This window comes from Melanostigma gelatinosum (assembly GCF_949748355.1).
Source record: "Melanostigma gelatinosum genome assembly, chromosome: 5".
In the NCBI taxonomy this organism is placed as follows: domain Eukaryota; kingdom Metazoa; phylum Chordata; class Actinopteri; order Perciformes; family Zoarcidae; genus Melanostigma; species Melanostigma gelatinosum.
In genome coordinates this window covers 9,546,964-9,673,683 of record NC_136638.1, presented here as the reverse complement: position 1 = coordinate 9,673,683, position 126,720 = coordinate 9,546,964, and the positions used below count along the sequence as shown (strand labels likewise).

The following is a 126,720-nucleotide window of genomic DNA, read 5'->3' as shown; positions in this document are numbered from 1 at the left end:
AACATGGGACCCCTCCAAAGAATCCACTTCCTTCCAACTTTAATCCCCCGATGTTTCATTCCTGCGCTCCTAAGTGCTCCGTGACGATAGCCCTGTGAAATGCAACTATGCAGCGGAAATGTGTCATTTCTCACGTTGTCAGTGTTGATCAGAGAATCCGCAGATACACAGACAATCTGGCAGGGAGACGCTTGCCTTTATGCCTCTGCGAGGCTAAACTAAACACCAAAAAGAAAAAAACCCTCTCAGAGCCCGTCGCCTCATGCTTATAAAACAGCGTTTTCTCACGCCTGAAGCAGCTGATGTCATGACTGAGCCACAGCCAAGTTTAAAGTGAACTGTGCACTATAAATGGATGGAAGAGAAATGGCTTTCTCCGTCGGTTATTGCTTCTCGACTTGGAATCTTTAAACAGTGCAGGCCTGCGAGAGAGCCGGAGACATTTCTCTGCATGCTGTGGAACAAATTCCTGGTCTGAGGGTTGTGGCCTGTATATGCAGTGTGTTAAAGCTGATAAAGAATCCGCTTTCCCCCGACTGTGACGTCAAAGCAGGAGATATTCTGTGATACCAACGAGAACATTAACACTCCCGTTTTTTATATATTAAAAAAACTGCCCTAGTGAGCTCCCTTGTGCGGAGACATGCATGTGGAGGCAGCGCTCTTAAATTAGAACGTATTATTTGCTCTCGTTCTGAGGAGATGAGTTTGTTTTCCTCAACATCTGTTTAACTTCCCAGAGTATCGTGTTTCTCCTCCGCGCAACTAATCTCACAGGAGATGGTTGAGCTAGTGGCAAAATAGAGCAATTATGTGATTGGTCTTTGATTACAGAGGGTTTCCCACTCATTTGTCAGATGGCTTTGCTATTTGGAGGGTCAGACCTCCTGGGATTATTCTGACAGCCTCTTCTTGGCTACATGACACTCTTTGGAGAGATACATGCGGAACACCGCGCACATGAAAGACACCTTTGTTGAAGTTTTTTTCTTTTTTTACGAATCTCTTTCGGCGAAACACAATTATTTCATCTGACTGCTCTGTCATTTGAGGGAGAGCAAACATCTCCACGTTGCGTGCCAACGCTTTTATTTTCGCACCTCGTTCGCATGTTGTAGCGTTCTCTATCTCCCCGGCTGTCGCCTTCCTTTCCATCTCCCCAGCTGTGCTGAGCTGTGTGTGACAGACTCCAGCTCCGTCGCCCTTCCCACCTCCTGCCCTCGCCCTCTCCTAAACCCCTGGACACCCCCCTCCTCCCTCCTCCTCTCTCCGCCTAGCTTCCCAGTCTAATTGAAGCCAGAACCTGGGAAAATCCTGCAGGTACCGTAGGACAGGAATCCAGGGTGGAAAATAAACCAGATCCCGAGCGCCACAAATTCCATCACGCAGCCTCACTTCCTCCGAGCCACCGGAGCCTGGGCAGCGTGCGCTCGACACCTCGCGCTTCTGCAGAATGCGCTTCTTTAATATGTAACTCGCACACTTGAGCTGGGACAGCTTTTACTGGGCACGCACTGGCAGCAGTTCATCTTGCACACACGTAGTTAGGAATACGACTACAGCAGATACATTTCCAGTTCATGCGCAGCAGGTGACACACGAGCACACGAGCGGGCGTGAAATAAAGCGGCGCTTCAAACGGGCTTTGCAATGCGTGAATGAAGACAGTGCTGAGAGCATAATAATTACAGTCGAGACGGAATGGAAGCCGCCTCATGACGAGGCCAGCATGCGGTGGCCTTTTGTCCTACAGGCTGTGCTTACTATCAGACTAATAGACACCGTGGGTGTCAGACTGGGCCTGCTGTTCTGTAAACTTACACTTGCTAACCTGGCCATTATGCTCGCTCCAGTCAAAGAGTCCGACTTCTGTTTGATGTTATTTACTGAGGGGTTTTTTGAAGCGTTATTTAATACACCCCCCCCCCCCCCCCCCCTCAGGGCCCTCGTCCTCTCGCCTTCCTCGTTGTTGATGTGTGTGAAGTACGACTGGCCTGGAAGCGGAGGAGGAAGGAGAGCTGTATTTGTTTGCGGGGATAAGCCATGAGGGGTTCTTTTTAAATGAAGTGTGACACCTGCTGTAAACCTCTGAGGAGCTGCGGGGCGTTTGTCGGAAACCCTGTTAGAGCACCACGCACGCATGTTATCCTTTTGCTTTCCGGAGACTTCTAACTTCACGGTGTATTTAGGATTTGAGGAGTTATGAGGAGTTATGGTTCCTTGACTTTAAGAATCCAACGACCCCCCCCCCCCCTCTACCACCACACGCACACACTTGCACACCCCTTTCCCACCCTGGCTTTCTCCCCTGCTGGCTGGGAGGTCAGACGGAGCATGTGAGGGCTCTTTTCCTCCCAATTAGTCTGCCTGCTAATGAGGCCCGACCATGCCTTCTACCACTGCCACCCATTCCTCCTTACCTCCACCTCTCCCTCCCTTCGTCCCCGCCCTGAGGCCCGAGCCGGGGTCGCCTCTCTCTTCCCACCCCGCCCCTCTGCTCCCGCACCACTGCCCCCCCACTGGGTGTAATTATCACGCAGCCGGGCTTATAAAAACCCTGCTGCACAAGCCAGGCACCGGGCTCGCTAACCAGGCTTTCCGTTCTCTCGAGCCAATATCTCTCTGCTGATCCTCAGCTTTTTTTGTTGAATTGTCAGAACAGCTGAGTCTTCCTGCCGCCGGTCTCTGATCTGACCCACACATCCTGGCCTTGTTGTCACTGGGCACAGTCACGCGTTGAAATCCCCCCCCCCTCCTCCCAACCAGAAAGAGGTCAGGGGTCACACTTCCTGTTTCCTGTCTCTGCTAGGTCACCAGAGGGTCTCCCTGCGAGGGTCGGAGGCCTCCTCTGTTCCTCCTCTGCCTTTTGTTTGGGGCGGCGGTGCTCCGGGGGGAGCTGAGGCTCCTCTCTGGACCTGTCAAAGTGTTAGCACTCCCTGACTTCATCATCCCCTCACATGCTCCTCGCCTTTTCATCTCGCTAGAGAGCCATACCGTGTCAGTATGTGGTAGTTCCTCTGGCTGCCCTTTGCTATTTCCCAGCACTCTCACTCTCAAGCCATTATCTCTGGGTTTCTGTAAGCTACACGCTAAGCTAGCAGCACTGCTGCCTGCAGCCCCACAGCCCACTGTAGGCATTATACGCTTACTTAACCGAGCGTCCGCCGGCCGCCGCTAGGTGTGATCATGGGACGCGCAGTGACAGTCTGCTGATGTCGAAACGGAGGGTTTCTTAGCAACACATGACTCTGGGAACCACTGCGATAACGTGTAAGGCAGACGAGCAGCGGACAAAAAGAGATTGTCTGAGGGGCGTAATCTGCAACCAGCGGCCTGTGCAGGAATGGGACTTTTTTTTCTTCAACTATTAAACCCCATGCAGACAATCAAGCACATTCACAGACATAAGTCAAGATCTTCATTTGGTTAGCCTCAAAACAGATTGAACATTGTTGTCATACCAGATATATTTAACCCTGTGTGTTCATGCCCTGCCTTGATCTGAACACAGAACGTCTGAATAAACAGAGAAGACACAGTGGCTTGTTCGTGCAGAAGATGAATGATCTGCTATCTTAAATATATGTCGAGGGTTAAGAGTTGTATCTACCAGAGGAACAAAGTCCCTGGCAACGCAGTCGAAACATTCATTCAGGTTTCGGTCTGAACTGGATAAATCTGGAAATAGCCTTATGGGCTTAGTCAGAAAAGGTGGAGTGGACACACGCCCAGTTCAACACTCGACTGGAGAGCTCCTTTTTGTCCTCTGTGTGTTCTGTTCCAACTGGAATTAACCTCAGGAAATGAATCTTGTCTGCATTAACTGTCTGAGGCAGGGCTCCCGCTGCGTGACATACTCGACCGCGGACGGAAAGAGGAAGACGGGAAGGAAAGCAACAGAAGAAGAATGAGAGAGCATATATGTCCCCCTCCTCTTTTTTACGCTTTCAGATTGAATAAAAGTTGAGTAATGAGAGCGGGCGGCGACTGCGGGGCAGGCCGTGTCATCCCAAACGGCGAGCTGCCCGGCTGAGGAACTTTCCATGACTCACTCTGTGGAAAGGGCCTCCTCTCATTCCTGTGTCTGTCTGTCTTTCTCCCAAGGCGTCCCTTCATTCGTTCATTCTCCGTCCCTCCTGGCTCCTCTGCTCCAAACGGCACGTCCGCAGGCATCGTGTTCATGGAGGATTAGGTGTAAGGAAAGCTCATTTCCTTCATTTATTGTGAAAAATAGTCTGTTCTGAAAAAGTCATGTGTTTTATTTGTCCCCCGGGGCTTCGGCTCCTGCGCTGATTAAAAACGTATACAATCTGCTGTACAGTGTTTGTGGCTTTACAAGATCCCCGAGATGAATAGGACACAATTAAAGCCATAGTTTAATATTTCTTAACCAAAGCTCTGAACGCCTGATGTTCGCCAGTGACACCATAACAGAAAAAGACTGAAACTTTACAGTTTCTTTGGCACCTTAAAAATGAATTGATAACTTCAGTTTATAACAGTTCGTGTTTCATTATCTTAGTTTTGGCCACATTTTCTATCACAAGGGGACGATACGATTTGACTCACCTCGTAAATCACTGAGATTTGGGAACGGCAACACTGCTGAGAGGAAATGTAACAGGGCAGGAAACACAAGCCAAACCTATTTGGAAGAGAAACAAAAGTGAACAGTCAAAGTCATCACCCAGACTGTAAGTTGTAAACATTTACAGACAGTCCTCCTGGTGAACTTTGACCTGCTGTACGTTCTGTAGTTAGCTGGACTATAACTGATTGTCTCAACACTCATTCCTCGCCTCCTTTGTTGAAACAGTAGTTCCCTGTTTTCTAACTACTGAGCTGCTTCTGTCCTGTTGAACTCAGCCTGCGTCTACGTCTGGTGTCCATCAGCTCTTGAGGGAAATATCTGTCTCTTTAGCTGCTGAATCCTCCTTGTTCACGAGGGAGTTGCCAACTTTGTAACGTTTTGCTAAAAACAGCTGCGCGATTGAGGGCGATAAAACAAAAAAAATGAGCTGAAAGGCACTAAAAAAGCTCTGCAAGCTGAGGGGAACTGCAGACTTGTGATCATATTCTCTAAAATATTACCCATTTCACATTACACCCGGTCACCTGACAATTGTTAATGTCATTTGAAGCAGCTTTGAGCCACTATACTCAGATCAGGTCATCACTAAAAATGTTACTTTTGTGGTGAACGCACGGCGAGAATACTCCGTTCGGGGAGCCGAGCCTTAAGTTCTGTAGATTAGATTGTTAGACGAGATGTGCTGAGGCATTGATAGAAACGTTCAGAGCAGCAGATTCCGTCTGGGCCGAGTCATGAGCAGCTTGTCCAGACTTGTCCTGCGAGCGGAGAGGACACAACACGGGGCCTGATCCCAATCACACACACACACACACACACACACACACACACACACACACACACACACACACACACACACACACACACACACACACAGTGACAAGGAGAGCATTTCTTTCTGGAGGCTTTCTGTCTTCATTACTCATCCCCTCCCCGTTTCACTCCTAACATCACTCATTCACTTCAACAGTGATGAGGTTTATGCTAAGATATTTGTTTCCCTATCTTCAGCTCGGGTCCGTTCCGCTGTGATTCATGGTCAAATGTGGACCAGGATCTTACTGCCGGCTCACGTTTAAGAAACAAAACAAAGACCACAGCTGATGATCAGTGAGTGCAGGTTGATTTCTATCAGCGCAGGTCAACCAGTGGCTCGGACTCGTGGCTCGGTTGCAGCTGTCGTGTCGAACAGTGACCCTGTGTGGAGTTCGTGTCATGTGTGGGAGGCAGTGACAGACTTGCGGTTTCTGTGTCTCTGTCTGGGCTGGCCCGCATTGAGCAATCCGCCACATGTTTTGGCTTTGTTTCCTCGGTGTGACTTGGCGCTTTTGTGTTGAAGGGGAGGAGGACCCTGTGGCCCTGCGGGATGCCTACAGCCGTCCTGATTGCATGTTCTGCGCATCCAGCTGGCTGTCCGAGCCAGCTCCCGACTCTCTCGAAACACAAGGAGGAGAGAGTGAGAGAGAGAGAGAGAGAAGGGGGGGGGGGGGGTGAGAGTGCCAGATTTCCTCTCCTCCTAATGGGAAACATACTGGAGCATTTCTCCGAAAAAAATGTCTCTTTTATTTGTTTCCTCCCTGCTTCCTCTTGCTTGGGTTTTTTCTTTTCTTTTCTTTCTTTAATTGCAGAAGATTCCAGCCCACAGCGACTTGAGGTTTCTCCCTCTTGTGGTAAATGTGGAGGCTGTTGCCGGATCGCGCTGTGGCTCAGCCGTGCCAAAAGCGCAGCATCACTTTCGACACAAACATGCATCCCACCCCTCCTCGCTGCCGCAGCCGTGGTAGTGGCAGTCAGCCAGTGGGGCAGAAGCCCCCCCCCCCCATCCTCCCGTATTGTGGAGAAGGGCACGGCTCGCTGCTCTACCCCATTTAGGCCACGCCTAGGATTATGCAGCCAAATTCTTATTCTAATTCCCCGAAACTCATTTTTTTCCTTATTATTCTTCAATCTGCTGTTCATCTGCTCTCATTTATAGCTTGTATGCTGTTGATCCCCACTTTTCCTCACATGCATCTGTCTTAACTCGGTCAGTTGATCGGTCACCGCATTTGGCTTCATACTGAAATATCTCAACAGCCATCGCATGGATTTTCATGACATGTGGTACAAACATTCACATTTCTCTCAGAATACATTGTTATCAAAAAAATCTAGCTCCATCATCTGGTCAGCATATGAATTTGTCCAATACTTTGGATTGGGACCAAACATCTACCATCGGCCTCGGCTAATTTGCGAATATTAGCTAGCGTGTTAAACTGAGCTAAAATGAACGATGTCAACATTCCACAATCTCAACATCAGCATGTTCTCAGTTCACTTTAGCATGTTGTTTCTCCTAACATCCACACACAGTGCATCAGAGGACTGTGTGTGTGTGTGTGTGTGTGTGTGTGTGTGTGTGTGTGTGTGTGTGTGTGTGTGTGTGTGTGTGTGTGTGTGTGTGTGTGTGTGTGTGTGTGTGTGTGTGTGTGTGTGTGTGTGTGTGTGTGTGTCGAGGGGAGTCGGCGTGTTTGCTGGCAGGTGGTGAGCTACACATGGCAGCGTTCACACAGACTGAGCTCTAAACAGGGACGCGACAGTTGCTCCCAAATGTTTTTCCCCTCACTCCTCGCACCTTTTTTTCGGTTTTGTTCGAAAATACCCTGAACCACATCTTTCTTTCCCCGCTTTCCAAGTGTTTGTTTGCCTTTTAATTGGCCTGCGAGGCGCCCCTCCCCTCCCGAAGTCCAACCGAGTTGCCAGGATGCAGACCATGAGAAGGAATTTCAGCACCTCAGTAAATCTACGGAGGCCTCCAGGCAAACGCAGGCAAACACGGTGCCGTCTGCAACAAAGCGCTCCAGTACATTAAACCGCCGTACATCATGCTGGGAGTTTGTTTCAATGGGACACCCGAGGGCTGGTGCTCTGTCAACAGGTGGCGCCTTTTACCGGACGGCCTCAAACAGAAGTCAAAAGCTCCCCGAGGATCAACCGTCCTGTCTGTGACTTACTGTTCGTCCATCCCCTCGCCCGAAGTGACCAGGCTTTTACAAATGTTGCGGTCATCCAGTGTGTGTATGGCCTCAATGTTGAGAAATGAAAGGAGGCTTGTTGGGCGGCCATGCTGGGAACAAGGTGTTGTGTGTCCCCCCGCCCCCCCCCCCCCTCCAAACTTTAGAGTTTATGTCACTTGTAAAACCCAGATTGACTGGTTTGTATATGCGGGCGAAGGGAACAGGGTTGTTTATCTTCTCACTGATGTAATTCTGTGATTAGCTCTGTTTTTACACACACACACACACACACACACACAGAGTCAGATCTCAGGCAGACGTCACAGCTGACTTGAGACGAGGCCCATCTGAACTCAATTTGCTCCCATAGCCAGCCAAAACAACCCGAAACAACAACACAAAAATGCATGCTGACGTATGCAGATAGGAAGGACATCAATAAAACGCAAACAAGGAGGAAGGGGCGGTGAGATGAAAGGAGGCTCGGAGGGCAGGCGGCAGGAATTTAGCACATCTGTTACATTGGCAGGGCTCTCAATCATGTGCGATGTTGTGGAGGCTGAAGGATGGCCAGAGAGCGGCCATTTGTCTCCACCAAGGCTCACATGCTTTTCACCCGTGGACACAAGACAGGAAAAGCTTTTTTCTTTTTGTCTATTTGTGTGTTGTTCCAAAGCTGCACAACAAAAGTATGTGAAAGTTGTCCTCTTGAGTTGACACGTTTGCTCCGCTTTCCTAATTGAACGTGTGCATTGTGCTCTGTGCTCTCCTCTCACACTTGGTCAGGAGGAATTCATGAGATCTTTCTTTAAGTATTTGTGTCACATCTCTTGGACTTTTGTGTATTATTTATGAGTTGATTAGTTTACCGCAGTTCTCAATAAACACTTCTGGTATGTTTTGCACAAACACGTTATGAGCTTCTGGGAAAATATCCCCGTTGAACAACAACTTCTTTTACAGCCGAACTGGAATAAGATTCTGTGGCAAATTATATCCGATTCCTTTGTTTTAGAGCTTGTGTTATATGTGTTATAGCCGACTTCACATTATTATGTTTTTTGTTGTGTTTTTCAGCATTGTTTAATCTGTTGCTTGATTTCTTATCTTGTCTGCAACTTTGTCTGCTGCCATCTTGGCCAGCTGCCCCTTGAAGAAGAGGTTTCCAATCCAGTGAAATAAGTCTTACAAACATTGTTCTTCATCTTTCATCCTTCCCTCTCATTTTTAGATCTCGAGGTCTTGATGTCCACTTGGACAGAGCGTGTTATGCGGTGTTATTGTGTCCCTGTTGCCCTGAGACAACCACTCAAGACGAGGACGTTTGCCAGTAACAACACGGTCGCACCAGTCCGCTTGCCCCACTGTTTCTTTTTCTACCAGTAAATTACATGGAGACACAGCCACAGCCCCTTTGAATGAATCACGTTTGGACAGAAATAACAGAACTGGCACCGATAACAAAACTCCTTTCCTGCCTGGTGAATGTAATTATGGTTTGGTAAATACCAGCGCTTTTAGATCTCACAGAGTTCTTGTCAGGAATTCCCCCTCGAACTGTTCTAATCATACAGCACACGCTCCCATCAAGAGGCACCCCGTATTTATTTCAACAGCTTTGTTAAACCATTAATGCACAGGCACATTCCGGCCACAGAGTGATTCGTGAAAAGGGTGTGTTTTTTTTAACACAATTACCTTTAACCTCTTCCTGTTTGTCCCACAGTTGCTGCGACTGGTGACCGTGACTGAGAAACGCTGGAGAGCCCGGTCGCATCGAGGCGGAGGCGGAGCGGACACGTGGAACGACGGGGGGGAGGAGGGATTCGAGAGCGGTGACTGCGACGACGAAGATGAGTGCACCGGAGTGTCAGGGCTGGGCCCGCCGCCGAAGCACAAGCGGCTACGCATCTTTGCAGGTGAGACACAAACTGGATCTGAAAACGTACTCTCGCTACAAATGAGCTGCCGCATCCACATCGATCACTTCAAATGAAGGAATGTTGGGGACAAGCTTTCAAGTTATTCAGGCTGCTTAACCGGATGAGAGCTTTTTACTTCAAAACTGGTCCGTGCATGAATAGGTTTGGCTCGGTGCGCGTTGAGTCAGCGCGATCGCGGTCCCACACACGGGCAGAGAGGCGTTTACATGACTACTGTACATGTTGACACCACCGTGACACTATGCAGCGGGAGACGTGAGACTTCCTCAGGTAGCCGCCTCACCCCGACCTCTCGACCTCCCCCGCCGCCGATCCCTCGGACGCGTCAGACGTGCTCTCCTGAAAGCCAAACAAAGAACAAGTGGAGCTACAAACCGTCGGGAGAAAAGAAACCAAACAGAGAGCGAGGGAGAAAACAGCCAGGCAGCGGGAACAAGGGGGTTTCGATACGCCGACACAAAGCCGGCGCAGCTGAGCAAACACGGTGGAGGGAGTTGTCCATCTTGTCGGGGATGTTGTGGCAGAGATTTGGGTTCGCCGGGCAGGGAGCGAGAGCAGGACCCCGGGGTTAACGCAGGAATCCTGCAAGGGCCATCGCTTCCAGCAGGCCGGGCCGTGAGAGTCTGATGCCCTCTCTTCCACGCTCCTGTTAGCCTGACTATACAGTTCTGCTTCCATACACACAGTCATTAAACTGTCTCCTCTGGCAGCTGAAGGTTGACACAGTGGGAAATGAAAGCACCCTTTAGAGTCCGACCCCCATCTTTTAGTGTGCGTGAGTGAGTGAGTGAGTCTGCAGGCACATGCACGCCTGTTTGTACACGAGCCAGTAATGTTTGCAGACCTCGGAGCGTCTCCGCTCGCTGGCAGACACACAGATAGCCGCCGATAGCACCGCGAAGACCCGGGCAAAACGCTGACCTAGCTCGGCCGCTCCGCCCATTTTGGTCAAACAGGGGGCCGGGGGTGGGGTGGTGGTGGGGGGGGGGTTCAAAGGTCAACCTGCAGAGCATGAGGCCTAATGGGCCGCCTGTCTGTGCTCCGCCGCTCTGAGATGGACGAGGCAGATCTGGTTTCACAAAGCCGGGAGCGGAGCGACGGCATGGCGCGTACACACACACACACACAGACACACAAGACCCAGGGGGGGGGGACAGAAGTCACAACAACAAGGTGCGGACAGGACGGAGGCCGGGCCGAGAGCCCCACGCAGCGCGGCTGTCAACCTGCTGACCACACAGAGGATGTTTTCCCAACGCGCGTAGTGATTGATCTGTCCTCCCTCATTCTCCACACAGATTCCATAACCTTCTGATCACTAATGCTGCTCACCCACAACACACACACACTTCCCCTCCCGACCAATCAAACCACACGCCGCACATTCCCCAGAGCATTCCAGGCCAGGGCAGCTATTCCAGGACAGGGTGGCCCCCACATCACCCTCACCCCTCCAAAGCCAGTCTTACAGCCAGACCCTGGTATGGTTACAGCTCACACACCAGACAGACCACTCGCTGACCTCTCTGGTCTCAGCTGATTCAATTGATCAAGCAGTTCAATTATTCAAATGAATTAAATGTAACAAAAAGGGATATGAACAGCTTTAATTTCCAAATCATTTAAGGCTGAAACCTTTAATAAAGGTGGTGGGAGATGTGTAGTGTTCTGGAGTTACGTCTTACAGAACACCATCACACCAGCTATAATCAATTACAACTTCACACATATATATAATAACACATGGCAACACCATGTTCTATGGAAAAACGTGAAAGAAGGGAAGAGACATAACGTCAGCTATCTGACGAGTATTCATTATCGAGCTGAAGTTAGCTAACATTAGCCACCAAAAGCTACCAGCAAAACCTATCAGGGAATTGAATTGAACAAGGGTTTGTTTCAAGTTGAATTCTTTCTTTAACCGCATGCGGGTTTGTCTGTGTGTAGTTTTTTGTTTTTTAAATCCTGTAATCTGTGAAACCGTATGTCAGACGCTCATTATGAGGGCTCACCTGTGTCTGCTTTCATGCACACCTGCTCTCTGACTCTGTGGGGAAACAAAGAACCTCCATTAAATCCGCTCTGCGCCCCCTCACACTTCACTGCCCTCGTCACTTCAAATTTGTACTGCGACGTTTTCAGAATACCGAGTCATTTACTGTATGAAGTCTTATGTTTATTCACTCAAGTTAGTTCTTGGAACAACATGATTCTCATTGAGAAAACGTGGGAATAATCCACAGAAATGTTTGTTTTTTTTGACCACTCAATTCTAAACCACTTTTAAAGAGTCTAACGCTGACTGCTAGACTAAATAACTTGTTAAAATGGGGTTTTCATTCCGTTTGGAAACATTCAGGAGTCTGAAAGCCAACAGTCGGTGGGCTCTGCGTTGAATGGGCCTCTTGTTATGTCCCTGCTCTCAGACGTTCGGTCACTCGGAGTTAAGGCCCTACTTTTTTGGACGCTCTGCGGCGTTTTTTTGTCAGCGCCCGGGGTTAGCAACATACAATGTGGAAATATTCCTGTAATGTGAAACACGCGGCTGACGATGAGAAGCCGGGCTCACCTTTCAGGTCTAGCAACAAAGGAGCGAGTAAAAGAAAGAAGGAGGCGATGAAAGAATGCGAGGAAAGTAGAGGAAGAGACAAAAACACCTTTGATAACTCTTAACGGTTGATACACTGGGAAACCTAAACATTCACGACTCCGTATGTGGGTCCAATTGACGGCCGTACGTGCTGGCAATACCAGAACCCGGTATGTTAATTAACTGCAGCTGTGACCTCCGCACCCTCCGCACCTGATAGGTGAGTCACACGGCGCCGGTCCTCCGCACTAGTGTTTGCCACATGTCTTCATCAAAAAACAGACAAAAAACAGCCGTAATCTGAACACTGTTGACTTTAGCTCTGGATGCATCCGCCATGTAAACTGTCCCCTCCTCCTTTTAAGCTCCATATAGTTTCATACAGCTGATTAACTGAGCAACTGCTTCCAGTTACACAGCTGTCCACATGTGGTTGCCAGGTAAGAGGGCATGCGTGAGACAGAAGGAAACGGGCCCAGACGATGCAGATGTGCTCGGAGGAGTGCAGGTGTTCGGGCGGAGGAGGAATCTGGGCGCCCACATGGCCCCGAGTCCTCGATGGAAAAACATGCAGACTTCACAAAAAAAGTATCAGTTTGAGGCCCACCTCCATCAGGAGTGATTGATCTTCCAAAAGATATGGCATAAAAGGCTGTGGAGTCAGTTTTTTCATCTTAAATGGGGACATGTTTCTACACTGTGCCTCAGCACAGCCTCACAGAGTGTCCATTGACTCAGTTTTGTTATTTCATGCCAACTGAAATTATCAACCAGAAGCATAAATTACCAAACTCTTTTAAAGGCTTTGGTTGCGATAACATGCACTGATTTTACCAAATGTGTTTCTGCGACCAGTGAGCTCGAGCGTTTCTACGAAACGGCGTAATTATGATTTATTTTTCCCAGAGAAATGAAAGAGAAATAGATAAAAGAACAGATGTTGTTGCTCAGTTTGACGAGAGAGAAATTTTTGGGGGGAAAAATGCGGACTGCTCTCATCCTTGGCCGACAAAATAATCATTCTGCAGCCAACTAAAATCCGTTTATCTTTCAGAAGATTAACGGTGAACGGGAGGGCAGAGGAGGTGTTGAAAGGTTGACGGGTGGTGTTGGTGGAGAGCCCGATCATGTGCAACACACTGGACGTGTTCTAACCGAGCGTTCGCTACCTCCGTCCCTCCAAGAGCTTATAAACAACCTCTGTAAATTCAGCCAATCCTCCTCCTTCCCCACCTCCTCCACGCCCCTCACAAAAATAATGAAGCGTGCCGCCATCTGTGTCAACAGGCTTGGCCAATAAGAGCTGCAGTCTCTCGCCGGAGCCGGCCAAAAGGCCCTGTGTGTCCCCGGTTATTGGGGCTGAGTGGGGTGGCAGTGGAGAGCAAGATGGGAGAGGAGAGGAGACGGGGGGGGGGGGGGGGGGAACACGGGGATGAAGTTACCCTCTTATTGGGGCCTTGTTGGTCTTCCGCCACGGAGCTTTCTCAAATCAATCCGGGGATAAAACCCCTAAGATTAGCCAGCAGGCAGGAAGAAGAGCCCTGGTTTTAATTTCTGTGGATACAAGCGCACCGAGCCGACCGGGTTCTCATCGTCTGTACGAGTGATTCGTTTTGTAGGCCCGCGCATTTCCCCCCTTGTTTGTGTGTGCCTCTCGGAAAAGCGTTTGTTTGCTCAAGCGCTTTATTTACATTCACAGGCACTTTTTGGACACACTAAATTGATTCCAGGCCCCGGTCCTGGGTCGTGTCCATCAGCCCGGCCACAGTCCACAAACACTCTGCACACAGCGGGGCCATTCTCGAGGCCCGCGGGCCCCACCGCTCGTCCGCCGCACCGACACACAGCAGCCATTTTGTGGGAACGTCTTAAAAGCCTGGTTGAGGGTTTGGGTTGGTTTCGCATTTCTCGCGTTAACCCTCCGCTTACTCCTGCTTCTCTAAAGGTCTTCCTCTAAAGCGTCTTTCCATTCTCCCGCTCTCACTCTGTTTTTCCAGCCCATTCTTGACAGTAACTCAACAATGCAGTGAACATCGCAGGAGTCCCGCTGTGAGCTGCTGGGGGAAACCGCAGGCTGACCACTAAACGGGACTCGTCGACAGTGAAACTGCTCCACGGGCGCTCGCTGAGTGTACAGCCGGGGCCGGCCAAATTGTCACTCTGGGCTGTGTTTCTGGTCTGCCGCTCCGCGACAGGAATGCGGGGAGACTTCTGCCTGTTTGTTGGCGGGGACATTTGCACAACAAACCACGCGTCTCAAATCTGCCAGCCACATTTCCGTCACCGGACCGACTGCTGGAACCACGGTTGAGACTGTAAACGCATCTTGTGTGGGATGTCAGCTTCCCTCATTTTTACAAGATAAAGTCAGTATCCGAAGAATGCGTCCGTCAGAGGCTCCCTGACCGGGATGTCCCCCCGGGGCCAAACTCCAACGCTGACCTCTCTCTCTTGTCTATCTCTCTGATAAGAACCACCATTGTTCCGTCTCTCCAGAAACACCCGTAAGCGGCGCTCCCTGACAACCTCTGACCCTCCGTCAGCACCGACCCCATGAGCTGCCGGAGGTTACAGGCCTTCCCACCCTGAGCGAGCCCCCTTTACCCTCGGCACAGAATCAACTCTTTGTATGTTTGATTTGTTACGTTGGTTTTTTTTCTACCGCATCTCACTCGCTCGCACACTTTTCCACCCGTCACAGAGCCCGCCGCTGCGAAGGAGCCCTCGCTCAGAATTTATGTCTCTTATGTTTCAAGCTTTTATTTCTCCTCGCGCGCCTTCCCTTTCTCCTCTCAACGATCATATTAGCCGTTACTGCAAGTCAGGACGCAGCTTTGAGTTTCTTCGCTTTGGACTCACCGCGTCATTTCAATGTCCTCGTTCTGTTTCCTGTTTTGCTAAACTTCCTCTAGTCTCCGAACCCCATTTAATCACTTCTGATCTCACCTTTTTTGAAAAACGTTTTAGAACTCCATTGTGTTCGTTTGTGTCCTCAGTCCTCCTTGGCATCAAGTCTCCCCGTCTTACTCTCTTGCCCTCTGTGTGGGAGGGTTCCTCGGCCTAGAATAACAGTGAGTGTTGTGGAGGTTGGGAGGCCAGAGCAGCTCAGAGAGCCGCTGCACAGGCCCGGGGCAGGGCCTCCTCTGGGCCTCCCCGTTTGTCTTGGCCCGGCATTCCCAGCCTCTCCGAGCGCCCCTGTGGTCGACCTGTGGGTGTGGAGGCAGACGCTCACATTCCCGCCAGCCCAAGGACAGAAGCATCCTGCGCCGCTCCCTCTCTTCCCTTCTCCGGCTCTCAATCGGCAAGATGTCCTCGCACAAACGCTCACGGAGGTTACAGAATCACAAGCCAATAATCACATGTCAGCTCATTATCTGTCACCCTCTACAAGACCCAATCAATCAGTCCTGCTGCCCCTATCATGTTTTCACAGGACCATTATCTTCTTTGCAGAGGCGGCTCCTGATAAAAGATTACACACACACACACACACGCATGCCAGCCCCTCCTCCGCTAAATTAGCTGAGTGTAATATTTAAGGGAATAGTTTGCTCTGCAGAGATGAGGCGAGTGATGAAATATTTGCTTTACCTCGGAAACCATAATATCTTTTAAGCTGTCGAATCTCTAAAACCGAGATCAAATTTGACCAGCTTTAGGTGTGTTATGTGCACACATCGTCTGCCAATGTAGCGGCAATCAAAACCATCTCTCCCGTTTCATAAGAAGCACCTGTGTTTGGAGACTTAACATTCCACATACTTATCTGACCAAAAAAAAGGCCTTTGTGCAAAGCACACATGTACTGAATAAACTGTACTGGACCATGAAGGAGCACACTCACTAGAGGGGTGATAATAATGTGTCAACTGGCCACTTTTAAAGCAATTAAGCTGCACTTAAGAAACGTGTACTGAGAATGCGAGACAGTGCAAATTAAGCGTTTCCTGTGCTTTTCTTTTATCGTGTAATCATCACCTGTAGTTGCGGCGTGTCTTTCCACTCGCTGTTGCAATTTTTCGACATAGCTTGCTTGTTGTGACAACTGCAAACTAAACGACGAGCCTCGGGCACCGAGCGCTGTTGAAAACAAAACTCCAGACTCTCTCAACCCCCCTCCCTCTTTCCCCTGTTCTCCTCTGCACAAAGCCACACACACACACACATTGATACATACACAAGAATGCACACACACTCCAGCCACTGGTTGACCTGTTAGAGGGATCCAAGCAAACATCCACTCCCACTCAAAACCGCAGTCTGGATTTATTTGTCTGTTCTCCTGTTGTCTGTTGTGACGGGCCCTAGTGCACGCTGTTATCACAGTCGGCATATATAATGAGTAACTTCGGTTATTTTATTTGGAAAGTAGAGCAGTCAAAGACAAAGCTATGTGGACTAGCTGTCATATATCGTCTCGTCACATGATTAAATAGAGACTTGCAGATATTTAATCATCATTGCATATCTGTATATGACAAAAAAAACACACAAGACTAAGAAATGATTCATTTAATTTAATTGTTAGCGTTTATTTTTTATACATAGTTTATGTAGAATAAGCATATCGTTTAGTTATAGATTTCTGCTGACTTTACCAAAAACAGTATTTAGCAAATGGCACCACTTAAATGTAACGTGAATTCTTTCTGGAACACTGACATGCTCCCGAGGTGCCAGTGACTATCACTCGCACTCGCCTTCACTGCCAATTCATTACTGTAGGGCCCGCTCCCTCTGTGCCTGCCCCCCCACCCCACCCCACGGGCCCCAGTGCAACCGTACTGCCTGCACCGTCTATATTTACACCGCTGGTGACTGACCTACCTGCTCATTCTTAGACCGGAGCCTTAGTGCAGCCGATCAATGGGTGGACTGTTGACCTCTCCCCTGGGTCGTAACTCGAGCTCATGAGGGCCACAATAAAGCCAGCAGGGGGAACGCGAGCAAGGTGGCTTCCTTTGAGGAGCGACAGTCTCAAAATGGGCGAGCAGGAGGACGGCCGGGCTCCGCTGAAAGCCACAAGGGCCCCGCGTTGGTCCCATTAATCACAGTCGGGATTGTGGCTCTATTTTTAGCCGGGAGTTATCCATCTGTGCGCCTAATCGTCCCCCGCCTGTCCACTGTCCCGGGCTCCTCCTTAAAAGGCCCCGAAAAGGGAAAGAGAAAAAGAAGCTACTTCTGTCTGCCTGTTTGACTGTCTTTCGCTCTCACTGTCTGTCCTCTGCTACACAGGCACAGGTGTTGGTCACTAATGACAGCAGGGTATTGTTAGGCCCAGGCCTGTGCAGGAGTGTAGGGGATCTAAGTTTGCATAGTGTTCAGTCCCTGTTGGGTTGTTTTTAAAGCCTGCAGAACAAGGCCCCTCTGTGGTGCTGCTCATGTCGAAGTGTTTAAACAAGCAAGACAGACCCCCCCCCCTACCGGTTTGAGGGATTTTTTTTCACCGCCTGAGACTTCTTTTTTTTTTTCACTCACATTATTGCCGCTGTAAAGCACACCAACACAATGCTCTTCCACTTTTTCACAAACACACACAGAGAGACGGGCGCGCACACCCCACTCAATCACCCAAACACACAAATGCAGACGTCCATGCAACCCCCCCCCCCCCCCCCCCCCCCTCTGCCCTCCATCTTATCCGCAGTGTATATAAAAGCTGTATCGAATTGCACATTGAGCTTAATTGGCTCGGCAGTACAGTGCGCCGCTGTCGACAGTGACAAATCGTTCTTTCAGAGCCCCGAAGAATGTCTGCCGACTGTCATGTCAGAGGACACAGGACGAGGAAAAAAGGAAAGTTAATTGTCCCCTGGCCGCTGTTCAAATGATGTCGTAGCCGCGAAGAAATTCATAGGGGGTGCCGTTTGGAGCTTTGTTTATTTGCCTCCTTCCTCTGTTTTAAGATGGCTCCCTGGCAGCTTAGGGGCCCGTGGGCACCGGGGGACTCGGGAGGAAGGGCCCCGTTCTCTGTGTTTCTACTCAAGGAGAGAGCAGGCCTGAAATCTTCAGTCAGAATCCTGGCCGCTCCCTCTGATCACGCAGTGCTTCGGATCGGCCACTTCCTCCCACCGGATCGCTCCCACTCGGGAGCACACAGATCAGACGGCTAATTCAATTTGGAGCTATCCGTTATTTCAGGAGCTTGTGTGTGTGTGTGTGTGTGTGTGCGTGTGAGAGAGAGAGAGAAAGTGGGCAAATGTGCCGCCCAGCCACCAAGACGTGTGTGCGAGGGAGAGGTATGTCAGAAATGCACCAACGTGTGTGTGTGTGTGTGTGTGCTCAGCGTCTGGCTTGACAGGAGCTCATAGCTGGCGTTCCTACCCATAGAGCTGCTTTATTACTGATGTCCTCCTGCCCTCCCTCATATAGCTCTGCCTTCTTATTTCAGTCTCCCTCACAACTTTCTGCCAGGCGAAGCAGCACAGAATATGTCACACACGCACGCACGCACGCACACACACACACACACACACACACACACACACAGAGGGAGGAAGAGCTCTGCTCAGCGTCGGTAGGAGAAACAGCTGTGGATGCAGAGCAGCGAGACATCAGCAAGTGGGAGCGGAGCAGCAGGTGACCGCAAAGTCACTGCAGTGTGCAGAACAGATGGAGAAGAAGGGAGGGAAAACAGTGAAGTACGGGAGTGACTGAGGAGTAATTCACTTTTTTCAGACTTTCATTTCTCCAACCAAGGATCTCTGTGGCGCTCTGCCTCACATCCACACAGTGAAAGACATCTGGGCGTCTCCCAGTCTACCGCCAACTGAAAGGCGTCATTGCGGCAAAATGAGTTAAGTGCCTTGCTTGAGGGCGCCTCTACAGTCGTCGTGGAGGGCGATGGGCTGGTTACAGCGGATGACATCACCTGTGTATGATCAACAACGCGGTGGAAGCAAAAGCTATTCCTTTAAAATGCAGAACAGCGTTGACCCTCGCAGGGCAAAAAGACATAACCGAGCTGGTCACATTTGCAAATCACAGTGCCTGTGGCTGATGTTGTCGGTCACGTGACCCTGGTTTGTCTCTGGAGTCACGAATATAACTCCCTCCCTGCTGCCTACAACACACCGTCACCAGTAAAAGTGAGGCCCACTTTCAAATTCGAAATGCAACAACAAAATATTGTAGGTTGAAGTTGTATCAAAGACGAGACACGGCAGTCGAAATGATTGCGTGTTTCAGATTCTGAGACACGACCTCATTCAGCCGCTGTGGTTTTTAATTTTCATTTCTTGTTTTCAGCATCTCACCACTTAAATCCACATTTCACCACTCACTCTGGGTGAAATATGCGTCTGTGTGATTCTGCATGTGTCGGCAACAATAACATGCGACATCTGGTTCTATGCGGCGCTCTGAGTTTTCTCGTTCTCCGAGTGTAACATTGTTTTTACAGCTGTGTGAGACATCATGCGAAAGGCGGACAGGCGCACCGCACATGTTTTTCAGCTTCTGTGACGTGTTTGTTCTAATTGTCTCCGCGCCAGTTTTTTTTTTTTCCCTGCCTCGCTCATGTCTTTCATTCTTTGTCTCCTCTCCGCTGTCTCCCGTCCGTCTCCCGTCGGCCTCCCTCTCAGACCTGGCCGATAACCTGGCGATGGACGACTTCATCTTCCAGGAGCAGCTGCTGACCCCTCGCCTGGCCACGGCCGGGGCCGGCGGCACCTCCTCACCCGCTGCTCCGCTGTGGAGGAGCCGCCTGGTCCCGACGCTCCCCGTGGCGCTCGCTCTGCTCCTGCTTCGTCCCCACTGACTCTCTCTCTCCCCCTAGGATTCAATACCAACTCTGTGGAACTGGTTGGGGTATCTTTTGATTACGGTTCCCGGTATAAAGTTCAGTGGCTCATCAAAGGGAGCGTCAAACAATAAGTGCTACATTTCTCATCAAGACCCTGTTTTGTTTCATTCAAAATCACTGTCTGTCCTCAACAAAACCCGTTAAAGCACACCAGATCAACCCACGGCGTCGTGTAAATAACAAACTCCCACTTTGACTTTTGTGCCCTCTTGCCTCGCCTCCTCCCTGCTCTACTGACTTCCGTGTGAAGACTGAGTTGACGGGTGGCCTCGTCATGATACGGCTGTGTCATGGACCTGTGAGGAGCTCCTTGGAGAACAGACACGCAACAGACCTTTTTTAAAAATGCTCCCGGTCTGCAACGCGTTACTGCCCTGCAGAACCAAGTTGGAAGAAGAAGAAAAAACTTTTGCTACTCTCTTCCGTGGCAGTGACTGATCTGCTGCCAGGACTGAGCTCCAGCTGGGGAGTTGCTGTGAACTCCTTCTCCCCAGAGGCTGAGGTGAAACCCTTATTTGAACTCGCACTGTACCTTAAGATGCCCTGGTACTACTTAAAGCTGCGGTAGCCACTTTATTCATGGAGTAATTTGGCAAAAGAAATCCATTATAACCTTTCAGCATTTTGTTATTTGAGTGGTACGCCAGGGTCGGCAGGTTTCTGGAAAAGGCAAAAAAAATGGCAGAATAAAAAACTACAGCGCTAAGCCCCTCCCACCAGAGGAGCACGTGCATACGTACGAGTACCGGTCATGCATTTAAACGTTATCTCGATCGTGATTGGGATCCCAAGGCCGTTGTCTTTGGAAACGTGTGGGCCTGTGAAGACCTTTAAGATGAGTTTCAGAGTTGGAGAGAAAAGGATGCTAATAGTTTAGCCTCCTGCTAACCGTAGCTGTGAGGTAGGAGCAGAAGGATAAACATCGACTCAACTCCGTCTTCCTTTGGTTCGCTGTGCAGCGTAGGCAGTCGTTGGCAGTGCTGGAATAGCAACTTTCTTTTGCAGGATATTCCGCCGTTCAATCAGGCTTTCACCATCTGAAGGGACGTGCACGTGCATCTGCATATGTAGAAGAGCCAATAGGAACGCCCTCTCTCTGGAATGACTTGTGATTGGCCAAAGTTTGTTGTCACGTGCTCGATTTTCTGACGGCAGAAAACAAGAGCCGAGGTCTAGTTTTCTTCTCAGACCACTTGAATTATAATGTGCTGAAAGGTTGTTATGTCATTTTTGCCAATGACACCAAAAACAAACTGCCTCCACCAGCTTTACCCCCCCCCCCCCTTATCTCTCATTGTTTGTGTCCTAGTGATAGCTAAATGATCTCAGACTGATTCCGTCAGCTCAAGTGTTCACACTCCCACCGTCAGTGTTTGCTTTCCAACGCTGATGATTTTTTTAAAAGTAACAGCCCGATAACCACAACAAAAGATCATAAAAGCCTAAATCTCTAAAGCAGCCTGATGACTGTACAGATGTTTCTCTGTGTTGCTATGTTTACAAAAAAAAATGTTTATTTGAAATATTGGCCTGTTTCACAAGACTCTGTGGTTTGTGGGCTGGACTGTGACGCATCGCTGCGAATGTTTGAGCTTATTCTTTGGCACTGTGGGGAAAAGCGATGAGTAATGTGAAATATAAATGTGTGTAATTTACTGAGTTGGTTTGCATTGAGCTCACATATTCTCAAAGTCTCACGTTTGTATTCAATTGTTTCTCCTTCTATGTTCTGTTTGAAGTCAGATTTAGTTTGTTTAGGTTGTGGGGTGAAAACTGGATTCCGGCTCCTTTGTTTAGACTGGGGGGGGGGGGATGTTTGGAAAGACACTCATTTAAAGCTGAAAGTGTATCTGCTGCCGAGCACAGTCCGAGTAGCCACCCATCCACCTCTTAGGCATCCTGAACAGGCACAGAGCACAGGTGTAACTGAGAGCAACGACGGTGGCTCTGTTCCATTCAGGTGTGGTGCGGTCAGGGATCCAGCATGCAGCAGAGTACCCAGAGTGCACCTCAACAGAACGCAGCCTTCATTCATGTTTTACGTTACACCTGTTCTAGTCATGAGACATGTTGAGGGTTGATCAGAACCAATGCCCAGTCGTAAAATATGTTGTTGTTTTTTGTTTCAGTTAAATGCTGATGAGGAAATGTATAATAAACTAAACATGTTTTCGTGTTTTGTGATTTCTTGTGTTGAGGAAAGACATATGGTTTTATTATTTCACAATGTTTCAGCAGTCGTGATGGGAGACGGGTGTTTTGACTCATAAGCCAAGAATGTCTTTGCCAGGAATGTTTTTCGGACCCTGTAATCGTACAGTGATGGTGGACACGTGTACTATTGTGCAGATTGGCTTTTGTCATAAATACAGTCGTAACAAATATGATAATGCATAATAATGTATTTCTCGTGTCTAAATGTATATCGAAGGCAGTTTAAAGGAAATATCTAGCCGAGCACATCAAATTTAAAGAGCAGCTCCAAGTTAAAACTCCTGTAAACTGGTTTTAAATGTAACATGAGATGAACCTCAATGTTAAATATATATTAATTAACAGAACAAAGCTCATCTGTCGATCAGGAAGTGAGCCATTGTACAAACTGCAGTTGCTGGTTTGTACACCAACAGCAGCCACAGTACACTAGACTGAAACAGCACGTTTAGTGAAAAACTATTAACTGTTTTATTATCATCTCGACTGCTCTCTGCGCCTACATTTGATCCACAGTTACAGAAATTGGAAAAGGCCAGATACTGCTTCACTTCCTTCTCACTTCCTGCTTCACAGGTTTTCAGTTTTTGTGGTTTTCTCTTTTCTCTCTGGTATTTTCTATTAAATCTATGATAACAGGACATTAACATTTGAATACCCTATTTTAATTAAGATAAAACAACTATTGCAACTGTAGTTCCCATGAGTCTTTGTAGAGTCCATTGTAGTGATTATAAAGTCTATTCAAATGATTTTTGAAGCAACATTCTTCAGCTTGTGGACTAATGAGACAAACCCCTGCTACTGACCCGGTCTTTGTGTTGACTTCACGTCACCACCACTCAGCTTTAGCTCAATTATATGCAACGAGTTCTCCGCTGTTGTCGAAATGTCCATCTAGGTTAGCAACAGAGGAAACGGTGGGGGAGGCTAGATTGTTAAGAAAAGTGTGTAACCAAAGAAACGTAGAACGATCAGCTCGAACACCTTGAACGTTATATCTTTAGGGCATCGTTTACGATAAGGGAGAGAAAATGGATGGGGTGCCACAGGGGTGATGAACAGGACACACAATGTTGCAGGTATATATGTGTGTTACTTTATGTGCCTTTCACCCTCTGATCCACTTCAAAACCCTTCGTGAATCACATCATTTATGTTTCTCTGGAGTGTGCTGCTAGTCCTCCGGAGCCTCAAAGCAGCATGTGATGATGAACCACCCTGGGCATGACATCTGCTCTCTGCGGGGTTTCTCTACATTGAACCCCATTAGTTTTACCCCTGGAGTCACCTCAACCAGGTAACAGACGCTCACTCGCGGCTCAACAATGAAACGATGGGGGGGGGGGGGGTGTACTCTGAATGCTAATGCCAGCCTGGAGAAAGGGCAAACGGGCCTATTGAGATGCAGAGTTCATGTGTTTTCTTCGGGTAATGTTGGGGCAATGTTGGAACGGCAGGCGTTATGAGAGAGAAAGGTCGATTTGACGTTAGGAACAGTGAGAATAGCGGAGCATCAGCAATTGTTGCATTTTCTGCCTGAGTGACTGAGTCCCTAATGAATATGTATTCCAGCATCATTTCATGGTCGCACAAAGATGTTTGGGCTTGGGTACCTTCACGAGCCCGAGGGGTCACCGAGCAGTGCACGTGAATTAAAATAACAATGTGTTTCAGGTGCTTGAGTGTGCCCGGGCACCAGTCCCATTGTTTTTTCTTCTTTTTTTAACCAAGCTGGAGGTTGAAATTCCTCTGCTGGAGAGCAAAAGCCTGAGACACGCCACGTCGTTCAAAGCTCATTCATGTCTAATTACCATGGCACTGGACCATTTTCTTACCTTTTGTTGGCCCGTGGAGGGGAGCGCCTGGGCCCACGCTCTCCCATGCACGCGGCTCCAGCATCCTCCTCCCGCTCCTCGGCAACCCCTGCAGCAGCCGCAGTCACACGGAATGAATGGAGCCGCCCGAGGAATGTGGACACAAAAGGAGGAATGTCATTTTGCTGAGTGCTAACCCCCCCCCCCCCCCCAAACCATTGGATGTGTGTGCGCACACACACATGCACGCACACACACGCACACCACAAGTCCGGGCATGTTTAAACACAGGGGGTAAGAAGTCTTATTACGACTTATTTGTGGACAAGACTGGGTTCAAAATGTGTGCGCTTGATTGAATTCTATATCCAATATTTCAAACTTTGTTAGCATTTCATCGTGAAGAGGGGAAAACTGTCAGGGTGAATTTAGAGGCTGACAGTTCACCTTTTTACATTCCTTGGATTTAACGGATTGTCTTATCAGGGTGAAATTTAACTGAAATGGCTTTTTTCCCCCCGGTATCACAAGAAGAAGTGAGTCGCAAGGAGGGCAAAGGTCACGACGGCAGATCCAACTAACTGCTCCTGAGAGTCGGCAAAAGAAAACAAGTGGTGCAACAATGTGAAAGAAGTAACACGTGAGGGAAGGACACGAGAGATGCTCTTTGGCGAGTCGAGGCCGGGCCAGGATACGGGGGGATTCTGGGTATCTGTTGAACAGATGGCACTTTGAAACGTTGCAGAAGTAACATTTCAGTGCGGATGCAGGCTCCAACATTTCAGACACGTGTATAGGTTGAAACTATTCGGCCTGAAAATTACCTTGTTTTGTGTTGAAGGGATTTGCTCAAGTTTTCCCTCGACCTCGGCGTTTATCTCCAGGGCGTTCTGCGGATGCTTCAACACAAACAAGAATCAGTTCAACTGAAGCTTGGAGTGATTTGGGGATTATTTCATAGGAATGTACCGCAACAGCGGGATTGTTCAGACGGTTTGTGCCAAAAAATAAAGCAAATTGTGTTGTAATTCATCATTAATTCCATCACTTTTATAAGAACTTTCGTCATCTCCGTCCACTCGTGCGGCTCCGCCGTGCTCCCGGCAGACTGTTTACTCTAGTTTATAACACTGGCCGCGCTATATGACAGGCAGCTGCATATAAGAGGCACGGTGGCCCCACTGCAAGCAGCCCGACCTGTGTTTGTATAAGGAACCGGCCTGTAATTTGGACTGCATGGCTACGGTACCACGAGCCGGGTTTTAATCCAATGGTTTTTAAACAAACCAAGAAGCATCGGATAATAAAGGCCGGACAGAAATAACACATTTGGAGAAAATGTGTCTTCACTGCCATGTGCTCTCTGTCAGGCAGCGAAGACAGCAGATCGTCAAAAAAACAATGAATTCTGCACCATAATGTCTTAACATGCATCATCACGGACAAGCTTCAATCACAAAGTGTTCTGAAAATGTTTGGGACCCCTAATGGTCTTACGGGTATTTCCAATGGGTCCACGAGAGAGAAAGCCCCTCATCTTCACTCATTATTTCACTTGTTTAACGTCAGGACAGACCTTTAGTTCAAAGGACTTTTATCTGTGGTTATCTCCAGTCTGACAGTTAAAGCGGATAAGAAAGCCCCCTCAAACCCAGGTCAAGCGGGCCTCCGCAATTAAAGAGATTTGTGGTTTTTGAGGACTTTTGGTAATCTAGTGTTTGCTTTCCTTATGTGATGTGGACCAATAAGTGCTCATGCTCCGCCATCAGCTCCAGTCCTGATTTTCAAGACCATAGACTGTCAATAGGAACGTCTATATGTCGTCTATTTGACTCTAAATGGGACCATCATTTAAAAATGGACATCATGCTGTATTGAAGATGACTTCTAACTCATGTTCACAATGTTTACTGAGGTAATACATCTTGGTAGAAGTAGCTGATTTTCCCATACACTTCCATGCTTTTTCCAACCAGAGGAGTCGCCCCCTGGTGGCTGTTTAAAAACAAATCTAAACTCAAGGCACTTCTGCATTGGCTTCACTTTTCAGAACCGTGGGTTTCCGCCTGTTTCCACTAGTGTAGACTTTATAGAAGGAGAGAGAGGCAGCTTTTCAAGTCCCTGCTCCATGCTCCACCCCTGGTGTTCCTGTTTTCCAGGTCTTTGTCCCCGGAACTTGCACTCACTCCTGGGTGTCCACTAGGGTTTTCTGCTCGCATCTGGATCCCAGTTCGACCAGCAGCGTCCTGTCCTGCAGAAACCCGCGGCCTCGAGTCTGGAAAAGAGAGCGAGAAAAAGAAGGGAAAGGAAGCAGAAAAAGGAGCCACTTCCCACCGTCTCACTCTCCTCCTGTGATTTAAACTGCCGTCGAAGTCGTGAAGCAGAAAAGTGCTTCTGAGTTTCTTACCTGCAGTTAAAAAAAAAAAGAAAACTTTTTCCATGTTTTAAAACTCTCGTTTAGTTTATTTTTTTCACGTATTTTTCTCGATTGAGGCTGGAACTCGACATTCACGGAACACACCCGTGATTTTAAACGGACGAGGTTTGCGTGATTGTCGGTGTGTTTCTTCTCCTCCCTCCACAGTTGTGTGAGCCTCCGAGCTGTGAATGAAGTATCTGTTGAGCTGAAGCGGCTCCATGAGGACCCTTCGGCGTGGGAGTCGCTGAAACTTTGTGCTAGGCTACACACACCTGAGCGACTTTATATATATATATATATACTTTTTTTTTTAAATACTTTTTTTGTGCGGGTAACTTTGTAGCGTCTTGCTCCTGCTGCCGCACCATGAAGCCCGTGTCGGTGCTGTGTGTGGTGAGCACGCTGGTCGTGTTGTGTGCGTCGATGACTGCGGAGCAAAAGTTGAAAAACTGCAACGACGTCCGAGCCGCGTACAGCTCCAAAGGCTTCAACGTCAACGATGTCCCCAACAAAGGAGTCAACGGTGAGCTATTTCAGTGTTTATATGTTCTGGCTTTTTATAACCTTAAACTACTGTAGTCCAGGGCAGTTTGTTCCCAAAGTGGGGGCCGGGGACCCCCCGCGGGTCCCGGAGAAGTCCCCCGGTGGTCCTTAGGCTAATGAGAACTTTTCTTTTCAAGCTAGCACCGTTAGCATAATGCGGGCCTGGGTAAAGGTCTTAATGCAGCACCATTGTTATCGGCTCAAACACAGTGGAGACAGTTGGCTCCTCAAAGTCACAACTCTTTTAAAAATGTTTCTCCAGATGGTTTTCTTGTTGACAAAATCTTCTAAAAGTAAAATAAATGTCATGAAGTTCAGAAGTCGGCGACATGAAACAGTAGAGAAGAGTTAAACTGTCACTTCTGTACATCTTGTGCTTCTGTCAACGTCTGTGTGGAAACATGGTTAATCATGCAGACGTGGGGCCTTTTCTCTTTTTTCATGTGTTGAAACTTACAGTACATTGTGAAGTTGTGAGGGGGGGGGGGCAGTGAAACATTTGTGGGACGCATTCTTCAGGCTGAAAAGCACTCCGCCGCTCCACTGTTTAAATATAGTCCTCATTTAGGAAATACTTGTCAGTAATTCATAACAATAAAGAGGTATAATCAAGACACGGGCTGAAGGAAGCCAGGCCTGTGTTTACTCCCAGGCTTCCTCAGCGGAGACTCCTATGGTGGTGAAGTGCAGGCAGCCTGCAGTGATTCAGTAAACAAGCCCTGTGCCTTTTGAACAAGGCGTTTGACACCCCCCCCCCCCCCTCCTCTCCCCTCCCCTCCCCTCTCCCCTCCCCTCTCTCTCGCTCTCTCTGGGTTAGTAGATTTTGTGTTTTTCACATTTTCTGTGCAGGCACACGTTGTACTCCTACATTTGCCTCTAGTTTAGTTTGCACGACAGGATGTTATGCACCAATGGTTGCCTCTGTGTAATAAATAGAGGAGCTGCTGTGTTGCTATAGACAGACAAAGAGGTGAGAAGGCAAATCAATTTAGCTAATCACGAGTTAAACCCAAGTGTTGGAAACTTGTGTGTGTGGGGGGGGGGGGGGGGGGGGGTGGCTTTTCACAGTGAAGGCTTTAAGGGGAGACGGGGGTTGGGGGTTTGAAATTCCACTGTGCCCTGCATACTTTAAATCCCTCCCTTCTCTCGTTTCCCTTTCATTCATACGGTGGCTAAAGTGAATATGCGCGCATGTATTCGAAACCCTTAAGTTCCGTTCGGTTACCAGTTCTGCAGCGGCTTCATCTCGGCGTCCTTGTTTGAAATGACAGAAGTAGGTCGTCATGTTTTCCTCCCTTTCTTCAAAAGTAATGTCCCAGTGCAGGTTTATCTCACTGGACTTAATAATTAACTTTTCTCCTCAGACTTTCCCACGTTCATATATTTTTTTTTTTTTCGGCTTTTGGGCAAAGTGTTCACAGCGTTATTTCCTCTTGATAAGGGTGACCAATAACTACGGCTCCTCTTTATTGCACCGATGTCCTTTATGAGTTTGCTTTACATCGTAAGAGGATGTTCACACTGTCTTTTCTTTCTGTTGACAATAGCTCATTGAGATTTGAGTCGGACGTAACTGTCAAAGGAGCCGAGGACTTATTCCCCCCCCCCCCCCCCCCCCCCCCAGCATTTCACACGAGTCTATAGGACCTTTTGTCTTCTGCCTGTATGTCTTTGTGATGCTAAATGTCATTGAGAGTACCCCAACATGTCTGCGTTGGTCGGACTTAATTGTCTTGCATCTCTGGGTTTTTAAAAGACTGATGTGAATGAAGGCAGTTTTTACCGTGCAGGTTCGTGTGCTCCACACACGTGCCTTTTCCTTTTTACAATAGATTCCCGGTGTATGTCTGGGCCTCAGGCCGGGCCGACCTCAGTGAGCAGCTCTTTGGCGTCGGAGGAGACTGAGATAATTGATCCATTGAAAGCAACATGGTCTCCTGTCATTAAAGAGAGCCGAGGGTCTCCAGAAAGCAGAATGTAGCCCCGCGCTCTCGGAATGCTGCATGTTGCCAGGGAGAAATGGCTCCAGATGTGCGGTCTGATTGAACTCCGGTCGTGTTTGTCAGAGCATCACTTCTCCACTTTGTGACGGGTCGAACTCTCGTGTTTACACTGAACCGGATATGAAGTCGCAGAACACTAATTACCTGCAGAGTTTCAGCTTCAACAGTTAATAACCAAAGATTGGAGAAGTTAGTGCCACTTCGAACATCTGCAGAAGTTGAGAGACTGAATACAGGGTGCAGAAGTTGCACAAGTTGCAGTGAAATAATGTTGCTCCACGCGAGACTCGTGGTTGCGATGTGAACATCTCCACCGAAATAATGAGCCCTTCTGACGTGAACCATAACCGTGCAGACTTCTGCTGCCGAGAAGACGTACTTTGAAAATGACACGGTACCGTTGCCAGTTGTCACGGGGGGAACTTATTTCGACGTCTTTACCTCCTTTTGATACGCGCAGCGTAGGGCTGGGCGATATGGCCTAAAAAAAAAATCTCCGATTTTTTTACAAAAAATCCGATTCACGATTTAAATCGATTTTTTTCCCCCAAAATTTTTTGCAGATGACAGAAGCTGTTGAAAACAATTTTTTCTTTTATTTTGTGATGATTTTCCCAAGTAGGTTGATAAAAATAAAGTGCAAACAAAACCTGAACATTGTAGAAAGGTGCCTGTAGTATACAAAAAGTATTTGGTCACTCTTTTGTTTGCCTGAATCATTTAAATATAAAATTAAATTAAACATAACATTAAATGGCATTAAATAGTAGCCTTCCATTGTAAACAACTGTGCAAATGTAACTTTTTACAGTAAGCTTTTCTAACTGAATACACTGATACAAACACAGCATGAAATAAAATGTATATGACCCTTTAACATTCACATTTTCAAAAGTGCAACATCTGATCTAACATCAACATAACATATTTTGCACAGTAAATAAGTGCATGTAAACAAAATCAAGTGCATTCACAACATAACCAACAGTATTAAACAGTAGTGCATGTTTTTTCTAAATATTTTTTGCCAGGAAGACAAGCCTGTCTACTACCTCTGGCTTCAGGCATGCACGGTGGCATGTAACAATGCCCCCCCCCACACACTGAAAAGCCTCTCAGAGGGGGCACTTGTAGCTGGCACAGAGAGGTATTTCTTTGCTAAAGTACTTAGCCTTGGAAAGTTAAGTTGGTGACGCTTCCACCAGTCAAGTGGATCGGTGTCTGGGTCAACCTGCTGGACCACAGGTCAGTTGTTGCGGAGTAGAATGACATCCCCTCCAGCTCCGCAGAGATCCTTTGGCGTGTATCAGCCGAGGCAAGGCAACGTCAGAAAAATGTTTACGGCTTGGTAGCACGTACCTGGGGTCCAAAGCTTTGAGACGGTGAATAAACCCCGGCTTTTCCACGGTGTATATGGGCACCATATCTTTTGCGATATACATCGCGACTGCATCCGTGATGGCTTTCCACCGGGCACTCTTCTTCTCATGCGGAGTACAGTTGGTGAATGTCTCCAAAATGCTGGGTTGTTTTTGTGAGGTGGCGGCGGCAGCAGTGAAGCTGCTGGCCGCCATTGTTTTAGTTTGTAAACAATGCGCGCGCACTCTACTACGGGAAAAAGGGGTGGGGGCGATTTTCTCGATTTTCAATAAAACACATCGCCTTAAAGCACACATTCGAATTAATCGATTAAATCGATTTATCGCCCAGCCCTAGCGCAGCGTAACTCTGGTGGAATATGAGTCTTATTGGAGGCACGGATTCAACCGTCGCCTCCCACAACCACAGACATCTCGTGTTATTTTTGGCAGCGCGCAGATAAGAACGCTTGCTGCCATTCGTATTAACCGAAGGGCTCGGCCGAAGCCAGATTTGAGATTCAATAAAGGGTTTTAATGCAGTAAGAAGTCAAATGGAAACCCTGATTGCTTTGGCACGGGCCGAATTGAGTGATGCGGAGGAACGGCGGCGGGCTCAGTCGGCGAATTCCTCGTGGATCTCGTGGTACCAATCTTATACTGCTCACGTGGAAGCGGTTCAAGAACTTATTCCCAGAGTTTCTTGTCTGCTACAGGATGATGCGTTTAGGGCCTGTGGTTGAATACCACACCTAAATGGGTATTAAATGGAGATCGCAACACTAATGATGACACATGAACAATGTCTGTAATTATACGGAATGTAAACGGCTTGTTTTACTCTGAACTTATCTGCTAATAGTAGCGGGTGATGATTTTTCCTATTTGACACGGTGATAAATGCTGAAAGGTGCCCCCCCCCCCCCCCCCACGAACACTGAGCAGTTAACACTGAGCAGATCGGTGTCTGCCATGTCAGAGGCTGCAGGACGCTGCGCTTCCAGCCTCTTCTTTTTGGTTGCAGCTCTTCAAGCTAAAAATCTGTTTTGGTTTACTCCGGCAGTCGGGCCTGATGTCATGCTTCAGGTATGGAACAATGGCACGGATCAAAGAGAAGAGGCTCGTTTTACCCCCTCCTCGGCCCGTAATCAGTTCAGCGCACTATGGCTGAAACTCAAAGCGTGCATGACCTCAGTGCGTCGGCCTCTCAGAGAGCTCGAGACGCTCCTTCCCGCCTCGTCCTGCACGTAACGTTTTTTGGGAAATAGCAGGTTGTGTTATTGCAGCGACATTCGGGCAGATAAGATAAGAGCGGGGTAACAGCCCGGCCTGCTGGAGCGTTTACAGCTGAAAGACCAATATTTGAGTGGCTCTGTGGGCCGGTGTTTTAACGGCTGTAATAATTAACTAATAAACCAGCAGCCAAGTGTCTCAGCCGGCTCTCAAGGCCAACCCCATAAAAGTCCAACGGCCCTCTTTGTTTTATGTGAAACACTTTGCAGGTCTTATCATTAAGGATCGCTGCAGCGCTGCGCTTAGTGATTAGCCTTCATTTCCTCTCATTTAACAAAAAAATAGCTTCGAGAAGATTACAGAATAACTGTCTGCAATAGTTGTTGCATTATTATTATTCCCAAACGGGAAGATGAAAAAAAAAAACACGCAAAGCAGCTTAGAGGAACCCAATCGTACGCTTTTCATAATTAGTGCATTGTGTTTGTAATTATTTACACTCTCTGTTGTCAGCACACGGCTCCCTGCTGCTCCTGCAGTCTGCGAGGTCAAGAGTCCAAAAGCAGTCTGTCAGTGAGCTGAGCATCAGGGCAGGAAGGCGTTCACGTGGCAGCTGTTATTGAACGGACGCTTTAACGGTCGAGTGAAGTGATGTTTACCTCGAGAAGCACAGTGACACCGAGGACCCATGTCGAGATCTGGCTTTGCAAACGGGCGATATATATATATATATATATATATATATATATATATATATATATATATATATATATATATATATATATATATATATATATGAGGAGATCATCTGGTGGGCCAGAGAGCAGCTCTGTGAGTGTGTGACACAGGCTGAGGGAATGTGGGGAGGTAGCTGGAAGCATGCATGCACTGTGACTCATCGCGGCCCAGTCACACTGGCATGTACATGCAGCCCATGAGCACAATACCAGGTTTTAATCCAAGGGCCCCACAGCACTTTTTGTTTTGAGGGCTCGAGTGGCCGCAGTTAAACTCGACTGTGTCGTTTGGAGGATCTGTGCGGGTCCTCGTCTGATGCTGGCTGTGAGAGATGTTGATCTGGCCTTGTGGTTTTCCATACTTTGGGGGGGGGGGGCGACTCCCTGAAACTTCTTGTTAACACGTCCTGTTTGCCCCCCCCCCCCGTCCAGACTGACATATCGGTTCATTTTCTTCTCCCCGCGCTCGCTCTCTTCGGCAGCTCCTCTGGGAGGTTGAGTTTCATGCCCGATCTCTCCTCTCCGTCATCCCTGGCTGATCTCTCTCTCTCTCTTTCACCATCGCCGGTGGTTTGCTGGTATTCTGCTCCCTTTGAGCCCATCTACCTCTCCTGTCTGGTGTCTGCTTTTTACGTTTGTCTGTGCAAAATGGCTTTCAGATGATGCACATGCCAAAACTAGACCAGGTCTCTTGTGAACACGCCGCTTTGTTATCAGTTCTAAATGTTAGTGAGGCAGCAATAACACGTCTTTACCTCAAATACCAAGTACAGAAGAGCATTTGACTTCACCATAACTTCGTATGGGATGAAATGACGCATGCAACATGAAAATATTTCAAATCTGGGTCTCATACACAGTGTTTGATGAGATGACGTTAGCGTACCAGTGAGATCACACATGATGATTCCCATCTCCCACCTCACCCTCTCTCCGTTGGTCAGCTCCTCTGGCTGCTAAAGTCCCTTTTGTGCAGTCGATGCTTGGTGTTGTACTTATTGTTTTTGTTCCGCTGATATTGCCGCCGTGCGTCTCCTTTTGTGCCGATCACCTCGGTGCTCGGCCAGCTGTGAGGAGTGTGGCCAAAGGGCTGCGGGCTCTGATCCCAAACTGCAGGGGTGGAGCGTGAAGCCCCCTCGCCCGACACCACGACGGCTCCGCTCTCTAGCCTAGCTGGCGGGCGGAGGGGGGGGGGGGGGGAGTGCGACCGCGATGAAGGTGTAACTCAACCAAGGTTTATTGATTTCCCCGCGAAGCCACAGCAGAGTGGATGTCCGCGTTGATGGTCGTGATCATCGTTAGGGTGTGTGCGCCGTGTGGTTAGGGAGCGGTGAGGGAGTGAAGCCAGGGACTTGCCTGGGTGTTTGGGCTGGAGCCCCAGAGCTGGGCGCTGGCCAGCCGAGCTGTAATCCCGGCTAATTGCTCCCAAGGCCTCCATCAAGAATCCCACTGACGAGGAAGTCACTCACACTTCGCTCATTCCTCCAAACTGCAGCTAGCTTAATAGTTTTCCTAATATTTGCCTAATCCCCTTGTGTGCTGCTCGCTCTCATTTATTTTCATATAAATTGTATTGTTTGAGATCACCCCCCCCCCCCCCCTTCTTTTTTTTCTTCAATACTTTTAAAAACTTTTTTCCTTCTGCAGCAGGCAGATCTTTGGCTGCTTCACACAGCTCAGAGTCTGACTGACTGGTTGATGGTATGTGTTGGAAGCAGGTCATCAGAAGTCAAATTCGAAACATGAAGGAAACAATGGCAGACGTCCTGCTGGCTGAGGGCCGATAAGCGAGGGAGGGGGGGAGAACCCACACATGAAAGCATCAAATAGTTTGTTAAATGAAAACTCCCAAAAGCAGCAACTTTGGTTAGCGTGTTTTGAGCCTTTTTTCTCTTTTTTTCGCTGGCAGAAAGAAAAATGCGGTTATGTGAGAGTCATCGCGCCAATATTGTACTTCATAGGAATGGCAAGCAACTTTGATTTATCTACGCATTCGGCGCACACCACCGGGAACGGACTGCGCATCCATGACTGAGGCCCATTAGGCCATTGCAGCGCGAGGTTTAGACTTCCCAGGCCCTTTGACGGGCTGCGATGAGTGGTTCTCTTCCCACCGCCTCCGCGGGTGTCCAGTTTCCTCAGGCCCAACAGGTATATCAGAATCTTTGTTGCCCTTTTTGCAGCTTTGAGCTTCCAGAAACCCGATCTTGTACCTGACCTCATTCCGCCTGGGGGGGCGTTCGTCTGGGTCCCCGTCCTGCCTCAACATCTGGAGGACTTCAGCTGCTTTTGGATGTCTGTTGTAAACATTGTCAAAGAGCTCCCTGTCCTTAGGAGGGGTTCGCCGGCTTTTTACCGGCAGCGATGAAATGTATTGTCTGTGTGTCGAGTCCTTTTTAAAAGCTCTCGTATGTTTCAACAGAGATGGATTTTTTGAATTCCTTTTTGATGTGGAGATGGAGGATGGGGTGTCGGGAATTGTTTTTTGAAATTTGCAGGCGCTTCTGACCAGCCCACCAAGACAGTTTGAAGTGTAAAGCGTCCTCGGATAGTCTCGCTAGCGCATGGCTCTGCAGCAGTGTATAAGCACATCTCAGAGACTGCGTACTATCTGTACGCTCAACAGTCGTCCGTCTCTCCCACAGCACGCGGTGTTTGTGGAGGGTCATGGTAAAGCACTTGGCCTTTTTTTCATCTTCTGCTTTAAAGTGTGTTTTCATTTGTGTGCCATGAGTCAGTGGAAAAGACGGAGGGCTGGTGTAGAGGGACAAGCCAGGAAGGTCTTTTGTGTCTCACCCCCCCCCCCCTTTCTCCTCCTCCTGCTATAATCATGCTGTGCTGTAACTTGTCCTCTCCGTTTGTCTGCAAAACCTCCGCCTGTCTGCAAATCTTAAACACAACACAGTCTCGCTCTCTCTTTCACACACACACACACACACACACACACACACACACACACACACACACACACACACACACACAGACCAGGCGAAAGGTGGAATCTGTAGTAAGAGCATCAAACACTGGAGCTCTGCGGCTCATCAAAAGGCACAAAACCTTAAAGACGGACGTGGAGAGGGTGAAAGATTAGACCAGCTGTTGAATCACTGCCGTGAATCACCTCTGATAGGTGCTGTTTAGAACAGAGTGATGGTTGGAAAGAGAGAGTTTCCTTCATGTCTGAATCTATATCCCATACAGCATTCAATGTACCGGTATGTCAGAACCACCCGGCTGAATGGCAAAGCTTGCACAAGGTCCGAATGGCAGTGGAGCCAATCGCCATTAGTTGCTGTGTTTATCAGAAGGAAGTCAGAAAAAAGTTTCTGAAAGTTTGTGTGGAGCGAGTTATGAAAGTGGCCCAAATTCAATCTCCTCCGGGAAAAAACCGGCCGCTCCTGTTTGAAGTAGGAATTCCTCGAATCCAACATGAATCATGGCCTCCAGCCTTCTCGTAGTTCCAGACGGAGCCGTCACAAGTTCTGAGAGTGTGCCCTTTCATTTTTATGATCCCGTTTCTTCGCTGTGCTTTGTGTACGTCTTGACCTCTTGCAGACCTCGGTACTTGTTTTTAGGCCAAATGTGAACTGTCAAGTGAGAACCCCGTGTTGTACTGTGTACCGAGATGCTTAATGCCCACGTTGTGTTGTGGCATTTCTGACTGAATTACCACCCTGTTCTGGCCTCTTCTCTCGTCTAATGGCTTGTTTTCTCACTTTAACTCTTGAACTTTGATACGTTTTCACTAAATATTCTCTCCAGAATAGTGTTTTGTCTTCATTATGTAGGTGTTGAGCTGCAGCTCTGTAACACACGAGCCTTGCCCTTCACATGACGTGTTGCACAACTTGTCAACAAAAGCAGAATAAAGGTCTGCAGCTGAGGGTTATTAGGTGCACCTCTACTTATGAAGGTGATAACACAGAGGCTCCGTAGTCTGAACCAAGACGGCAAGGCAGCGCGGTACAGCGGCACGCTCTCTGTTCATACCTTTCACAATAAAAGCCCTCGGCTCTACACTGCATCAGCCCTTACCAGAGGGAGCTTTAAGTTCACTTGCTACAAGGCAACTGAATGTTTAACCTTTTATAAGCAGCAGTGTGATATGTGAAGGTGGAGAGATGTGACCATGTGAAGGAACGGATCTAAATTAAGAAACAAATAAAGAAAGAATTCCATTACTTTTCCCGTTGTTTTAGGCTTTTGTCAGTTCTGGTATCACCATATTTCGGCAGGTGTAATATCCACCTGATGCTATCAAGAGAAATAGTTTCACGTCTCCGACACAAGAGGTCAGAGAGTCGAACGCCGTCCTCCAGATTGTGCTTTGACCACGAGAGGTTTCACATGCGTTTGTGCGGCAGGTGAACTTTAGAGCGCTGCCCCAGCGGTTGGAAGTTGGTTGGTGACTTGTTAAGCGTACTCGGGGAGGGTGCAGGAGCCAGTCGAAACCCTGACAAAGCAGTGACCTGGGAAGTGGTGTCGGCAGGGAGCTTTTGTGTGGGGAGACAAAGCCGGAGATGCAGGGCCGGGACGGGAGAGGGAAACAGACAGAGCGAGAGGCCGGGGCAATGTTGTGGAATCTCCCCAGGGGCTTCTGGGTAAATGTTCACGGATGACAGCGTTTAGGAATGTTCACAAATGGAGAGTTTTAATTGGCCAGAGGCCCAGACTGGTTTAGTAATCAGAAATGGACTCTCGGTGGCCGAGGGCTCCGGTTTACAGAGCCCAGTGTGGGCTTTGTATGTGGGATTGTGCGCCACAATTCACCATCCAAACGCGGAGGATTTAGCACGGATGAACATTTTAATGTGACAATTTCTCCCTCTGAATGACAAACTGCTTTTATTTAGAGTTTTTCTGTGGCAGCGGAGAGTCACGGAGATCGTAATGAGCGTCTCCTCGTGCCGCAGCAGCAGACTCTCATCACAGTCATGCCGTGTGACAAGTGCATTTTGGCAGTTTGGTGTTTTGACAGCTGTGTTGCGGAGGAGATTTTAATCCCTGATTTATTCAAGGCAACATCATTTTGCTGAGACATTATCCAAAAGCCCCCGTGGCTGGCAGCTGAGAACATTGACTCCAGAGAGTACTCTCCTCAACCAAAACTTCCTGCCTCATAAATGGATGCTGAGCATTGTTCCGAGTGGAGTAAATCTCGCACGTCGCTGACGTTTCCCGAGCTCTCCGCCGCCCGAGAGGCTTCCGCCTGTTATTTATGGACGTTAACGAGGGTCTGCGCCATTGTTCTTTTGAGTTAACCTCTTAACACTTCACTGTTTGTTGCTGAGTCATGGGTCGCATCAGCATTGGTGCCGTGACTCGTCATGTGAGGAGTGGATGCTTTCTGGGTCAGCTGACTGCAAGCCGAGTGACAAACTACTGTATCAAAGCTGCATGATGATGCTGAACAAGATGCATTTAAAAGCGTTTTTATTAGTTATGAATGAATGTGCAGAATGAACAATAAGCAGATGTGTAGTGATAATAAGAAGGGATGTAACTAGATACTACCTGTACAGTGTGTGTTTAGTGTACAGCATGTGTTGAGTCACACACAGCTGTCTTACTGTGTGTCTTTGTTTTATGGGACTCAGCTGCTCTCCATCACTGTACTGCTGTACATAACGTCAACCTGGTGATTTATTGAACGTCAATGCTCCGTGTGCATTAGATGAGCATGGTGATCCTCGTGGGGGAAACTACGTTGTTGCAGCCGCAATAGAATACAGCAACGTAGGGCTGGGCGATATGGCCTAAAAAAAAAATCTCCGATTTTTTTACAAAAAATCCGATTCACGATTTAAATCGATTTTTTTCCCCCAAAATTTTTTGCAGATGACAGAAGCTGTTGAAAACAATTTTTTCTTTTATTTTGTGATGATTTTCCCAAGTAGGTTGATAAAAATAAAGTGCAAACAAAACAAGAAAAGAAAAAGAAGTTGAGAGACTGAATACAGGGTGTAGAAGTTGCACAAGTTGCAGTGAAATAATGTTGCTCCACGCGAGACTCGTGGTTGCGATGTGAACATCTCCACCGAAATAATGAGCCCTTCTGACGTGAACCATAACCGTGCAGACTTCTGCTGCCGAGAAGACGTACTTTGAAAATGACACGGTACCGTTGCCAGTTGTCACGGGGGGAACTTATTTCGACGTCTTTACCTCCTTTTGATACGCGCAGCGTAGGGCTGGGCGATATGGCCTAAAAAAAAAATCTCCGATTTTTTTACAAAAAATCCGATTCACGATTTAAATCGATTTTTTTCCCCCAAAATTTTTTGCAGATGACAGAAGCTGTTGAAAACAATTTTTTCTTTTATTTTGTGATGATTTTCCCAAGTAGGTTGATAAAAATAAAGTGCAAACAAAACCTGAACATTGTAGAAAGGTGCCTGTAGTATACAAAAAGTATTTGGTCACTCTTTTGTTTGCCTGAATCATTTAAATATAAAATTAAATTAAACATAACATTAAATGGCATTAAATAGTAGCCTTCCATTGTAAACAACTGTGCAAATGTAACTTTTTACAGTAAGCTTTTCTAACTGAATACACTGATACAAACACAGCATGAAATAAAATGTATATGACCCTTTAACATTCACATTTTCAAAAGTGCAACATCTGATCTAACATCAACATAACATATTTTGCACAGTAAATAAGTGCATGTAAACAAAATCAAGTGCATTCACAACATAACCAACAGTATTAAACAGTAGTGCATGTTTTTTCTAAATATTTTTTGCCAGGAAGACAAGCCTGTCTACTACCTCTGGCTTCAGGCATGCACGGTGGCATGTAACAATGCCCCCCCCCACACACTGAAAAGCCTCTCAGAGGGGGCACTTGTAGCTGGCACAGAGAGGTATTTCTTTGCTAAAGTACTTAGCCTTGGAAAGTTAAGTTGGTGACGCTTCCACCAGTCAAGTGGATCGGTGTCTGGGTCAACCTGCTGGACCACAGGTCAGTTGTTGCGGAGTAGAATGACATCCCCTCCAGCTCCGCAGAGATCCTTTGGCGTGTACTATTGTACAGCCGAGGCAAGGCAACGTCAGAAAAATGTTTACGGCTTGGTAGCACGTACCTGGGGTCCAAAGCTTTGAGACGGTGAATAAACCCCGGCTTTTCCACGGTGTATATGGGCACCATATCTTTTGCGATATACATCGCGACTGCATCCGTGATGGCTTTCCACCGGGCACTCTTCTTCTCATGCGGAGTACAGTTGGTGAATGTCTCCAAAATGCTGGGTTGTTGTTGCATTGTTTTAGTTTGTAAACAATGCGCGCGCACTCTACTACGGGAACCCAACGGGGGGGAGGGGTGGGGGCGATTTTCTCGATTTTCAATAAAACACATCGCCTTAAAGCACACATTCGAATTAATCGATTAAATCGATTTATCGCCCAGCCCTACAGCAACGGAAAAAACACAAAGCGTGCTCCAAGACGTACCAACACATACAGCATGTAACGACGACGACGCATAGCAGCACCAGAACAACGCTTCTGTGTTTATTGAGGCAAACATGCAGATGTTCTGGTCGCAATTTTCAAACAATTCCTGTAAAAGATTTTACTGCTTAACTTAAAATGTTTAAAAGGCGTCACCCACTTTAGGTTCCATCCTTTCCAGGCTATACGCTGGTTATGAGAGTGGTGTAATGTCTGAGTCATGGGTCAGCTGGAGCTCCACGCTGGTGCCAGTCCCAGCGAGGGGCCGCAGATCTACTGTGTGTGTCTGTGTGTGTGTGTGTGTGTTGTGGAGTACACCGCAGACGTGGCACCAGTGAGGGAGAGAGCTGGTTATCAGACCACACGCTGTGATTAATGCCTCAGAGATGGTGAAAGTACCATTCATTACTCGGTCTGTCCGTTAGCTTTCCACGCTTTCTGCTCGGACACACTGAGCAGCAGTCAAGTGAAACGTGTCAGAGCAAAGACAAGGGGTCGGCGTCGTTACCAACCCTTTCGTTAAAATACTAGTCTGATTCAAAAGTCCCCTGCAAGCACATTCCAGGTATTACTGGTTTGGCCAAAAGTGCTGTAAACTTGTCATGACTGTATTTTTGTAAGAGGCTGACGTGTAGACACTGAGTTGGTGGAAGTACGGCCCTGCCCTGATTATCTCCATATGACCGGTCCGGTCTCTAATGATGGTTTCCGCTTACAGCATAATGTCGCTGAACCTTTTCCCCCTTCCTGCGGTTCGCTCTGCCGTAGCTCAGAGTCCACACACATAAGATGCAGTACGTAGAAGACGTGTTCTACTTATCCTGGCTTCTAAATGTGTTTTTATGTTCGTCGGTGGTTTCGCTCTCTGTCACACTGGACAGACTCACTTTCCATTGTGAAATTCCACATAATGTCGTAGAACTAATATTTTATGTTTGACTCCGCGGAACATTTAGTTTAATTTCTACTTAAGAAATCTGAAAAGTTGATCACTTGGACAGAAAACAAACTGCGAAAGGGAGAGGCGACCGAGGCCCACTTCCCTCTCTCCTTAGACTCCTGCTGGCATGATGCCCTTGAGCAAGCGTCTGCGGTTTTGTACGGAGCAGCAGCCTGACGTGAATGTGTGGATGTTTGTAGCCCCCCCCCCCCCCCTTCTGCAGCACCTCCTCCAGGTTGTAAATAACACTGAGCTCTTAGTCAGCTCGCCTAGTTAAAGGATTTCTTGTAACATGGGGGGAAATATCATATTGTACAAGAGCGCTGTAAACTGTGAGACCTCTGTTCCACAACAGGACACTGGCGGCTCAGAGACGGTATTCTCCTCCCTTCATACTTTGACTTTTGCACATTTCCTTTTTTTTTTCTTTTTTTACAGCACTAGGCTGATCTCATGCGGGAGATTCCCCTTGCTAAAAAACCCCCAGCCCCAATTATGCCGTGCACACATTTATTCCACCGGTGAATAGATGTGTGGGTTTAATTCCAAACAAGGGCAACATTTTGAGGCTTCATTTGATTAGTTTGTTGCGGGGGACCGAGTCGTCGGAATAGTTTGACGCGTTGAATTGCTCGCTGAGAAACTAACTGGAAAAGCTTCTCCGAAATGGATGAATGGCATTTTTTGAACGAGTAACGTGTAAAAGAATTATAAAAAAGAAGGATCCAGATAGCAGCCTTAACTGGAGAGTCCTTGCACATGAAAGGGAGACCAAAACGACAGTGGTGATTTGACAACATGCTGCAACAGGAAAGAATATAAGAAGGAATGACTTAGACGGCAATTGCTGTGATTTTGGAGATGAAATATGCCGCCTTTTAATAATTACTCTTTTCAGCTGCGGTTCACATCGTGCCTCCTCTCCGTGCCGTCTAACGCTGTACTGAGACATTATGCACGCAAGTCAAACTTAAAAAGCAGCATCACGGGCTCCTCAACAGGCCGCAGGTAGAGCTCATGTGATTGTGTTTGATGGGATGGGACGCAAAACAGAAAGTTATCCAACAAATGGCACCCCCCCCCCCGGGATAATTACACCCTAGACAGAGGTGAGAAGCAAGAGGAGAATGTTATGGCTGCAGGGCGTGCAAATTTTACAACGGTCTGTGTGAGTAATGCTCAGCAGGCTGGCAACGCTCTCCTGTACATGTTCCAGCAGAGAGCATAATATTCCCATTGATCGTCACCTTTGTATCTAGAAGTGTTGCGTTGCATACCTCACAATGCTGAGTGGGTTTTACACGCCGGACATTTGGAGATCAATCGGACCGACTTGGAATATGTTCACACGTTTTTAGTTTCTTCCGTATTGAAATGAAACCGTGCCCCCCCCCCCCCGTATTCACCGTCTCCAATTACCTGCATTCTGCTGGGATTGAATTAGTACGTACATAGACTATGAGCAGCATACAGTTTATCACTTAATTATTTACAAATGTTGACGTCTGGAGGTTCGGGTTCAGTCGCAGACCACCAGGCTCCAATTAGCGACAGACGTGGGCGGACGGTTGGTGACACGCGGTACCCCCGTGGCCTCCTCGGCTCCCTGAGCAGCTTCAGTGACGTCCCGGGTTCACCAGGGTACAGAAATAATCCTCTTGGGGCTTTTATGACTTTGCATCGTAGCACATGTTAAGGTTTTCCGTTTATATTATATTTTGGCTCTTAATCGCCGGTGTTGGTGGTGTTATTATCGGAGTGATTGGGGGCTGAGTTACTGTGTGTTGTGGATGTGCCGGCTGGCTGGCGGACAGGCGGGGGGGGGGGGGTTCAGAGGACAGGACCTCTCTCAGAGGAGGGGCTGTTAACCCCTGACCTCGCTGGTTAAGCCTGCAGGGTGGTGGTCGAGGTGTGTGTGTGGAAGGGGGGGCACCCCGAGGTCCGTCTGGTTCAGGGGCACATGATGGCAGGCAGAGGGGGCGGTGAGGTGTCTAATCTGGTTTTTGTCTGTGAGGCGTTTTCACCTCCCCCACCATCCTTCCTCTGAGAACAGAGTTTGAGAGGCAGGACAATGTCAGAGGGAAGTGACTTGTTTTATGAGCCATTTAAAAAGGGGATGGTGGTCTCTCCACAAAGGGAGGGCAGGGAGGCGGCGGGGAGCTGATGAAAGCCATGACACACAGTCACATGTTTGTTTACAAGATGCTGCGCTCTTGTTTTGACCACCATAAATGGCAGTTTCCCTCACGGTGGAGAAATGACGCACTGACCGGGCTCATTGTGAAATAGTGAGGCGGTAACACGTCACACACAGTCCGCCGTGATGTGGAGTTTTATGGGATCGAACTGTTCCCGTTAACTGTTCGCTCCCTTGTGTTCCAGCAGGGCCGGTTTTTTTCCTCCCGGTGGTTTGAGAAATTGGCTGCCGGGATGTTTTCACAAAGAATGCGTTGGCTAAGAATCTTCAGTTTTCAGAGACTTAATCCTTTGAGCTAACAATGTGACATTTGTGCAGACATTCCTGTGAAATATTGACCATCTCACTTTTATTTGTGTACTTTGGTAACTGGGGCTATTTTCCATGTGGGTATAGCCCTTTTGATTGTACGCCTGTGCTGTGGGCAAGCAGGGGCCCTGCTGGAGGAGAGACTGGATGGCTGTCTCACCTAAAAGGTGTGTGTGTGTGTGCGTGCATATGTGCACACTCCTCCAATCATGCCTGTACAAAGAGCCATGTGTTGAGCAGTGAAGTGATGTGTGAATTTGTTTGGGTAGGGGCTGCCAACTGTGCCTGGGTATATGTGTGTGTGTATATGCATATATGGGGGGGGGGGGGGGGGGTGGATTGGGTGGGGTTGGAGAGAGATGAGTTTTGGGGAGAGGACTGTGAGAGAAGGAGTGACTTGGGGCTTATTTGGACTTGATCCCAGACAGAGGGGTCCAGTTTATGGCGCCAGGGTGCATCCCTCCCTCTGGTGCCCTGTTTACATCACTGTGTTGCTGTGAGTCACTTCTGACGCTGCAGTTTGATCGTTCATTTAAGCTCGAGGGGCGTTTCGATTACGTGCACCGAAAGAACGAAAAGGACCTCAAGATGTCCGAGAGGAACGGATCCACGTGGCTCAGGTTGTCATGGCGACATATTAAACACGGCTACCAGCAGCGACGGTAACAGTCGAATACTGACGACCAAAGCAGAGGAACTGCAGCAACCGTAACCAAAAACCCAGCAATAAAATGGAACAGAGAGTTCACGAAGCAGGAAGTGAGCTTTACCAAAATCCTCTCACCACTAGAACGCATGTCCACGCCTGTCGTTCGGATGAGAGGCACTTCCTGTCTTTTGTTGTCACTGGGAGAAAGCTGCTTGGATTTATTTGTCTTAACCAAACAATTCACGGAAGACAATAAGGATGGAACAAATGAAAGAAAGAGCAGGAAGAAAATCACGGTTATTGCCGGCGATCACAGGAGTTTCTAAACGCTGATGCGTTTCACTGCACACACACACACTATGTGGAAAGTTGGCACGATGTCTTAAGGCTCAGTTAGACTGGGATGAATAAACGCTGGAAAACATCTCAGGTGATCTTAAGGCTCCGGTCCGTGTGTGTGTGCCGTTAGCTGCTCTAGCAGCAGTCAGTGAGCACGAGCTGGTGGGGGAAACCAAACGGGCCACTGGTTCCTGCAGGCAGTGAAAGGATCCCTGTGTTCTCCCAAATTCCACCAGCCACGTTTAAAACTAAACATTATTGCAGCTGTGACTTTGCGTTCGTCCTCCCCTGACCCTCCTTTTTCTAATTGGCCGTTAAAACTCACTTTTGACAAAGTTTAGCCGTTTGCTGTTTTACCAAAGAGCGTATTTAGATACATCGGCGCAGTGAAAGCTCCGAGCAGGTCGGGTTGAGTTCATTCGGCTCGGCCCGAGAATGCAGACGTGTTTGAGAATGTTTTAAACAGTTACAAGTTCTCTGTCTACGCCAGCCTTTTCAGAACATTTGTCCGGCTACGCTGAAGAAAAACACTTCACGGCGCTCCTCTGGCATGCGAGGGACACTTAGGCCTTCAGCTTTACACTGTTTCCACTGCAGGTGGCGCTCTGCTGTTTCCAAAGTGTTTGTTTACAAAGTAAGCATTCAAAGAAAAGAGAGAGAGAGAGAGCGAGAGACGGCATCACGTGGATCACGTGTCAGTCAGACATCTGAGGTCACATGGCAACCATAGTGTGCTTAATGATAGAGCAGACTTCTAAAACGGCTTCTAAAAACGCCAAAGAGAAGAAGATGATCCTTTCCACAAACATCTACCTGCCTCATGTTCACACGGCTGCAGTCAGCCTGCTTACCAGCAAAGTGGGCGAAGAGCTAATCCTCTCCTCTTAAAAGTCTGTGTTTTAGAAGGACGCAGCACTCTGAGAGAGCACTGAACTATCAATCAGGACGGGGAAGTGCCGGGATAAGAGCAGCGCTCTATAAAGTGGCTGGCTAAAGACTGCTCTGGGCTGAGTGTTGCAATTAATCCACTTAAGTGCAGTTAAGGGGGTTTTCACAGCCGAGGTGCGTTTTGATTTGGTGAGGGGCTGAAGTTGTTACTCGGTAGCGGAAAAGGTTTCATCCCAGACAAAAAGCCAGGAATGGTGTCAATGATCGATACGCTTCTGTGTTTCAAACAAGTCAAATATCCGCTAACGTCGGCTCACTTGAGTGATGACCTCGCTCGCACGCTAACAGCCACTCCGCGGGTGTGAAGAGTGTGAATGGATCTTAAAGTTTAAATGGAATCACCTTTTCCAGGCCTACTGCTGGAAACGGATTTAGTCTTGGTCTGATTCTGTGTTGACGTGACTTGTGTTGACGGCTTCCTGTGTCTAACGCGTGTGTGTGTGTGTGTGTGTGTGTGTGTGTGTGTGTGTGTGTGTGTGTGTGTGTGTGTGTGTGTGTGTTCTCCTCATGTCTTCCAGGAGCCCCGTTGAAAGTGTGTCCGCAGGGTTTCTCCTGCTGCACGCTGGAGATGGAGGAGAAGCTGAGCCAGCAGAGCCACACGGAGATCAAAGCTCCCGTCTCCAGGCTTAGCACCAACCTACAATCCACCTTCAGACAGCGGCACGACCACTTTGACAGTAAGCAAACACACACACTCACACACACTCCAAGCCAGCACGCCAGCCACTTTTCAGACTACATTGTGCCCCTGCTCCGCGGCAGCACTCGTGTTTTTGACGGACGCTCCCACCTGCCAGTGCACTGCCCCGGGCAGAGACACTCAGTCTGTGGTCTGTGTCCGTCGGCCCGTCCACCTGTCTCTCAACGTCTCAGCTCCACCCCCACCCCCACCCCATGCTTCCCTCTCTCTCCAGAGAGACGTGCACGCTTCCAGACGGACCACACACATCTTCAGATTTAGTCTTCTCTGTACTGTGTGTGTGTGTGTGTGTGCGCGTGTGCCTGTAAATATTGGGATCAGGTTTCCCCTTTGAGGGAGGAAGCTCATGGGAACATGTAACGGTGCTGAGTCACCGAGGGAGCGGGTCAGCTTTGACTGCCCTCAGCCAGCCGACCGTCTCACCGCTGCAGCTCTGCCGGAGAACAAGGAGAAGATTGGACCGATGGAGTTTCAAGTTTCTGAATACATTGGAGTGTTGCCCGTCACGTGCACGGGTTTGATGCGTTTCTCTGTTTGTTTGTACACATGCCAGTCAGAGACCTTCAGATCTTGCGTGTCCGTGAAAGGGGAGCGAGGGATAGTCGGTAACGAGCGGAGTGTGTATTGCAGCCAGATGTGACCAGGAATGTGACGTGTCGGAATGCAGTGGCTGCTGGAGCCGTCCCGCCCCTCTTTCCTCCTCCTCCTCTCTTACTGCCCCTTTGTCCCCATCTCATGCCCCGCTCTCCCAAAAAACACCTCCTCTCTGTTGCCCCTCACTCTTCCTTTCTCGTTCCATCACACGCAATGTCTCGCCGTTCATCATGTCTGTCGCTTTAATGGATCTGTGCTCCTTTCTGACCCCCACGCTCTCCTCGCGTCCCTGCTGCGTTCGCACACAATTCAACCCGCGATCTTCAGTTTACTGTCATAAAGACAAAGAAATCTGAAAATGTTTGCATTTTATTAGCAGAAACCAGTGAACTTAAATGGTTGTTTGATAGTTTTCATGCTCTGAGAACGTAGCGGTACTCGTCGCAATAAGACTGAGAGAAAGAGAGCGATTTCCAGGTTGAATAACTCCACGTTTCTTGTAGCCGCTTTGCATTTGGTCTGTTGGGGCTGCAGGCGGTGACGTTTTTATTGTCTGCACATTTAATAATGGACGTCTTCCTGCTGAGAGAGATGGCGACACGAGAGAGGAGATCTCGCTCTTTGATTTTGAGGAACTGATACTGGAAACACTGTTGTCTTGACCATTTTATTTTACATAACTACAAACAAAAACCCCTCTGCTGTCAAACGTCACTGTGGCTGTTGTAACTGGTTTACCCAGGTGTGCATGATGTTTCCTTTAAATACTGTTCCTGCTCTCGGACGTGTCTTTCCTGTAAGATGTTATCTGAGATGTTTTCATCACACTAATCACGCAAAAGTCGTACAGAGTTTGACAAAGCCTGACTGGCTGTAGGGTCAACTATCTGACCAAGAGGGCGCAGTCCTCGAGCTGACAGTGACCCCCCCCCCCCCCCTGTTAGATGTGGGATCTCTTTACAAAGGCCTGCTGTGCTCTCTTCCACCTGGTACATTAGTTTCTCTCGCTGGACACGGTGACGGGTCTCGGGTTGCCGTCCTATTATTTCCCGTTGTCACGCCGAGACACCCCGACGGCGGCGCTTCCCGCCGGTGAAACTGCCGCAGGAAGTGAACCTTTTTGTATTCACTGTTACCGAGGAGGGCCGTCGCGATGACGTCGACGGCCGGTGGCGGTGCATGTGTGCGTAAACACAGCTGCGACCGTACGCGAACACAGACACAACAGCGTGCTGCTCACACACTAACAAAGTCAGGAAGTGGTGTATGTGATTAGGCCGGCTCCCATCATGCCCCTGGAGCTAGGAGTCATGGACATTTAAGACCAGGGCCAGGAATAGTTCTCCCCTCAGTCTGTCCTACTGCACTGACCCCGTCCAGCAGAGCAAGCCTATGTCTGGGATTTAAGCACATGGATTAAGGCCCCTTTTCTCCAGGCGCACACACACACACACACACACACACATCAAGAGACATCCATCCGAAAGCGCTGAAGTCCAACAGCAGGAGGGACAGAATCCCATCCCATAAGAAAAGGGAGAAGCGCAGGGACTAATTGGCACAAATAGGATGCAATTACTGCCTGGGCTGGGATTGGGAGGAGCAGAATTTATAGTGACTGGGGGGGGGGGGGGGGGGAGGAAGAAGTGGGAGGAAGAAGTGGGAGGGAAGGAGTGGGAGGCGAATCGGTCTGTTCCCATGATGGATCGGGCCGACAGATCGTCGCTTATAATTTAGGGCCTTCTCTGCAACATGTGGAAATGATGACAGGGCACGGAGGGGAGGGAGAGAGGGGAGCGCTCGCCGAGGCAGCAGTTGTCCATCTCCCTTACATTTTGCTACAGCGTGCGCTCTCTCCCGGGTAACCTTTCACCCACATTCCCTCAGACCATTGGCGGAGCAACAGGCAACATTTTTAATGGAAAAATCATGAGGGAGTTGTTCAGCTCCTCGGCCTGTTGGCAGACGGCTGCGTGTCATAAACTGTTTTTAATGGCAATGCAAGATGCCTGTGTAATGCTGGTTATACTTAAGACCCCCAGCTTCGGCCAAAGAAGAGCCCCCACCACCACCACCTCCCCCGCTGCCACCACTCACACACACACACACACACCCTGCACAGGCCGCTCTCGTCTTCTACCAGTGGGTTTGTCCAAACTCATTACAGGGCTTATCTGTTTAGCATACAGGCATTACCGCTCTAATAAACTGTAGAATGGAAATAGAGAAGTTTGGGGTTGTTCTCCTGCTTCGTGCCTCTTCTTCTTCCTCCTCGGTCTCCTTTCACTGACTTTAAACTTGTGGCTACTATGACATTCCAGGGGTGGGGGTGGACCTTTTGTTTTAATCCCTGTCAATGGAGTGTGTGTGTGTGTGGAGAGGGGTGATGGGGGGGGGGGGGGGCATGATGTGGGGAGGTAAATGGAGGGGCTGCAGTGTTTCCGGTATCCTTGGCGACACAGTGGGGATTTGGAGTTAAAAAAGCCCTCAACTTAACCCGCCCCAAGCCGCCCTCACCCCTCCCCTACCTCGCTTTTTCTTTTTAGTGTGTCAGGCTGAAGTGGAAGTGACAGCGCTACTTGCTGTGTGTGTGTGTGTGCTGGTGGCAGGGAGCGTTTAGAGCATGGGAACTTTACATTTCAAAGCCGAGCAGAGGGCACCCAGAGACTGTGCAGTGGGACAGAGGCATCGAGAGGGGGGAGACAGACGGGGGGGGGGGGGGGAGAGTTGAGTGAAAGGGGGCGAGTGTATGCTTGCATGCACGCAAGACTGAAGGTGAAGCATTTTTCAGAGACTCTGAGGAATTCTCATTTTGTTCAGATTAAGAAAGTTGAGGGGGGGTCGAGGAGGGGGTGTCCGTGGGAGAGGGGGCCTGGGTTGTTGGGGGTGGGGGAAAGCGGTGGTGGTGGGGGGGGGGGGTGATGGACATTCCTCAGGATGAAGTAGGTCATTGTTCCCTGTCTCTAGTGAAGAGAGCTCTCAGAAGGAACTGATGAAGTGAAAGCGGCAGAGGGAGGGAGACGCAGGGCTAGATGGGGGGTACAGGTCCATATATGGGAAGGGGGGGTCGCATTATTCAGTAATCCTATTGAAAATGCCTCTGAAGGACAGTCCAGGACAAGCTGGGAGAAAGCGAGTGGAATGTGACAACGGAAGAATGCCATTGATGGTGGTCAGTTTGAAGCGGCTTGATGTGGAGAGACGTCTCCGCTGAATGGCAAGTCTGCTGGTCCAGGAGCAGCGCCGCTCCCATACTCAGACCCGCTCCTTCAGCCTGACGGAGATGCTCCGGCTCCACCTTTCACCCCTTCCTGCTTCACCCCTCTCAGCTCCCCTCGTTTCAAACGTCCAGCTCGCCACAATACATTCCTTTTGCCTTTCATCCAAGATTTTATGCTCAAACTGTTTCTGTTGAGACTGTCAGCACGCGGGCACAGGTGAGGGGGGACGACCATCGTTCTGATTTCAAATGGGGGACGGCGGCGTCCCGGGCACAGTGTGTGGAGGGCGCCACCTCTATTTAGATGTACGGGAATACAGTCTTGTGGCAGCAGTATCGCGCTTTTGAAATGTTTATTTTCGTCGGGACAACGTAATAATTCAGTTATTTACGTCCAGTGTGGTCGTGCTGGAATCTGTATATTGCAATAACTTGATGGAAACCTCACGATGATGTTGTGTGTCGCTTTCTGTTTTGTAATGGGATACCCACAAAGCACTGCGTGTGAATTTCCTGTGCCCAAACAAGCCAATTCATGAGCAGAAGTTATTAAATTACAGATCGATAAAATTTCTGTAGATGTCCCAAGCAATGTGTTATCCATCATAGAAATGCAGTTTCCTGTGTCCCATCTTTAAAATCAATCCTGTAGACCACATGTGTCAAACTCAAGGCCCGCGGGGTGCAGAGAGGTGACACAAACAGCTTTGAACAAAGTTAATGTCATAACTTGTGTTTGATATTTGTCTTTGTTATTTTCTTCAATAGTTTGATCTTTGATAGAGTAATGTGGGTTTCTTAACCCTCAATTAAAATGATTTATGTTATAATAACAGAAATGTGTTTAAATATATGTTTACATTTATATAACTGCATGTACAATATGTTTACACTTGAATAAACAACAATCAAATGCAGAGAGAGTTATTTAACAATATGTTAGGAGAAGTTACAGTTATACAGTCTTACAGTTACAACCGGCCCTTTGAGGGCGACCGTGATGCTGATGTGGCCCAGAGTGGAAATGAGTTTGACACCCCTGCTGTAGACTGTTATGAAACGTTAACAATGTCAAATAGTTTGTTCCGTCTCTCTGGCAGCCTCAGCATTTAGTCATCAAACTAATCCCCTCCTCTTCCGCTTCCTCGTTGTCTTTCTCCCCCCTCAGAGTTTTTCCGTGAGCTTCTGAAAAACGCCGAGGTCTCGCTGCACAACATGTTCGTGCGAACATACGGGATGATGTACGTGCAGAACGCGGAGCTGTTCAAGAACTTCTTCGAGGCCCTGACGCGGTACTACGTGTCCGGCAGCGCCGCCGTCAACCTGGACTCCATGCTGTCGGACTTCTGGGCCGACCTCCTGGAGAGGATGTTCCGGCTGGTCAACGTGCAGTACGAGTTCAGCGACGCCTACATGGACTGCGTCAGCCGGCACACGGAGCAGCTGCAGCCCTTCGGCGACGTGCCGCGCAAGCTCCGCATCCAGCTGACGCGGGCCTTCGTCGCCGCGCGCACCTTCGTGCGCGGCCTGACGCTCATGCCGGAGGTGGTCAATAAAGTTTCCACGGTAAGTGAGCGGTGCCTGTGAAGCCTTGATAAAAAGAGTTTTTTCCAGAAAGCTCTGTCCATCCCTCCCTCCTGTGATCATATCTTTCTTGTAAAAGCTGTCGGCGGCTCCGTTACAGCGTCTCTGATAACGTATAAGCCACGTTGACTCTTCTGGTACGCCATGTTTTTCCACTGCAGCGATGCATTAATGATGAGTTTGTGGAGTTGGCTTTTAAATTGAATGGTTATGTTTTTTTCTCCAGTCCAAGTATGTGGACGAGTGTTCTGCTGTGGTGAAATAATAACAGTCTGCTAACTGCCCCCCTCCTTCCTCTCTGCCTCCTCCAGGTCAGTGCGTCGCCCAGCTGTGTGCGAGCGGCCATGAAGATGTTGTACTGTCCCTACTGCTCGGGCCAGGTGGCCCTGAAGCCCTGCCAGAACTACTGTCTCAATGTGCTGCGTGGGTGTCTGGCCAACCAGGCCGACCTGGACACCGAGTGGAACAACTTCCTCGGTGAGAGAGAGAGAGAGAGAGACCCTGCATCAATGTTCTTTTAAAACGACTCGCGTGACAAAAGACGTTTCCTGGTTTCTATACCGCCATTAAACGCGTCCGTTGCCGACACTGCTACTGTCTGCGGAGGCGTCCGGTTTCTGCCGCCTCCTCGCTGTGCAGCAGCTTTACTCTGCCGTGGTCTGAGGGCTCCAGGTTCACTGGTTCACCGTCTCCTCTTGGGCATGTGCTTCCCCCTAGTGGCAGTTTCTTTGTAACATTTAAATAAATCTGATTCCTCAATGATTCCATGTACTGTTCTCTTGTTAACTTTATGTTCTTGCATTCTGGTTTTCAGACGCCATGCTCAGTCTAGCAGATAGGCTCGAAGGTCCCTTTAACTTTGAGTCCGTCATGGATCCCATCGACGTGAAGATTTCAGACGCCATCATGAACATGCAGGAGAACAGCATGCAAGTGTCGCAGAAAGTCAGTATCATTTCACAGTATTTCAAATTCAGAAAGTCAAGAACATGAAGATCTCCATTCCATTAAGTTCACTGGATACTTGTTGATTTCTGACAGGTTTTCCAAGGGTGCGGGCAGCCCAAAGCGAGCACGGCCTTCCGTTCCACGCGCTCCATCAAAGATACAGCCTTCAACGGACGCTTCCGCCCTTACAGCCCCGATGCTCGACCCACCACCGCTGCCGGCACGAGTTTAGATCGATTGGTAAGGACGAGGACAAACCCAGAGCACAACCGCACTCCTGCTGCTTCGCTTTTCAGTCTTTTGAGTTTGACGTTTATTGTTTTGTTTGTTTTTTCCAATGCAGACAAACGATGTGAAGAAGAAGCTGAAACATGCAAAAAAGTTCTGGTCCACGTTGCCAGAGACCGTTTGTGCAGGTGAGAGGATCGCACCTGGGGACGACTGCTGGAACGGAACCGCAAAAAGCAGGTAAAATAGACACACACACACACACACAATCTACACTTCACTGCTTTTAAAGTGTCGTAAAATAATCTAACATCTTGGCTCATATTGATTCTCACTCCACATAGGTACGAGTCAGTTGTCATTGGCAACGGCCTGGCCAATCAGGTGTCGAACCCGGACGTGGACGTGGACATAACGAAGCCAGACATCGTGATTCGCAGTCAGATTGCGGCTTTGAAGGAAATGACGAGCTGGCTCAAAGCTGCACACAGCGGCAACGACATCTCCATCGATAACGGTGAGGATGGTTGACGCTCGTTACGACTTTCTTCATGACATCATAATCGAGTTGAACACATCTGACCGCTCGTGTCGTCTTCTTCTTCTTATTATTATTCTAGACGAGGACAGCAGCGGAGGGGAGGAGAGCGGCAGCGGCTGCGACTCTCCGCCCTGCGACACGGACATCTACTTCTCCACCCCGCCGAACCCCGACAAACCCGTCGTCGATCAGGTGGTGAAGAGCTTACCTCCGTCAGGCGGGGGGGTCGCCTCGAAGGGAAGCATGGCGCTGGCGCTCTGCGGCCTGGCCCTGGCCCTGCTCGCCCCCCACTTGAGATAAAACTGGCTGGGCAAGAAGAAGAAGAGAACGACCCGGAATGACGGAGCGAAGGAGACGACTGTCAGAGAGACTTTAAAAAGACTGCCTTCAGGACCTTGGACTGTCTGCCATTTGGGGGGAGGGGGGGGGGGAAGACTCTTCTTAATATTACAATAACTTCACTTTTAATTATTTGTATGTTTTTAAGGACATCAGTGTACAGGAATACAATTTTTCTTCCCAAGAAATCCACCTTTTTTCCCCCCAGATCAGCCTTTACTCCTCACGGCTCTGCTGGAGCTCCACTGTGGTTCTGCTCGCAGCAACACAAACGTCATACAATTGTCTTATTTTGGCAGTTTAATCTCATAATACATTTTTGTGCCTTCTTTGGCGAACGCCATCTGATCTCGAAACAGTTGCCCAGATGTTTGGCTGAACAGCGAGTGCCTGTGGTGCGACACATCTTCATGTTTCTGAGGATGTTCCTTCTTTCCGTTGTTCAGAGATTGTTGTTATGAATGTTAACAATCGTTTGAGTGCACGCGCTGTGAATGTTTGCGTCTGTGCATTTATACATTTTGCGTACATCAGCCAGACAGACATTAGGGAGTTAGCTGTTGATGGGGGGGGGGGCACAGTCTGAGCTTTTTTTTTCGCTTCGGAGAGACGCTAAACATCTTCTCATCTCTTGGAAATACAGCGAGAGAAGTTACAGCACAGGTATTTACGTTCGACCTGGCGATGGAATCGTCCTTTAGAAGAGCTTTTGGGCGCTCTGCGAGCCCAAATGTGCATATTGTATGTCTGCTATGAGCATTATCACAACCTAGCTTCTTTTTTTTTTTCATTTTTATTTCCTAAATCCATTTTTTTATTTTACTTCCTCAGCGCGAACAGTTCAAAAGTAAAGGTCGTACCTCACGCATGCTCTCACAGTCGATGCAATCTGGTGATGTTGAGTTGAACGGGTCTGATGGAGTGTGGACGGAGAAGGACCCCCCCGGCATTAACCCTAAAGAAGGCAGAGCTGACGAGTCCCGAATGGCCTTTTGTGTGGTACTGTCAGCTCAGGTCGGCACAGAGGATCTGACTCGATACAGTCTCACTCGTTTGAGAAGAGAAGGTGGCGACGCGTACGTTCATAAAGCGAGAGGAGGAACAAAAGACAGTGCTTTGATCAAATGAAATCAAGAAAAAGATTATTTTAATACAGGGTTTTATGTCGAAGAGGTGTTGTAATGTTTAGCTATTTTTGGTATGAAGATATATATTAGGTACTACAGTGGATTTTACTGCTAGTTTAGCTGGTGGAAGAGGACAATGTGCACAGATATCGGGGGGGCATTTTTGGCCAGTGTGAACAGTTTTTTTTTATTTTTTTGTGCTTTTTTATTATTTTTTTGCCCACGTCCCCCGTCCCATAACACACACTTGTGCCTCCTGACCGGCGGGTGTCGCTGTAAAGGAACTCTGGACCATTTGATCTGCCTGCCCTCGTTCTCACGTTCTCATCATTTCAGCTGGAGGTGGAATGTTGAAGTTTAGTCACAAGTGCTCCCAAAAGGAATGCAATGTATGGTGCCTGATCTATTCTTCTTCTCTGTTTACCGTGGTACATTATTAGCAACTTCTTGAGGTATAAGAAGAAGAAAAAAAAGGATATAGATGTTGATGGTTGATGATTTGTATCTGTTATGTGCTCTGATTCCCTGTAGGGTGTTGGAGTATATTGTTACCAGCTGACCAGCACAGCATAAGGATTTCTATATCTTCTAATGTTCTAACCGGGTCTGTGAGTTACATTAGCCGGCCGTTTCATCTCTAAAATGACGCTGCATCATGTAGCTATTGTACAGTAACTTATGCATGTATTCTAACGTCCTTGTAAACATGCGTTTAGAACCAACATAGATGGTCCGAGATACAGCGCTCAAAATGTTTCCACATGCAAAACGTAGGTGACAGTAATTCAGAGTACCGTAATTGATCAGATTTGAATATGCATTTTGTTTCACATTCGTCTGCAGGTCTGACCCAGTTGGTAATTACTGGACACAACCTTTGTGCCTCTTGTTCGGCTTTGAAATTGACAGGTTGATTGTAAGCTTACATGAAATGTTCTTCCAAAAAAAAGTGATTTTACCAAACAGACTTCCAAATCAACGAAATCGATATTTAGAATCTGACTTTAAAGGAACGACAAAGCAACCCACATAAAATCCTGACGCTTTTCATTTAAAAACAACGACGCGGTGCTTCAGCAGCTTGATCCGGCGTCAGCTCCGCGTGCGATCGGTCCAATTCAGTTCCCCTGATTGTTTCTTTTGTTTTTTGTGTTCCACCAACATTTCTATCAGGGCTTGTGCACGTGTTCGCGTCATGTGGAAGAAATGTGTCGAGTGTGAAGAAAACCCAACTTTCTGAGAGTGTGAGGAAACGTTTTTGGGTGATTATGATGATGATAGTAAATGTCTGTGCTTGCGGGCCGGGGCAGCAGCATTTTCCAGCCGGCGGGGAGATGACCCCGGCTGCTTGGATGTTGTTCATTTGATCCACGGAGCAACTTCAGTCGAGTTGAGTTGGACAGGTGTTGAAAACCCTTCCATCAGCCTTTTGGCCCACAAGAACAGAAAAAGGACTCGTTTTCTGAGGAGAGACTGAGAAGAATAAAAAATAAATAAAAAAATACAGTGTAAATAAAGAGCAGCCGGTTTAGATGTCTCTAAAAGAGGCCATAACAGCACATCAGATTTTTACTTGTCAGAGTATCTCCTAAATGTTATGGAAAAAAACAAGATGAGACAGATGTTAAATTGTAAGAGAAAATGTATATTAAACATTTCTTAGTCTTGTTGAAATAAAGACTGCCAATATTTAAACGGTTGTGATTGGTCTCATTTTATCATCACTCTTGATTGACAGTTTGAACTGAGTCACAATCGTGTCCATACGTGATGCATTTTTAAACTGGAGTCTAAACGAAGCTGATGTTTTAAGTCTGCTTCTGAGAAAAATACAGTAAGCCTTTCAACAATCAATGAATGTTCACTTTAGGTCATCGGCTGTGTCCCGATCATCACTCGGGTGAAACAGAAGTCCACTTCAGCTGCTCCCTATTCTTTCACTCTATGCAATGTGTCCAGTGTGGCTGTCTCTCTACCTCAGTGCCTCAAGTAATAGTGATACAGGCACACTTTGTTTGTGATCCTCATATTGTATATATTCCTCTTAAATATAATTTAGGGTCCCTTTTTATTTCTTCCTTTCGTAAAACTTTGATATAGTTAATTCTATTTTATTGTTTATATTTTATTCTAAATCCAATATTTGAATATCTTATACATTGTCTGTGTGTTTAGCATGGAGGGGGCTACTAATGTGTTGTAAAATAACAATAAAACTGTGAACCTTGAACAACAAATTCAGTAGTTATTTTCATCCTCATCCAGCGGTGGGATTACCACAGATGCTGAAGGCCCAATAGTGATCAACAAATCACAACCAAGACAAAGGTCGTGTCCAATGTATTGTTATGGACATTTAGGGATTTAAATGATTTATGGAGATGTCTGTTCTATAAATACACATTGCTTTAAGTTGATTCTGATATGTATTAGACTCACTATATCTAAATGTAAGTGTTTTTAGCTAAAGCAAAACAGGAAATTAAATAAAATCATAAAAATTAAAAACGAGTCTGTACGTCACCACCAGAATTGTATTCCTTACAATGTAGAGAGCCTGTTGAGACAACTTTCAGACCAATCGCTTCGAGAGATAACATTCATATGAAATAGGATCTGTCAATTTAAATACATAAAGAGAATGTGGACAAAAATACATCAGAAGAATTCACTTTTTTTCTTTGGTATCAGCCCAAAAAAAGTATAAATGGGGTGGAGTTGCAATGGGGAACTTCCACTCCTCACCTCAGTATGTCCAAACAATCCTGACAGCCCTGCTCACAACACCAACTCACACTTTTCTCTTTGTTCATTGTTTTGCAAGACACATTAAGCATCTGTCTGTGTGACACTTCTGGTTTAGATGTGGTCTGTTTTTTTACTCCCATTTAACTCAGGGGAGACACAGCAGCTATTATGAGATATTACCTAATAGGTAGGCCTACTATCATAACATACACTAGAAACATATCAACCTTTTCCTGACTAGGCTTGAAATATAAAAAAGTCCTGCTTTTTCGAAACGTAACCTAAACAAGCACTTTTATATGTCCTTCTACTGACTGCAGCTGCATTCTGAGTATTTTTGTCTTTTTTTACCGTAACATTCGTGTACCACTGAAACCTGTCCGGCGGAAGTTGTGCTCACGGCCTTGTCACAAAAGAAATGGCGAGCGGTATCGGCAGTGAGTAATATTTTATAAATCTTTCTCTATTTTCATAACAAATATATCAGCAAACACACGCCAGCCATTATAGTTCATTTAGTTTGGTCGAAGCAGGTAGGGTCGTTGCATGAAATAAACCGTTACGCCGTGTTGCCGTGTGTGTCTCGTGAATGTGTCCCCCGTAATTAACACTGCTGCTAACGTTACTGGTTAAATTTGTAGCAAACGCTAGCTTAAGTGTATGGTATTGTCTGCAGAACCATGGCTTAGTTACTTGTAGCTGTTGCATTAAAGCCCCCGTACTTGTACGAAAAATACGAAGTGCTACAGTATTAGAAGCATCCTCTAAATACGATGCAAGCTAGCAAATTACTATAAACAATCTAGCTGACAGTAGCTAGCTAGCGAACTTTGACAAACAATACAAATAAAAACCTACACGACTACAAGGCTCACCAGCGCTGTTGCTGCTGATTGTCATATGTTTTATGTTTGTATCATTAACACATCACAGACAGTAGGGTAATTAAGTTGTATGGAGGATAAAGACCGTAATTGTATCGTAACTGGTGTGTGCTAACGTTACCGTAAACAAATCCCCCCCCCCCCGGAATAAAAACAAAACGCATAACGTTAAGTTACCTGAGATGACAGTTTGTTAACGTAGACTGACATGAGAGACAGCTTGTTTTACCAACTCTGACAGAGAATAATGTTACTGCTATGTGGACTTTAGTTGCTCATTGTTTGTGCGCTGACATAAAGCATTTATGTTAGCTAGTAACAGGCCACATACCTGGACGTGTTATGACTTCACTGTATATTTGTACGTGTTTCACAGAACACAAGATACTGAATGTGGGACCAACGGAGCCCTGGTCCGTCAGGGAGAAACTGTGCCTGGCCTCCTCTGTTATGAGGAGTGGCGACCAGAACTGGTAAGAAAAAAACCTGCTCAATATATTTATTCATCTGCTTTTGTTATTCACAAATGGGACCGGCCATCAGAACACAGGCAGATCACTTACTGTCTAACCACCTGGTCACACACTCACAACACAACCCTGAAGCCCCTACAGTCCGTCTATAAGCAGGCTATCAAGGTACTTGACATCAAGCCCAGACACTACCACATTTGCAACATCTTGCCCAAATACCATCTTCTGTGTTGGGATAGTCTTGTCAAATTCCATAACAGCTGCTTAACCTTTAAAATTCTTAATGGCCTTGCACCTCCCCCGTTGAGCACTTTCATAACACAAAAGACCAATAGCAGACTAACCAGAGCAACAGCTCGCGGGGACCTAGTGGTCCCAGGCAGGAGAAGCAAGTTCAGCCAGCTATCATACTCTGTCACAGCTTCCGTCACCTGGAACACTCTCCCATCACACATAAGACAGAGCACCACATACAGGTTCTTCACACACAACCTCAAAGCCTGGCTCATTAACAACCAGGTGTGTCAGCACTAACAGTCTCATGCCTGCCATGTCCGTATGTAGCCTGCCTGTCTGCCTGTCTGCCTGTCTGCCTGTCTGCCTGTCTGCCTGTCTGCCTGTCTGTCTGTCTGTCTATCTGTCTGTCTGCCTGCCTGCTTGTCTGTCATGTTTGATCCTGTGTCTGCAGGATTGTATTGCACAGCTCTGTTTGCTTGTTTTTGTGTTGTTGTCTTTTTAAACAGTTTTTAAATGTTTAAATGTTTTTAGCGGCTTCTAACACCGTGCCCAGGGACAACGGTTGAAAATTAGCTTTTTTAGCTAACACTGTCACATTTACAGTCATGTTTTTATTAATGTGTGCTGTCGATTAATGTGAACTGTCCCTGTACAAATAAAATCTTAATAATAAATAATAAAGATGTCTGTCTGTTGTATTAGACCGTCCATATGCTGGGCAGCTACAGCAGATTATTATATTGTATATGAAAAGTATTCTAGAAGCACCCAAGTATTCATTCATGTCTGTACACACTTGGATTTGAAGTAGCATATTAGCTGCCATAATTATCTGGTTATGTCCATCTTTGAGGACATGGGGCAAAAGCTTTTAGTCTCAAGTCTCACCACTAGGGGTCAGACTTGGGCAACTTACATATATACCACCGGTATGTATATGTACTTTTTTCCCCTACAATACCCTGGATTTCACTTGTCTTCATTTATTCCCAATTTGAATGCATTTCTTCAGTTTCCACATGAATGTATTTTCCGATTGTTTTCTCAACATGTGTGTTTATTCTGAGGAATGTCTCTCCGTCTTCCAGGGTGTCTGTAAGTAGAGCCATCAAGCCTTTCTCAGAGCCTGGCCGTCCACCTGACTGGTTCTCACAGAAGGTGAGAAATCTACAAAGTACAAACCTACAAATAGTTTCCCCCTTTTGTCTTCTGAGCTGATAACTTTGCCGAGTTCTACTCAGGCTGTGGCCAAAATGTGCCTCAGGATAACAAGCGTTCTCTCCGTTCCCCAGCACTGTGCCTCACAATACTCCGAGCTGCTGGAGGCCACAGAAGCACCCAAGTCAGTATTCTAACACAGACATAGCCAAACACCTATATGCAGAATTATGATCGTGTGTTGTCACTTTTGTTTGTTAACACAGGTTAACTATTGAGTGAGTTGACTTAAAGTGCTTATGCCGTCCTACACTCCAGGCGTAAGCGTGGTGAGAAGGGCGAGGTGGTCGAAACCATTGAAGATGTCATCGTGCGTCGGCTAACCACAGAGAGGATAGAGGAACTGAAAAAACTACTGCGAGACACACAAGAGCAGTACAGGTACATACACACTTCAAATCAAATATCTTAACATGCATTTGATTGCGAGCCGTGGTCTTTAACCTGTCCGTGCTTTCTGTCCTGACAGGAAGTTGAAGAAGGTGGATCTGATACAGACGGGTCACATGGACTCCCAGCTGAAGGAGCTGTGGGCGGAGATCACACTGTGAGACTCTTATCAGTTCTTCTGTTTGATTAAAAAAAACAGACGCGAACATGAGATAAACAGAGCACGATATGCATGCTGTAGAAAAACAGTTACAAATAAAATGCTATTCAGTTTCTGTTGGACTTTAATATCTTTGATGATCCACCGACTTTTCATTCAACACCACCATGACAGACATTTGCCAGAGAACATGCCCTTAACTTCTTAGCTGTAGGTGGCCTGAATGCTGCTATAGCATGTGCACATGCTACACATCACATACTACATTGTAGATGGCAGCTTGTGACTCGGCATCTGTCCCCCCCCCCCCCCCCCCTTATATACCATCTTCTCAGACTGTTAAACTGTGATTTTCCAACCTCCAGAAAGAAGAAGCAGGCTGAGGAGGAGGCGGACCAGAAGAAGAAAGCCACAGAAACAGCATACCAAGGTAGGTTCAGTCTGCACTGAAATCAAAATATCTCGGCTCATGTGAGAATTTGCAGAGAACGTCTCTGTTATCTCTGTGGTAGGTGTCGCCACACACTCCCCTCGCATGACCTGGCATGCCGCGATACAGAGTTGCATCAAAACACAGTGCTAGCAGTAGTATTTACAATGTCATCTTCTATTTTGCCGAGATAAACTTCATTGTAATTGCAGTGTGGTGTGGTTTTATGACTTTGTTATACTGTGTAGAGTTTATATACAACAAATCTGAAACTACTTGAATACTTTTGTTTTTTTTACTTTGTTTCTCTGACGTGCTTGACCTGACCGAGCGTTTACATGATGCATTTCTCTTCAGTTCTCTGATTCCTTGAAGAAGAAGAAAGGAAATAAAATCGATTAATTCTCTCTTCCTGATCGTCTCCGTCCATCACAGCTCGTCAGGCGATGAAAAACACACCCAAGCGTCTGCCCAGCGTAACGGTGCGTTCGCCTCTGGGTGCCAGCTCCCCCACCGTGGACTCTCTGGCTGACTCTTTGGTCCCCACGACGCCCATGGATACAGGAGGTGTTGCCTCCGATGACACCACCACCACCATCACCACCCACCCAGTTGTAAGAACATCCTCTAATAGAGCAGTGTTGGCCTTATAGTCATGTAGCGGTGATGCGATACAACAAGAATACTGCCGATACAGAGAGAAAAATATGTTAAATAAGGTTTTCTTTATCCAGCTGAAACATTTCCACCTTCTCTCCGCCATCTTTTTTTTTTTCAACAATGTTTTATTATGAAGGGCAATTTCACAGTCACTGTACTTCAGGTGACACACTGAAGTTTAATTCAGGCGTCACTAATAGATTTAGAGGCTGTTGCATACATTAAAAGTCCTCGATGTGTTTTTATTTTGAGATTTATTTCAGAACTACAGACGGCACTAAAGTGCCGATCTGTATCTCCAGCTAGTCAACGGAAAGAGATCATCTCACGTTGTGGTGTTTTTGGTGCTGCCGGCTCCTCCTGGAAGGAGATGGTTGAGATACTGCAGCTCACTGATTCTCTGCTGCCTCTGCCAGGCCCAGGGGGTCGGAGTGTTCCTACCAGTGTCGGATGCTCTGGGCCCGCCGGGGCCCAAAGACGGAGGCCTGGCCGCTCAAGTAGACGATTCGCCGCAGAAGAGGCTCTTGACCCAGAAGGCCACGCCGCCGCCCTCCCCTCTCCTGTCAGAACTGCTGAAAAAGGGCAACCTCATCTCGGCCAGCCCTCGCCTGGTGAGAGCCAGATTAGATCACCGCATCCAAAAGTACAAGAATGCCCAGGAATTCAAAATGATAAGACATCATACAAAGCATCATAAACGCCTCAAAGATATACACTGTGAACACCAATCTACAGAATGCCACTATGAACTTAAACTGGTGAAGCTTGACGAGCTTCTAATACCAACATCGATTATATCTTTATTTTATAGTTCTATAGTCCTAGCAATGCTGGATTGAAACCCTTTACACTTCTGTGTTGTTTATTGATGTCAGGTTGGGGAGGGAGACTCTGCTGGAAGCCTCACGAATGGAGTTCAGACAGCCACCGCAGCCACTGCCTTACCACCTGGTCATGCGGTCATCACAGGTAACTGTTTGTGGGGTGCAGCGCATCACAAACCTCACGGTTTTTGAGTCGCGGTTCGGATCAGGAAAGAAAAGGGGAGGAGACAAATATACCGTTGCTTTCCATTTGTTCATTGAAGAACTTGTGTTTGTAGACGGTGAAGCGGAAGCGGTAGTGAAGGCAGAGCTCGCTGAGGAGACCGGGTTGGTAGAAGAGGACCTCGTAGCGGTGTCTTACATGGGAGACGAGTTGGACCTGGAGACGGTGGGAGACATCATTGCCATCATAGAGGAGAAGGTACATACTGTGTTCCTCATAGTATATGTCTCCATATCAGTTTGTCTCATTCACCATTAAAGAGGCAAGAACGACAATGATCAGAGCCTTTTTTATCCGTCTTACTTGGGGAGTATGATCGACTGAAGTGAGTAACTGTGATGGAAGTTATAGGAGACGCCGAATACACAGTAATTCTGAGTGCGTAAAAAGACCTCTAGGTATGGCGTTATGTAACAAAAGCAACATTTTCGATCATATTGGCCGCGTACTAGTTCAGTCTTCAATCCTTCCTGCCTCTGTCCTCCCCTCCTTCATCCCAGGTCGACGACTCTGTTGAGGCCTTGGATGCGGCGGCAGTGGAAGCGGCTCTCTCCCTGTGTGAAGAGGCCGTCTCAGAGGGACACACCCTCCCCGGCCCCTGGGAGACCCAGGAGCTGAAGGCTTCGGACCCGCCGCCCGCCGCCCAAGACTCCGATCCCACTCAGGAGCCTCAGGATGTGGTCGCAATGTCGGCCCTGATTCCTGCCGGCATAGAGACCCAGAATCAAGCAGAAACCAAAAGAGAACAGCAGCTCAAGGGAAACTGTGACGGCCCCGAGGTAACGGGAAGTGATGTCACCTCTTTTGTCGCCTCTGACGACGGCGCAACGGGAAGCGAGGTTGCGGAGGAGGGGGCGGCAGGGAAGGAGGCCCCCGAGGTGACGGTCAAGAGCGAAGGAGAGGAATGGAGCCAGCCGGAGCCCAACCCGCCATGCCTGGGTGGGTGGTGTCACGTCCCACGCATGCAGACATTCTGCTGATGTGTTCATATTTTTCTAATCCTCTCCTCATTTCTGTCCCACAGACTCTGAGGACAGCTCTGTGTCCGGGAGAGAGTCCAAGGTAACACACTCTCTCTCTCTCACACACACACCCTTTTGTCAAACCCAGTCATTTTACCCAATGTGTGTGTTCTTGAATCCAGGAGGTGAAGGAGGAGGAGGCGGGGAGTGAGGGCTACCCAGAAGAAGGGATGGAGCTGAAGGAGGACTGCGGGGAGGGGGAGGGGCCCTATCTGTCGGAGGTGGAGCGGGCAGCCAGCGAGAGTGAGGACGGTTACGGCCCGCCCTCGCAGCACTACACAGCGGACTCGCTGGCCAGCAGCCCGGCCTCGTCTTCCCAGCTGTAGGTGTCCACATGGTCGCACCAAAGGACTGCGATGGTTGTGTCATAGTCGCCATTTCTATCCACTGGGTGATGTTCGGTGGGGAAGTGGCTTGTGTAATTCCAGAGCCGTGTCCGAAGATAACCTCTGCCGCAGCGAAGCGGTTTGCTGATTCAAAACCAGATAAAGCTTAGCTTGCATTTGTCATGAGCGTTGGCGTCGTGACCTCTGAATCACATTCGGGCTCCGTTTCTCCGAGCTACGCGGCCTCTGGCTGCTGACATTGAAAATTCTAACCGTGCGTACTTTTGTCTCCCCTTGCCTCTCTGCCACTGGGGATTTCCCTTCTGCTTCTTGTTTCCCTTCACCGTGCACTTCCCAATCCTCCCTGGGTTCCCCCTCTGTCTTCTCTTCCTCTCTCGCTCTCTCTCTCTCTCTCTGGTTCAGATCTACATGCGGTGAGGACCAGGAGGCAGTGCAGGCCCAGAAGATCTGGAAGAAAGCCATTATGCTGGTGTGGAGGGCCGCAGCCAACCACAGGTGGAGCTTCTTGCAATGCCTCGACTTCAGCAATGAATCAAAGTCTTTGTTGGCCAAAATACTTACGAAATACCTCAATCTCAGAGTTTTAGTGCCACGTGTTTTAAGGTTGTCACACAACCGTCCTGATTGTAATTGCCTCCAGATTTAGAAAGTAGTCAGGCCACGAGTGCTGTGCCTGCAGCGCAACCGCAACACCACTAAAGCATTTTGTCTTCTTTTTTTTGAATGCATTCATATATTTTTGCCTAACAACAGAACTCCACTGTGTGCATGTGATGAATCGTAGGTGAACTCCTCCTAAAGTCATCAAAACTCCCACATTCCATGAAGCATGGGGTCTTCAATGGTAGCTACAGGCCGAATGCTATAAACAAATATTTATGTGTGTTTTCCGATATTTGTTCCCCGTAAGTACAACAGAAGCTGACGTTAATCGTGGCTAATATCCAATAGCAGCCAAAGATCTGTGACACGGCACATAACAGAGGAACACAAGTTTAGCTCTGGACTGAACTCCATCGTCTACGAGTTGTCTATTCAGCATTTTGTTGCTTCTTTGTGCGTTGTGCTTTTTGCCCAACTTAAAATGGGGGTTTGACTACAAAATGAGATAAAATTAATTTTCTGGAACAAAAGCACTGCAGAAAGACATCTCCCCCAACAGTTAAAGTTTTTTACTCAGGTATGCCAGCGTCTTCCTGCAGCCCGTGTCAGATGACATCGCGCCTGGTTACCATAGCATCGTACACAGGTAAGAACACACTCACACTCACTCGCTCTTTTTAATCAAATTCCTTTGGCTAAATGTTTCATAACTCCCCCCCGCTCCAGGCCCATGGACCTGTCGGCCATCAAGAAGAACATCGAGTCGGGCGTGATCCGGACCACGGCCGAGTTCCAGCGAGACATCATGCTGATGTTCCAGAACGCCGTCATGTACAACTCCTCGGACCACGACGTGTACCACATGGCGCTGGAGATGCAGCGCGACGTCCTGGAGCACGTCCAGCAGTTCCTTGCCACCCAGCTCATCATGCAGACCTCGGAGAGCGCCATCTCCGCCAAGAGCCTCCGCGGCCGGGAGGGGAACCGTAAGCCAGGAGAGCCGGCTGAGAAGGTGGGTTGGGCGACTTGTTGGGGGACGAGTTAGGATTCCCTTAAAAGTCTGGCAAAGCGTCAAAGCAGTCAATAAAACTCCAACTCAAAGCATTTCACTGTGAATGTTCAAAACTGTCTAAATATCTACAGTGAGCCAGGAAGACATTTTGGGTTATGGGGGAGCTATTCTATTTATTCTGCTCCGAAACCTTCTCACTATATATTGTTCTTGTTTTCATAGAACCCTCAATTTGAACAGGTAACCAGGTGCCCATGGTGATAGCACAGCTCTATCTGGAGTGTATGTCAAACATGCTACCAAATGAACACAAAAAGATGAGCACAAAGAGAAGAAAGGCGTTGGTTCTTTAGCCCAGCGAGAGATTGAGCGGGTCAATAGCTCAGAGAAATGTCCCCGGGCCCTCAGCTTGATGAACATGTGGCCCCCTGAACAACCCCGGTATATGGAGTGATCTCAGGAAACTGTCCACTCAACCTGAGTGGTCTAATCAGAGTAACTGAAAACACCTGTGTGGCTCTCATCATGTCATTACTTACAGGTGATGAGAGGTCGGACGCGGGACAGTTATTAGTAGAAACTAACCGGCTTTTTTGGTTCTGAAGGCTTTATTCATGAAGTAGCTTCTCAAGCTTTTGAGCATTTATTATTGTTCAGCTTTAGAGTTTGATATGTTTTAAGTGTGTATGAAGACACATTAATGTACAGTATGAAAAGGTAAACATCCAGCAAGTCATGCTACTATTTCCTAAACAGGTGGTTTGTGCAGATGGATGAAAGGATGGATGGATGGAAGGATGAATGGATGAATGGATGGATGGATGGATGGAAGAATGAATGGATGGATGGATGGAAGAATGAAGGATGGATGGATGGATGGATGGATGGAAGAATGAATGGATGGATGGAAGGATGAATGGATGGAAGGATGGATGAATGAATGAATGGATGGATGGAAGGAAGGATGAATGAATGAATGGAAGGATGAATGGATGGAAGGATGGATGGATGAATGGATGGATGGATGAATGGATGGAAGGATGAATGGATGAATGAATGGATGGATGGATGGATGGAAGGATGAATGGATGGAAGAATGGATGAATGGATGGAAGAATGGATGGTTTGGAAGAATGGATGAATGAATGAATGGATGGATGGATGGAATGATTAATGGATGGATGGAAGGATTAATGGATGGATGAATGAATGAATGGATGAATGGATGGATGAATGGCTGGAAGGATGAATGGATGGAAGGATGAATGGATGGATGGATGGATGAATGGAAGGATGGATGAATGGATGGAAGGATGAATGGATGGAAGAATGGATGGATGAATGAATGGATGGATGGATGGAAGGATGAATGGATGGAAGAATGGATGAATGGATGGAAGAATGGATGGATTGGAAGAATGGATGAATGAATGAATGGATGGATGGATGGAATGATTAATGGATGGATGGAAGGATTAATGGATGGATGGATGGATGAATGGATGGATGAATGGAAGGATGGATGAATGGATGAATGGCTGGAAGGATGAATGGATGGAAGGATGAATGGATGGATGGATGAATGGAAGGATGGATGAATGGATGGAAGGATGAATGAATGGATGAATGAATGGGTGGATGGATATGTTACACAGACTCTGTTCATAGAGTAACGTGTTGCCGTGGTTGTGGAATCAAGTCACAGATGTGTTGAGTTGACCACTCAGTCCGTGTGGTTCTGTTTCTTTTGTTCTGGTCTGTGTTGGCTCACTCTGTCTTGCTGTATCATTGAGAGACTGTGTTCTTGATCCTAAGTGTTGACCACCACTGATGACACTGTGTGTTCTCTCCGTCCATCAATGTGGGACAATTTATTCATGTGAATAAAACGAACTTCAACTGCTTCAAATGACAGGAGGAACAGTTTCGCTCTCTGTTTTGAACTTCCATTGACCGATATACTTCAGTCTGCTGAATCCATGCGACCCGTACACATGAGCTAAACACCAGCTCACTGCTGTGACTGAATCCTTCCTCACTGATCAACGTGTTGCCTACGATCACTCTGCGTCATGCAAGTGTGACTCAGCAGAGCCCGTGATGCCGATCCCTCCGGGCACTGATTACATGTATTGTATTTGCATTTCACATCACTGACACATCGTTGACTCTACGGGACACTTGAGAATAACTCCTGGTGTTGACGTCCTGCGTGCTGGCTGCACCTCTCCTCACTAACTTCTGTCTGTCTGCATCTGCCCGTCACTGACTCACCCTGTGTGTGTGTGTGTGTGTGTGTGTGTGTGTGTGTGTGTGTGTGTGTGTGTGTGTGTGTGTGTGTGTGTGTGTGTGTGTGTGTGTGTGTGTGTGTGTGTGTGTGTGTGTGTGTGTGTGTGTGTGTGTGTGTGTGTGTGTGTGTGTGTGTGCGTGTGTGTGTGTGATTATGACTGTGGGAGTCTTGTGTGTGTGTGTCTAACAGCGTTCTCGTAGGTCATCACATTTTTGAAGTATCATGGAATTTAGAAACGTTTGTTCCAGACGGGGAGTATCTGTGAATTTGCAACACTTTCTCAGGAAGTTGAGAATTATGGGTGAATTTCTTTTTTTTTACTGAACAGAATGTATTTAAACAAGGTTCCACCAGAAAACATCTTAATCTGTTGTTTGGTTGAAGTGAGACAGTCCCAACCTTTTTAGAGCTTGAATGAACCCAACAGTGTCAACAACAACATCTGTAGTTCATGGAGGTGTTTGGACGGAATGGAAGTCGTGATGTTTCCCATCGTGGCCGTGATGGTTATGTGCTGTATGGTGTTTGTGTGTACGGGAGTGTGCTTGCCTGCTTGTATACCTGCCTGATTGTCTCAGGTGTGTTTATCTACGTCTGTGTTTATCAATCTCACTTTTTACTGTCTGCATATTAGAGATGTATGTGTATGTGTGTGCGCAGTGGTCGAACGGGCGCTGTTTCCTCGCTGCGCTTCCCTGTTTGACGCAGACTTGTATGAAACTTGCTTTCTCACGCACGTGTGTGTGTGTTTTCTCTCTCTTTCTCACTCCGATGTTTGTCCTCCTACAGGACAGTGTCCCAATGGCCTCTCCTGCTTTCCTTCTCTCTCTCTTTGTAAGTATTCAGGTTCTCCCTCAGATTTCACCAGAACCAGGCCACACTACGCACACGCTTGTCTCAAAGCAAACACACACACACACACACACACACACACACACACACACACACAGGCTCCCGTAAGCTTTCATCACCCAAGCTTCCGTCGACCTTCGGTTAATGAGCCCATGCCGGTTTCCTGTGTTTTTCTGTTTACGTGTGATTGTCAGTGTCTTTGCATGTTCGAATTTATTTTCTCCTTCTTTTATTTTGAAATCTTCCTTTGTTCTTTTTTTTTTGGTCATCATGTTATTGTTTTTCTGTTCTTCATTTGGAGAGGAAGCCTTCCGAGGTGGACTTTGCTGTTTGTTTATTTTTGTTGTGCGGAGCTGAAGCGCGTGAGGAGGCCTGACGCTGGGCCTCCCTTCACTCTGTCCACCTGACCTTTGCATCCTTATGTGAATGTTCTTATCCCCGTCTCTCTCTCTCTCTCTCTTCCCCCCCCCACCCCTCATTCTCCTCGCCTGTCTCTGTGCTGCAGGACGGAGGCACTAGGGGTCGCCGTAGTGCCATGGAGGCCGACCTCAAAATGAAGAAATGAGATTTCAGAGCGCGAGACACTTTGAGAGACAAAGAGTCCCTCAGAGCAGGTGGAGGTGAATACTGAATGCTCACTTGTTTTCTGAAGAGAAGTGTGTGTGTGTGTGTGTGTGTGTGTGTGTGTGTGTGTGTGTGTGTGTGTGTGTGTGTGTGTGTGTGTGTGTGTGTGTGTGTGTGTGTGTGTGTGTGTGTGTGTGTGTGTGTGTGTGTGTGTGTGTGTGTGTGTGTGTGTGTACACTTATTCATCTGTACTTTGGCGTAGACGAGGTCCTATGTGGGCGGTTACGTCTGTCGGTGTGTCAGAGAGCTGCACAGAGCTCCTTCTCCTCATATGATTGGTTGACGTGCAGCGCCATCGGGAGTTCACTCCACTCTCCCCACGGATCATTTCACCAGCAGCGGCCAGTCGTCCCTCTGCTGAGATGGAGCAGAGCGAGAGACAAAGAACATGTTCACCAGCAAAAGTTAGTTTGGGATCAAATGATGAAGGACACGAGGAGCTCTACTCGCCCGATCTGATCACGCTGAGTCGTGGATGAGTTGGCGCTCGTTGATTGGCTGATCCGTTTGTTGGAGTGACCTGCACCGAGCTGTGCCCGGCCCGCGTGGGCTGAAACGATACCGGATGGCAACAAGAAGAAGCAGAATGGCCACATGAGTCATCATGTACAGGTCCACAGACTGAAGAACTGCTAGTACTGCATGTTGGTGTGTGATCACTGCTGAAACATTAAAGTGAGATCCACTTCACATGTATCGCACGTCTTTACAGCGAGAGAGCGTCTGCCATTGCCAGTTTCACACTCTTTGCATTCAAGTACACTCATGCATCTGAAAATGTAATACGCTTTAGTTTGTTTTTCCGAAGTCCAGAATACAATCTAGCTCACCTGGAAGTTTAATTGATGCATATATTGCTTGTTTTACATGTATTATTATTATCATTATTATTTTACATGCTGATCACCGTTTGCCAGCAGACTTTACAATTTCAAATGCCGGAGTGTCCTTGAAGGCACCAACAAGCATTTTAAAACCAGTGGAGCAGTATGGCAACACGTTTTTCACGTGATTAATTATCTTAACCTCAAATGCCACAGCTCTTGTTACGCTGTTGTAAAAAGAATGGAAACCAACAGCTGCCTTTTTGAAGGTAGCGATCACAAAAATGTGTCTCAAAATGAAACAATGTATTCTGTGTGAAATAGTTGGCTGTGTCGTAAAACCGCGGGTGTTTCGTGGCGTGTGTTAATGGGCTGAAACGTAGGATGTGGACTTTGTTGCTGAAATCGTGTTGATGCATCGCTACACAGATAGCGTCAGAAACTAGTTTGTGTAAAGTGTCTTAGACTAGAGTACGAAAAACAAGTTTTGTACCTGTGAGGTGGGTCGTGTAGAGTTTTGTGTTTGGGTCGCTGATACATGTGTTATGTTGTACATTTGTCAAATAAAGATGATTTGATCAAAATCTAAAACAAGAGTTGCATATTCACTTTAGAGTTTATCTTAAAGTATTAATCCCTACATAACCTACCGTCAGCTGCATTCAGTGTCGTAAGCAGTGGCGGCTGGTGGAACATGTTCTAGGTCTTATCAATTCATCAAACATCTTATCAATTTCAGCAAACATCCCAGTATGATTTCATGCAAAAACAAATGTAAGTATCAAACACGCATTATTACTTGGCAGTTAAATATTTAACATTTATTCCAACACGAAAACAATCAGTAAATAACACTTATATAATATAATACAACATGTTCATTTATTGAGATGCCCCTATGGACCTTGTTATAGGAGGTAAAGATCAGGAGAAGTAAACATGAAGTGTAATTATGAATACTGATGTTAAATGAAGCTATGATGAATTTTCACTGTTAATTTAACATCTCTATTACATGTTGATGCCTCCATGACCAAGTTAAGCAGATGAGACTGTGGACAGCTATGTAGAAGAAAAGACGTTCACTTTGTCTAATATGTAGCTTGACAGAGTTCTCATGTGTGTCCTGGTGTTCTCATGTTTCCTTACCTCCTCATCCCTCACTCCCTACCCTGGTGTTCTCATGTTTCCTTACCTCCTCATCCCTCACTCCTGTAACTGTCCGTGCTGGATCCGTCCCCGTTGTTTTAAAAAGCTAAATAAATGATTAGCATGACGTCATCCAGCTAGCTAACCTGTCTGGTGTACAGCTAGTACAGAAGCTCCGCATGTACTGCTTCCCTTTCCCGCGAGTCTGCTGTCTGATTGTGAGGTCAGGCTGATCTGATATCAGCTCTTTAGCTGCAGAATCTCCTCAAAGTTCTCCTCTCAAACGGGTCTTGGAGGAGTAGTGCTCGCCTGTAGAGACTTCTCCTGACGAGAACGTGCAGCTAGGGGGGAAAAATCTTTTTGGCCCCACATTGAATCTATTTGAGGGCGCTGATTGGCTCAATTGTATGTCACTCATTTATATCTTGAATCAGCAATTGGCTAAACTGCTTCATATATTGCCAAAACGATCAGGCCCCCCAAGCTGCGCGTTCTCAGACTAGCAGACGAGCACACAGGCGGAGGACGAGCAGGAAAAGCATATATTTTGCGCAGATATCATATTTTACACACATTACTGGGTACATTCCATAGTTCAAAAACACAAATATTGACAATTTGTATAATTTATGATTATAATTTTTTTGTTGTTGTGTGGCTCATGGTGGGGCCAGGCCCCATGGCCCTCTATTGACCAGCCGCCACTGGTCGCAAGTGATCGGACAAATTGACCGTGAGTACCAGTAATAGTTTTCCTCGACTCGTGCGAGTGAGTCAAAGTATCGGCCCCAGAATTGAAGGAGTCTTGAATATGTATGAAGTGAGTTTTCACAGTACACTTAGCATACTCTGTGTACAAAGTGTGTAGAAGTATACTTCAAATGCAAGCACAGGACCGAGACATAGTGGTGTGAAACATTTATTTTTACAATTGCATAAATATAGAAAGTACAGCACAATTCAGGAGCGAGACCCGCCCAGTCCTGGAAGGAAGCTTTTAATGTTTAGAGTGAACACTTTTCACATTCATCCATTCTGTGCAAAACACTGTATTCATCAGCTAGACAAGCCGCTCGACCTCCTGCTCCAAGTCAGACGTTCACCCACGAATAACGAACGATCCCACTCTTTAGCTACAAAGTATGACACGGCAAAGCTCCAGTGCAGTCCAGGCCGAACCTTTGCCTGACAACGTTGACAATAAAAAAAAGTCACAAAACAACCGGAGGTACGGTGAAACAGGTTTACATTCTTAACGTCCTAGTTGAAGTCGTGGATGACAGGGCTGGCTGAGGAGTAGAGCTTCCTCTTCACCAGCCGGTACTCCGGTCTCAGCTTCAACACTTTGTTGGTATCGAAGATGTGCTTGAGCGGGGGCCAGCCACCGGCCCCGTCCGCCTTGAAGATCACAGACAGCTCAAATGTCGGGGTGACGCTTGGGTCCAGCAGGATGCTCCCTGCAGACGTCGGGCCATCTTTGCCGTCCACGTAGACTTCGATGGAGGCGCCCCGGAGGCCGCAGGGCTCGCCGACAGAGGAGCGCACCACGTCCTGGCCCACCCTGGCGGTCATCTGGCGAGGCAGCAGCAACATCTGGCAGTGGAGGGTGGAGGCTTTGGCCTCCGTCAGGCAGTGCTCGATCTGTCGGGTCACGTCTTGCTGCAGCAGCCGCTCTTCGTGCTCCAAACCAGCGTCCATGTTGGCAACTGTAGACGGATACCAGAGGTGTTAGAAGACGTGCCCGTCTCAGTCACAGCATCTTTTAAATAAGAGGGGCTGCCAGTCATGTGACAAACGTCACATGAAAGTACAGTGAAGCGCAACTCCAGCAAGAATCTGATCCTCAACACATTTACATAATCATGTGTTAATGTCTTGCAAAACTGCACTAAAATACACGAGTCATCAGAATGAAGGTTCGTTTCAACAGCTCATCCTATCAGCTGATCAGAGACCTGCATGAGTTACATCCACAGACTGTTACATCAGAAAGACCAGCCAATGGATTATTGGTTACGACTATGTTACTGTGGTACTTATCTCGACTGGTTTTCTATCACGAGAGGCCTAATTGTGCATCTTTAACAAAACTACGTTCAACTTTTGTTCAATGACTTACAAGGCGAGTTGTCTCTCCTGTCGCAGCTCTCGACGCTCCCCCGCCGGGCTGAGCTCGTCTCTCGGTCCGGGGACGTGAGCTGGAGGAAATACCTCCCGATCATCTCTACGGCGCTTTCCTCCTCCGACGCGACGGGCAGTCCGTGTCCACCGAGCAGCGCAGCGCTATAGACCATCCTGATGTGTGTTCGTTAAGCTCCGGTGTCTCCTCCAAACGTTTGCTCGGTGTCTTCTCCATGTATTCACTTTGTAGCGATCGCAGCGCTGAGCGGTGAGCGCGCAGCTTTTATACCGGAGCAGCGGAGGGTTGCATCAGTCGTGTGGGCGTGGCTGACCGGTTCAATCGAGAAGGTTCCTGATCTCGCGCAACATGTCTGGCCATTGCATCGCAACGGCGTCTGGGTGCGGATCCAATGAGCGACCCCCCGTAAAAAGTAACTGTGTCGAATAAAAGTCAGAGTACAGTCGGCCGACAGGGTATTCTATTCAAATGCACAGAGAAGTCGCCAACAGTTGTATTAAGGTCTGTATGGCGTCAACAACTGACTGACTGTCAAATCAAATAAAGAAAGTTCAATTCAATAATATCTCAACAATATTTACTGTCAGTTTTCAAAGTGAACTGGATGAATTATAAATAATACTCTAATAATAAATACATGTTCTTCTCTCGTTTCAAGCTAAATAAGGGCTGCATTCAAGAATAAATGAAATCACAGAACGCTTTTGAAAAATGTGCATATCTGTGCTTATTGAAACCACTTTCAGCTCTAATCCTCTCATCATGTTGGGAAGGATATTAACATGTTCGGATTCTGATCTTATTGGGCTCTTCGGTTCATTTGTCTGTCTTCATTTGTGAAGATGTGATGGGATGTGAGTGGGTAGGTTTGTTCAAACGAGTTCTTTGTCACGTAGTGCAGCTTCACATTGCCGCATTTATTATTCGCCACATGAGTCTCTGAACATGTGAACATGTGCTGGTGTTAAACTAGCCGTAAGAAGAATGACGAGAAGAGTCTGACTGTCCAGTCTTGTTTAAAGCCTCTGCTTTTGCTGTCAGCTTTTCTCTTTTTGGGGAATTCAATGTAAAAAAGTCCTATAGCATGTTGAAACAAAGTCGTAAAAAGTTATATGCCAAAAAAAGTAACAAATAAAAAGAATAGAAATGTCACATAGTATGTTAAAAACATAATAAAGTCAAAAAATAGTAAGTTGAAAGAAGTAATCAAAAGTCTTTCGTACATCAAAATAATTTAAAAAGTCAGTATTGTTTACGGAAAAGTCGTTGTAAAGTATGACATTTTTTATGATATAGCTATTAAGATCATTTTTATGACCTTTTTATGACATGTTATATTATCATTTTATGACATGTTAAAGTATTACTATGTTAATACGATAGTATGTTAATACTAAACAACACGACTATGACCCAAGATTAGTTATAACATACTGGATTATAGTTGTATGGCATATTTTAGAAATACAACATACGTTTCCCATCAGTTTTTCATAAATATACTATGACATATTTTGGCATAATATACTATGACATTTTTTATGACATTTTCCTGGAGTGCTATACTGTGACATTTTGTATAAATACTATTGACATGTATTATAACATACTATATTGTCCTCTTTCATCGTATTTCATATAACTCTTTATGATAACTTACAATACAATGATATTCATTTCTTTGGCATACTTTGACATTCTGATGACATTATATACTATGTTTTTTTGAAATCGATACTTTAATATAGTTAGAATTTTAATTCTGATAGTTCTCCAAAAGTTTTATTGAAACGTCTATTTTGCATTCTTTGTTAAATTCACATCAACACATTTTGCTTCACTGCACCACCTTTATTGTTTTTGTACAAAGTTTCTTCAATCAATGTGATCAGTCACAAAGCCCCCTTACACATTAAATGCACCTGTAATGTAATGATGATCAAATAATATTGGCTGATATATGATACTCGTATATGCTATATTATAGTAAAGTTATAAATAAATAACTTCTTCCTTTCACTGTGTTCTTCGACTGTAACCTCAACTTGCTGTAAGGTTTTAAGCAAACTGTGTTTTGTGATAATTCTTCAATTCTCCAAAGATCGAGTCAGAGGATGAAATAATTGAAGCTAATATATAATGAGGACTTTATTATAGTAAAGTAATGAATAGAAAACACTCAATATTCCCTTTTTCTGCATAGTGAAGGTTTTTACCTTTGAAACCTAAAGTGTATTCTTCTGATAAAATGTCCGTACTTTCACTTTTGTAAGATTTTGAATGCAGAGCATTTACATTGAATAGAGCAGCTTATTGTTATTGTATTTCTAGGACCACTGTTGATAATTGATGTGAAAATGTTCAGTTGAAAACTACTGATCGATTGAATGGGCATTTAGGCTGCAATGTAAATCTACCAGCTGATGACTCATATATAGGTCATACATGATGCGGTCTGAGCAAAAGATAAATGATTTAATCTGGCCATGGAAAAGTTGATAACCACAACAACCTCTCAGACGGGAAATCTTCTTATACTACTGGCTCCTGCTATGACGAATAATTCAATAAAACAATGTGCCAGCATACATATTCTTTATCCATAATGTGATTCAGGCCTGAAGGAAAAATGATGGAGCAATACCGAAGCTGAAGGCAATCTTCCACAGGTGGAGTTTAACCTTTAGTCTGCCTGAAATGTTTAACTAAGATAAACTACACGGAAACTAACTTCAAACTAAACAGTGGAGGAAATATACAAGATGATTTCAAGTACAATAATTAGTTGACATAGTGCAAAAGAATGATCAGTTCATATACATATCATTGATACATTGTTGTGGAATTTTACAGTTTTCCAAGTGAAACAAAAACCTGTAATGCATACATCAGACTTTTGGATTTTATTTTGACAAATATGCTGTAATAGTTCCATCAACTTATCTTCCTGGTTGGCTCTTAAAAAGCCACATTAGCGAGTGTGTTTTCATGTAAGTTACCAGTAAACCAAACCCTCATACCTGCTCTCAGTGTATGCACATCAAATTCCTGCGAGCGTGTGTTTGTGTGTGTGAGCGTGTCTAGACGTGAGCCCTGCCTCACTCACAAGTGAGTAACAGGGTCTGACACACGCCACTCACACACAAACCCACACCTGGAGCATCGGACGTGTACAAACTAAACACAGGAATATTTTCTTTTCCCTGAATATGTATGCGTCCCTACCGCCACATAACATATTCACCCAAATTAGATCCCAACTGGTTGACAAATAACAATAAACACGACTTCTTCATCGTATTTCTGAGCAATTAAGGAAATGTAAACTGGTTTTAGCTGCCTTTCACTGACTCTCAATCAGTTGTATTCGTGATTTTATTGTTAACTTTAAAGTAGTCTTTATATTTTAGTTTATTTCATTTGACAGTAAATTGCTTTTGTTAGAGTGTACTCCTGAAATAAAGTGTATATGTGCATCAGGCCACATTGTTAAATTGAGAACATGTCCCAGTGACTAATCTGGGACACCTGAGCACATGATTATTTAAAACACAGAAAGATGAATCTCTTTGTGTTGTGGATTGATAGTGGGGAAGAGTGCAACAGGGGAAATAGTCACATGAACATTCTCTTCAGCCGGTGTCTGGCGGCCATGTTTCACAGTGAAGTCATTGCTTCACCTTAAAGTCCGCTCCACTGGCCTGACGTGAGAGCAGGCACGAAGCAGGAAGGTAGTTTATTTATTTTTTTTACAAGTTAACCTCTCACGCTTGACTCACCTTCTGGAGAAATCTCACTGCTGTGACATCACTTCTGCCAACCAATCAGGTTCAGATAAAATGCTGCCGTCAGAAAGACTCACCACGAGGAGGACGTTTCTGTGGAGCTGAAGGGGAACTACGGAGTGAAGTGCCAGTATGTGCTCACCACCTCACCAATATTGCCTGTGGGTAAAATGTGCCTTTGACTCTGGGCTTGAGTCTGAAACACAAGTCTTTATTATATATATTTAACCGTGGAACACACCTGTCCTCTCCACATCTGTTATCGAAATGTCTTGACTTTAATGTACACAAACTGAGGGAAGAATGAGTCACTGTTAGAAGGTAAACTTGTAACAACAACAATCTGCGTTTCCATCAGCTGACATCAGTGTGTCAGCTGATGTCAGCTGCCTGTGATGTGGTGGTGTTGGTGGAGAACAGGTCACACCTGTCTCTGGCAGCCCTCAGCCACTGCAGCCATGACTAACTCACATGTCTGCAGCAGAGAGTGAGTGTTGTTTTTAAAATCCTTATCGAACACGGAAGGAACTGGGTCAAAACACAAATTCTTATCAGTGTCCTGATGAAATAACTGCCTGAAGTGGACAGGTTACTGACAGATACAATGCTGCTGCTGCTGCCTGCAACAAAGACCTTCCTCATATTACACTGTGGTCTGCTGAGCGGTGACACAAAATGGAAGAAGGAATAGTGCAGCAAATTTTTGACTTGTGACCACTTCAAACCAAGTCACTTGTGGCCCCTCAACAGGTCTGTGTGGATACGAGTCATCAGCAGGAAGGGTAAAACTGTGCTCCGTGGTTTGCTTTCTATTTTGTCTTTATTTGCATAATGCAACATTTGCACGTCATAAATCATGTGTTTGGATCGAATGACTCCTCTGTAAACATACTGTAGCTGATGCAACCTCACCTGGCAGTTTCAGCTGCAGTGCTGCTGTCAGGAGGTGTGTGTGTGTGTGTGTGTGTGTGTGTGTGTGTGTGTGCTCATGTGAGACGCAGATAAGCAGGTGTGGTGTCAGGTTTCTTGTAACGTTTGTTTATACAATCGTAAAACCTTTCTCTTCCTCCATTCTCTCTCTGTCAGCGCTCTCCTGCCTGAAATGTGCTTTTACTGCTTCAACTCATTCATTACCTTTGCATCATTTGTGGCAATATTTGCATGAATTCAAATGTTTATTGTACACAAAACATTTGCATCTCAACCTTCCTGCTGTCCCCTTCGCTTTGAAAGATCCTCGTTGTGATATTCAAAGGTGAACTGCAGACAGCTTATCGTAGCTAAATGCTGACCGTCCTTTGAGTCTGAGACCAGTGAATGGACCAACTAGCAACAGCAGGACTCGTGGACACCACCTTCTGTTTGCTCTTCCAAACTAAACCTTCAGGGTGTCTCCACTACACACACACGGTTTGAATCTCAGTGCCGCAGCCTGATCCATGCATCCGTTTACACCCAGAGCCATTTCTATAGATAGAAAGACAAGTCAACACATGTTGTGATGGTTTTCACAATTGTTGTCGACGTTGATCAAAATGATCATACATTGTGTGTGTACCTCCTGTCACTGGTCAGGACTAGCAGCTGCCCAGAGTCTCCGGTAGCTCACCAAACAAATGAAATGTAGAAAACATCAAATAAACTCAAACAAATAAAGCAAATATTTGCATTTATTTAATATCGAATTCAGACAGTCAGATTATAATTTTCGTATCGCTAATCTATCAGCTGTATGTAACAAGAATAAAGTAACAGTGTGTGTACATGCGTGTGTGTGTTTACGTTATATAAGCATGTGTTTATATCTTTCCCCGGTAGTGGTCGGTGTTCTCTACGGGTTCCTTCAGAGGCTGAGGTTTATCCAGGCTGAACATCAGCGTAGGCTCCCTGCTCATTGGCTCGGGGTATCTACAGTTACCACCTATGGGCGGAGCAGTTGGCATGGCGCCCGGTGTTCTTGCCAGGGGGTGCACCATCTCCTGTTGAGGAGGCGGGGTGAGGCAGAACTCCTCTCTCTCCTGCTGCTGCAGGTGTCTGAGGATGGCTTTGGACAGGAAACGAGGGTCGTCCCCGTCTTCATCTAGAAGAAGAAGAAGAAGACACGATCTATGGCCGGTTTCAGCATCTAATCATTTTCATTGTCTCACTTCCTTTTCAAAAGTCCACGTGAAGATACTTCTGTTAAAATCCCATTGGGATTGAGTTTCTTACTGCCAGTGCAAAGATGAAAAGGTCACACGAGGCCAGAGACAACTGGACCAAAGCCAGAACAGTTCTTAACTGATACTCTGACCTCCATCTGTCATTTCAGTCACACACTGTGCAGCATAATATGTGTGTGTGTGTGTGTGTGTCAACAAAACCTTTTCTAAAAACACAGACACAGCTAAAATAAGCTATAAATAAATACGCAAATCCTGATTGTCAATCCTTGTGGGGAAGCAGATGAGCTAAAAGATGAAATCCCCTAAAAGCAGTCTGTCTCATGCTGCCAGGTGTGTGTAAAGTTAACTCACACACACACAGACACACACTCGGCTTCTCTTCCTACCATTAAGCAGGATGAGTTTGTAGCGGTTGCGACACTCCAGCGAGTGCTCCAGTATTTCCTGCAGGGTCCTGTAGAAGAGCAGGACCTGCTGCCGGCGCTCAGGCTCCCCGAACCCAGCGCTGCTCTCCTGGGACATGCTGTGCAGCGTCAGCAGAGGCGTTGCATACTCCACCACACACTGATGGGCCTGTTTACACACACACACACACACACACACACACACACACACACACACACACACACACACACACACACACACACACACACACACGCGCGCAGACACTGAGAGGTAGATACATTACATGGACAAATAATCCTTTAAAAGCTTGTGGAACTCTGGCAGCAGAAAGGTTTGATTGCCATGTTTTACATGTAGATGGTGCTGCTACGCTTTACTCAAGCAGATCTCCACTGGTGAGTTCTCAGGTTTGACCAGCAGGTGGTGCTCATGCTGTGCTGTGGATGGGAAACAGCATGCTGGAGGTGATTTACTATTCTCCGTTGCTTGTTTTCTTTTTTTTTGGATTTCAAAGTACAAACTGTCTGTGTTGAAAAGTCTCAGATTTGTTTTATATTCTCAGAGTATGTTTAAGACAACAGGTCAAACAAGTCTTATTCTGTGTCTTGTTCAACAAATAGTCATGTCGTGAGTGAAGCGTTCCTTACAGCACGGTGCTATTTACAGAGGTCAAAGGTCAAACATTCATCGCCACCTTGTTCTGTGTGGTGACTGCAACTGTAAAACACAGCCATAACACCGCTCTGGCAATCACTTTGATATAATTGGTGGCTATTTCCGGTCTCACTTGAAACTCAGACGGCTTTCATGCGTCCCAAACTTCCTTTCCCCCGACTAAACTACAGAGGCGGTTTAGAGTACAACCGCTCTTAGATTTGCCACATCAAACATGTTGAATATGGAGCACATTGATGCGCTATCATGAAATATTGAAGGAAATATACAGAAACAGCCCCTTGAGTCTGTCACTTTACTGTGACTCTCTCTCTCTCTCTCTCTCTCTCTCTCTCTCTCTCTCTCTCTCTCTCGCTCTCGCTCTGTTGCATATTTGCTGTGTAGTCTTTACAAATCTGATCAAAGGAGAAGATGTCGGCACGCTCAGTCTTTCAACTCACACTGGCAATAAGGAGACCGGCACCGAGTCGCAGCTCAGGGGCATTCACTCTGCAGGTTCTCTGATTACCTCATTTCATTTCGTGCTGTGCACCTGAGAGACATTTCTGAATATAATCAGATTCTTGATTATCTGCTTAAAATGTAACAGGGAACCTTCATCAGTTTGCAACTCAATTTAAGATCTATAGTGTAAAACAGTAAAAGCATACAGATCTGTCTGTTTCTTTTTCCTTTCCCTTTTACCCAATGCATGATGGGATATTTGTTCAGCCACCTTTGACTCTTAAAACCACAGAGAATGGATGGTTGGTACACAGCTGTTATTTAATGTGTGTAAGCACATCAGTGTCATTCTGTAACTGTTGTTGTACCTCCCCATGCTCGTCCAATACGCTGTAGACGCTGTGCTTGTAGACCCGCCCCTGGACGCCTGCCCTGTCTATCTCGTTGTTGGGCAGGTTGCCATAGAAGTGGATGTTGTTGTCCTCTTCCTCCAGCTTGTGAGAAATGTTGGCGTTGAGAGGTATGAGGATGAGGAGCTTCCTGGAGCCACGACCACAGAGGGCCTTACGGGTTTCACGAAATGCTTTGATGGAATCCTCTAAACCTGAAGGGACACACACACACACACACACACACACACACACACACACACACACACACACACACACACACATTCATTCAGATCTCTAGAATCACTAGAATGCGGTGCATTATGTCCCTATAAACCACAACGGACAGAGAATACAACTGAAGTGTCCCCTAAAATGAATATTTGAGGGTTGTGTAGCACAAGTGACAGCTCATCTCAAAAACAGGCAGAGACCGTATGTACATTTAAATTGATGATATTGTACAAGTACCACTCTGGTATACAAATGATCGCGTGCAATCACAAACATAAGGAGGTGTGTGTTTTGATGTTACTGACGTGGCAGCACCAGTCGCAGGTAGCCCAGGTAGAAGGACCAGGCCAGGCCGTGGGCCACGTTCATCTTCCTGACCTCGCAGACGTCAGACACCTCCACCTCCGACGGACCCTGCACACCAACCACAGAAAGAGGCAGGAGGCTGTCAATACACCTCACCTCCGCTCAGGAGCTGCCTCAGGAAAGAGCATCCTTGCAGCCCTGCTGCCCTTTCCGATGTAACTAGGATTACGTAATCAGATTACAAAAAAAGCATCTATGATCAGCCCCGATTATTAAAAGATATTATATATAATATATGACATTACATAGTTACAGTAAAAGGATTCCAGCTTTGTCTTTGGCAATGATTGATAATTCATGATTGATTTTAATTCTAAATGTTCTAAATAAAAACGTTCCACTGAATATAAAAGTAAGTTGTTTCTCTCAGGCTGCCTGTTTGTTAATGTTCATGTTAACTAATATTTTTTTAAACTTTTTATTCCCTTTAATTCACATTGAAAATGGACGATGACAATTTTGAGTAAATGCTCCCCTCGCGTTACAAAGTGCTCCTTGTGGACTCTGATCAAAGGACACACATCTGAGAGACAGCGTCCCACATGTAGAACACACACCTGTAGTTTGTGCCAGTAGTCTTTGTGACGGTCATTTGATTTGACAAATTGCAAATGTTAAATATGCTAAATGCATTTTATTTGCGTTGAAAATGTTTTGATGTGTTTGTGGATCTTTGTGGTTGTGTCCAATTATTCATTTCTTTACCCTATAAAGTGCAATAATGTTTTGTTTTGAAGTAATCCAGAAGTATTCAGATTAGATTACTTCTTCTTTTGTATTAGTAATTGCCATATCATTTGAATCCAGTAACTTGACCCAACTCTGTGTGGGCAGAATATATTTACAGATATAATTCTACAGGACAGCTACACCCAGACTTGAGCTGGATTTTAATCTATAATGCCGGTAGTTTCTGTCATGAGTCTGAGGGGCCGGTGAGCTTTCTTCAGAAGTATACAGCGATTCTTTGAGGACAGCGTTAAGGTCATTGTTGCTGATGAAGACATATTCGGAGCCTATTTTTACTCCAGAAATGCCACATCAATTACCATCAACTGACGCTTGAGGAAGTGTTCTTACTGAGGGACTGCTCTGTCTCAAGTGTAGTGCTCTTATGTTAAAACGAGGCTATTTTTCACTTCTACCATGGCGCGCTGAGCTGTAACAATATATAAGCTCTCAATTGATAACCGTTCTAATGAAATCAATGATCTAAATGAATCAGGATTGTGAAAGGAGAGAGAAAATCCCTCTGCACTGCTTTAGTTCTCTGTTACAGTTACACTTGTTTGACTGTATCAAGAGTTCAGTAGACTTGTAGTAAGCTTAATGCGTTGTTAGCATGGATGTATAGAGAGAACTTGACAATGTAACTATAATCTGATTTTTTCAAATGCAATCTAGGCTGATGATAGTTACTCATTCTTTGTAATCTGATTACGTGATCCTGATTACATGTGATCCGTTACTACCCGACCCTGGTGTTAGCTGGCTTTCGGAGGGCTGTGTTGGGTGAGTGGTAGAGGTGTTCGGTACACGTACGTACAAATCTTTAACACTCAAACCTTAAACTGAGTACTGAATCACCGCCGGGTCACTGAAAGGATCAGGAGCTTTCAGCCGCGGAGCTCCCTGGAGTTTAGTTCCCTGTTAAAACCAAAGACTATCACGATGTGAAAACTGTTCAAATAGTTGGCTGCTTCGCTATAACTCTCATAAACAGCGCCTGTATATGTGGTCTGGTTTTTTACTGAACTGAAGATCACTGCTGGCAGCAACCCACGGGACTTATTGATGCACTGAAGTGAATTTAGACAGTGAAGCTTATAAAAAGAAGAAAAATCATTATCACTGGCTACAACTCTTTGAACTGAACTTCTCAAAGGAAGTCAGTAAAGTGAACTGTAGTCTCCACCTCTGGTGTGTGGGTGCAGGTAAACAGGAAGGCAGTTTAAATGAGCATTAGGATACCCACTTCAGGGCCTGAGGATAGGTGAGAACATCATGTCACATCATGACTGGGCCTCCGTAGGAGTGCTCACCTGACTTGTTTATGGATAAATGACTCGATAAGCGAAGCTCCGTATGTGAGCGGCATCTGCGACGAGGTGTTGTACACATGCCGGTCTCTCACTTCTGACTGTGTGTGACAGTATTGAACGTTCACCTTCTCAAAACTCTCATTGATTTTTTTTTTTTTGAATGCCACATCAGAGACTTTTTTTTTCCGGGACGGTGACGGGCAGTGAGACAGAAACAGACACCGACACTGCTAAATTAGTTACATGAAGTATTTTTTTGTAACACTGTCCTGGAATCGGTTTCTAGTCGTCGCTAAAGTGTTTGCACTAACAAGGTTAAGATGCCCCAGATGTCTACTCATTAGAAGTACATTAAGAGATGTCTACATGCTAATTAAAAGGGCTCAAACTGTGTTTTTGTATGCTGTTAAAGATCTTTCAGTGTCGAGGAAGAGAAACACCCCACATGAACAAAGACAGTGGTGTTTGTGTGTCTGGTGTGGACCTCACCAGGACTCCCAGGCTTTTGAACAGAGCGTAAAGGACCGAGGTCAGGCTGAGGAGTTTCCAGCATTGGCCTTTGTGTGGCAGAGGATGTCCGGCCAGGTAGAGCAGCAGGCCTGCCAGCCCAGCAGCCAGCAGGGTCTTTCCCCCAAAACCACAGGCTGGCAGCAAGTGGCTCAGCAGCCTCCGGCCTCTATACCTGGTAAAGACAGGGAGGATACTGTTGACCCCGTTACCGTGTCTCAGTTTAGCATTTTAACATCAGTGAAACGTTTCATTCATTTAGAGAGGACAAGACAAATGATATATTAAAACATACTGTTACTGAGATCAATGTTGACATCGTGTACGGTGGGATTTTAAAAGTTTTCCACCAAAAACAGCTGCATACTGTGGCTGGAAATGGTGCTAATGAGAGTGTCGAACATAAAAAACAGTAAAGCTGCGTGCTGTAAAACCAAAACACTGAGCTGAAAGACAGTCAAACACTCCGTGGAGCTGGAGGGGAGCTGCAGTCAGGTGATGATGCTCTGTGGGTTCGTCACTATGAGGGATGTCTTTTACATTACAGTCATTTGATGCACAGCAGCTGGATTCTCACGATGTTATGGGATAATGTTAAGATCCGGGGTCACATATCACACGGAAGTCCATCTTGTCCGATTGAGTAATGCGTTTTGTTTGAAAGCCAGAGGGCTTGATTGACAGATGGTTCATCCAATCACCTAAAAAGTACTTTTTGTAAGTGTCTGCCTTTTTCCAATGCGTGTCAGGTTAACTTCTATAAAAGGTGTATAATACGAGATGCGCTATTGGTCGGGACGGCGTAATCAGCTGTGACTGCTATATGAGAGCAATACAGAGCGGCTGACACGTACGACCATTATTTATTCTAAAGCTTGATAAAAACACACCAAAACACGCACAACTGACGGACCAAAGCGTTTTTTCTCACCTGGTATTTGAGTGGTGCAACATCTCCTCTGCCAGCAGACAGAGCCCGTGCAGCAGAGGGCCGAGGGTCAGGATGAGGATTGCCATGGCAACCCATCCAAACAACCTTTCAGGAGAAAGAAACACGACGCCTCCCGTCGTCATGGCAGCCAGCGCCACAGCACACACCTTGGGCAAAGTCCCTCGAGGCCGAGGGATGAGAGCGTCCTGGTCCTGGAGGCGAAGCGTCTGTGAGGGGTTCAGTCACCAGAGAAACCAGATGTGTCTATCTCTCAGTGCAAAGGGCCAGTTCACCCAGAACGCTGTTCAATGAAGTCTAAACTATGTTGTAAGTAAGTGAGAGAAATTTACTGTAAACCTGTCTGGCAACGAAATATGCTCATGACCGTCATAAAGTCCATAAATAAAAACAAAGCAAGCAGGAAGTAAGTCTGAATTGCACTGGGCTTCTCTACTCTCTGTGGACTGAAACTTGTGTTGGGAAATATACGGTGCGCACCTGGCTCAGTCCCAGCAACCTGTTGTTCCCCCATCATCTCTTTATAGACACACAGATGCTGTGCAATAGGAGAGGGGTGTGGCCAGATTAGTCTGAACATACATTACACAAAGGTTCAATGTAGTAAAGAGAAATGTGATTCTACCTTTCCTACTTGGAAACCAACCCTCTAGAGTCTGACTGCCTGTATTTGCATGTATTTACGTGTTCTCTCTCTCTCTCTCTCTCTCTCTCTCTCTCTCTCTCTCTCTCTCTCTCTCTCTCTCTCTCTCTCTCTCTCTCTCTCGTTTAATGTGAATGATGTACATGGGATTGCTGCTTGTGTATTTGCGTAGCCTCTCCTCGTCTCAGGTTATATGACGGAGAGGAGGTTGTGTTTGGCGAATGTTCACATTATATGTGTGCATTTTGTCATGTGGATTGTCTATATTGTAATTTAATTGTGTTGGTCTATTCTGTATGCACAACATATATTGCAGGTCTGTTCGTCCTGAGCTAGTGTTCCCTTCTCAGTTGCTCGTCCTGAGGTTTCTTCAATTTCTGGACCTGTTAAAGGGGTTTGTTAAGGTTTCCTTATCCAATTCAAGGGTTGGAAAGGACAGAGGCAGTCTGTACGGATTGTAAAGGCCCCTGAGGTAAATCTGTGATTCGGGGCTAAATTGACTTGACGATTTTAGAAGACGTTATACCTGTTGGCATCAGTATGTCCTTTTTCTTTTTCAAAAAACAGACAATCTGCCGATGCTTACTTTTGTTTATACAATTTATACAAAAGCTGTATTAACTAGATGTGTGTTCTCTGCCTATCAATAGTCAGTTAGACAGTTACACTCCCAAGTAATTGAATCCATTCAAAGTGCATTCCAGTATAACCACGAATGAGGATGAGACAGTTTAATATGAAGCAGTGAGGTTTCAAGAAAGTTCCTATTTTACCACAAACATGTTGATCTCTGTCAGTGATGATGCCTAATTTCCATCCAAAGTGCATTTTAAAACTAGACAAGAGAATGAAGGTATGAAGGGACTCACCATGGTGTGTTAGCTGTGATCCAGATACGAGAGATCGCCTTTGTCTTCTGTTCTCCTTCTGCCGCTCCTCTCCTTCTGCCGCTCCTCTCCTTCTGCGGCTCCTCTCCTTCTGTCTCTCCTCTCCTTTAGTCACCATCCAACACTTTCTCTTTCGATTGAAGTTAAACGTACCCTTTGCCAGAATTCAAATTGCCCGAAGATCTCGGTAAAGAGAGGGAGGGAGGAGGCAGAGATTAGAGGAAACGAAAGAGGAAGTAAGGCAAGGCAAGGCAAGGCAAGTATATTTGTATAGCACATTTCAACAACAAGGTAATTCAAAGTGCTTCACATAAAACCATTAAAAGCATCAAAACATAAGGCAAAAGAAAAGGAGATTTAAAAACAATTAAGAACATTCATTAAAACATTAAAAAAACAGTGCAGGAAATAAAATGCAGTAGTAAAATGCAGAAATGCAGGAAATTGATTAATATATTTATTGAATGTGGTTGAATTAAAGGCAGCAGCAAACAGAAAAGTCTTCAATCTTGATTTAAATGAGCTGAGGGTCTCAGCAGACCTGCAGCTTTCTGGGACTTTGTTCCAGATATGTAGAGCAGAAAAACTGAACGCTGCTTCTCCATGTTTAGTTCTGACTCTGGGAACAGATAGTAGACCGGTCCCAGACGACCTGAGGGGTCGGGATGGTTCATAAGGTAGCAGCAGATCAGAGATGTATTTTGGTCCTAAACCATTCAGTGCTTTGTAAACCAACAGCAGGATTTTAAAGTCAATTCTTTGTTGGACAGGAAGCCAGTGCAAAGACCTCAGAACTGGAGTGATGTGATCCACCCTCCTGGTCTTAGTGAGGACTCGAGCTGCAGCGTTCTGAATCAGCTGCAGTTTTCTGACAGACTTTTTACAGAGACCTGTAAACACACCGTTACAGTAGTCCAGTCTGCTGAAGATAAATGCATGGACAAGTTTTTCCAAATCCTGTTGAGACATAAGTCCTCTAATCCTTGATATATTCTTCAGGTGATAGTAGGCTGATTTTGTAATTGTCTTGATATGGCTGTTCAGGTTGAGATCTGAATCCATAACTACACCTAGATTTCTGGCTTGGTTTGTGGGTTTTAACATCAGTGACTGAAGCTGAGCGGTGATTTTCAATTGTTCATCCTTGGTACCAAAAACAATTACTTCTGTTTTATCTTTGTTTAACTGAAGAAAATTCTGGCACATCCAGTTGTTGATTTGTTCAATGCAGTTACCCATCCCTTGTATGGGATTATAGTCCCCTGGTGACATAGTTATGTAGATTTGTGTGTCGTCTGCATAATTATGATAACACACTTTGTTGTTTTCCATAATCTGAGCTAGTGGAAGCATGTAGATGTTGAACAGAAGAGGCCCCAGTATTGAACCTTGGGGAACACCACATGTCATTTTAGTCAGCTCTGATGTGTAATCAGCCCTGCACTGAGATCTAGTAACACTAAGACTGAACTTCTGCCATTGTCTATGTTTAAGTGGATGTCGTTGAAAACCTTAACAAGAGCAGTTTCAGTACTCAATATGCAACTATTAATATGTTTGTAATGAATACGGATTGTTTAACTTTCAATTCTTTCACAATATAAGGTGCAGATATTTTTCATGCTGTCTTTGTTGAGCCGTTTGTATATGAAAGTGAAAGCCAACAATACACAGATAGGGAAATGAGTAAACAAAACATAGGAATGATTCACTTAAATTGAGGTCACGACTTATGACCGGTGCACATCCATTGGTAAATTGTGGCCTCAATTTAAAGTTATGTATTTCTTTCTCTCTATGGCCACTCGCAGACACCTATTTATATATTTGTATTATAAATATATATTTATGTTATAAATATATATTTTAATAAATATATATATATAATATTATTTATATATATATATACTCATTAAGGGTTTATCGTAACAATATTTATTTCATACAATTGAACTAATGTTTAGGTTGTTTGCATACCTACACGCTACAACAGGATAAGCTGAACATCGCAACCATCACTTCTAGATAGCGCTCGCTAACATGATCTATTTAACTGTTTGTAAAATGAACAAACATTATTTTGCATTTTTTCACCATTTGTCCATTACTTCTATAGATGTGTTTAAGCAAACAATTTCAACAGTTCATCCATTTCCTACTTTTAGATCATTTGAACTGTTTTGACATCAAGTTAATTCTTTAGCAAGCTAACTGTTTCAACTCCTCTGAACACTCTTGCTAGCTAGGCCAACGCCAGTTTTGATGCACTCTTGACTGCAACACCTGACGTTCATAACAGCTGACTCCATAATTGTAATTTCTATTTTTACACTTAATTAAGCCATTCCACAAGCTTTCCAAGTACCCCCTTGCAAAGGCAAAAGTCAGGTATCCCTGGTCGACCTCGAGGCTAACGTTACCACACTGAGTACATCCACACCACTCCTTTTCTGAACGTAAGCGGAGGTTTCAAGCAAAAACGATCTCCGTCCACACGGCGTTTCAGCACCGTTTTCGAAGTGATCTCCGTCCAGACTAACACGCCTGAAAACGAATATCACGTGACTCTTCACCTACACTGGGCATGCGCGTGGGTGTCGATGTAAACAGGAAGTGGATTGGTTGCTTAGTTAAAAAAATTACGACAGAGTAATAAAGTAGTCTTCAATAATGAAACGTCGTGTTTGATACTTAAGATTTTCCTCTAAAATATTCCAAACAGACACAATTCGTGGAAAGTTTTAGATGTTTTATTTTTCAGACTTTAGTTACAGCTCTGCATGTCTTGTTCTCTCTCTCTCTCTCTCTCTCTCTCTCTCTCTCTCTCTCTCTCTCTCTCTCTCTCTCACATCAAATTTACTTTAAAATCAACACTTACACGTAACAGTTTACTAGATTATGGATCCATAAATGTGGTCAACACACGTCTCTCACTCGTTTCCTCGGTCTTGTCTGTTCTCACTCGTAGCTCTGCTGGTGGCTGAAGTCTCTGTCCTACTGGAGAGCATTTACTCCGTAGGGCTGATGACGCTGCTGGTCACGCTGGTCACTGATCGCCCCATTAGCTGCTTCCTTCGTAATAATGCAGACTTTTACTGAACAACAGCTGCTAAAGACAACAACGTCAGCATCGCCTGTAATCAGTTGTCCATGCTGAATTAACCTGGTAGTCAATCGGTGTTCAATGTTGTTGTTTGTGAGCTTCCGGGTAAGGGTCACGTGATGGACGTGTGACGAATCAGGGAAGGACACGTCATGACTGCTAAGAACCAATCAAGTAGCGAACGCGGGTGTGGGCGTCATCGTTTCTAAACTTATCCGTTTTCGGTCGTCCACACGAAAACGCAACCCCGGAGTTTTCAAACGTATCCGTTTACGGTGCTCTAAAACTCCGGCGTAGTGTGGACGCTCAGTGTAAACGTAGCAAAACACATGCGTTTTCAAAAGGAAACGGAGTAATGTGGACATGGAGGACACCCCTTCTTATATACAGGCTGTGGAGGACACAGAGGACATGTCCTTAGGTCTCTGGCCACGTGAGACATGAAGAGGAGCTCACATTATACTATTACACACATATTACTTGACTGTTTTTTTAAAGGTTATTTGAACATTTTTAGACTTGATTTAACAGATGCAAGAAAAATCTGATACGTTCAAGATGAATTCTGTATTCTTAACCAGAATTTGCATATACCTGTAGGGAGAGACAATCTACAGACAATATGAATAACTCAATAAAATGTGAACTTTTGTGATTTATTTTTTATTTTACATATTTTGGCTAATGGCTAGTCGAACATGTTCTTGGTTCCATGGGGTTATGCTGGGGGGTTTTCATCTTAAAACCTCAGTGATGAAAGAAACCGACCTTCCACTACGCTACAGTGACACTCTTAATTCAACCATCCAACCAGTTTTATCGTTACGCCCTGTACGGAAGTATTTATTCAGGTACTCATCTGTAGATGTTGCTCAACATATGTGACGCAGCCCAGTTTGACCTCAGTGACACCACATAATGAAAGAGAAAGTTGCTCCCTCTCATCACTGGCTCTTCCAGTAATTACTCTTCTATGTGAAATCTTTTAGTCAACGCAAAACCAGTTGCAGTGACTGCCTCAGTATTAAAGGAAGATTGCAAAAGAACATGTTACTCACTGCAGTGTTTCCCAAGCTGGGGTTTGGGACCCCCACAGGAAGTCAAATGAATTGAAGGGGTCACAAGTTGATTTCCTGGGCAGGACATTTTGGGGGAAAAAGACTAAATCCTGCTGCACAAGATTATCATGATTTTCTATAAGCATGTTCCGCTGAGATTTGGCAACTGTATATCAAGAACCAGTTTTGATGAAGCCGTTCTTATCATCAGGACGGTTCTTTTGTAAACTCATTTGCGGCCGTGTGTGTCCATGCGCAGTGGGAACGAAATAAAGGCTCAGTATGCATACCAAAGGTTCATGCATATTTTATTCAAGAGTAAAAAAAGTGGATCGTCCCATGGGGCATGCTTACAGTGTTAGTGACTGGGGAGTCAGAACAGAGAGAGAGAGAGAGAGAGAGAGAGAGAGAGAGAGAGAGAGAGAGAGAGAGAGAGAGAGAGAGAGAAAGTTAGAACCGTGGCACAATTTCTATGGCACAGGGTCCCCCAGGGGGGGGTCACCTCTCCCAAAGAAGCACAATAAGACCAACCAAGGAGCAACGCAACATGAAGAGCAACCAGCAGAGAGAGAGAGAGAGAGAGAGAGCTTAAATATTAAGAATAATGTCCATAATAAATAGAATCATAATAATTATAGAATCATAAATATCATCAAATAACAAGAGGAATCATCAAGAATTATAATCACAGAGAGTACACTTTTTTTCCTTTAAATTGTGACGGCAACACGCCGGCTCTTCTGTTAAAATGTGACTTGCTGCTCTTTGCTTTAAACAGCGCACATTTTAACCATGCAATCATGCTGCCTGAATGCCTGTGCCTCTGTATATAGAATGGGCATTCATCAATGTGAGTTTAATATTTGTTTATCGTTATTCATATCAATCGTTAAAAACAACTCCTGTACACCGACGAAGAAGAGAGGAGAGAACGTGGACGTGACACTTTGAATAGAAGCGTACCGTCATTCTGTACAGCGTCGAAAGGAACCGGATACAAAGGTTGTGAAAAAGAAAAAGACAAAACATGGAAAAAAATATAACACAAAATGAATGCACAAAATAAGTTAAATTAACATTATGTGCAAAATAATTTATTCATTATTCCTCAGTTCATTTATATTACCCAGAAAAACCAAAATAAAATAAAATCCTACCATAGTGAAACACAGAGCACAAATATAATCTTCACATTATTATCAAAGAACTTAACTCTGCATGCACTGATGCGTTAATATAAATGCTTTACAAAGACCTTTTCTTCTGGCTTCTTGCTGTTGTTGTGGCCGCTGCCTTAACAAGAAGAATCGGTTTCCCTGTGAAATAGTGTTTCCTGCTTTTCAGGCCAGAGATTCACGGCCATCACTGCTGTTTGGTAGCAGACGGCAACACGGGAAGAAAGGAGGATGTAGGAAGAGAATGAATGGAGCATGACTTCACATTTCAACTCCCCCCGGCTCCCTCTCATACATAAAGCATCGTACGTCCGCTATACTGCATCTTGCATCTTGTGACCGTATATGCATCACATGTGCAATAAAAACTTAACATAAACACTTACATAAACATTAAAAAACAAAAACATGAACATAAACAGTACAGATCTAATCCGGACCCAGTTTCAAGTCTTTCCCGAGAGCTAGCTGGCCTGGGCCCAGAGGGTTTCTGGGGGAGATGAGGGAGACCTCCACTTGGCCTGTGGAGGATGGGTACAGTGTAGTGCTACAAAAGCAAACGGGAATCTCCTCCCGAGAAGGAGAGGACAGTGAGGGCTCAGATTAGACTGCAGCTGAGAGTATCTCCACACATCTCTCAGCAACAGATACCACACCGCACCTCAAAATAAATAAAACATCTTGCTGTTGCCTGGCTGATGGTCAGCGTGTGTTTGCAAACGGAAACACATTTTCCAATACAACTGCATTAACATTTACATGTTAAAGCATGTGCCCACAATCAGGCCGCAACTCTATAAAATCAACCTATCCACTTCCTGTTTCGGGATGCAAACAGGAAAGAGAAGCGTACACGTCTTTAATTAACGCCCCCCACCCCTGATTGCCACTCTCACCCCCACCCCCCTTGCAAACACCCGACCCCGCCCGACACAACACACACCACCGACACAGCCACGTCATACTGACACCGCCAACCCACTGGTGATCCCCAACATACACCGTGAGCAGCAGCTCCTCCTGTTTTGCATGGTGAAGTTTTTTCGTAGCTTTCCTGTTTGTTGTGCAGGTACATGGGAGTGTGTGGTTCTTTAAATAGGGCCGAACAGTTCAGTGAAGAGACTCAGCCTTTACATACAGCTGCAGGCAACGGGCATGGGGTAGGTAATCATGTGTGTTTGTGTGATGCTGTCTGTAGCCTATTCAGTGACTGTAATACTTTGTTTGTGTGTGTGTGCATTTCTGTTGTGTGTATATGCCTATGTACACTTATCTATGAATTGGGTTCCTCATCAGAGTTGTTGTAACTGCAGGTATGTGTCTGGGCATGTGGGAGTGTATGTCCATCACTGGATATTGCTGTTGTTGTCGGTCCCGTTGGGCTCGCCCATGTTCATGCGGCCCATCGACAGGCCCACGCTGTTGACGCCTTCGCGTCGCGGAGGCATCCTCTCGTTGATCCGATCCAGGCCTTTGGCCTCCTCGAAACTTTTGATCCGATGCTGCGGAGAGAAGCCTCGGATGGCTGCGGAGACAGGCAGGCACGCGCACCCACACACAGACACACACAAACAAACATACAGACATACGTGCACACAGAGTTAATATTTAACGAGACATTAAGTAGAATCTTGTGTATCCAAACCCCTTGGGAGCTTTGAGGGAAATATTCAGAGCACCGAAATGGATTGAAGATTCCAAAGCACATTTTATTCATTTATGAAATGTGAGTGTGCACACATTTCCAAAGCATTCAGTCTGTTTTAATTCAGCTTTTTTTTACCCTGATTGAGTTCCTTCAGCAGAGGGACATTTTGGGTTTGGATGAACAAGGTTCTGTCATATTTGCACATCAACAGGGTTCTTACACAAATATATACACACATCGACAAGTGTTCATCTGTTGTCTGAATGCTGAGTTGGGATTAGTTCGTGGCTCGCGGTGAACGTGAGAGTCAGTGCGACCTGGCTATTGATCCTAGATCAGTCGTCTGAGACACCTGGGACTGATGAAGACCCTTAAAACCACCTCTGTGGAGAGTTTGTGACAGTCAGAAGTTGGTTTTTAGGCTTACCATTTTCCCATTGTATTTTTTAACCTATAAGTAAAAATGAAAAGGTAAAGACAATAGTCAGGTGTCAGGTTGATTCTTTTGAACTAATGTCTAAATTGGCCATACTTTTGGTTTGGTTAGATTTGAGCGAGTGTGTCGCTGTTTTTTGATAATAAGCTTCAACTTTGTCATAATTCCTCTTCCTCAGCGATATTTAATGAATAACATGGTGGTGCATGAACATGTTTTCATGCAGGTCAGTTGATGACGTCATCAAGGTTATCTTGGTTTGAACACTACAAATGTTTAAAGGAATAGTTCAACATTTTGGGAAAATACGGTTATTTGCAGAGCGATCGATGAGACGTTTGATACATCCCGCATGTCTCTATGGTAAAGATGAAGCGACCTCCAGCAGGTCGTTAGCTTAGCTTAGCTTAGCCTTCAGACTGCTAGCCTGGCCTAAAGTCTGCCTCAAGCACTCACAAATAACCACATTGTATCACGTTGGTTTGATCCATAAAAAAATAGAACTGTGGTTTTACGATGTTACATGCTGGAACCACAACTTTACATCTTTACATTTCTATTTGTGTACAAATTAAACAAACAATGTACAAAATGTCGAACTATTCCTTGAGCAGAAGTGTGCATTGTAAAATGGGGGCATTGAGTTTAAAAGACGTGGGCGTTTACCAAGCACGAAGGGTCGGACAAAAGGATGCTGTTCGTTACATTAGTAGGATGCAGCTCATTTGTGGAGCTGCACACAAACTCGGGATTAAAACTCTGGAAATGTCCGGCCTATTTAAGAAAGGGCAATAATATATTGCTGAGGTGCCCCTTTAAACTAGTCTAAAAGTGAACCACACAAAAGCAGATAGAGAACAGTTAGAGTTGCCACTTATAATGCTGGTTGTCATAAAAAAACACATTTCACCAAAATTAAGAAAACGCAAAGGTTTGAGATCAGCCAAAGTGCTGACTGCTCAACTGTACTGATAATGAGTTCTGTCTGAAGAGATCGCTGCCACTTTTGAACATCAGCTACAGTCGTATATTACCTTCACACACATGCAGCTCCTCACAGATATGCCACTGTTTACGCAGCGGTCACCTAACACCTCGCTACAGATCATATCACATACAGCAGAAAATACACAAGAGATACCCATCATTTACTTGCATTAACGAATTATGGACTGCAGTTCAGGACAGGAAAAAGGTACAAACACAGAGGACTACAGTGAACAGAAGCGTGCAGAGTAAAGACAAAGTAGTATGTGATACACTAAACAAATAGCATGATCACAATCCGTTCAGTAGCACAGAAGAACCTGGCAGACCTGTTCTGGCTTCAATGAGCAGTGTCATCACAGGAGCTAAGTCCACAACCTGTCATCACATGACTGAGGTGCTCCACTGAGGTCCTCGGATCATTTGCTGGGATTTGGTCGAACGCAGAGTTTCACCACGGATGAAGTCTGAAGGATTGGTTCGTAAAATGAATGGAAATGTTTCTTTTTCACGTTGCGTTCGTTCATAATAATCATCGCAGGTCACTCTGGTTCTGCTTGCAGGGAAACAGATTGGTTGCATGATTGTATCCTACAGAACTACAGCACCTATGACATTTAAACAAAAGACTGTAACACACAGTGTCCCTGCCCACTTTCACAAAAAACACCCCTATCCACAGCCCCACTCTTCCTGTGTGTGTGTGTGTGTGTGTGTGTGTGTGTGTGTGTGTGTGTGTGTGTGTGTGTGGGTGTGTGTGTGTGTGTAAGAAAAAGCTGGATGTGTGTGTGGGGATGTACATACATGTCTGTGTGTTTGGGGAGAAAGTGAAGCGGTGTTTCCTGTGTTCCAAGAGAAGGAAAGAGAAAAGCATGTGGATGCTTCATGTGTTGTAATGTGGTGGCTTCAGCGTGCATCGCTTTTAGGCTTTGCTGTGAGCGCTGATGTGGTTAGAAGAGCTCAGTGCATCGTGGGTAAAAAAAGAAATATATGACCTTATGAACATGGGTGGCTGAGTGGCTGCACACATGTGCTTTGCGCGCGCACACACACACACACACACACAGTGAAATGAGTGGGACTTTACCTTCAGCGTCCTTAACTGTCTCGATGGCTTCAATGGCCTCAATGGTAGCTGAAGGATGGGCAAAGAGAAAAGAAGAAGAGAAAGAAAGGAGGACATGGAGAGAAGATGATGTACAAAGGAAGAAGAGCGGAAGTGAAGGCTGAAACATGCTTCTGTGCAGTTGTGCACAAACGTGAATGTAAGAATGACCGTGGCTCAGACAGGAGGCTTCATGATCTCAGTTAAATGTTGTTAAAAACACTGGTTACTTGGGTCCAAAACCAAACAAGACATTAAAAAGACACTTGAATCACCGAAGAACGCTCACATAGAATGAAGCAGATCAAAGTGTAATGACGTCATGATGGCATAGAGACTAAGATGCTTCTACTTCTCCAGTTCGAGACCTCCTTTGCACCTCCTTCTCTCCCTCCCCACATTTCCTGTCTATCCGAGAATAAAAGGAATAAATACCCCGCCCCCCACAAATACACACAGCCCACTGTTGAACACGTTAAACTGATGTGTTAGCAGGCACCGATACGAGTGGGTACGCATGACTCAGACATGTTTCAGGCTTCAGTCATGTGAGGCCCTCAGAGCAGCACTGAGACGATGGCAGAGGGCACCTGGTGTTAGCAGTACCTGGGGTTAGCTCTCACACACACACACACACACGTTGGCTGTCTGTCCTTACGCTCTGTCATTCTCTAACTCTCTTTGTATCTCACACACATTACCAGCAGGCTGTTCGTATCCTCAGCGCCGGTGAGGTGGAGTGGGTCAGCGAGTCATTGAGGCAGAGGGATGAAGAGAAGAACCGCAGAGGAGAAGAGGAAAGAGGGCAGGAGAGAACCAGAGGATGGTCCAAAGCAGATATTCAGACTGTGTCTGTGTCTACTTGTGTGTGTGTGTTTTAGTTCTGTTTTTGAAAGTGTGTCCAAGGTTACCTTTGAGTTGTGTGTTTGTGTGTGTTAAACACTCACCGCTCTGCAGGGTCTGCTTGCCTCCAGACAGCACTCCGCTGGGCAGCATGCCCGTAGGGGTCAGCCCCTTCAGGGTCAACACGTTCTCGCTCTCCTCCCTAAGAGACAGACAGAGACGGTGTGTGTGTGTGTGTGTGTGTGTGAGACAGGTGTGTGTGGATAAAAAGACAAACAATACAGAGAATTACAGACTTTCCCTCATTGTGCACGTGTAAAACACACAAAACGTGCTTGTGGGTTATAACACTGAATGCTGAAAGTGACAATCTGGTGACTTTTAATTCATTTCTGCAAAGGTTAAAGGAAATGCAACATTTATAGCATACTGCGCGCACACACACACACAAACACACACACACACACACACACACACACATATACACATATACAGTATGTAAACCAGAACTCAACCCACCGTAGAACGGAGAACATTTTAGCCATCTTCCCGATGGCTCGAATCTTGTTTTTGATCACCTCTTTCCTGGCTGCTGCTGCACTGGCTGGAAAAGCATCATACACAAACTCAATAATGTGACTTCTTGTCATCAACATCATCACAAAAAATAAACTTTCAAAATTTGTAATGACTGAAATATTTCTTCACACCTACATAGAATGAATCAAATTGCTTTAATGTCAGTGTTGAGCGTCTCTTACCGTCGAAGATCTCCTCTCCGTCGTTCACGAGTTCGTCGTCAGAGCAGATACTCAGGACATTGACCAGCATCTCAGTCACTACAGACACACAGACGCACAAACTTAGCCAAGGACGTATTGGAGCGCCTCCGGTTCGCGCCCAGCTGGGGGCGCTTGTTGCGTGTCATTCCCCATCTCTCTCTCTCTCCCCTCATTTCCTGTCATCTCTCTGCTGCTGCTGTCCCATTAAGGCATAAAATGCCTCAAATCGGACTAAACTGTGGTTACCCACGAGTCCCTAATCCTGTAAGCAGGGGTTGTACACCTTTAAGCCGATCTAATTGCTATTTTTGGAGAATATTATAAAGTGGTACACGAACCATGTACTGCAAAGTACATTGAAAGGATCTTCCCTTTAAAACTAAGGAATGCATTATCCCCTGCACCGTTTCACCTTCATCTGTGTTCCACTCGAAGGTGAAACGGACGTGATGTTGTGGTGTGTGATGTCATCACTGCACAGACCGTGTCAAAGCTCAAGACTGATAAAGTTGTCGCTGACTTGTGCAGCACAGACTCAACTCTTCTGTCCCGTTCAGGAGGCTTTCAAAGTTCATGGCAGGACAAAGATGGAGTGAGGATCTAAGATCATTTACATTTACAACAGTTGGCCCCTCTGTTTATGTTTGATGGAGGGCAACATAAGCTACATTTGACGGAAATGTATTTGCATTGTTATTACAAAGATGATTTAGATTTTTGCACAACATCTCTTTGTCTTAGTTTATTCTACATGTGTTAACTGATCCATGACAGCTGCTATTTCACTTCACATGAGATGCGAATTGTGATGAGAAGTCCCCCCAAACCCCAAACTGCTCAGATTTAAATTTAGCCTGAAGGAGGTGCGTTTTGATCAGCGTTTCAACGAGCCTAAGACTGGAGCATTTCATTATTACAGTATCACTGAAGACAACTTTGCCTTATGTTGTTTTGATTAAAATGCACTCTGTGTGGAAGAGTCTAAATAAAAGATACGTGTGTGCATGTGATACCCTTTTCTCCCACGAAAGGCAGCGACCAGGTGAAGACGTCCATGAAGTTGGGCAGCCAGTAGGGGTGAGGAGAGCAGTTGAACTGACGGATGTTCATCACATTGTTCTCATACTTCAGCACCGCCGCTGGACACGCACACACACACACACACACACACACACACACACACACACACACACACACACACACACACACACACACACACACACACACACACACACACACACACACACACACACACACACACACACACACACACACACACACACACACACACACACACATACACATTATAGCCATTTTGTCTTTGGTCATACAGTGGACAATAATGTTCCCTAAATATTCATCATAAAATATCATGTTGAAGTTTAACATACAGTTTTACTAAAAATGTTTGCTACTTGGCTGCATAATTTTACTGTTCAGTCTAAAATAATGGTGTGGCAGTGGTTACAGCTGTCTGTGTGTGTTCTGTGTGTCAGACCTTTGTTGTTGTAGACATCCAGGTAGTTTGGAGCAGAGAAGATTGTGATGAGGGAGGGAAAACCTGTAGTCTGACTCTTCCTGTACATGCGATACCTGAGGAAAGAGAGACAAACAACGGCCACGTTACAACTGAAAAAGAGACGCATTGTGTATGAAAACTGAGGATTTGCTTCAGAGGTCTTTAAAACCAGACAGAGACTGGTTGAAGGCGAGACAGCCACACGTTTAAAAACAAAAGAAGAAGGAATCTGTGTGGGCCAAATGACAGTGAGCAGAGTACTGACAGTGTTTGAGTGGAGCCGCCAGCACAAAGCTAACATTTTGAATCAGGCCCAGATCTAGTGACTTAGTCGCAATAAAAAACAAGTCTGGGTGCAATTAGTTTCAAGCATGAAAACGACCTACCGAGATTAGACATGATAATGAACCCAAGCACGCGTATTTCATTTGTGCCCACAAACAAAGCACAAAAGCAGCCTCTGCCAGCTGGGTCCCTTAAGGATAGGCTAATTACCAAACTCATCAGCAATCAAGAATATGGGTTATTTGTTATAAACAAATATAATCTGGGTGTGCAGCAGAATTAGTTTGCTGTTTTCTTATCAGAGGGATGCTAATAGTGTCTGTTATCATGGAGGTCCAGTGTCCTGTGTAGCTTTGCCAAGGATGCGGTTCTCTCTCGGAGCCTGTGTAGAACCAGATGCCGACATGCAAATCAGTGTCATCGGCAGCAAGGCTGCTTCTTGTTTCGGTCTTCACCTATTTACAAACTTTGTCCACAGCAGGCCGCTGTGCCCTGCGTCTGACCGTGGGCCAATCGAATCAAGGCAAAGTAATGGCTTTGTATCAAACAGGCTCCTGATTGGCTGCCTGTTACACGGCTCTACCACTGTGGCGCAGACCTTACATCTGTGACCAATTTGTACAATGTCATTTGTTTGTAATGTTTACAGAATACAGTTTCAACAGTTGGTATGTGATAAATCAACAAATTGAACCTTTTTATATTATGTAATAATACAATAAGTGCACTATTGTACATCAATCAAACTGCAACTTTAAAATGTCAGAGGCAATCACACTTGACAAATAGAAACCAACATTTTTCCAGAAAAGTAGAGTTATTTTTTCCTGGAGCGGTTTTGCTACCATCCACAACAGGTTCGTTATTTTTTCCAGCAATGATCAGACCCCCCTCATTTCCTTTGCGATTGTATTGTGGGAGAGGATCAAGTTTTTATTTTTTAGATTGCATACTGATTGTTGTGAGTGTAGTTTATTTTGTCATTTTTTCCAGCGTGAACGTATACTTGAAACCTGCTTGGAATTAGTTCTATCTCTACACTGCTGCTCGTTTCATTGCGTGAAGTCACTTCTCTTGATTGCGCAGTGTTTTGAATGAACACACACCATTTCATCTCCACGACTATTTAGAAGTATAAACTTCTAAAGTGTTTTGGCTAGCCCTTATGCAAGTGCACTCATGCAAGTGCCCAGCTGCACAACAGATCAAATACTGTTAATGGGTTCCACAAACAGCACAAACCACAGCAACAGCACAACTCATAATGCAGCAATTAAGGCAGCACTATTATATTTAGAGGATTTACACTAAGATAACAGATGCCAGGGATGGATTTGTGGGTCAGGAAATTGTGTTTTTTGGCCTCAACTGCTTTATTTAGACGATAGTGGTGCAGACCTTACATGGCTCTTTGCCTTACCATTCTGTTTTCAAGAGGTGAGTTCGTTGAGCTGAATGTTGTGCAGGCTGCTGGTGCTCTCCGTGGGACAATCTCTAACAATGCTAACAACACAGTTTAAGTGTGACAGAGGGAAACATTGTGGAACTTCTTTCCCCGTAATGTGCCAGTCTCCTGACAAAGGAAAACAACAGCTCGGAACATGAAGTGACGAGGTAAGCCATTAAATTAAATGGAGCTCTTCTCTTTTAAACCGGGAGAAAGGACTGAGCCGCGACAGTCAATCAGCTTACCCGGCATCCTGTGCTTCATGCGCTCTGATGATTGACAGCAGGTTGTTGGTCTGTAGGAACTCGCACACTGCTGGGTAACTGTGGACAGAGAGAGACAGAGACACAGAGAGAGAGAGTCAGAGCAAGTGAAGAAACACGCACAAAGATCCAGTCATAACCACTTTACATAGCAAACATGTCACACGTCATTATATCAAGATCGCTGTAAACTAGAAAACGGATGGAAGTATTTAAAGACTAGCAGTGGGAGATGAGAGGGCCTCTTGTTTTCTGAAGTCGTGTCAAGCTGAGACCAGCAGGGGGCATCAGCTGGCACAAGGCAGGCATGAGCAGGGCTTATGGCCTCCGTGCTGAGGGGGCCCAGCATTCACGAGTTGGTCAATTGATGCTGTGTCTTAGAAAACATAGAAAATCACTGTGTTCTCCACAGACAACATGTCACTAGGCCCCAGTGCAACACACTCCGCACGTGGGGGAGGCTACGGCCATCGACTTTACCTCTTCGTCTTTAAATGCCTCCATTTTTACTTCTTCATTTCCATCTTTCATCTTCTACCCCACCACCACTACTATCGCCCTCCTCCCGCGTTTCTCTCCGTCTTTCTCTCACTGTATCTTAATATCACTCCATATCTGGCAGGAGTAGCCAGTCGTCATAGCAACAGAACCGTGCAGTCTCCCTGGGGATTATGGGATATCGTTTCATGCTGAAACGGAACTGTATGCGTGTGTGTGTTTGTGCATGTGTGTGCAAGTGCTGTGTTTATGTGTTTGCTCGTACATTGAATATGTGTGTGTGTGTGTATGTGTGTGTAAACTGGGCAAGATTTGTTGTCTCTTGTACAAATCCCAGTGATTGTCATTGGATCTTGGATGTGGTGTAACATCTCGCTCTCTCTTCTCTCGTCACCAACATCCCAAACCAACAGACTGAAGTCCTCCAAACTTATTAGATTCCAGATCTGTAGATGAAAGTCACATCTCGCTGGCGCTGGACGATCACACGGCAGGAACACGTTGGAGGATCAGTCTTATTTCTGGCTCCACATTTCAGCTGCTAATTTCAAAGAATATTGTTCCTCGTGTGTCTTCTTTTTATCTCCGAGTATTGCATTCATTCTGGCTTGTTTAGGTATCAGGTTCTTATCTCTGAGCTTAAGCTACACTATATTCACTCCCATTCAAGTTGACTTTCTTCTGAAATGAACTATGAGGACTGTTGTGTAGTATTTCTGTTCACTTGTAGATGAAAGTCACATAATTTTGTCCTGTACCTGTAAAAATAGGAGCAGCCTCTGACTGTGTTGTGGCCAAAGTATTCTTGGGTCTTCTCGTTGCCAAAGTCTTCCAGGGGGTCGGCCCACAGCAGGTCGCACATGGGCCCAAACGCTGGGGGCTCCTTGAACCGGTCCAACTAGGACATGCAAAGAACACGCACACACAGAGACACACAGGAAATGATCAGCTTACAGTCAACACAAACCCTCACACAGAAACATGAGAGACACCCAACACCACACACACCAGCACCAGCACATATAGGACAAACCAGAGGGGAAAGAGAAGCAAACACACACCAACACACACTGTCAGAGCAGAGCTTCTCCATGGCAACCCTCACCACACAGGAGGGAGAAGATGTCACACCAGCAGATTCACCATGGAAACGCTGCCATGAGATGAGGAAGTGTGTCCTGTGTCTCCGTGTTCATGTGTGTGCCTTTGTGTTCTTAATTACTGTTATACACACAGCATATGTGGTTCACTGTATTTACTGGTTTCCCGAGGACCCTCTGCATTGACAGTGCATGTGGGAATTAAGTCATAAATCAGAGTTGGTGTGTGTTTATGTCGGCACTCGCAGGCGTGTTTGAGTGCTGCACTGTGCATAAGCGGTTAACGTGTCACATGAACGTTATTATTTTTCCTGGTGATTAAAAGAATGGTAAATGTTGCTATGTATAAAGCAGTAAAGACAGAGATAGTAAAGTTTAGAAAAAGGGATTTCAAGGATTTTTAGACTGGCAGGTTGTAATGTTTTCTTTTTATGCCTTAATTTAGCCCAAAACTAACTGTAACAGAAACCAAATATACCTAAAACGGCATCTTCAACAAACTAAATGGGGAAAATGTATCAACATAAATCTGTTCTTTCAGATTTCCTGCCCATTTTAACGAGTTAACATAAGAGGAAACACTTTACTTTAAAGCCGTGTCTTCTCTCCGTCGGAGTTGAATTCAGCCGCGGCCACATTTAACTGCACGGAATTACAAACTTCAAATTCAAATTGATTTAAAAACGCATAATATATATGCAGTAACCCAGATTCAGATCTTAACTCATTGCGTTTTGCCCGTATTGTTGATTCAACATTGCATGTGCATGTGCCTCTCTTCGTACCTTCTTGATGTCGTCCAGCGTGTGGATCTCTGGTGAAAGCCCCCCATGCACGCACAGGAACTGCTGGTTCATCAGGGCTGCCAGGGGCAGGCAATCAAACGCCTCCATGCAGGAGTCATACACCTGCTCCGAGTACTTGATCTTACCTGGAGGGGGGGGGGGGGTTAGAGGGGTGGAGAGATATGTCAAGGCTTGAGACAAAGAAGTACATTCAGTCCCTGTCGCTCAGAGTGTGACTGTTACGTATCGCACACAAACACACGGCAACAAGGAACAAACAAACAAACATGGAGCTTTTACATCTACGGATCTAAAGAACTCAGTCAAAGGCTAATGGCCTCCGACAGACGCGTACGGTTCCTCTAAAAACATAACTCAGTTCACTTGGGTGTAAAGGCGGTAATATGTAGGATTTTCTCATCGCGTGTTATTCATTTATACAGACATCTCTTCTCCGGCGCTCCCATATGACACAATTCTCTCCTCTCTGATGATTTAGAAATGCTACTGCCCAGAGAAGAAATGTACATATGCAGACAACATATGGAAGCAAAGACTCCAGCTCTGTTCCAGTGAACAAAATCTGACCCAAATATAAGCATGAAGCAGCAGCGTAGAGGCGTCATCGCGAGGCAGATTTTTGTTTTGCTTTATGAAAACCCCTTTTGATTTGACAGCGATATCAATAAAGGCATCCAACACGCAGCATCTTTAAAGTACATTTCGCACATGGGCGTAACAATCCATCTGACACAAAACAATATCACAGGATTAAAATAGCTCAAAGGAGATCGGAGGAGAGAGATAGAAGAGAAAGAAAGGAGAGAGAAGGGTGGATTTCGTACGAGCGCAGGCAAGGAGGAGAGCAAAGGAGAATGATAATTTCATAAAGAGAGAAGGAGAGAGATTGATGGGGGGAGACAGGAGAAGGAGGAGAGGTTAAGAGCGGTGAGAGGAAGGAGAGGAGACGGCGAGGGACGAGGAAAGAGAGATGGGAAGAAGGAAGAGTGTGAGGACGACACGTACACAAATCACAGGCAGTATTGCAGAGTACCACTGTACAGTCGCCAGCATTTCTGTGTGTGTGTGTGTGTGTGTGTGTGTGTGTGTGTGTGTGTGTGAGTGAGAGACAGCGAGAAGTGTGTTTGTCAACTGCTCCATCTGCCTCGTGTAAAGCAAGAGCTCATTATTGCTAGTCCACCAGTTTTCGGCTTCTTCCACACACACAGACACACTTAAACATTTATGAAGACGCTCTTGCACAGGCATGCAGTCACGGTACATGCGCTTGCACACACACTTGTGGTGCACCCACACACACACACACATACACACACGTACACACAGCAGATGGTAATTGAGGGCGACCACTATTCGCCACGAGCACCAGGGGAAATTAGCTTCTTTGTCCCTTGGCCAATCAGACACAGAAGAGCAAGTCCCTGAGCCAATCATTAAGGGTCAAATAAATTTGCTGCTAGTCACCCATTCTCGGACAGGACGCGAGGAGAGTCAGAGAGACAGAGCGAGAGACTGATCGAGGGAGGAAAAGATGGAGAGGAATAAGAAGTAAGGAGGATGGGAAGGAGTAGAGGAGGGCTGGATGGGAGTGTGAAAGGAGGGAGGATAACACCCAGGAAGATGGAAACTTTGAGCTGAAACAGTCATAATGTATTGATTAGTTGAGTGACAGAAAATGAATCTGGAACAAGTGACTGTTTGTTAAACCCCTCCCCCGAGAAGCAAATTGTCCGATCCTAGCTTAGCAAATGTAACTAGGCACGGCAGGCCTAGCTTTGAATTTGAAAGGGGCCGAACTGTCTGTCTGCTCTTACTTAAGACATTAGCATGACATTAGTAAGGCCACGCATTTCATTGGCTGACCTACATTTTGTGTATACATGTTACGATGGAAGAAGCCCCATTCACAACAGCACATTCACTCTGCAGTCTTTCCCCATCGTGTGGAAGCCTGTCCTCCTGGACGGTACTACATGAGAGCGTCGGCTGAGGCTAACACTACAGTGGTTCTGTCCTGCTCCGTTGTATGTGGGGAGGTTTGCGACCCCAGCCAAACCCACGACGATACGAACACATCTGTAAGTCCTCGTTCTAAAAGCTTTTTCTCTTATCACAGTGGAAGTGAAACACACTGTTCAGAAACATGAACAGTGAAGCAACCTCTGTCTTGCTTGTGCAATGCCATAAGCTAAGCCGTTAACAGGGTTATGTTAGCATGAATTTACTGTCCGATCTTGTATTTTGCCTTGTAGTTCTTATAATACTTCGTGGTGAAAGAGGTGCGGACGCAGCGGTAGAGAAAGAGAGAAGGAGCAGATTATATCAGGAGGAAACGCAAGAGTCACTCACATTCTTGTTTGAAGGTGAAATATTCTGTCAGATGTCGACATTCATGGTTTCCCCGGAGAAGAAAGAGCGTCTTCGGGTAGAGGATCTTCAGTGACCACAGGTATAACACACACTAAAGGTTCACCAGGGCAGACAGAGGCATACAACCTGGTTATAGATAAGCAGCTGTACACAACATCATTCAATTTGCCAAAAACAGGAAGACATTTACAATGCATTATGGGATGTCATTGCAGCATGAACACTATAATGTAACAAATTAAGCTTTTTGCATATTTAGTCGCCTTCAATGTGACTTGTTGTGTGTTTATGCTTGAGACGTAAATGGCATCATCACGTCGGCATATGGCTGCTTGTCTGCATGTATCTGTTCTTAGTCACTTAGTTCTCACATGTCATGCATGCTTGTTCTGGTCCGTGAGGAACGCCAAAGCAAGAGCACGACCAGTCAGTGTTCAGTCAGATGTCATTCAAATATATTCTAAATCAGGTCAGGGTTGTGTAGTATTCCTACAACTTCCATCAATCAAATTAGTTTACTATTTAGTCGCAATCAATTTACTTGTAAACAAGGAAGGCACCAACAGGTACGTTTCAATAATGTCATTATGTTTTATTGTCTGATCACATCAACGTAAAAAAACCAATTGCTTGACTAAAATATTGTGAGTAAAAGGGTGAATATTGTTACAATCATGGCTCTCGACTGACCCTACTATTCTGGAAATATGTTTGATTTCTTATATTGCACGGCTCAAATGACAAGTTCAACGTTTTAGGGGGTAAGCTAGTCATAGCAGCACTGTGAAGAAAGCAAATAAGTGTAAATGTCAAACTATTCCTTTCAGAAAACCACAGTGAAAACGAATTTCTCTTTAGCAGCATTGCTAGTAAGTAACTGTATAAGGAAGAGTTGTTGTCATTTCACTTTCAGTTCCCCTCATTAAATTCTAATTGGAAATTCAAAGCGAGACACAGAGAGTCACGTTGGAAGCGTCACAAGGAATTCCCTCCCTGCACGAACCATCCACTGCCCAAATGTGTTGAGCTGAAAGCAGGTTGGTCCTCACCCCGGGCTAAAGATAGACATGACAGGAGGGAATAAGAGCGTACCTGATTGAGTTCACAGAAAAATTTTAATTAATTGAGAAGAGCTGTGGCTGTGTCGTTTAGAATATATCATCAGCCAATGTGTTTCCACTTTTATCACCCTATTAATCACCACAGATGTGTCAGAGGGTGTTCCCTCACCTACACACGGTATCCTCCACGCTCTGCCTTGAGGCCTACTGTCTATGTGGCCTTGAAGTGCGTTAGGAAGGTGGCCTAAATATTGCTTCCTGCCATCCAAACAGCGATACAGCCCTCATGCCATGGATGCCAAGTGAGCTCAACAGGCGAGGATACTCACCACGTGCTTGTATTGTTATGGATTCAAGTCACACCCCCGATCTGTGGAGCGTTTCTGCCAGACAAAGCAATCCCAAAAATACTATCTTGCACTCACGTCTAGTTTACGGAGATGGCCAAACGGCCCTCTGAACATCCTATCTCCACTCAGTTTCTATACATATTTCAGTAAGCAGCATATTATACCCGTGAGTGATTACTGACCTTGAGTCATCCATGAATTTTAAATCAGTTTGGTCCGTGTCCATTTTCAGACACACACTGTTGTGCGTCTATGCTAATCTCAAGTACTTTCTGCACGTTTATAATTCATTAAATACAACACAATGTGGTGACTGTATATCTCCGTATGAAATAAACCTTACTACTAGAAACTGAATAATAGACGTCAGGGCAATATAATGGACATTGATTTAGTTGTAAGCTCACTGTAAACACAATACAGCCAGCTTACTTTTTATTTTGTGGACACACACCCAGTAAAATAGTGTGATGTTCAGATACATGCTGCAGTGTCCATCCTCACCTCGATGCTGAAGTAGCCCCTGTCCACATAGTCCCCTAGGAAGAGGTAGCGAGTGTTGGCAGGGGAACCCCCCACTTCAAACAGCTTCATCAGGTCGAAGAACTGGCCGTGGATATCTCCGCACACTGCGGAGGCAGCACACAACAGTGTTCGGGTCATAAAGGCCGCGGGTTTCAGCCGCCACATGTTCAGTTTTGTCATAATTCAGTAAAAGCGCGTGGCACCAGCTCTGCTTCAGTGGCTCCATATGGCCTGATTTGCATCTGCAGAGGTATGTGTGCTCTGTCTGCTGATCGAGAAACATCACTCACCTGCCCAATGAAAAAAACAAAACAGAATATGAGTGGTGAAAATATCCTCCTGAAAGAATAATGTTGAGGTCTGTGTTTGAATCCAACCAGTTAAGGAACACACCAGAGAGCTCATGTTCTACATGTATCTATATCTATAGATACTCTGATTCGATATCAATCGCCATGTGTTTCTAATCATTTCCCCCAAGATTTGTTCCAAGTCACATCCAGAAGTTTATTCATATCAGGCTTCATGCCGAACACTTTGTATTTTGAAAGACTTCAGGACTGTCTGTGTGATCTGTATCTATATCTATAGATATAGATATAGATACAGATTTTCTCTGCCAAAATGTCAAACAATAGTAGAGACAATGACTTATAGCTGAAACACAGTTGATCAGCTGACGAGTTGATCAGTTGGTGAATGTATCTAAAACTACCGTGTTGTGATGAGCCATTTGAGTCACTTTAAGCAAAAAAACGTTCCAGCTTCTTTTCTTTGTCTCATTCGATTTTATACTTAAAAACTTTGAGCTGTGGGCTGTTAGTTGGACAGAATTACCTATTTGAATATGTCACCTTGGGCTTTGGGAAATTGTGATTATCATTTTACAACATTTTACATCCAAAACAATCACCAAGGCGTTTGATTGATAATCAAACAGGACTGATTGTATCCCTGATACTAATTCCTGTTGAGCTACATATCATACAAGTTTTAAGAAAACAGCAACCTTCACTGCACTACATCAGGTTCAATTTCACATCTATCAGACTTTCAATCTAGTTTTCTTGACGGAGCCTCATCGACTCTGATTCGATATCAATCGCCATGTGTTTCCAATCATTTCCCCCAAGATTTGTTCCAAGTCACATCCAGAAGTTTATTCATATCAGGCTTCATGCCGAACACTTTGTATTTTGAAAGACTTCAGGACTGTCTGTGTGATCTGCCAGCGTACGTCTTCCCATCCGCCTCCCGCGCCATCTGCCTGGCCTCTCCTTTTCACTTTGAGGTTTATAGTTCCTCTCTGCAGCCCATCTTACGATTGGCCGTCTTGCATCTGCCCGGCCGGTTACATCTGCTTGTCTCTCCATCTGCTTGCCATGTTCGTGTCTGTTTTTGTGTCTACTCCTCAGCATTCACCTTAATTTGAGCAGGGAATTTGGGAATGCAAGATGGCATGAGTGAAATTGGGCCGTACCTCTGCCTCCTCAGACCTGCCTCGGTATTCTCCCAGAGGCTTTCATGTGACTCCCTAAAAGCCTGTCCATTTAAATTTCCGCCATCCACCCGCCTGTCCGTCCACTAGTCCGTCTCGAGACTCCTTCAAAGTGCTAAACTGTGCGTAGTATATCTACTCACCATTACATTTGCTTAAAGCCCCTCCCCACAAGAACCTGCACTACTTTTTCCTGTAGTTTCTGATCACAGCTAACTCAGACAAAAATCCACTCAGGTGGGTGTTTCTGGATCAGAATCTGTAGAAGTGGAGAAACTTGGAAATTGATCAATATTTAGCGAGAACCTCTGCACGAAGCAGCTTAGGATCGACTGTCTCTCTATCTGCCTGTCTCTCTGTCCTCGTCCCCGGGGCTCTGTACCTGTGAAAGCCGAGCGATGTTTCCACACTGCGTGGGCACGACGTCCCACACAGAATTATCTCACCGCCTGCATTTGCATAAACACGCACACACACACACGCATGCAGAGATACAAAGGTACATTAACCAAGCACCGTGAATGAGTCGAGAAGTGTCTGGGTCCACCTGCCTGCATGTCTGTCTTCTGTGTTATCGTCTCAGAAACTTGTTTTCCGTTTTGTCCCCCTCCCACTCCCACTCCCTCCCTTCGACGTTCTCCACGGTTCATACCACTTCCCTGGCAAGGGAATACATGCAGATATTACCAGAGCTAGCGCCTGCCATTGTGAGGCGCGAGTGCCAATTGGTTCTCTGAGTGATGTGCGACCGAACAACAGTTCATATTAAAAGGGTGGCAGATACATATGGCAGATAAATGAATTCATCTTTCTCCTTTTTGCTACACAGCTCCATTCCTCTGTCTTTCTCTCTCTCGTTCTCTGTTTGACTGTCACTATCTTTGCCCTAGCTGTTAAAGTGTGTGATCCATTTGCTTGTCATGCACATATGTATGTTAACACACTTATTTTGCTTTTTTTTGTGCGGGTAGTCCCAATAGCAGCAAACTGTTTTAAAGTGGATAGTTTGACATTTAGGGGCAGCATGGATAGGTATAGCACTGTTGCCTTCTGTCGACTTCCGGGTTCCAACCCGCTGGCCGGTCCGTCTGTGTGCAGTTTGCATGTTCTGAATGGTGTGAATGGTTGCCTGTCTCTATGTGTCAGCCCTGTGCTTAGCTTAGCATAAAGACAAAAAAAAAACAGGGGAACAGTTAGCCTGGCAGACTGAAGTTAACAGAATCTGCCTACCAACACAATTAGACTAACTTACACGTTATATCTTGTTTGTTTTATTCAAACAAAAACAGAAGTGTAAAAAACAGAGTTTTTGGGGGGTTGTGTACGGGACTATTTCTTGGGCAGGTGTAGTTACCAGGCAAGTAGTTTAGACTTAAGGATGTTATCGCTCACAGCCAGTAAATATAAAGAAAAAAAGCCATAAAATGGTGAAGTGATGTTTTTACCCTTTGTTTTTGGAAACAGATTGACCAAATGCGTTATTACACTTTAATTAACGAGCTCGTTGTCTGCCCTGTTTCCAGTCGTTCTGCTAAACTAAGCTCAGCAAACTGTCCGTTGGTCAAAATGTCAAACTAATCCTTTAACTGACATCAGGTTTGGCTTTCCTACTATTTTTTATGAACTGCTCCGTAACCAAATTAGACTAACTCACGCCGCATTCCTCCACTCCTCCTCACTATGACATACCCGTGACTGGCGCCTCAATGTCCAACATAGTGCGCTCCTGCCGCAGGATGGCGGCGCCCTCATCGATGATGCGCAGGGCCACGGCCTCCTCCAGTCGGCCCTCCTTGGTGAGGTGAGCTTTGAGCAGGTCCACCCGCGGCCGGCCCTCGGCATCAAACACCTCCTTCATGGTGAGCTGGTGGGCCAGGGGTAAGGGGACCGCTGGAGAGTGGGGAGTGATGAAAAGGATAGGGAGGAGGTGGAAGTGAGAAGGAAAAGGTGGATAGAGAGATGGAGACAGAAGGGGATCAATGACGCAGGAAGGAAGACGGATAACATATGGGAGGTATTATTTGAGATTAAGAAGGCGGAGGGGAGTTTAAATGGGAGTATGGATATATGGATACAGGTGATGGACAGGAGTTGACACAGAAGAAAATAGAAGAATGTTTATTGTAATGCAGTACATGATTTATTGATATTTCCTGTATTTTTTATCAAGCTTTCCCACAAACATCAGAGGCCCTTGATCCTCACCATTATCCTGATCACACCTTCAGCCTTTGACTGTGTGTGTGTGTGTGTGTGCGTGTGTGTGTGCGTGTGTCATGGAGGCCTAAGCGGGTTGTACTGAAGCAGGGTTTGCCAGAGTCATCAGGGTTGCCTGCCTCTGTTCTGCAGTAATGTCTCTCTGCCTCTGTTCTGCAGTAATGTCTCTCTGCCTCTGTTCTGCAGTAATGTCTCTCTGCCTCTGTTCTGCAGTAATGTCTCTCTGCCTCTGTTCTGCAGTAATGTCTCTCTGCCTCTGTTCTGCAGTAATGTCTCTCTGCCTCTGTTCTGCAGTAATGTCTCTCTGCCTCTGTTCTGCAGTAATGTCTCTCTGCCTCTGTTCTGCAGTAATGTCTCTCTGCCTCTGTTCTGCAGTAATGTCTCTCTGCCTCTGTTCTGCAGTAATGTCTCTCTGCCTCTGTTCTGCAGTAATGTCTCTCTGCCTCTGTTCTGCAGTAATGTCTCTCTGCCTCTGTTCTGCAGTAATGTCTCTCTGCCTCTGTTCTGCAGTAATGTCTCTCTTACATAATGAAGGCCCCCAGGGCGCTGCTGGAGAGGGGGGTTGACTGACGACGGGGGTGATACAGCAGGAGCACACAGCTGCACGTGAGGAGTCACATACACACATACGACAACACAATCGACAAAACGCACACAGGCACACAAACACGAGCGGTCCTAGCAAGCAGGCCCAAGCTCAGTGGCAAGAAACAAAAGGCAGAGGCACAGGGGCGCATGCGTACATCATGTATGGCACAATGACGTTAACACGCATGATTGCATAGTGTGTGTGTGTGTGTGTGTGTGTGTGTGTGTGTGAACCTACAGTGGTACACAGACACATATAAGCTCATAAAGGTATTGTTATGCAGGATCCACAGAGCCTGTTGGAGCCCCACCAGTGCTAACACAGATAATGGCCTAGATCATAAACTCAAAACTAGGCCTGGCTCTCTCTCTCTCTCTCTCTCTCTCTCTCTCTCTCTCTCTCTCTCTCTCTCTCTCTCTCTCTCTCTCTCTCTCTCTCTCTCTCTCTCTCTCTCTCTCTCTCTCTCTCTCTCTCTCTCTCTCTACACACACACTTTCACTCTCTGTCACTTTGTCCCTGTTTTGCACTCTCTCCTCTTGCCCCTTCTCTCTTTTATTCATTTTTTCACTCCTCTTACTGCCACTTCCCTCTCTTCCTGTCACTTTAACAGGCCCCAGCCTCTCCAGTGAGCTTTCCCCACTGATGTCCATCATTACATTTTGTAATGTGATACTCACATTTTATTCCATCTTTACAGTAAAAGCAGCACCACAACCACATGAAACCAAACTGCACGGTTTTATGAAATCACCACTGAAACATCAGCAACATTTGGGCAGTATTGCGAAATGAGCCGGACAAGTCAGTTGCAATCAACCTAAATCAACACTTTATGCGTAATTACGTAAGAGGATTTTACTCATAATTTTAAACGAAAATTGCTTCTGACAAACCATACAGTCATAGTTACTTTGGTTTTGAGTTATTTTAGGACGTAAGTACCATCTAGCCATTTGGACATCTACTTGAGCAGGCAGACACGCCAGAACATCCCAGGACACCTTCACCAAAACGCATCTCAGGGTACCCTTAAGTATCTAATGGCACCTTATGGCTGCATAGGTTGGCCCCGACCGCACCCCGGGACATTTTTACACACCTTAAGAACACTGAACACAACATATAAAAGGCACATCCCAGGACACCACAAGCTGCCAAGCTGAAGGGTCTGCTTCCCATCGATTGAGCACAGCGGATCTACATGTTAAAACCAGTTTCGCCCCTCAAGTTAGGACTGACTGATGAAAAGGTTTGTGCATGCCAAGCTGTCAGAGAACACAAGACAGAAAAATAATTACTCATGACTTCATATGTATTTATGAAAAGAAGCGGGGCTTAGTCAGTGGCTAATTCCCCTCTTCCATTGCGCTGCAATGTAATGTGCTGCGTGTACAACACCATACAGTACAGTACAGTACTGTACTGTACAGTACTGTACTGTACTGTGCTACAAGCTGTAGTGTTGCAGGTACAAGTCACAAAAAGATGCATGCATAGGAAAAAAATGAAAAAAGGTACAGTATTTATTTGAAGCTTGCACACATGCATGAACTCAATGTGTGTGTGTACTGTATATGTCTGGTTATTCTGGCTCCTGGTGTGTATGTGTGTGCGTGTGTGTGTGTGCGAGAGAGAGAGAGAGAGAGGGAGAAAGAGAGGAGGGAGAGCGGAGAAGCGTGAGGGAAGGAGTGTGAAACTCATAAATTGTGTGAGCAGTGTGGAAGTAGGGCAGGTATGAGAGAGCGTGGAGCAGCAGAGACACAGAGCTTGGGGAGGGGACTATACTTGGGAAAACTATACTTGGCATGTTAGGGAATGGGAGAGAGGAGAGGCAAACCAAGAAGGTCTTCTGCACCTGACAACTGACTATTTGATGAGCGCACAATTCAAGAGGATCACTACTGGATTTCAGACCAGTTTAAGAGGTTCAAGCACACATGGAAAGGTCGAAGACTGGGGGTGTACATTATGAATGTTGTTACGGCTTCTTCTTCTTCCTCAATGCAACTTTGTTGGCAAAAGGAATTTGTAGGCCTGAAGCACAACATCGACGCAGAAGAAATGCAGTTACATTTAATACAGCGCTCACATTTATGATCAGATTCAGTCGTAGCTCAACTGAGCAGCACATGTCGTCCAGTTTGTGGGCCAGCTGATATGGCCTGGTCCACCTTTTTGTATACCTTGTTCCTGTAACGCGCTGGACCGGATTAGATCTAGTTCTTTTACAAAAGATGACGTTGGGATGCTAACATTCTGATGTTTAGCCGGAGAAATGTTTGCCATCTTAGTTTAGTGTATTAGCATAGCATTTGCAAATTAGCATTAAACACAAAGTACTGATGGGAGCGTCATTAGTTGAGCTCGTGTTTGGATATAAATCTAATTTTGATCTGATGGTTAACTCAATCGCAAACACACAGTTCAGTCAAATCAAGATATGTCTGAAGAGTTTTCATTCTCAACATTATTAAAGGACGTCTAGTAAACTTTCAGTGACTAAATTGAACATGCCGCGACGTGCCTGGCTCCCGTAAACAAAGCATCCTGGCTTCATCACCTTAAAAAGAAGTTCAGTTTTCGTTCCGAACAAAGGATCATTATGTGTAATTTCAAGCTGACAACAAGAACAGACTCCGGACACATTGAGTTCTTGAATTTGAGCAGAACAAAACGGCGCAACTCAAATTCAAAATGTTGAGTAGTTTGAAGTGGTGTGTTTTGTAGACAGCCTATAGTTTTAGTCGTTGAGTGAGACCAGAGCTCTATCATAAGTCTGGGCGCTTTCTGAACGCACGAGCGATGACCGCGGCTACGCAGCGAGGAAACGAGCAGCTGGGATTGACTGTTTCCTCTGCTGTTGGGAAAGCCACCTCATACACATCGACTAAAAAACAACTGAATCATTTTACACCAAGTACTTTAACAGCTATTCTCTGATAGGATTATCATGCTGGACAGAGATGTTTTTTTAATTTTTTTTAGCTCATTCTGATGATTTTAGAAATGATTTTATTCTTACACAAAATCTCATGTGAGCCTAATGTTAGCAAACTAAAAGTCAAACCAAGTCACCACTAATGGGACAACTAATCCTGCTAGCTTGATGCACTAAAATACCAGCGAGATATGCAAAGGATTGGTCGCGTGTGTGTGTGTGCCCCAGCCGGTAGGGGCCGCAAGTGATAACACAGCTAAGGGCATCGCCGAACCCCAGCCGCTACACGCCAGAGACACAGCAGGGGACAACAGTTTGTTCACTTTTATTTTTTTGGACAATTCGTTTGGCTAACAGCTAACGGCTAACAGACCTAGCAGTACACACAATGCTGGGCACCTCTCTGAAACTCAGCCACTGCTAAGCAAGCAGACAGCTTGGTGAGTTTAATTTTCATTTTGGGGCTTTATGTACGGTGAGCTCAGTTAAAAAATGCCACACTTCTTGAGTAAAGTGATGGTGGGTAGTATTCCTCTCAAATGCTGCTCTCACACTTTTCGATTCGTTCCAACCTTGTGAAGGAACGTTACGCTCTGACAGTACAGTCCAAGCTGTTCCTTGTCTGAGTTCAGATGATGAACACAGTGAAGACAACTCTCTGAAGTGCAGACAAGAAGAGTGAAAACAGAACTACCCTTTGCACAACAAGCAGCCACTCACCCGATGCATGGCTGTGTGTAAGACGAGCAAATAGGTGAAAGCATTTTTAGCCTCTTCCTAATGTACTGTTTTTGTCTTCTGGCCCACTCTACAAAGCTGAACTCCCCGGTGTGGAATTTATTACGCGCCAAAGGTGCCAGCTCAGCCAAAAATCTCCACATCACAGCGCAGTGAGGGGGAGCCTGAGAGAAAATCTACGACATAGCTTTCAACCAAATCTGCTAAATTAGTTTCGCCCAACTGGAGCAGAATCTGATGGGAATCATCTTGTTATTGTGTGCGTCCTCCCTAATGGCTAAAGTTAATTATGGGATATTCCATCAGTTTTCATAACACAGGGACACCATTCACAATGAGAGGGGCTGGTGCAGGATGGAGGGAGTGACTGCAAGCGAGAGCAGACAGATTGCAGAAATGACTGTAGGAGTCACCCATGATCCATCTGTCCTCATTTGTGTCTGTCCTCCAAATGCTGCCAAATAGGACCAAATAGAAAAACAAACAAACGTCTTCTCCTCAATCAACTGGTTGTCAGATAACTGAATCGGAAATCATCTTTGGTGCTGAGGCAATTAATGGTCAATGTTCAATGGTACATACAAAGTAATGACAGAAGCATGTACAGTATAAACAGCCAAATGTGCTACATACAAGCTGTGAATCAGTTCATTACAGTGCAATACTGCGTCTGAGCAGACTATCTGTCCGGTGTTCATGCAGTGGCATCGACCAGAACTAGTGAACATGCCTGTATGTGTTTGTATGTTAGATGTGTTGCCCTCTACAGGACCTTGTCTAAAGTGATCACACACACACACATACACACACACACACACACACACACACACACACACACACACACACACACACACACACACACACATCTCCCCAGATCAGTTCATCCCGCTCCCTGTCTCTGCATGAATAAATGAAGGAGGGAGAAACTGAGGGATGAAAGAAAGAGTGCGGCAAATAAGAAGACGAGAGAAGAGGGCAAGGACAAATTGGGGTGTGTGAGAGAGCAAAGATATGAGACCGTTGCATGTTGTGTGTGTATGTGTTTATCTACCATCTTTGACCCAGATCAGCTAACACAGATCCACGGGTCTTTGAAGGTGGTGTTGGTGGTAGGGGGGGACAACTAAAGATGCATTTGAAGTTGTTCAATTAATGCACACTAGACACATGAAGGACCATCTGTGTACACACACACCCACACAACCACACATGCACAGAAACAACGGCCCACCCCTACAGCCTGTCCTCATTAGACAATCCCTTTCTCTCTCTCTCTCTCTCTCTCTCTCTCTCTCTCTCTCTCTCTGGAGTACCTTCTCTATAAATAGGCCTTTCCCTGCCACCCTCCCCACAGGACTCACAGAGATCTGTCAAGGTGGGACCCTTGGCTCACAAGGATAACGCCACAATCCAACGCGCACACACACACACACACACACACACACACACACACACACACACACACACACACACACACACACACACACACACACACACACACACACACACACACACACACACACACAGGACTCTGAGCGAACTCTGAGGGAAAGGGACAGCATGTTACACGAAAAGGAAATATGGCCAGTGTGCCCCGAGCCTTGCCAGAGGTAGTGTGTGTGTGTGACTGTGAGTGTTTGTGAATGCATGAGTGCACACATGCATGTGTGCATATTGGATATGGCTGCACTCGGCTTCAGTGAACACTCTTCAGACATCCATTGATATGTTTAAGAGGTCACAATTTGTAAACGGTAAATATATTCATTTGCACTTTGAATTGTTATCTCTTACTGGGGACTACTTTCTCGGAGTGAGGCAAGGGAGCTCAGCCATCGGTTTCAAACAAGGGATTCTACTAATGCTTGCTATTTCAGGATATGATTGCTAGTGAGGGCACATTTAAAAACTCTTTCTTAGCTGTGTTATCAGGTCAGAAAGGTGTTGATTCAACTCTATTTTCATTTTTTAGATTGTATATGTCTCTCTCACACTGTACAGTTTGACTTGTCAAAGCAGGAAAAGTACAGCTAACCTAGCTAACCGATTCCATTTAGGTGAAGCAGTAGGCCATGTCAGAGAGCCAGCCTACACATTACCAGGACCCTCCACACTGCAGCGGCTACATGGCACACAGCCATGATAAATGGTATCAGTCTCACCTGTGTTTGACACGTCAAATTATCCACCGTGAGTCAGGGCAATTGGATTGCAATGTATTGAAATATATTTTGTCTTTTGAAGCACGTGTTTCAACTGGTTTTTCCACCTTCTGATGCGCTGCTGTGTCCAATGTATCACAGTGGGTTTCAGTTGGTAAATCATTTCATCTATGGTCCAGAAAACATTAAAACAGATGTCCATCATTAGTTACCCAAACCCACAGGGATAGCTCAAAATTGCTTCATCTCGGGTATTACATTTACAATGACAAAGCTGTGACCACGCAATGCGTGGTGCTGTTATTTGATAGAGCTCCCCATGGCTTGACTGGTCGCACCATTCCTCTAGACAACACTGCCAACAGACCTTTTCCACAGCGAGTAAGCTCTAAGCTCTGTGAGTGTAAGCCGTGATGGTGAGCCGGCATGCACAACACCAGGAGACCTGAAACTGGAACTTATATGGAATGCAGCCATCGTTGATGTTAATATGTGCTTCTGCCATGAAAACGGTCTATGAGGCAGAGGCAGTGACATGTTGCATGGGAGGAGCGTTCTGTTTGTGTTTTCATGTTTAAGAATCAAGCATTAGAGTTTTCGGGTTTTACACTGTCAGGACTCAGGATCTTAGGGACAGGGAGATCCTGCCGAGCTCCATGTTTGCATTGTATATATGTGTTCTTATTCGCTGCATCACTGACACCACCGGTAGCCTATTAGCAGATAACATCAAGTCCAAATTTTACACACCGAAGATTCCTTGCTGTTCACTCATGACAGGTTTGCCCTTTCGGAGCATGATGTCTCTTTTTAATGATAAATGGAGTTCCTTGTTTCCCTATTGTCGATACATTTATGGGTCCGGCATGAGGTTGCAGTATTTATTGTATTCTACAAAATCTCGTTCAAAAAACCTTGTTCTGCTGAAGCCTACCTTATTATGAACAGTAAAGGCAATGTTTGGCAGAGACTACTTCAAAGTTATTGAACTAAACTTTTATGCAAGAGTCACATTCTCACATTTTGCCTCCGTCGCTGCTTGTTTTTCACACACACAGACGGGTTCGCATGGGAAGTGAAACAAGTCGGTTGTGAGAAGTCCATTGGTTAAGTCTGAGGATGCTGTCCTGCCAAGCAGCAGTGTGAAAGACTGCTGCCCTTGTCTCTCTTTCTCTCTCTCTCTCTCTCTCTCTCTCTCTCTCTCTCTCTCTCTCTCTCTCTCTCTCTCTCTCTCTCTCTCTCTCGCTCTACTGCTGCCCTTGTCTCTCTTTCTCTCTCTCTCTCTCTCTCTCTCTACTGCTACCCTTGTCTCTCTTTCTCTCTTTCTCTCTCTCTCTCTCTCTCTCTCTCTCTCTCTCTCTCTCTCTCTCTCGCTCTACTGCTGCCCTTGTCTCTCTTTCGCTCGCTCTCTCTCGCTCTACTGCTACCCTTGTCTCTCTTTCTCTCTCTCTCTCTCTCTCTCTCTACTGCTACCCTTGTCTCTCTTTCTCTCTTTCTCTCTACTGCTACCCTTGTCTCTCTCTCTCTCTCTCTCTCTCTACTGCTACCCTTGTCTCTCTTTCTCTCTTTCTCTCTCTCTCTCTCTCTCGCTCTACTGCTACCCTTGTCTCTCTTTCTCTCTCTCTCTCCTCCCATCTCTTCCTCCATTCCCTCTGCTCCTCTCTTCCTCACTCCAGCTACTTCACCTCCTCCGTGGCCTTGTCACATTCTCTCCTTCCCTCTCTCCCTCACTTCGCCGCCACACTCTCTGCCGCTTCGTCTATTCCTCTCGGTATGCATTGTCCTTTTGGCTCCGTCGCCTTGCACTCCCATTGCAATCCATAACGTGGGGAACTACCGGGCCACAGTCCATCCGCCAAGAGTGACGTCTCTTTGATTGATGCCACCCCATCTCTCTCCAGCTCCATACACACTAAATCATTCTCACCTGACTGATGAATGGCTGTGTTGTTTTGCTGCACATATGGCAGGTGCATTTATTTGTGTGTGTGTGTGTGTGTGTGTGTGTGTGTAATGGATGATGCATGAGCATATAGGTCGTTTGTTCCAGTGTTGAGGCAGCTGAGCTCCAGTTGCCCAGCTGCATAACAATACACATGCAGAAACAGCACTGGAGATGTAAAAATACACATGTCAGGTGGTTTGTGGGTAAAGTCCAATAACTGATGACTGGATTGGGGGTCAGTGTTAATGTGGTTGCGCTCTGTTTTTTTTTTTAAGAATCCAGATTTGGCAGCACCGCCACCCTGTACAACTGCATCCATATAGCCTAGTTCCACACATGCACGAATGCAGTCCTGCAGTCCTGAAGTACACGTGCAAAAACTGCACGAGCCCCCACGTCTCCAGCCCATCCTCCTCTCTCAAGCGCGACGCACGCACGCACGCACGCACGGAATACCGGGGCATGCCCGAGCGACGCATCTAACTGTCAGCTTCGCTTCTTCCGGTAGAGAGACCTGACGAGTTTATTAAGGGGAGCCAGCCAGCCAGGCATCGTCGCATGTGACAGTCTGCGTGCGTGGAAGCCATGCCAGTCTCGTTGTGACCCGATAAGCACGACAATCTGTGCAAGCTCCGTGGATCATAACTCGAGCGGAGCCCCTCCTCGCCTCCCCTATATATAACGGTATATATATATAGCCGCCCACGCGTAAAACGCAGAAACAGACACTTTCATAAACACATTAAACATTCCATAATCCACTGATGCAATAACACCATTAGGGCGGTATGCATAATCATCGTCTGGCAAAAGGGCTCGGATGCGCTGCGCAGCATCCCCAAAAACTAAATTCTGTCATCTCGTTTGACACGGAGACGAGAGAAGGAGAGGGGGGGGGGGGGGGCAGGGAGACCTTTACTGAGACAGACGTGGAGGAGCGATGCGCAGGGGTGAAGCACAATTACCCGCTGACATTCAGGCCTAAATGAGAAAACGTCGACTCGAAACCACTGGTAAATCCGTCATGTGCGCTCGTGTTTTTTTGTTTTTTTAAACGGCACATCAGCGAACATCAGGCAGATTCCATCTAATAGGCCTACAGTCACAACCACACTCACTGGGTCCGGAGGTGCGCACTCGTCCTGGCAAAGTTGTCAGCATACCTGCCAGTACAACAATTCAATTACCTGACTCAAATTGGGTGAAAGATAAAACAAGACACCGCAAGAAACGCAACACCGTCCCGTGACACCGTCCCCATCCACAGCAGCACCACAACACCAAAGATCGCAGGTTATGCGTAACGTGTATTTACCTTTATGTCTGCCTTTCGCTGTCATCGTCACACTGCTTGATGTTTCATTGGAACAAGATGCTCATCTCCCTCTCTCCCTCCCTGCTCTTTCCTCCCTCTATTGCTCTCTTGGCTGTGTCTCTGTAGGGTATTATTCAGTAACACGAAACCACCGCTAGGAGTGGAGCGCGTAAACGGAGCTCATGCAGGAGCACGGAGGGTGTCGCACTAATGACCGCTCCTCCCCTTGTTAGAAAATGTGGTCATGCCTCCGTGAGGGGGTGAATTCTAACAGAATAACTAGGGAAGACCCTGATCATGGCGTATACTGGATACCCCCCTTCCTTCCCCTAAAAGCTGCAGATTGGCACATGCATGGCGACTCAAGAGCCAAATTGGCTTCTTTTATTATGGTGCCATAATAAATATGGATGGACTCGAAGCAAAACAGAAACGTGCAAATAAGACGTCAACGTCAGAGATGCAAACTTAAAAACTAAAACTAAAAAAAGATGAGTGAGAATTATTGGCACAGATTGAGCTCTCACTGGCCGTGCAGGATCTTGGATGAGTACATTTGATCACCCGGTCGGCAGGACTTGAGTTGCAGTCTTTGGGGGATGATAGGCGGACACCTGGCATGCTTAGATCCCCGAATTTTGTTATTTGAGATGTGTGTGTGTGTGTGTGTGTGTGTGTGTGTGTGTGTGTGTGTGTGTGTGTGTGTGTGTGTGTGTGTGTGTGTGTGTGTGTGTGTGTGTGTGTTGGGGGTATGTGGGGGGTAGCTGGTGGTGGAATATGAGGGTGGGGGCGGACTTTTGGAGGTTAGAGGGCGAAGAGACGCCTTGAAGAGAGAACAGGAGCGCACGCAGGCTCTGCCTCTCCAGAACGCCTCTCGACGGTGCCGTGCGGTTGGCAACACCCCGGAATGGCGAAGGAAGGAACTCCCACGCAGATTCACGCACACGCGGGAGCGCACACCCATTTAAAAGAAGGCACGCTCAGACTTATACTGCCATCCTGTGGAGGTATTTATACGGGGCTTCCCCCCTTTAAGAGGTTTGTGCGTACGTGGGCCTGTAACATTTGACAGAAGATCACGTGCCTTTAAGATCGTGTTGTTGTTTTTTTACCAGATTAAAGTTTAAAAAAAAGAAATAAAGGTGATGAAGGAGCCGATCAAATGTCTTCCCCGTCTTTTGGACATCTGAGTGATAGAATACAGATACAAAAGATATGTTGTACACATATTGAACAATAACACAAATGGATTGTGTTTCTAAAAAGACACATACATTGTTAACAGAGTCCACCAAGCCTGCTGTGAGCCATAATGTGCAGCCATGGCCAGAAGGTGGCCCCAAACAACCGGCCATGTTGCTGAGCATCTGGGCGTCAGTGGTCAGTTAGCGGGCTACACCTCTGAGTCCCTTTGTCAGGCTCAGCTTTACACGGTCAGATTGGATAAACCGGCATTATTCTGGAGGAGCAAATGATAGCTTCCACATCTGCATAGCTGTGTGGTCCTCTGCCTTTGTCCGTTTTAGAGTAGCCTGTGTCCAGTCAGTATGTCCGTTTCTGAGCATCAGAATGGACTCAGCTGCCTTTTGAGCCCTGTAAGATTTGATCATCAAAAACAACATTGTGGACCAATGAATTCAAGGTCCCTACTTTGGGTCCAGCCATTGCATCTCTACAGTCTGTAATAAAAGCTTAAAAATGCCCCACTGAGATGAATGGGATGAAAACAAAACTAAAATTGTATACTGCACCAATTTTCACAGGAACCGTTCCATTTGTTTTACTGTAAAAACAAAGACTTAGGCCTTCAGAATAATATAAATTATGAGAAATGTACACATAACAAAATCTACACATGGCTTTAATGCTAACATTATCACACGCTATTACAGTATAAGCATTGAGCTCCGAGTAATGCACTTTATATTGAATTAGGTCAGTTCATCATCGTCAAAATCAAACAATGCTGTTGTGTCGGCCTGTTTTCACAGCAGATATTCATTGTGACATACCCCAGCAGGAAAAACAGGTGTGACTCATTGGCTCCATTGTGTTTATGTGTCACTGACTTACTGATCCACCTGGAACAGAACAGGTAGTGACATTGGTTACACCTGTGCATTCCCTGCTAATGATGAACAAAAAAGCTGTTGTTGCATTCAATTTAATTATAAACTCAGAATTCAAGTGCTACCGGCTACAGTTTTAAATACATTTATGAACTCTAAATGAATTATATAGTAATTATGATCAAAGTTGGTTTTTCCCGATTTGACAATTTGGGTCAACATTCGGGCAAAAACAGAAAGAGCAACGTCTCAATGCAAACGACGATTTTCACCCTCTAAACAGGCCAGTCTAGGTGTATCATGTATGTATTTATGAACATGAACCTATAAGGTGTTTTAATTCAACTTGGATCTTAATGAAAAAAGTGGCAAACCAGACATTGCTGTTTGGGGATAAATTGATGGCACACTGCATGGGATTTGAAAGAAATGAACGAAACTTTGACCTGCGTTGGTGTAAATTAAAGCGATGACAGGTGGACAGGAGAGGCAACAGCAAGACAACCCCCCCAAAAATGGAAGCAGGTGGTGGCAGGTGGCCACAGACTATTTCTCTCTCCTTTCCTGGGTGTTTTTTCTCTAGTTTAGCATTTTTGCTAGTGCCCCTGTCACTGCTGGTAGCACGAGAATGTGACTGCAGTTTATTCAGGTTGCACAGGTCCAGCTCCTCCAGGACGGCCCATGTATACGAGCCGTCGTAAGAACATTTGCTGTGTCTCCCAGCACAGTCTCAAGAGCGTGGACGAGATACCAGGAGACGGCCATTGCACAAGGAGAGCTGGACAGGGCCGTGGAAGGGCAGCAACCCAGCAGAAGGACCGGTATCTGCTCCTTTGTGCGAGGAGGAACAGGAGGCGCACTGCCAGAGCACAACAACATGACCTCGGACCACTCGTGTGAAATAAACACCATGAAGGAGGCAACGTCCTCAAGTGGGATCATGTGCTCACAGCCCAGCACCGTGCAGCTCCATTGCCATTTGCCAGAGAACATCAAAATTGGCAGGTTCGCCATTGGCGCCCCCCCGTTTTCTTCACCGATGAGAGCAGGTTCACAATTAGCACATGTGACGGATGTGAAGAGTCACGAGACCCCGTGGAAAAACATTCTGCTGCTTGCAACATCATCCAAGATGACCGGTTTGGGGGTGGTTTGGGAATGTATATCCTTGGAGGATCTATATATAGTATATATATATATATATATGTAGGTCTACTATTAATACTCGTACTACTGCTACCACTACTATTACTCTGGTAATGCTAATATTGTGTTCCAACCTAGAGTGCAAAAATAAAATGGATGTGACGAAATATCCTAAAATGTAATATCTGATGTTTTTTTAGTTGGCAAACAGTGCTACGACTTTCTGCCTTTTTACATAACTTTAGCTTGTTTTGCTTCATCTGATGGCTGTCCACATATTTCATAAGCGCAGAAGAACAATTATGAATGGGATGAAAACATTCACATGTACAGTGTACAGTATGCCGATTGTAGTATGATAGGCCAACTGCATAACCAGGGACAAATTCCTCACCGCAAGACTAAAAAGAGAACAGAATACGCCGTGAAATTTGTAAATTGATCCCTTTGTGAACGGTTTCTGCAGCAAACAGTGCTCCATAGAACTGATCAAACATTATAGATGGTGATTATCTAGAAAAATACTTATATTCATAAGGGATGGTATACTTGTCTTTTTACCATATGTGGCTCAACCATTTGTTTGAAAATATAGAGACATGATTGTCCGTTGTATTTCCAATGTTAATGCGTTCTTAAATATATTCACAATGAAATGCATATATGTCCTGTTATAACCTGATATAATTTGGGCTGCAGTGATGAAGTTAGCAGTGTTTGCAGGGTTTATTAACTTATATCTCGAGTTTATTTGACAAGTGTCTAATAGTGTAATTGAAATGTATCCTCATGAGTTAACATTCCAATCTATGAATATTGGTGTAATCTGTCTTTCTATGTATTCCACATGTAGAAAATGTGTAATGTTTATGAGTTCGGGAAAGGGAACCTCTTATTGTGTATTTCTCTGTACATCACTGCAGGTAGGGCACCTGCCAGGGAGAACTGCAGGTGACCACGTGGGGCAGTTTGAAGCTATACCGTTGATTATTACAGTGATGGTAAAGCAAACGTTGTGTTTTCAGCCTCAGGGAGCTACACTGAGGTCGAGGTTACAGTTTCCAGTTACAATGCGCCGCCCAATTTTTGACGTGGGCTACACCTTTCACGTTACCTGAAACACTCGGAATATGCAAATGAAACGGCAGAGCTACACGATCATAACACAGTAGCATACACTTTAAGAAGAGTTAAGAAAATGTTTTTCAACATATTGTAATAGTTACAGAAGCTCCATAGTTTACAAAAAGCTCAAAGTGTGCCTTGTGCCGATGATCTCGCGATCACAAGTTTCGCTGTCCGTATCACTCCGCGCTGAGCAAACCCCGGGTGTAATTCATCTGTATGACACTTCCCGTAAAAGTGTATGAATACGGCCAACAAATTGGAAAACGTGTAACAATACACATGTCACTGTCTGTAGATATGTAAAGGTAAAGGCTGTATAACTGTGGTGGAACACTGTCTCAGCATAGGTTCGCTGGAGTTTACCTCATGCAAAATGCGTGCTGGGTAGACATTTTGGCTCCGTCCGGACCATGTGAACACAGTCTGACCGCAGCATGCACGGAGCCACAATGATGCCAGTTGCAGCACTGCGTCTCTAGGCTGCAGTGCAACTGTGAGCCCTTTACGTGCTCGTGTCGGCGGAAGGCTTTCTAGCAGTAGCGCAGTGAGAGATGCGTTCCAACAGAGACTTCCGGCTTCGCCGGCTGGTTTACAACATAAAAGTGAAGTTTTATTTTTTATTGTTTCAAGTGCAGT

At 45.9% G+C, this 126,720-nt stretch overlaps 6 protein-coding genes across 9 annotated transcripts in view; 3 read left to right on the top strand and 3 right to left on the bottom strand.

Annotated features, from left to right (window-relative positions):
• Positions 1 to 19,885, top strand: part of gpc3 (glypican 3) — a gene marked incomplete at both ends in the record, with an annotated part of 100,552 nt that extends 80,667 nt beyond the window's left edge. The window contains 2 exons of the mRNA XM_079268453.1: positions 9,317 to 9,509; positions 19,710 to 19,885. Of these exons, the coding sequence (XP_079124579.1) occupies positions 9,317 to 9,509; positions 19,710 to 19,885 (369 nt within the window). The remainder of the gene's footprint in view (positions 1 to 9,316; positions 9,510 to 19,709) is intronic.
• A 6,291-nt stretch (positions 19,886 to 26,176) lies between these two features.
• Positions 26,177 to 56,615, top strand: gpc4 (glypican 4). Its single transcript, XM_079268874.1, has 9 exons — positions 26,177 to 26,903; positions 45,615 to 45,773; positions 50,779 to 51,176; positions 51,506 to 51,671; positions 52,009 to 52,139; positions 52,236 to 52,382; positions 52,486 to 52,610; positions 52,715 to 52,887; positions 52,991 to 56,615. The coding sequence occupies exons 1-9, from the start codon at positions 26,747 to 26,749 to the stop codon at positions 53,209 to 53,211; spliced, it is 1,677 nt and encodes a 558-aa protein (XP_079125000.1). The 5' UTR covers positions 26,177 to 26,746; the 3' UTR covers positions 53,212 to 56,615.
• An 882-nt stretch (positions 56,616 to 57,497) lies between these two features.
• Positions 57,498 to 70,768, top strand: brd8b (bromodomain containing 8b). Of its 4 annotated transcripts, XR_013772005.1 has the most exons (20): positions 57,498 to 57,562; positions 58,386 to 58,482; positions 59,808 to 59,877; positions 60,012 to 60,061; positions 60,196 to 60,318; positions 60,407 to 60,484; positions 60,853 to 60,917; positions 61,353 to 61,531; positions 61,994 to 62,188; positions 62,453 to 62,546; positions 62,680 to 62,822; positions 63,125 to 63,563; positions 63,649 to 63,686; positions 63,769 to 63,968; positions 64,396 to 64,488; positions 65,174 to 65,242; positions 65,323 to 65,608; positions 68,688 to 68,732; positions 69,256 to 69,370; positions 69,577 to 70,768. XR_013772005.1 is itself a non-coding variant. In XM_079269060.1 (19 exons), exons 1-19 carry the CDS (start codon positions 57,544 to 57,546, stop codon positions 69,313 to 69,315), a joined length of 2,343 nt encoding a protein of 780 aa, XP_079125186.1. In that variant the 5' UTR covers positions 57,498 to 57,543; the 3' UTR covers positions 69,316 to 70,768. The 4 variants fall into 4 exon arrangements, 2 of the variants coding, with proteins under 2 accessions (XP_079125186.1, XP_079125187.1); XM_079269060.1 differs by having other exon boundaries at positions 69,256 to 70,768; XR_013772006.1 differs by lacking the exon at positions 68,688 to 68,732 and having other exon boundaries at positions 57,499 to 57,562.
• A 1,495-nt stretch (positions 70,769 to 72,263) lies between these two features.
• On the bottom strand, positions 72,264 to 73,709 carry LOC306777791 (DNA damage-inducible transcript 4-like protein). Its single transcript, XM_079269077.1, has 2 exons — positions 73,467 to 73,709; positions 72,264 to 73,053 (listed from the first exon to the last, which is right to left on the bottom strand). The coding sequence occupies exons 1-2, from the start codon at positions 73,639 to 73,641 to the stop codon at positions 72,608 to 72,610; spliced, it is 621 nt and encodes a 206-aa protein (XP_079125203.1). The 5' UTR covers positions 73,642 to 73,709; the 3' UTR covers positions 72,264 to 72,607.
• A 5,296-nt stretch (positions 73,710 to 79,005) lies between these two features.
• sting1 (stimulator of interferon response cGAMP interactor 1) lies at positions 79,006 to 87,067 on the bottom strand. The gene is made up of 7 exons (XM_079268693.1): positions 86,961 to 87,067; positions 85,431 to 85,657; positions 84,482 to 84,674; positions 81,890 to 81,998; positions 81,330 to 81,565; positions 79,824 to 80,010; positions 79,006 to 79,352 (listed from the first exon to the last, which is right to left on the bottom strand). The coding sequence occupies exons 1-7, from the start codon at positions 86,961 to 86,963 to the stop codon at positions 79,072 to 79,074; spliced, it is 1,236 nt and encodes a 411-aa protein (XP_079124819.1). The 5' UTR covers positions 86,964 to 87,067; the 3' UTR covers positions 79,006 to 79,071.
• A 6,469-nt stretch (positions 87,068 to 93,536) lies between these two features.
• On the bottom strand, positions 93,537 to 121,783 carry ppp3cb (protein phosphatase 3, catalytic subunit, beta isozyme). Its single transcript, XM_079269024.1, has 14 exons — positions 121,742 to 121,783; positions 111,527 to 111,727; positions 108,319 to 108,443; positions 106,383 to 106,494; positions 104,013 to 104,158; positions 102,886 to 103,025; positions 101,612 to 101,689; positions 99,614 to 99,708; positions 99,129 to 99,254; positions 98,095 to 98,172; positions 97,853 to 97,937; positions 97,438 to 97,535; positions 96,473 to 96,520; positions 93,537 to 93,839 (listed from the first exon to the last, which is right to left on the bottom strand). Exons 1-14 carry the CDS (start codon positions 121,764 to 121,766, stop codon positions 93,661 to 93,663), a joined length of 1,536 nt encoding a protein of 511 aa, XP_079125150.1. The 5' UTR covers positions 121,767 to 121,783; the 3' UTR covers positions 93,537 to 93,660.
• Positions 121,784 to 126,720: the final 4,937 nt, after the last annotated feature.

What these genes read in the sequence shown, in the direction of transcription:
- gpc4 (XM_079268874.1), top strand. Translation starts at nt 26,747, where the DNA reads ATGAAGCCCGTGTCGGTGCTGTGTGTGGTGAGCACGCTGGTCGTGTTG. An exon ending in CGAGTGGAACAACTTCCTCG is followed by an intron (nt 51,672 to 52,008) that starts GTGAGAGAGAGA and finishes TCTGGTTTTCAG; the next exon opens with ACGCCATGCTCAGTCTAGCA. An exon ending in GCATGCAAGTGTCGCAGAAA is followed by an intron (nt 52,140 to 52,235) that starts GTCAGTATCATT and finishes GATTTCTGACAG; the next exon opens with GTTTTCCAAGGGTGCGGGCA.
- brd8b (XM_079269060.1), top strand. An exon ending in CTGACTGGTTCTCACAGAAG is followed by an intron (nt 59,878 to 60,011) that starts GTGAGAAATCTA and finishes TCCGTTCCCCAG; the next exon opens with CACTGTGCCTCACAATACTC. An exon ending in GAGGCCACAGAAGCACCCAA is followed by an intron (nt 60,062 to 60,195) that starts GTCAGTATTCTA and finishes CCTACACTCCAG; the next exon opens with GCGTAAGCGTGGTGAGAAGG.
- LOC306777791 (XM_079269077.1), bottom strand. Translation starts at nt 73,641, where the DNA reads ATGGTCTATAGCGCTGCGCTGCTCGGTGGACACGGACTGCCCGTCGCG. An exon ending in CAGGAGAGACAACTCGCCTT is followed by an intron (nt 73,054 to 73,466) that starts GTAAGTCATTGA and finishes ATCCGTCTACAG; the next exon opens with TTGCCAACATGGACGCTGGT.
- sting1 (XM_079268693.1), bottom strand. An exon ending in TCAAAAGCCTGGGAGTCCTG is followed by an intron (nt 81,999 to 84,481) that starts GTGAGGTCCACA and finishes GTTGGTGTGCAG; the next exon opens with GGTCCGTCGGAGGTGGAGGT. An exon ending in CAAACTCATCCTGCTTAATG is followed by an intron (nt 79,353 to 79,823) that starts GTAGGAAGAGAA and finishes TTCTTCTTCTAG; the next exon opens with ATGAAGACGGGGACGACCCT.
- ppp3cb (XM_079269024.1), bottom strand. Translation starts at nt 121,766, where the DNA reads ATGACAGCGAAAGGCAGACATAAAG. An exon ending in CAAGCAGACCCTGCAGAGCG is followed by an intron (nt 96,521 to 97,437) that starts GTGAGTGTTTAA and finishes CCCATCCTTCAG; the next exon opens with CTACCATTGAGGCCATTGAA. An exon ending in GACAGTTAAGGACGCTGAAG is followed by an intron (nt 93,840 to 96,472) that starts GTAAAGTCCCAC and finishes CTGTCTCCGCAG; the next exon opens with CCATCCGAGGCTTCTCTCCG.